This window comes from Taudactylus pleione, unplaced genomic scaffold (assembly GCF_031769625.1).
Source record: "Taudactylus pleione unplaced genomic scaffold, aTauple2 ptg000116l, whole genome shotgun sequence".
Taxonomy (NCBI): domain Eukaryota; kingdom Metazoa; phylum Chordata; class Amphibia; order Anura; family Myobatrachidae; genus Taudactylus; species Taudactylus pleione.
This window is the reverse complement of record NW_028284518.1, coordinates 10346416-10490594: the sequence shown is the minus strand read 5'-3', so window position 1 is coordinate 10490594 and position 144179 is coordinate 10346416. Positions and strand designations below refer to the sequence as shown.

The following is a 144179-nucleotide window of genomic DNA, read 5'->3' as shown; positions in this document are numbered from 1 at the left end:
CCAGAGTTCTCAGCTAGGTGAGGAGGCAGCTTAATAGGAGCCACAGAAGCAGTGAAAGTATCCACAACAGTGAACCCTACCTGCAGTGGGTAATATTATATACTGCTCTAACACAGCTACTAGCAGCAGAGGAGAGGAGAGCTGGGAAGAAGCAAGGCACATAGAGGGCTGATGTAGTCAGAAGCCAATAGCCAGATAAGGTTCAGTCATATATAGTACTGTACATACCTCCTGCCCTCCTATAAACTCTGGAGTCGGGGGAGTTTTATACAGAGACATTTAAGGTGCCCATACACATAGCGATATTTTACCCAATCTGGCCGATTCCGATGCATTGGAACGACAGATCGTGTAAAATATGGCCAAATCGTGAAGAAATAGTGATTCCCTACTCACGATCACGATGCGATGTGTGTCCCCGCAGGTCGCACATCGCATCTTCAGATCTGTCGTGCTGTAGGGCAGATCTGACAAACTCAAGTCAGGATGCACTGGAGTAGTTAGGAGGCACGATAGATCCTGTGTCACATTGGCAGCATTTTCAGACCAAATCGTGTGCAGGACTACCGGGGGCTCCCGGGGAGAGTTCACGGGGAAATTGTACGCATCGTGTGATTGAGATCACATCGGTATGTGTGTGTGTTTATGCATAGCCTATGACATTGGTTAAGTTGTTATTTCTACTGTGGAGTTCATATCACAGTGAACAGACACTACAAGATACAATCCTAAATGAAACAAAAGGATATGTTATGCAACTGGGTAGGTTACAGTATAGCAAGACTAATTCACTTATTGTAGTTGCAGCCAACAAACAGGAGTCTCTACAGTCTATAGATTCGGGATTTTTATTCTTGCTAATTCCTCATACTGGGAAGTGATAATCTTATGCAGTCCCTCCCTAGGATATGACAGAGACTAAATACAAATGGTAACATGGTACACTACCACTGCCGTATTGAGGCGGGCGGTGGCTGGGTCATGCATTAAGCTCCCCCACTGCCCACCAATGTGTGCCCCCAGGTAATAAATGATTGACCCAGCCACCGCCCGCCGTATTGAGGCGGGCGGTGGCTGGGTCATGCATTAAACTCCCACTGCCCACCAATGTGTGCCCCCAAGTAATAAATGCATGACCCAGCCACCGCCCGCCGTATTGAGGCGGGCGGTGGCTGGGTCATGCATTAAGCTCCCCCACTGCCCACCAATGTGTGCCCCCAGGTAATAAATGCATGACCCAGCCACCACCCGCCGTATTGAGGCGGGCGGTGGCTGGGTCATGCATTAAGCTCCCCCACTGCCCACCAATGTGTGCCCCCAGATAATAAATGCATGACCCAGCCACCGCCCGCCGTATTGAGGTGGGCGGTGGCTGGGTCATGCATTAAGCTCCCACTGCCCACCAATGTGTGCCCCCAGGTAAGAAAATGCATTTCCCAGTCACCGCCCGCCGTATTAAGGCGGGCGGTGGCTGGGTCATGCATTAAGCTCCCCCACTGCCCACCAATGTGTGCCCCCAGGTAATAAATGCATGACCCAGCCACCGCCCGCCGTATTGAGGTGGGCGGTGGCTGGGTCATGCATTAAGCTCCCACTGCCCACCAATGTGTGCCCCCAGGTAAGAAAATGCATTTCCCAGCCACCGCCCGCCGTATTGAGGCGGGCGGTGGCTGGGTCATGCATTAAGCTCCCCCACTGCCCACCAATGTGTGCCCCCAGGTAATAAATGCATGACCCAGCCAACGCCCGCCGTATTGAGGCGGGCGGTGGCTGGGTCATGCATTAAGCTCCCCCACTGCCCACCAATGTGTGTAATACATCAAAAAATAAATAAACACGTATTTTACAAAAAAATCACCATACATTACATTTAAAAACACACATTATTTAAAGCTGGGGGTCTTCTACCTTTCGGTCTCCAGCTGTTGTGGAACTACAGATCCCAGGATGACCTGCCACCCACCTTTGAAACTGTTTTTAGGGCATCCTGGGATCTGTAGTTCTACCACAATGACAGGCCCAAAGGTGGAAAACCCATACTGTCAAACAAAGAAAAAAATTATATTACCAAGCAATAAACACATAACATTCCTGTAAAAGAAAACATGATTAGAATACCATAACAAACCTTTAAAAACCTGTAAAAAAGAAAATATTAAAACATTAAAAATGTGAACTATAACAACATTACATTTAACAAAACTATATACACAAATATTTAAATGTCCTTTTTTTTCTTATTCATGTCCATGGATTCTGAACGTGAATTTGTTACAGGATTCATTGAAATCCTACACTCGAAAGAGTGTCTGTGGAAGATCAGTTCCCGGAAGTACCACAATAAGTCGTACAAGTTGGCCGCACTAGAGGAACTTTTGGTGTATACGAAAAAAAAAAACATATCTGATGCAGACCTGAAAACTGTACGGCAAAATATTCAAAATCTCAGGACAGTGTACATCAAAGAAAAAAAGAAGGTGGAGGACTCCAAAAAATCAGGAGCGGCCACAGATGAAATATATACTCCTGCGCTGTGGTACTACCAAATGACGTCATTCATCAATGAACAAGAGCCTCAAAGGGAATCAATCATCTTGATGTCTGAGCGTGAGGGAGATGAGGAGGTTGCAGAAGTCTTGGTAAGTAGTGACACAGTTTAAACCAAAATCCTTAATATTTTTGTTGTTAAATCCCAAATGTCCAATTTAGTCAGTAGTTCACAGACAGTCCTCCTGCCATGGTACAGCACCTGGTCCATTGAAATAGGTCATGTACTCCTCCCTCACTTCTTTGGCACGTGCGGTGGATGTTGTTGTAGTTGGTGGTGCAGACACAGATGTCAAATGTTCAATGTCCTCCAGGAGTCCTACATCTTCTGCTCTAGCTGGGACTGGTCCTCGTTGAGTAGATTTTCTTCGCAGAAAGTTGTGCAGCACTCCATCACGACCCAGTCTATCTTCTCCACATGTAGATTGATGGTGGTGTGGAAAATGCGGAAGCGGTTGCTCATTATACCAAACGCATTTTCCACAATGCACCGTGCCCGGGATAGACGGTAGTTGTATATCCTTTTCTCTCTGGTCAGGCCCCTGTGTGCAAATGGCTTCATCACATGTTCATGTAATGCAAAAGCCTCGTCTGCAACGAAAACTTAATTTAGGCCGTGCTTTGTCTGGTCCAGTGAGGGCAGGTTGAGGGTTTTGTTGGCGAGTCTCTGGTAGAAAGCCGTCTTTTTGAAGGACCCACCATCCGAAGCACGCCCATTCTTGCCGACATCTACAAACAGAAATTCGTAGTTGGCATTCACCACTGCCATGAGAATGATGCTGAAGAATCCTTTGTAGTTGTAGTAGTATGATCCGGTGTTGGCAGGTGGGTTGATGCGGATGTGTTTCCCATCGATGGCTCCTCCGCAGTTAGGGAAATTCCAACGTTGTTCAAAATCTTCCGCGATGTTGGTCCACTCCTCCACGGTGTTAGGAAACTGTAAAAATAGTAAAAAAGGGGTTAAAACATGACTATAATATTTTTTATATCTTTTTTCCTTATATAGACTCCCACCCAAGACCCTGATTTAGCATCCACACCGGACCTCAGTCTGCTTGGTGGTGACAGTGATCCGGAGAATAGCACACAAGTGGAAACTCAACTTCCACCTGGACCCTCATCTTCTCAACAACCCCAAAAAAAGAAAAAAAAACAGGGGAGAAAGGAGAATCTTACTGAACGTGAGGACCATTTTTTACAAAACGCAGAACGGCTGCTGCAGAAACCCCCAGATGCAATAGATGATTTCACAGATCATGTGAACAGCACATTGAGAAATCTGGATACAGATATCCAAAGAAATTTTTTAAGGTTAAACTACGACCTGTTGAGTCACTGTATGAGCAAAAATATCTCAAATTCTACATACATTACAGATCCAATGCTATTTTCCCCTGCCCCAAATAGGTATGTCCACCCCCCCCTGCCCAGTTAGATATTACTCCCCCACCAAGCACCCCAAGCATCAGCTCCACCTTGCATAATGCTCTGCTGGATGCAGCAGATGAGTCGCCCCAATATACAGAGATGTAAATGTTGTCTTGCTTTTAATGTCACCAAATTTTATGAATTCTAATAGGTGTTTGCTGCATGGGATAGGGTGGTGATGATGCCATTTGGACAAGGTCACTACGCACATGGCACAAGTACACGTTGCTGAAAGCCGGGGCCACAATGTATACTTGTGCCATGTGTGTATTGGCCTGTTCAAACTGGCGTCTGACCCACCCTATCACATACAGCCGGCTACCTATTGGGATTCATAAATTTTGGTGATATTTAATTTGGTTGTTTTTTTGTCTTGCTTTTAATGTCACCAAATTTTATGACTTCTAATAGGTGCTTGCTACATGGGATAGGGTGGTGATGATGCCATTTGGACAAGGTCACTACGCACATCGCACAAGTACACATTACTGGAAGCCGGGGCCACAATGTATACTTGTGCCATGTGTGTATTGGCCTGTTCAAACTGGCGTCTGACCCACCCTATCACATACAGCCGGCTACCTATTGGGATTCATAAAATTTGGTGATAATGTTCTTTTGTGAACTTATTACAAAAAAAGTATATTGCACACAGTTTAGTGCACACTTTCAGTTGCCTGCAGGTCAGTGCACATTGTACTAAAAGAAGGCAATTTTTTGCTTTATGTTGAGTAAAAAATAAAAATAAAATTTTTTCTTTGCACAAGAAACCAATGTGTGGTGTTTTTTTTTTTACTTACCTTGCAATACTGGTACTGTAGCACTTTTACGATGGCTTTACAGGTCTCCGGAATGATGATGCCCAAGGACTGAGGTGAGATGAGTGTCCCAAACTTCAGGTCTTCCAGTGACCTTCCTGTGGCCAGGTACCTTAGGGTAGCCACCAGTCTCTCTTCAGCAAGGATTGCCCTCCGCCACCTTGTGTCCTGTCTCTGGATGTGGGGGATCACCAGATGCAGCAATTCTTGGAAGCTGGCATCATCCATGCGCAGGAAGTTCCGATAGTCGTCCGGGTTGTTCTCCTTGATCTCCATCAGCAGGGACATGTGAGAGCGGGTATCCCTTTGTAGCAGCCACTCCTTGGTCCAGCATGCTCTCGTCCTTCTTCGCTGGGCCCTCTTCCTAATCTCCTGGACCCCAGCTTCAGCGACCAACAGTCTATACCGATAGGGATGCATCAGTACAGAATTCAGGAACAGGATAGAATGCAGGTAGGTAGCACACACTTGCAGGTAGAATAAACTTTGTAAAAGGCAAGCCAAATACAAAGAGCACAGTAGCAATGTACAGGATTCAGCAGGAATACACCTAGCCTCACTAGTAGCAGAGCAGAATGTACACAGAGTTTAAAGGGGTCCCTAGATAGCCCCTCCCATTGTTATGGCTATTTAAATTTCCCACCAATAGTCAAGAGCCTGTTTTTTGTTTTTTTTTACTCACGATTTGTTATGGCCAATCTCACGATGCGTACGATCCGATAGATCGTGAGATTGTAACACAGATTGGGTGTCTGTTTTCCAAAATCGTGATCACGATGGCAAGGGAGCTCCTGTGAAGTTCATGAGGAAAATGGCCATAAAATCGTATCGTGAGGACATCGGTATGTGTGTGGGCACCTTAAGAGTAGTGAACAAAATATAGTAAAGTTGGTCATTAAGTGTTTCTAGAATTCTATCTGTCATTATATCTGTCTTTGTTCAGTTAAATGTTCATATCTTCATGTATAAATTGGTGTACTTTACATTTTCATGTAATATTTTAATGTATGAATTAACTAATTTGTTCACTTCCCTATAAAAGTGATAAAATACCTTAAAAGTGAGTATGTACTTAACCCAGAAAACGGTATGAAGCAGCGAAGATCAAAGTTCCTAAGTAAGACGGTAATGGGTTATAATGACCAAAGTACATTGTGCATGTAACTCCCAGCAATACACACTATACTGATATAATAGGAGTTTCCCAAGTAGGCCCATACTACCTACTTATACTTGGGTGGAGGCACTGATCTAAAGGAGGTACACCGCTTAGTGGGAGGTAAAAAGTGGGTACATTAGACTAGATGAGTGTTAGTAACTAACAATATACAGCTTTTGTGTTTGGATTACAGCTCTACTAACCAATTCTGTTTTCTACTGTGCTTTACTTGGGTGATATAAACTAACAATATACATCTTAGAATTATCTGAACTGATTGGAGATTTACTGTAGGTTGCTCATAACTATTTAACTTTTTGTGCAATAGACTGAAAAATATTGTTATTCAGCTGCATAGGGAGCTGATTAATCAGTGTTTTGTGGCTAATGTATTCATTTTATGCTAATTTCAGACCATATGACATTTAACAGTTTTGTAATTATATATGTCAATTTAATTGTATTACCGGCCAAGTGATTTTATATTGTTACCTTTAATTTTTAATTTTATTATATATTTGTGTAATTTGTCAGCGCTTCTATACTGCTTATTTATTTATTTTTATTTGGTTATTGAAGCTGCACTCAAACACCTTGTAAAAATTGTTTGTTTTGAACCATCACTTTCCTGGGAAGTTAGCGCCGGATTTTTTTCTTTTTTTTTGTTTGAATAAAGAAAGAAATTGGAATTAAACATTTTACTTCCGCCCCTCACCATCCAGATACCAATGGCCTGGCCAAAAGAGTCATACAGAGCTTTAATCTTTAATGAATCAGCGCTGCTTCAACACATGATTTATAACTACCTGAGAGTTATACCTGTGTTATTTATAACTGTATCACAACACAATACACTTCACTACTGGCCAATCACATGCCATACCTGACTTACCAGAGCTCTGAGTGGGATTTCGTGAATCCAGATCTGAGGAAAGAGGTATATGATAGTTCCCTCAGGTCTATCAACCCACTCTAGAAATCACTGTTGGACAATACATGCTTGTTTGGTACTACAGAGCAGAAAAATGGTAAGCCAGCAAGGTGGTATCCAAAACTGGACCCTTGGTGTATGAAATCAAGGTTGGAGGAGAGCTGGGATAAAGGTAATAAATCATCACTCTTCAGTCACCCAAGCAGTTCACCTGCGCAGTCATGGCTTATGCCAAGCACAGGGTATCCTAGGAAGGAGGAGGCAGGCACTGTCTGATGATGAGCCAGACCAGAGCGCATGAATATCTTACAGCTTGCAACCTGAGTATCCTACAACTACAGTGTTTATGACAATTGTTACATACCAACCTTACATACTTTTGTTCATCTTTAAAAAAAATGATCTTTGGAAAGAGTAATTTCTTTGCAGTATAATTCACAAATGCGTACAGTAAAGAAGATCATTGCAGGGATGTAGCTAGACCGATGGGGTCCCCATAGCAAAATTTCCACAGGCCCCGCATCTATAGAAGGACCAGAATATTATTTCAGCATTGTCCACCAAGTTATATTAAGTGTCCATAAAATAACATCAACAGAGGCTAGCATATTACTAGCATATTACAGTAATACACAAAATGTATTACATAACTTTGCTCTTCACAATATACCTACAGTGTAGTGGCAGTGACCTCCACATTATACCTCGCAGTTATCTAGACAAACCACTATCACATACAACAGTGCACCAGTGGTTTCACAAGGGGGGGTGCGGGCCTTACCCAGGTGTCACCAACCGCAGGGTGACACCACAGTCCCGACTTCTCCTCAGTGCAGCACTCAGCTCCTGAAACAGTGAGGGAGCCGGCACTGCAAAAAGACTGGTCCCCGGGGGGCAGTCCGCATCTCCTGGACACCCTGAGGGACTAAACAGGGGGTTCAGGTCGGGAGGCCACGCCCCGCGCACTACAATAAGCCTACCCGCAACGGGTGTCACAAGAGGGAGAGATGCCACTGAGTTGCAAAATGGGGTAGATGTATGGGCAACTTCTCCACTGGCACACTTCTCCAGCTTTTTCACTGCTTTATACATCTACCCCATAATACCTTATCTAACAGTCCTTAACATACAGCATAGTGTTGAGACCTCAGAGTGTGAACATCCACTTCTCTGTGCTAGCACCAGAATTCATTAGGCAATGCACTTATTTGCATTACAGGTGGCTACTAGCTGCTGTTATCTAACTTACAAAAAATTATTGCTTGGCACAGATTAATACAAATGCTATACTACATGTACATTAAGCCATACAATGAACTCTGGGTCATCTAATATGCATTCAGTTTGGTCTCGTTTAAATTTGGAGGAGGAGGAGGAGGAGAAGTAGTGTGTGGCATCATCACTAGTAGATCAGAAATGTCACATCCTCTAAGGGGCGGATTGGGATGGAAAACCAGCCCGGGAAATTTCTGAATGCAGCCCATTTTGAGGCAGGATCTGACAAGGGGGTGGGGTCTTTTGGGGGTGGAAACCCCCTCACAGGGCCTGATTCTGAGTTGAATGCAGTTGCGACCTTCTTTGCGTATTTTGCTGCAGTTGTGTAGTGACTTTATTCTAGTGCTGATACAAAGCCCTTCGCTGGTGTACATCCATGCATCCGAAAGTGCCAGGACTGAGATGCCCATTTTAAGTGTCTATTCTCTGTGCGTCTGCGGGCGTACCTGCATGTGAAAAGCTACATTACAGTGTTACAGCCGCTGACAATGTAACATAGCGTTTTGCATGCATACACCAGCACTCGCTCAGAGAACATAGGCATGCTGCATATCATTTTACTCAGCAGAAGCTGCTTGTGCTGTCTATTCGCATCACTGTGTTAAAAATACGCCTTTGGAGGTAAAAAGTTGCACAAAAGACACTCAGTGCTACCGAGCCACACCACGGCATGGCACGACTAGGGCTGTTCAATGCGCAAGGAGGCTAGATGCAAGAGGAACCATCTGTTCTCGCATCTATATTCATTAGCAATACATTTTCACACCTCAGTGACTGGCATTAAATGGGTATGACACTGAGAGATGACACTTTATGTATTCAGAAAAATAGTTAGGGTCGTCCAATGTAAGCTGCTGTATGCACTAAATAAATTCTCCTCTATAAATACATGTACCCCCACAGAGGACCCTAAAAACTCCAATACATATATCCAACAGAAACACAATACTGGTAGGAGAAAGAGACAGAGGGAAGAGACAGACAGAGGATGTGAGAGGACAGTAGGAAGAGAGAAGACAGAGGGAAGGGACAGTCAGTCAGAAGAAAGCTACAAAGAGAGGGAAGAGAGAGCCATGCCCAGCCATATCACCCAGGCAGTGCTGGAAATGGGGTAAGACCATGAAGTTCTACATGCAGTGGCACTGCCAGCTGAGGTGGGCACAGGTCCCCCTGCAGTGCCCCCACCTGGTGCATACAGTACAATAAAAAAGGTGTTGCAGGGGTTGGATATAATGCACACAGGGCCAGGTGTGCATGAACATAACTGCTAAGATTATTAAACCCCTCTCCCATATGCTCATACCTAACTCCCTCATCATTAACTTCCCTCAGTTATATTTCAGCTCACTTCCCACAGCTCATTACCTTGCTATGTCTATCATTCAGCCAGCACTTCACTGGCAGACCTCTGGCACATGGGAACTTGGAGGAACAACAACACATCCCGCTCTGCAGAGGAATGAGGGGAGGTACTGTACAACTGCACAGAGGAAGGGGAGGAGCCCCGCTGTGCAGAGGAATGAGGGGAGGTACTGTACAACTGCACAGAGGAAGGGGAGGAGCCCCGCTGTGCAGAGGAATGAGGGGAGGTACTGTAACACTGTACAGAGGAAGGGGAGGTGCCCCGCTGTGCAGAGGAATGAGGAGAGGTACTGTACAACTGCACAGAGGAAGGGGAGGAGCCCCGCTGTGCAGAGGAATGAGGGGAGGTACTGTACAACTGCACAGAGGAAGGGGAGGAGCCCCGCTGTGCAGAGGAATGAGGGGAGGTACTGTACAACTGCACAGAGGAAGGGGAGGAGCCCCGCTGTGCAGAGGAATGAGGGGAGGTACTGTAACACTGTACAGAGGAAGGGGAGGTGCCCCGCTGTGCAGAGGAATGAGGAGAGGTACTGTACAACTGCACAGAGGAAGGGGAGGAGCCCCGCTGTGCAGAGGAATGAGGGGAGGTACTGTACAACTGCACAGAGGAAGGGGAGGAGCCCCGCTGTGCAGAGGAATGAGGGGAGGTACTGTACAACTGCACAGAGGAAGGGGAGGAGCCCCGCTGTGCAGAGGAAGGAGACAGATGATGAGTCAGTGTCTCGACTCAGTCAGTCACACTGTATGAGGGAAGCCGAAATGTAGGGGCCGTGCAACAGAGCAATTGCCTCACAACCATCTCCTACTATAATAAAAACAAACAAACAGCATCCTCCCCAATGACAGAGGGGAAAAACTTGCTGTCACAAAACATTTAAAATAGAAGCAGCCGAGTAAGTGTCCCTGTATCCTCCCACGCAGCCCAACTCTGTGTGACCCTTACTAGCTCGTCCTAACCCTGCGTGTCCCTGACAACTTACCAGCTCCTGTATTACTGGCTAATGGCTATCACAGCTGAAGGTGGGGCCGTGATACACTAGCTCTAGGGCCATGGGAGGAGCTGCAGTGTCTGAATGAACATGTGCAGCAGCCCTCCCATCCGTGGTCATTATCTTTAACTACAGCTGCCAGCCTCGCCCTGACAGCTGCCTGATCGGAGCGGAGCTGAGCTCCGATCAAGGCAGCAGCCGTCCGGTCCGGCAGAGGGGTGCAATGGACCGGTCCAGCGGGAACTCACCCGCTTTCCCGGTGGCCCAATCCACCCCTGCATCCTCTGCAGGTGCTAACTTGAACTAAGGAACTTCTTTAGCCGTTCCTCCTTCTGTGGCTTTGTGTCCCAGCACCTGGGACAGCCGGAAGTCTGTTTTTAGACAAAAAACAATGACATGATATGGTACCCTGCATATAAAAAAATCACCTCTAATCTAAATAAATGAAAATACAAGCATTTGGGATTGTTCATAGCAGAAAGACAGCTAAATTAAATAACAAATGACAAAAATTGAACACTACCACTATAGGACCAGCACCCACAGCATACATGCCTACCCTCCTGGTTTTCGCTGGAGGCTCTCGATTTTTTGGGTAACCCCCCTGCACCCCCGGAAGGGTAGGCGTTTCTCCCGCATTCTGCCCACTTCCTAGTGAAGTGGGCAGAATGAGGAGAATTCCCGCTGCGATCGTGAGTCTCCGTGTAGGGGGCGGGGCTTAAGACATGATTAACGAATCACATCATTTGGCCACACTCCCTATGCACATTATAGCCAATCGCAGCAATTTTGCCGTGAGTGGGCGGGGCTTAATGACAACTTGTTAGGCCCCGCCCCCGTCACCACCCTCCTGCTTCTCTTATTCGGGTGTCTCCTGGGAAGAGATATTACAAGGTAGGCAACTATGCCCCACAGGGCTCAGGAGGTGAGCGCCAGCCTACTGGCAGCAGAACCTAGTGCAGGGGGAGGGCTGCACTACACCCCTTGCAGGGGCGGATTGGGCCACCGGGAAAGTGCCCGCTGGGCCGGTCTTGTCTCCCCTCTGTAGGGCCGCTTTACACTGACCGCCAGATGGCTGCTCTGACGGCTGCTACCGCGATCAATGGGCAGCAGTCATGAATGAGCCTTTGCACATGCGCAGAAGCTTATTCAGCAGTAAAATGTGTAATGGCCACGGGAGGGCTGCTGCAGCAGCTCCTCCCATGGGCCATTGCGGCCCTCACCTCACCGCACAGCTCTGCCTCCAAGTCCAGCAGCCAGCACGCCCAACAGCGCAGGAGCCGGGAATGAGGCAGAGCAGCCGACCGCAGGACTCAGGCAAGCAAGCGGCTGAGACTGGCTCAGGTAGTGGCACTGTAATGGTGCATACACACGGTCAGATTTTTCATCAGATTTGAACGATAACGATTTTAAAAATCGTTCAATCGTTCAAATCTGATGAAAAAATCGTTCATGTATACTACATGAACGATTTTCGTTTGAACGATGTGCGTTCACGTTTGTCACAGAACGATATCTGAGATCTGACATGTTTGCAGTCAGATTTGTCAGATATCGTTCTGTTTCTTCAGATATCATTCAAATCGTTCACTGTTTCTGGTTTTGAATGATTTGGACGATTTTTTTACTGGTGACCACTCCCCAGCCACTCCCCGAGGTTCCATTTTGTGATCAGCGCGAGCAGAGCCAGCAGTGCAAGCCGGTGGTGCAGCTGAAGACGCCCAAGACACTCAAAATAAGGTAAGTGTTTTTTTTTTTAATAGCAGCATTTCAAAGCAGTGGGGGCAGCCAGCATGGGGGTTTAAAGGATTCCAGCGGGGCATCAGCAGCAGGGGCAGTGCAGGGGGGGGGGAGGGCGGCCTGGAATGGAGCACACGCGGGGACCTTTTTTTTTATATTATCTGCAGACCCATCAGCAGTGGGGGCAGTGCGGGGGGGGGAGGGGGGCTGGAATGGAGCACACACGCGGGGACCTTTTTTTTTATATTATCTGCAGGCCCATCAGCAGTGGGGGCAGTGCGGGGGGGGGAGGGGGGCTGGAATGGAGCACACACGCGGGGACCTTTTTTTTAATATTATCTGCAGGCCCATCAGCAGTGGGGGCAGTGCGGGGGGGGGGGCTGGAATGGAGTACACACGCGGGGACCTTTTTTTTATATTATCTGCAGGCCCATCAGCAGTGGGGGCAGTGCGGGGGGCTGGAATGGAGCACACACGCGGGGACCTTTTTTTTTATATTATCTGCAGGCCCATCAGCAGTGGGGGCAGTGCGGGGGGGGGAGGGGGGCTGGAATGGAGCACACACGCGGGGACCTTTTTTTTTATATTATCTGCAGGCCCATCAGCAGTGGGGGCAGTGCGGGGGGGGGGAGGGGGGCTGGAATGGAGCACACACGCGGGGACCTTTTTTTTTATATTATCTGCAGGCCCATCAGCAGTGAGGGCAGTGCGGGGGGCTGGAATGGAGCACACACGCGGGGACCTTTTTTTTTATATTATCTGCAGGCCCATCAGCAGTGGGGGCAGTGCGGGGGGGAGGGGGGCTGGAATGGAGCACACACGCGGGGACCTTTTTTTTTATATTATCTGCAGGCCCATCAGCAGTGGGGGCAGTGCGGGGGGCTGGAATGGAGCACACACGCGGGGACCTTTTTTTTAATATTATCTGCAGGCCCATCAGCAGTGGGGGCAGTGCGGGGGGGAGGGGGGCTGGAATGGAGCACACACGCGGGGACCTTTTTTTTTATATTATCTGCAGGCCCATCAGCAGTGGGGGCAGTGCGGGGGGGGGAGGGGGGCTGGAATGGAGCACACGCGGGGACCTTTTTTTTAATATTATCTGCAGGCCCATCAGCAGTGGGGGCAGTGCAGGGGGGGGGAGGGGGGCTGGAATGGAGCACACACACGGGGACCTTTTTTTTTATATTATCTGCAGGCCCATCAGCAGTGGGGGCTGTGCGGGGGGGGGGGGGGCTGGAATGGAGCACACACGCGGGGACCTTTTTTTTAATATTATCTGAAGGCCCATCAGCAGTGGGGGCAGTGCGGGGGGGGGGCTGGAATGGAGCACACACGCGGGGACCTTTTTTTTTATATTATCTGCAGGCCCATCAGCAGTGGGGGCAGTGCGGGGGGGGGGGAGGGGGGCTGGAATGGAGCACACACGCGGGGACCTTTTTTTTTATATTATCTGCAGGCCCATCAGCAGTGAGGGCAGTGCGGGGGGGGGGAGGGGGGCTGGAATGGAGCACACACACGGGGACCTTTTTTTTTATATTATCTGCAGGCCCATCAGCAGTGGGGGCAGTGCGGGGGGGGAGGGGGGCTGGAATGGAACACACACGCGGGGACCTTTTTTTTATATTATCTGCAGGCCGATCAGCAGTGGGAGCAGTGCGGGGGGGAGGGGGGCTAGAATGGAGCACACACGCGGGGACCTTTTTTTTTATATTATCTGCAGGCCCATCAGCAGTGCGGGGGGGAGGGGGGCTGGAATGGAGCACACACGCGGGGACTTTTTTTTTATATTATCTACAGGCCCATCAGCAGTGCGGGGGGGAGGGGGGCTGGAATGGAGCACACACGCGGGGACCTTTTTTTTTATATTATCTGCAAGCCCATCAGCAGTGGGGGCAGTGCGGGGGGGGGGGGCTGGAATGGAGCACACATGCGGGGACCTTATTTTTAATATTATCTGCAGGCCCATCAGCAGTGGGGGCAGTGCGGGGGGGGGAGGGGGGCTGGAATGGAGCACACACGCGGGGAGCTTTTTTTTTTATATTATCTGCAGGCCCATCAGCAGCGGGGGCAGGGCGGGGTGATGGGGGACATGGAGGAGACAGCAGTTGTGGACAATGTATTCAGCAGGGCATCAGCATTGCCACTGCTGCAAAACCTGGCATGTTGTTATTTTATCATCTCCGATGTTATGGGAAAACCTGGCATGTCATATAGGAGCTGCCATGCTGCTGCAAAACCTAGCATGTTGGTTATGTGACAGAAGCCCTCACAGGTATCACGGGTAGAGGCACAGCACGGAACTAGCGCATAAATGGATCTCAGCGACATAGGATATAGTATTTTTGATGGTCCATTTTTTTTATTTTATTTTAAAGGCTTTTTTTTTTAATGTTATGATAATTGATATACCTGTTTTTTTGAATGTCTCTTTGAATCTTTGTATTTCAGACATGCCTGGTAACAGGGAATACTGGACAGGATTTCTTGAAATCTACCAAGCCAATGAGTGTCTGTGGAATTTGCAAATGAAAGAATACTCAGATCGGGACTTGAAACACAAGGGCTATGTGAAACTGCAGGAGTATTGCAAGGCCCTGAACAAAAATGTAACCATTGACTGGGTAAAGCAGAAGATCAATAATTTCCGAACAACCTTTATGCGGGAGCACACAAAATATGAGAATGCCAAACGTTCGGGAGCTGGGGCAGATGAGGTGAAGAAACCAACATTATGGTATTACGACATCCTGTCCTTCGTCCTGACGAGAGAGGCGGAGACCCAGTCAGTTAGCTCACTGGAGACGGCCGTGGAGGTGACTACTCCTATTGAAGTAGCGGAGACTGAGGATTCTGTAAGTTCATGGACTATATAGTTTTTTAAAATATTGTAGAACCTCTTAAATATAGTTTTCCAATGCAATGTAGTGATGTTGGTGTTTTTTTTTTAATAATAATTTGAAATTAATTCATATTTTCTGCCCTAGCTTCGTCCTACGGAGGAAGTGGATCCTGAGCCTCCAACCAGTGAGCTAACGGAACTTGAGGCAAGCATTGTGGAGGCGCCAGCCACAACACCGTAGCCACAGCCAGCGGCGAAGAGGCGGAGGTTGGCAGCCAAGGGGGCGCAAGCCTCAAGTTCCAGACCTGATCGGGCTGAAAGATTTTTAACACGTGCTGAGGAGGTTCTTCAGACAAATTCGGATGACTTAACAGTTTTCTGTCTCAACATGGGCAATGAGTTGAGGAACATGAAGCCCCGAACCCAATTTTTTTGCCGGTGGCTTATATACGGGCTTATTCAACGTGGTATGACAGATGAGGTGGATGAAACCACGACGATAAGCCCATACATACCCCAGCAAAGAATTCCCATGGAAATAAGTACCAGTCACCTCCTTACGCCGAATCCCCCAATTCCTCCTCCACAAATGTCTCCCCGTTCTGCGTCGGGATCCCCTCCGTCACCGTCAAACCTTCCTGGGCCGTCCTCAATTGGCCTTCACTCTGCTGTTGGGAGTGCATTGGCCACTCTTGCCCATGACAATTTTTTTGATGCCTAATTTTTGTAGACACGTTTTTTTATGGCATGTTTGTTAATTTTTTTTCAGTCCGATTTCTCCTTCTCTTTTGTCTGGATGTTGGACACTTCGTCATAATACCATAATGTTGGACTCTCTTCACCTTATCGTTGCCCTTCCTTTGGAATGTTTGGCATTCCATATTTTGTGTTGACTTCCGCTGACATTGTTCGGAATATTTTTTGACCTTCTGCTTTACCCAGTTTGGGTTGCATTTGTTTTTTGGCCCATGCAATACTTCTGCAGCAGCTGATGAAGCCTTGTAGCCCCGATCTGAGTATTCTTTATTTTCAAGGCACTCATTGGCTTGGCACTACCCAGAATATCCTGTCCAGTATTCATGGGCGATATATTTGTTTTGTATATTAAAAATAAAAAATTATATTTCATTTAAACTTCAAAATTTGTCTGTCTTTATTTAAAAAGTTATTTGAATTAAATATTATTAAGCAAAACAATTTATGTCTTTAGTATTTGCAATGTATAACTATTGATTTAAATCATTGACTAGACAGTGTGCCCGATTTAGACCCCCTTGCACGCGCAGAACACCTACAAGTGGGTCGATGTTCCATCATCCTGGACGTTTGCTAAAGCTGTGGGTGGTCACCCACAAGTCAACGAGCGGCCAGGAGTATGGTTTTAATAAGCAAATTTTCCACCTAGATTCCGACCATTTGTAAATGATTAAAAACAATGTTTTGGGATATATTTTACAAAATACCCAAATTGTCCCTGGGGTGGTGGCTTGGTGAAAAAGGGCGCAAGATATTTTAATAATTGCGTATATTTGCAGTCGGGGGGAAATCCACACTTATTTAAAATTTTATTTTACAGTGAAATCACAGGTGCCACATAGCTGCTAGAATTTGTAGTTACACAAGAGCATAATGACAGGCATGCTGGCACTTGTAGTTCAACTGTAAGATTGCAAAAAATAAGATCATTTCACCAACACATTACACCCATACACAAGGGAAATGGATAGGGAGACGAGCACCAGGCTTCAGCGTAAGGCGGGGGTGCTGGTGAGGGGGGTAAACTTCTTTGCGGGGTTCCCCACTCCCCCAAAATTCCTGGCTTACCCTAAGTGATTTAGGGTGGTAATGCTTTGGACCTAGAGGCCAGGAGTTTGGGTCTCTGAAGCTTTGGCGGTACTCATGTACAAGAACAAAGTAAGTAAAGAGACAACTTAAAAAGACAACACAGGAAAACATAACAAAGAAGGGTTCCATTTATTTTTCCTTGTAAATACAAATCGTCTGCCAGGTAATGTTTTTAAACATTTTATGCACGGTCTGTCTGCCAGGGAACGGCACCTTCACCATTAAAATAAGAGACGTATCGGTCCCTGATTTGCTTGGCCCCTCCTGTAACACCTTGGGGAAGCAAGGGAGGATTGACTGAGGACCAGTTTGCAAGTGCCGGTTCAGTGGAAACTCCTGTTGTCAAACTGGGTTGTCCTTGTGTTTTACGCAGCAAAAGGTTATGTAAGACACATGCTGACATAACCACCCAATTTATCTTATCCACACGCAGATTTATAGCCGTGTGGAAAACTCGAAAACGATTACTCAAAATGCCAAAGGCGCTCTCCACTGTTCTTCTGGCTCTGGATAGACGATAGTTGAAAATGCGCCTTTCTGGTGTCAATGTTCTTTGGGCAAATGGCTTAAGGACATGTTTGTGCAACGCAAATGCCTCATCACCCACAAATACAAATGATAACCCATGTGAACAATCATTAGCAGTAGGAAGTTGTAACATGTTCTTCTCCATCCTTTCATAAAATGTTGTGTTTTTAAATGATCCACCATCGGAGGCTCGACCATTCTTTCCTACATCAATGAACATAAATTCATATTTGGCAGAAACTATTGCCATTAGGACGATACTGAAGTAGCCCTTGTAATTAAAGTACAAGGAGCCAGTATTGCTGCGTTGGGTAATCCGGATGTGCTTGCCATCAATGGCACCACTGCAATTTGGAAAATCACATCTCCTTTCAAATTCCCCAGCAATGTTCTGCCAATCCCCAACTGTAGCAGGGAACTGAAATTAAAAACATAAAATATGTTTCAGCAGATTTAATTAAATTGACGAACAAAAAATACCAGTATTTACAAGGGTCAATTTACTACCCAGAGTTTTCAGAGACAGAGTGAAACAACAAAAAAAGGTGACAGGCAATTGGGGTGTTTGTGAAAAGACAATGTGAAACTGTTGAAATGGTATCCTTGTATAACATCAAATTTGGAGGGGTATTCAATATGAAAAGTTAACCTCGCCAGCGAGGTTTTCGACCCCGCACATTGGAGGTTTTGACAGTGAAAAAGTATTGCGGCCGCTCCTGCTTATCCCCATATTCAATTTGAAATAGTCAAAAACGTGACCCGCCAATACTTGGATCTTAGAAAAAAAAAAAAAAAAAATGTAAGCAATTAATTGTAGGACCCCTCTAAAGATGTCCAGACCTCGGGGATCACTATGGGTACCTCCATTTTTGCCTGCAGAAGAAAGTCTGGGTTTTTCAATAGCTTTGAAAGGTGTTTTTTCCTTCCGCGGCTATTATAAACACCGTCTTCATTCATAAGTTAAAAATGGGGGTACCCATAGTGATCCCCCATGTGTACACATCATTAGGGGGGTCCCTAGAATATTTCCAGGAACTTTTCATTTTTGTTAACCTGTAAAAAAAAACATAAAAAAAAAGAAAAGAAAAAAACATAAGCCCCCCCCCCCCCCAAAAGCCAAAACAGCCCCAGGCTTGCCAGCCAGTGGTGGTTTCTAAAAATACGGGGAACAAAATGTGTAGGGTTCCACCGTATTTTAGAAACCAACACCAGGCTGCAGGGACTAGTGCAGGTTTTAAATATAGGGGGCAAAAACGACGTGGGGTACCCCCTATATTTAAGACCAGCACCAGACCCAACCGACCGGGGTGCAATGCCACAGGCCGGAGACCCAATCACCGGGGCTCCAGGTCCAAAGCATTACACCCCAAGTCGGTCAGCGCAAGCCGGTGATCTCGGGGGAGTGGGGGACCCCCCCAAAAAAGGGTCCCCCCTCTCCCGAGCACCACAGGCTTACGCTGAAGCCTGGGGCTCATCCCCATACCCCTGGAGCGGTGGGTATGGGGGTAATAGGGGGGCCAAATAATGTCAGACTATTGTACTTTACAGTGGAACTACAAGTGCCAGCATGCCTGCCATTTTGCACTTGTGGAACTACATTTTTTTAATATTTTTTTTTACAGGTTAACAAAAATGAAAAGTTCCTGGAAATATTCTAGGGACCCCCCTAATGATGTGTACACATGGGGGATCACTATGGGTACCCCCATTTTTAACTCCTGAAGTCAGGGTTTCTAATAGCCGCAGCAAGTGAATAAGTGCCACTTTGAAGAAAGTGGTGCAGAAGAGCAGTTAGATTTTTTTTTGAGGAAAAATAACTATGCCCAGCAAATTTGGGGTACTTCAAAATGGGGTTCAGCATATTTTAAAGTTGCTAAAGAGACTTGAAAAAATCATGAAAAACCCACTTGCGCAAGGAGCTGCAATGAAATAAACACCTGGGGCATACTTGGGGACCCCCCCAGAGTCTACTTCGCTTGTTTTTAACTTTGTTCCCCAACATTTATTTTTTGTGCCCCAAATTCAAAGTGTTTTTTTTGGGGGGTGTCCCGATTTATTTATTTATTTATTTATTTTTTTTACACAGATCGTTTCAAGGGGTCATTCTGAAGGATGCAGGCTATTTTTTTTAAGCCTGCACCCCTAAACCCCGATTCTGCATTTTTTTTTAACTGCTAAAGGAAGAAAAAGTTTCCCCCCATTTTACATTGACTTTTCACTGGCCAAATAAAGTTTAATTAAATGTAATTAAATTATATTGAATACGGGGATAATGAAAATCGGCAAACATATAACGTCATCGGCCTTATTTTTGAGCCGAATCCGACCTTTTCCCTACAAATTTATTACCCCAGTCAGTTGGTTTTAAATAAAAAAAATATATATTACATGCAAATAAAAATAATAAATTTCAAATACCTTTAAGTACTGGGGCTGGAGGGCTTGGTATATGGCCTTGCACGTCTCCGGTATGATGACGCCCAACGCCTGAGGTGAAATGAGGGAACCAAATTTCAGGTCAGCCAAGGATCTTCCGGTAGCCAAATATCGTAAGGTAACCACCAGCCTCTCCTCAGCCGATATGGCCCTCCTCATATTCGTATCCTGTCGCTGAATAACAGGAGTTACAAGCTGCAGCAACTGCTGAAAGACGACGTCGTCCATCCGCAAGAAATTCCGGTAGTCATCCGGATTATTCTCACGGATTTCCATGAGCAAAGGCATATGGGACATGGTATCCCTCCGCAAAAGCCACTCCTTTGTCCAGCAAGAGCGAGGCCTCCTCCTCCTCACGGCCCTCTCCCTCTCAGACAAAATTGCGACTCCTGCGTAGGCCACCATCATTCGCTGACGAATGGGATCCATATCACTATAGCACAATAAACACACTTTGTAAAAGGCAAGCCAAAAACAAAGCGGAGCAAATTAGCAATGTAACGACGTTTAGCTGGTATAAACCGAACCAAACTAGCCACAGAGCAAGAAATGCAATGCTTTAAAATGGCCCCCAGCTTTTTATTCCCTCATGCTAGTCACACCCAGCATTTCCCTGTCAATCATTAATTTGGACCAATCTTTCTCATTTGAATTTCCACCCTTTTTTTTCTGTCAGATTTGTCCAATATCGTTTAAATCGTCCATCGTTAATAAAAATCGTTCAAATCGTTGAGTAAATAGTTTCAAAAATCGTTCAAATCGTTGATATCGTTTAAAAAAAAAAATCGTTTAAATCGTTCGAACGATATCGTTCAAAAAAAAATCTGACCGTGTGTATGCTCCATAAGCCTTCATATAAACAGTATATGACTCAAATAAAGACTGCACTCCAAATAAATAAAATTTCTTCTAAAAAAGCATACATGTGTTGGCATCAGTGTTTCCCTGTGGCTATGTTTACTTGATTGCCTTGAAAAAAGCCACAGGGGCTCTGAAACGTTGGTGGTGTATGCCAATACATGTATGATTATGTACAACAATCTTTATTTCAGTCTGTCTATCTTACTATTGAGGCCACCCAGGGAGATATATATAAATATACAAAAGTATTATACACACACACATATATATATATATATATATATATATATATATATTAGGGATGTGCAGGCTTGGATAGGTTCGAGTTTGCACGTGGAGTTCGGATTTTTCCCTCCAAAAAAACGGAACTCAGAACGAGGCAAAACGTCATCTTACATGGACGAACATCATCATTCCTGGTCTTTTGTCCAGGAATGATGATGTTCGTCCATGTAAGATGACGTTTTGCCTCGTTCTGATTTCTGTTTTTTTGGAGGGAAAAATCCGAACTCCACGTGCAAACTCGAACCTATCCGAGCCTGCACATCCCTAATATATATATATATATATATATATATATATATATATATATATATATGGGGAGGGGAATGAGTGGCACTCAATGCTAGTTCGATTTTAATAACCTTTTTCAAGGACATATTAATTGTGGATTGATTTGGGAGGGCATCTGCGTCTATTTGTTACAGCTGGAGTGCCGCATTCTTGGTTTGCATATATATGTGGGTATGATCTCTGGCTGGAGAACTGCATGTGAGCTGAATATATATATATATATATATATATATATATATATTTTATCACAGTCACAAGGCTCTTTATATATAAGTAGATGTGGAGAATATACGAGTCACATATCTATATCTAGTAGCAGCTGGTCCTGATGGTGTCATACAGAGGCGCAGTACTCATTCAGGTACACACACAAAGAAGTGAATCAGAAATGTGATGGGAATTCCTGGGCACTTACAGGTTTTTGGCTAGTTAGATGCAGATGTAGCGCAGTATGGCCATGTTGTGAGTGTGTTGCTGAAAATAGCTGCGTACAGAGACTCTGAATTGCTCAGTTTATGTTTTGGTTACTGTATTGTAATGTAATGTTCTGTGCACCCTTTACTGTATGTATGGCGCTGCGGACCACTTGTGGCACACTATAAATAAAATGTAATAATAATAATTGCTCACATTAAGGGCCATACTGAAACGGATGATCTGAACCTAGCATACGGCTGTTGAAAGTTTCAATGGTGCGACTGATGGTGGCGTCTAAAGACACACAAAGCATGATTGCATTGTCTGTAGACACTAAGGGGTAAATTTACTAAAGTGAGAGTTTTTAGAAGTGAGTTTTAGCAATCGCTTTTTGGTCTGCAAGTGGATGTGTGCCTATAGGGGTATATTTACTTGAGTGACAGTTTTTAGAAGTGGAGATGTTGCCCATAGCAACCAATCAGATTCTACTTAATATTTAACTAGCACCTTCTAGAAGATAATAGCTAGAATCTGATTGGTTGCTATGGGCAACATCACTTCTAATACTCACTTCTCAAAACGCTCACTTTAGTAAATTTACCCCTAATAGTGGGCGTCTCAGTCTCCAGGGAAGGAAACTGTAGTGGAATTAGTATAAAGTCACAGACGAAATTGCAGCAAAAGACACAAGGAAGGCGGCAACTGCGTCCAATTCAGAATCATGCTCCATGAGGAGGGATCCCGCCCCCCACGATAGACCCCACCCCTCATCAGACCACACCCCAATTAGGGTTGCTTCCATAAATTTCCCGGGCTGGTTTTCCATCCCAATCCGCCCCTGACCCCTTGGGTCATTGTATCTTGCAGACACATGTTTAAACTAATTCTATATTTCAGTCCTATGAAGCCCTGTAAAGTACTACTAAAATTAAAAGGCAAGATGACCTTTATAAATTAACTTTCACAATAGTAACAATGAAACATTTAGCAATCTTTTCAGAAATTAGGTTTTATATGGTAATCGAGGAGACCTTTTATTCTATGATCCGAAGACTCCCTGTCATTATTTTATTGGATGCTGCATGGAATCTCCCAGGTGCTAAAACATCTGAAACAGAGATTAGATCAATAATAATGCAGCATAGTTTACCTATAATTGTGGATTCTGAAATGTTAAACTAGGTAAACACTACGTATACAATGTATTGTACGGTGTATCGTTCTGACGCGGATTGGAATTATATATTATATACATTGTATAGTGTGTATGCCTGTCTGTCATTCATTACATCATCCCAGAGCTGCCTACCCTCCCGATTTTCGCGGGAGTCTCCCGAATAAAGGTGGGAGCTCCCGCTACCCCGTAAAGTAGGTTGAATCCCCCGCATTCCCTCTGCCCTGTCTAAAAATCCGGACTGCGCATGCGCGAGTCCGGAGGTAAAGGGGGCGGGGCCCGAGGTTAAGATGCAGGGGCGCACTCACCGGGTGCAGGGAGTCAGGAGTGTGGCTGCTGCTGGCCGGGAGGTCTCCTGGGCACGCCTTCCCCTGCTCACAGACTGCTGCTGGGAGAGACTGATGCTCCCAGCATTCTCTGGCCAGCCTGTGATGACAGAGGGGGGAGAAGCCGACGCCGGAGGACACTGAAGACAGAGGAGCTGCCTGAGCCTGAGACTGTGAGTGTAGAGCTCCCTGCAGCTCCTGCCACATGTATAACTCATGTCAGTGCCATGGGGGAGGGAGGGCAATCTATTACTGTGTGTTTGTTGTATGTGTGTGTGTGTGAGTAGTAATGTGATGTATGTGTAGTACAGTATGTGTGTGTGTAGTAATGTGATGTATGTGTAGTACAGTATGTGTGTGTGTAGTAATGTGATGTACAGTATGTGTGGGTGTAGTAATGTGATGTATGTGTAGTAATGTGATGTGTGTGTGTGGTAATGTGATGTACAGTATGTGTGTGTGTAGTAATGTGATGTATGTGTAGTAATGTGATGTGTGTGTGTGTAGTAATGTGATGTATGTGTGTGTGTACTAATGTGATGTATGTGTGTGTGTAGTAATGTGATGTACAGTATGTGTGTGTGCGTGTGTGTGTGGGGAGGTGAAATCTTCATATGATGTGTGTGACTGACTGGGTGTCTGTGTGTGAGAGACTGTGGGCCTCATTCAGAGGCGGTCGGAGGATGCAAGCGGTCGCTCAGAAACTGGGCGGCCACTTGCATCTTGACCGCCCGCCTCTGTTGCGGTCGTTAGGCTGTGGGTTAACACCCACAGCTCTAACGACCGCTCGGGTGATGGTCCATCGCGACCATCGGGGCTTACGACGAGACCCTAGGGTAGGGTCTCACTTGTCGTAAGCCCCGGAGAGCTTCAGGCTCTGTCTGAGCCGGAAGCTCTCTACTGACATCACTAGTGATGTCAGTGGGGCCACCCCCAAACGGCAGGCGTTCCCATAGGAAGACCGTACGGCCGCCTCTGAATAAGCTCCTGTATGTGTGTGAATCTATTCATGGGATGTGCTGAGACTGTGTGTGTGTGTGTGTGTGTGTGTGTGTGTATGAATCTATTCATGTGATGTGTGTGAAACTGTCTGTGTGTGTGTGAATCTATTCATATAAATGAATGTGTGTGTCTGGGGGGGAATCTATTAATGTCAATATGGAAGGGTAGAGATGTATTAATGTCAGTGGGGGAGCTAGGGCGTCAGCTTATAGGAATATATACGCCCATCGGTGGAGTTAGACATGCTCTTTGGGTGGAGCAGACCACGCCCCCACAACGGCGCGTCGCATTCTGCAGCCATCTACAATCTCCCTCAAAGTAATTTTCAAAAGTAGGCAAGTATGCATCATCCCATCTGCTGTGCTGCACAGCAGAGGGGATGATGCAATGAGCAATGCGGTGTCGTTAGATACAGCATGTAACGATACATCATGCCGTTGTATGCTGGATCGTGCAATGTGTACGGCAGGCACATTGTATTGTTACATCTCTTAAAGCATTGCTGGCTCGCACCGTTGTATGGTGTGTACCCAGCTTTACAAGTAGACTTCAGTTTGCTACTATAGATTGGGAGAGGGGGAAATTTGCAAGCTAAATCTTTGCCCTGCCTTTACTCCTGGCGTGGTGGGGTTCCTGTGCCATAGTACCAACCAGTTCATGTCAACTTATAGCATTAAAGCTATTTCTCACGGAATGGGATTGAAATGCCGGCTGCCGGTTCAAATCCCAACACCGGCTGCCTGACAGGATGAAAATCCCGACAGAGGCAAGTAAGTATGCTAACCTCCCTTGTCCCCCCCCCCCAGCCCTCCCTTAGTGGTGCCTAAACCTAACCTCCCCCCGGAAGGTGCCTAACCCTAATGCCCCCATACCGCTCCCTAAACCTAACCCTCCCGAGGGGGGGACTAACCCTAAAATCTCCCTGGGGTACCTAACCCTCCCCCCTAGGGGTGCCGAACCCTAACCTCCCCCTCAAAACCTAACGATAGCCCCGCTAACTGCCCTAAACCTAAAGGCCCCCCCCCCCGAGCTGACGGGCGCCCCCGGATTTACCTCGTTCGGGCACGCTGCGTCCTGGATTCCAGTGTCGGGATTACGATTGGCGTCGGTATTTCGCCGCTTATCATAAATCCCTAACCGGCATTCTGCGGTCAGGATTGTGACCGACGGCTGCAAACACACTCCTGGCATACAGGGCCCCGCTTCATCCTTCTAGTCATCCCGAGATCTTGGCAAATAAAAAAAACAAAACAATCCAAAACACAAATGAAGTGCTACTATCTCTTACCAGATCCCATTACAAATAACAGTTCACTGTCAGACACTGCTATTGGAATGCATCTGAATAGGCTGATTTGTCAGAGCATCACTCTGACCAATCACGTTGGTTTTTATAATGCCTCATTTATGCAGGAAATAGTTTGGTTTACAGTAGAATTAGGTTGTGATTCAATCTTAATATCAGTCACGTAGTAAATGAAGGCTTCCTAAGAGAGTCAGCTCTTGAACCTAAATCTTAGTATGAGATATAATTTTGGAAAATTTTAGTCTTTTAGACAGGCGAGGTGGTTTTGCTTTGCCAACCTTTTCACACCCACATAACACATGAATTTTGCAACTTCGTAATAAAAAATTTTCTTAGTATGAGTTTTGTATTAAGTACACTTAGCTTGCAATTTTTCTATTTGCTGAGTATAAAAGCATTTGGTTGATAGCTACATCTCTCTATATACAGAAATGGAAACAGTGACACCTGTAGGACAAAATTATTTTGCACCAGTACTAACATTGCATCACATAGCGATGGTGGTAACTGTTTAAATCAATGGGAGCAACTATACAATCCATTTAATTGACTCTGGGAGGTACATTTACTAAAGTGCAGGTTTTTAGAAGTGGAGCTATTGCCTATAGCAACCAATCAGATTGTATTCATTTATCTAGCATCCTCTAGAAGATAATAGCTAGAATCTGATTAGTTACTATGGGCAACAACTCCACTTCTAAAAACCTGCATTTTAGTAAATATACCCCTGGGTGCCCTTAGATACCCATCTTCTATATAAACACCAGAACTTTCACAGAAAGAGAATCTAGAATTACTTGTTTAACAGAAAACAAATATGTTATTTCCAATGACATAATCCACATTTTTTAGAATTCCAATACCTAAAAAAATAGAACAAAGATGTCACTTATCGCTTGACATGGCATTTACCGGTTTAGTATAAAAACAAGATGGGGAGGAAGTGACAAAGTAGGGAATCTAGCCAACTCAATTAACTTGTTGGCTAAATATCCAGGAACTGAGGGTTGCAATTGTATAAGCGGATTTGCTTTAAAACCTTTTCATATTTAGGTAGTGAGGAAAATAGTAGGCATCCTGCCAAGATAGGCCTGCAAAGTACATAATGATATGAATGCTGGACGTCTGGTGCACAGTACGGGAAGTTATAATGTCTTACCTTCTTTCAGAATACCTCATGTGGATTGTTTTTTTCCGGATTCCTGGGAAGTCTGCAGAATTTAAGAAGAATATCAGGAACTGTTTTCTAACACATTTACTGGGCAGATTATGACTTTCCAAATCCACTTATTCAGGAAATGATGTGAGCATGTCATTGTTATAGGATGGAGACAGCAGCAATTGGATTTCAATGAAACATGCATATGTATTGTAGGAAAATAAATAAAGTACGGTTTAAAATACTGGCTGAAATGTCTAGACAGATTTCTGGCAAGGAGTAAATTACATAGCATTTGGAACTGATAGCCACTTCCCCACTGGAGAAAATCATGTTGCTATTTTGTTCTTTGCAGATTGAGATACAGATTTAGTTCTGTTGAACCAGGATGCAAAATGTCATGATTTCATAATATGGATTACAGGCACAAAAGGTTTCTTCCCAAGTTCCTTGTACAAACCAAACATACTAAATCAATATGAGGAAGGGGCATAGAACGTGACTACAGTGACATTTGCACATTTCCTTTGTATTTTTGTCTGCATTTAGTCTAATGTCTCTAGGTGCCATGTAATAAATATGTATACATTAGTGCTTTTTTTTTTAGCAAGTTCTTTGTGTTTTCTAATGTTGAATATGTACTTAGACACAATGGGGAATCATTTGCAAAGAACAAGCACATAGACAGGTGCAGCACATCTATATATAACTGAACTTACTTATATATTTCTGCCCCTACACAAATACATACACCCACTAAAGCGCACTTATTGGCCATCCGAGGTGTGAGATCATTGCAGATAATAAGGCGGGTGCCAAAGGCACACATGAAAATATCACTACCGGGCACTGGTGAGGTATGAGAAGTCGATATTCTAAATATCACCATGGACATTAGATCGAAAGGAAAAATATTAACATTCATAAATGTGAACATGGTTAAAATGTCGACATTTTAGCCTAACACCAAACCCTAACCAAACCTAATCCCCCATAACCTTGAAGTTGGGGGCAGTTGTCAAAGTACAAACATGGAAGTACTCTTCAATCCAATGTAAAGGAGGCCTCCCAAAGCTGGATCTCAAACAACAAAGCTCATGAAGGAGAAATTCATCAGTACTGCCAGCGTGCACCTACCTTTTTGGTTGTTACTGACATTATAGCTCCTGTTTCCAATCTGGGTATAGTATAATATACTTATACAATGTACTGCTGTTTGGAACATAGACGTATATAAGTTCCAACAACAACAACAACGCATTTAACATATTAAAAAGCAATAATATGATCCAAATATGGCACTGCTAATGAGATTGAAGCAGCTGTATAGGGAGGGTGTCAGTCTCCAAGCCTAAGCATATAGATGAACTAACAATCAGAAAAGACAGCGCTCAAAAGGTATTCAAAAAAAATATATAAAAATTAAATAATGCATATCACAAACTGTATATTTAATTATCAAAATAGCAATATATACAGTACATAAGACTCATAAAAAATAAACATATGCACTTGGTATATACAGCTGATCCACCTAAATTGCAACCCAATAAAAAGTCACCAGTAAGAAGGTTGAGTCCTGATTCAGTTGAAATTACAGCCTCAAGTGTATGGATTTAGTTTATAAAATTGAAATAAAAAGTCAATCTGGATATTCCAGTCAGGGTTAAAGGTAAATTACTAGTTGATGGTCACATCACAGTCATCCAGGAATTTGATATGTTCCACTCAGTGAAACTCATCAATCGATTCCTGGCTGACCATAACGCCATTACTACAACCTCTATTCATATTTTGGACCAGTCCCAGGACTTCTTCAGTACATGCCAGTTAATAGGATAACCAGCAGACAAATATAATGTGAGGACTTCTTGCTAAAGGAATGATTGGACACTTGTCACATAAACCCAAAACTCCACACATCCCTCCTTTTGAGACATGGCACAGCCCATGGAACAAATAAAATAACAAAGAAAAAGATTTGAAAACAACTTGTATGCATTCCCCTCCAAAAAATCTAAATAACCAGGAACTGCGCTAGGAAGCGTCAATGGGTGAGGGAAAAAGGGAAATTTGGGATACATGCATCCAGGACAGATGGTGATCTGTGGAGATTTAGGATATTACCCTGATCTACAATGTGTTGCCACTGCACATGATTCTGGGTGAGCAGAATATCAAATATGCCCATTCTTATTTTCTAGCTTATTAGGCCTGGCTCCCTCTGGGCTTGTTGCAATGAGAAGCATAGGATTGTCCTGTTGATGCCTGGCTACTTGTTTTTCCTGCATTGTGAAAGGTCAAAGCTATGGCACCCTGCAATTTTAGTACATTAACCACTTGTCTGGCATTGTTGCATCACACGACCAAGCCAGGATGGGATTTCCCTGACTGGTCACATTTGATGCGACCAGTCAGAGACGCTCAACTGGGCAGCTGCAGGAGAGTAATCTACCAGCAGCCACCCATATCAGAGGGACCTGCCAGCCACTCTGCACCCGCGGCTCCACCCCTAGTGTGTCCCGATCATTGTTGGTCACAGTGATCAGGCAGCCAGGCGACATCCCCATCCTGTGCTACTGCAGACCAGCCGTGACTGTAACTGTTCTCCGTTGTATACTTAACAGTGATCGGGCAGCCAGCAGCACCCCCTCCTAATGGCTGCAGAGCAGTCATGACTTCAAAAGAAATTGCAGCTGTGGCTTCTCTCTGTGGCCAGCAGCACCCCCTTCTGCTGGCTTCATTGAAGCTGAGTCTGCAATAGAAACACCAGCTTCGCCTCTGCCCCCCGTGTGTCCAGACCAATGCTGGCCACAGTGATCGTGCAGTCTCAAGTGTGTAAAAGTGAGTACTTTAATAAAACATATATAATGAGTATAATTACCCTTGAAACAGGGATAGGTGAGGTACGCAAATATAACAGCATAAAACATTACTCTTATAATAAGGGAGCAGATGACATATTTGATAGAACAAGGAATAAATACAAAGTCATACTAAGAAAGCGGGCATTGAGACCCCTTGATAACCAGTTCCTCGGATGTCTCATTTTAAGCCATTTAATTTGGTTATCCCATCATAAGATCATTTTATAGACACAGGAAGAATACAAGTTGTATTAATCTTTACCAGTACAGAGAGTACATTTCTATATCTATCATTTGCTTTATACAGAGCGCCAGGTTATTACCTATTTACCATTGCTTAAAATTGATTTAATCTAGTCTTGAGGTGATAAGACTGAGGTAATGTACCTAGCTGCTTTGTTCACTTTTGCGCCCAGATTCTCTCTTTTTTCATATATTGCTTAATTGCAGAGGCCCATGTTAATTTGACCACACAGTTGCTGAAGATTTGTGGCCTCACATCCACTGCAAATATCCAATTCCACCAAATACAAAAGGTACTCAATTGGATTGAAATCTGGAGACTGCGAAAGACATTGGATTACACCAACACATTGAAAAGTGCTTTGAAACATGCTACATTATCATGCTGGAGATAACCATTACAAGTTGGGCAGACTGCTATAAAAAGATGCACATGTAAATAACAATACTCAGGTAGGCTGTGGTGTTTAAACAATGATCAAATGGTAATGTGTATCAATAAAATTCCCCACGCCATCACCACCAGCCTAAACCGTTGACACAAGGCAGGATAGAGCCATGTTGTTTACATCAAATTCTGGCCCTACTGCATGCAGCACAAATTGAGATTAATTCTACCATGCAACATTTCTCCCATCTTCAACTGCCAGTTTTAGTGATCCTATGCCCTCTGTAACCTCAATTTTGCTGTTCTAAGCTGGCAGAAGTGAACCCAGTGGGGTCATCTGTTACTGTAGCCCGTCCACTTCAAGTATGGCATACTCTTCGGCTTACCAGTCTGGTAACACATGATTAGAGCTTGTGTCGCCTTCCTGTCAGCTTGAACCAGTCTGGCTATTCTCCTCCGATCGCTCTCATTGCCGAGGCTCAAACCAGAGAATTACTAGACTTCCAAATGCCACATAAAGTCAACAATGGCACACATAAAGATAGCCATGTCCTAGTGTATATAGAGAAGAAGAATAATAATAATAATGTCGGTAATACTAAATGATCAAAAGGTTCACATTTTTGTACTTTTCTAGGTGAGCACAAAGGAATACAATTTGCTTTTACGACCTCATTTAGAGTTGGACATACAGAATTGCATATATTTACACCACTAACATTGATGTATGGTGCAAATGTAAGATAAATACAGCGAGGGTGTGCACACATAAGCGCAGTAACCACCTGGAAAGGCATCCTAATGACACATGGACGCATCCCCAGATACACATCTTAGATGGCATTTCTCATTAGAGCACGGATTGTCTGGTGTAAAGCTGCGTGCTGATGATAGTCACCAGCATCATTATCTAGCCGCTTACGATTGGCTGTTGCGCACCAACCCCTTCAGCCTTCACATACAGTCAGGTGCATAAATATTGGGCCATTGACAGAATTTTCATATTTTGGCCTCTATTCACCACCACAATGGCTTTGAAATGAAACAAACAAGATGTGCTTTAACTGCAGACTTTCAGATTTAATTTCAGGGTTCAAACAACTGGAAGCAAATAAAACGCTTCACATGATCATGAAATGAAGAGTTAATATTCAAGGCTGAGACAGTTCAGTTGCAGACGTCTGCCTTCTACCAGAGACTATTGACGGCTGTTACCGACTGACTCAAGTTGCCGGCTTATTCCATCAGCTCCCCTGGCTCTGTGCTTGTTTACCACCCGATCCCGTGTATGTCGCTGTGCATGCTGAGCGGCCACATCACCCGAAGGTGAGCGCGCTGCACGGGAGCCCCGACGGGGGTAGAAGGCAGACGTCTGCAACACTGGTCCCTGTGAGCACACTGCTGCAGGATACCCTCAACTTAAGCACATGATTGAGTCTCTGCTTCTGTATGGTAACTATACCACACTGTGCCGTTATACAGCCAATTACTCTGGAGTCCTGAGTATCATTTAGAGACTGACTGACACGCTATTGAGAGCCTCTATTTTATATATTTTTATTGGCAATGATGAACTGTCTCAGCCTTGAATATTAACTCTTCATTTCATGATCATGTGAAGCGTTTTATTTGCTTCCAGTTTGATGCCGCATTGAGCAGGTGTCATTTATTGGATATTAACTGTTTGGTAGTTTTTGCTACTACAATAGTACATATCACTGTTTATTAGAATTATCTATGTCTTTGTTTTATTTCTGTTATTGCTGATACACTCCCGGGAGTATTTTTATTATATACTCTTTATATATTTTATTAAATATATTCAATTGTTTATCAAGCAGCGCCATCTGTGTGTGGTTTTTTTGTATGTGCTTATTGAGGAGTGGCATTCCTCTTTTCAGGTTGGCTGCAGCTTGTTACATGATTGCATAATTTGGTGTGTTTATTTTATATTTATATATTCATCTGGTTATCACTTCCCTAGCGCCAGGACTATACATTTTTTCTGTTAATTTGAGGGTAATTACATCCAAATCAGGTGAACAGTGTAGGAATTACAACGGTTTCTATATGTGCCTCCTACTTTTTAAGGGGCCAAAAGTAATGGGACAAACTAAACAATCCTAAATCTAACTTCCACTTTTAATACTTTGTTGCAAATCCTATGCAGGCAATTACAGCCTGAAGTCTGGAACACATAGACATCACCAGACGCTGAGTTTCATCCCTGGTGATGCTCTGCCAGGGCCTCTACTGCAAATGTCTTCAGTTCCTGCTTGTTCTTTGGGCATTTTCCCTTCAGTTTTGGCTTCATCAAGTGAAATGCATGCTCAATCGGATTCAGGTCAGGGGATTGACTTGGCCATTGCATAACATTCCACTTTTTAGCCTTAAAAAACTCTTTGGTTGCTTTTGCAGTATGCTTCGGGTCATTGTCCATCTGCACTGTGAAGCGCCGTCCAATGAGTTCTGAAGCATTTGAGTGAATATGAGCATATAATATCGCCCGAAACACTTCAGAATTCATTCTGCTGCTTTTGTCAGCAGTCACATCATCAATAAATACAAGGGAACCAGTTCCATTGGCAGCCATACATGCCCACGCCGTGACACTACCACCACCATGCTTCACTGATGAGGTGGCATGTTTTGGATCATGAGCAGTTCCTTTCCTTCTCCATACTCTTCTCTTCCCATCACTCTGGTACAAGTTGATCTTTGTCTCATCTGTCCATAGGATGTTGTTCCAGAACTGTAATGGCTTTTTTAGATGTTGTTTGGCAAACTCTAATCTGGTCTTCCTATTTTTGTGGCTCACTAATGGTTTACATCTTGTGGTGAACCCTCTATATTCACTCTTGTGAAGTCTTCTCTTGATTGTTGACTTTGACACATATACACCTACCTCCTGGAGAGTGTTCTTGATTTGGCCAACTGTTGTGAAGGGGTTTTTCTTCACCAGGGAAATAATTCTTCTGTCATCCACCACAGTTGTTTTCCGTGGTCTTCCGGGTCTTTTGGTGTTGCTGAGCTCTCCGGTGCGCTCTTTCTTTTTAAGAATGTTCCAAACAGTTGATTTGGTCACACCTAATGTTTTTGCTATCTCTCTGATGGGTTTGTTTTGATTTTTCAGCCTAATGATGGCTTGCTTCACTGACAGTCACAGCTCTTTGGATCTCATATTGAGAGTCGACAGCAACTGATTCCAAATGCAAATGTCACACCTAGAATCAACTCCAGACCTTTTCACTGCTTAATTGATAATGAAATAACGAGGGAAGAGTCCACACCTGTCCATGAAATAGCTTTTGAGTTGATAGTCCCATTACTTTTGGCCCCTTAAAAAGTGGGAGGAACATATAGAAACCGTTGTAATTCCTACACAGTTCACCTGATTTGGATGTAATTACCCTCAAATTAAATCTGAAAGTCTGCAGTTAAAGCACATCTTGCTTGTTTCATTTCAAAGCCATTGTGGTGGTGAATAGAGGCCAAACTATGAAAATTCTGTCAATGTCCCAATATTTATGCAATTGACTATATATCTATTTGGATTTATCACTGTCCTTTCAATTTCCACTACGGCAGGAAAGACTATTCCAATTTGATTTATAGAGTGGTAGAAGGAGTTTACACTTTAAGTACATTTCTATTTCATTTTACATAGAATGTACAACAGGAGCATAACTCACTATTCCCAGAGCAAAATATTTTTTGGGGGGTTGAAGCTATGCATATCTGCTTACTACAGTATAATGGGATGTTCAGATGCCAGCCCCTGCAGCAATTATACGCTGTACACAAGAATAGGTATCATACATACCAACCTGACACTACACTATTACACGCACACTATTAAATGCAAACATGTTTAAACAAAAATGTACACTTCACCTAGAATGGAGAAAAGTTGGCTCTTGTTGTATAATGTGAGTGTGACAATACACCCCCTTTACATTTGTTCATTATGTCACTCCATGACCATTCCTAAGCTTGTCTCTGGTTTCATTCCAAGTCTCTCTTCCTTCCATTCAGCAATATATTTACACGGCGCAGATTTCATGTATGGTAATGTAGATGTTGTTTATAGCAACCTGTAATTTAGATTTAGTGGTCCTGCAACAGTAAACCAGCACTTCAGGTCCTATATCCTTCATACATTTCTCCCAAGCCTGTTAAACTCTGGAAGCTAAACCAAATTCTAATAAACCAAATTACAATTATGTTAAATGTGTAGCTGTAGCAGCACATCCATTGACGTAACTATCCTTAAAATGGTCGGTTCTGCTTAAAGACATAACAACCTAAGCAGGCTAAAATCTTGGATATCATACACATACGTTTCCACTCTTCTGCATGATTGCATTTGTCTTGTGAAAATAAAATAAGGTCGTAGTGCAGAAAGAAGCAGCACAATCTCTCTTTAATGTCCCTAAGGTAGAAGACATGGAATTACGTCATCCTATGAAAGGCCCATTGTACAGCTTCCAACAAGTAACACATCTTTGGGGAAGGTCTGTTATAGTCATAGCCACTTTCTTTTCCACCCATCAGGTACAAAAACTCAGATGAAGTGACCAACATTCCAACACGTTTTAGCGATGGCGAAGACCTTTTTCAGGCCAGTAACGCAGCAATGATTGATGATACATCAGACCGACAGTAGCGGATAGGGAAGTTTGGCTGCAGTTCAGTGTTATTGTAAGAAATCTCAAATATTTATTCCATCTCCTGCACTCACTGTAATCATATTTTCACCATATTGCCAGGAAGGGAGCTTTGACATGAAGCCATAAATTGACACAGGCTACTATTGTTGCACTTATTCAATTGACAACACTGAAATAATATAAAATAGTTATATATTTTCCTACCTGTAGAAGCAGGACGACGAAAATGTCTTTTTAAAAGCAAGACTCTTAAAAACATCCTTCATTATTGCACCTAATTTGTTTATTTCAAACAGATTGCTTAAAAAAAGATTTCAATAGATTAAAATACAGTGAAGTCTGACATTGAAGGTATAGAGCTGAAATATAGCTCTGGTGGTAGAAGCAATGCACAGATGTGTACAAAAAGGAAGCAGAGTAACAATCATGTAGACAAAATAACACCAGTTTAAATGGAGAGGTATTAAAGACTGTTCGACACACTAAAGGGGCACATCCACTAGACGATCTACTCCCTGTCCAATCTCTAAACGATTTTCCCTTGAAATTTTATCTTTCAGTCTGAACGATTTGTAAACTATCTTTAATAGATCAAGTGAAATTGACCTGCATGTTCAGTCGACTGACGAGATGATCAAAAGACCAGCGGGAGCGCGCATCGTTGATCGTTAACGACCAAACACTGCACGATTTATAAATGATTTTTAAATGATTGAACGATAACGACGTTATTGTTCAATCGCCTGCTAAAATCGTGCAGCGGATGCCCCCCTTTAGCCGAGCCAGCGGCTGATTTGTTAAACTATACATACTTGTCATCGGCCGCTCGATTTGTCTGGCCAACACATCACAACTGGGCTGGCATTTAAATTTGCCTGTCCAGTTGTGATGTCAGTGTTGGCTGTTCCTGCGGCCAGTGTACAAGTTGCCCATACACACAGGCAGATGTACGGATTTCTCTGCAAGATATATTAGCATTGGCTGTGCCTCAGGGCCGACCTGATAGGTCTGTGAACGACTTCATAGACATATCGGGTGTACACACCCGCAGATGCACTTTGCGATGTCATTCGTCGGCTGTACGAACAATATATTGCATAGTGTGTACCCAGCATAAGATTAAGTGACATTCAATTAAATCACGAGGATTCGATGTTGGGCTCATTGCAGTTAAACCTCTATGAAGTGTGAGCAAAAACAAAAAAGGTTAAACTGTCCAGATAACCTGAGTTACAGTAGCTTGTGAGGCTCAGACTGAACCTTGCCGCTAATTGAATCTGCCCCTAATTATACAGCATTTGTATTGAAAAGTGAATTGGTCTGATACGGCAATAGCAAAAGGTAAGGCCATTTTAAATTTCACTTCATATTCCCTCTGGTCACCACTTCCCTTCATCTACGCTTAAGACTAATTTAATTTTACCAGTTCTACTAAGTTTTTGCACACATGCCTGCCTGAGGCTATCATTTTAATGCTTGTACGGTTGCATAAAGCCTGTGCATGATTTTTTATGGAACAGGCGGGTTAGGGCGAGTTGTGAAAGAAGGGTAGGAATATTCACTTATAACAAGCCTTTATAGTAAATCCTCCCGTCAAGCATTTGAATATAAATGAAGAATGAGCAAGCCATTACTTGGAAATATGTTATGTTGGAAAATATTTATATATTAAGCTATTGTGAATAGTAGGTGGGGCAAGTTCAGTACTGGTGCATTTGGGCAGTTGAATACATACTGCAGCACAGATAGCGATCAAGTATAAAATGATTATGGCTTCATTAATATTAAGAACAGAACCCATGATTGCGCTACTCATTCTTCTAGTACAAGAGGTAAAGCATCAAAATATAAAAGCCACTTTTTGGGCGTTTCAGATAAGTGCGATGCTGAATAGCCACGGGAAGGAATTCCTGGAGCTATTCAATTGACCGCGATGTTAAGCCAGACTAGAACCACTTAAGGGCTGTATTCAATTAGCGGCTAAAACTGCAGTTTAAAAAAAAAAAAAAAAAAAACGGCGATATTTTCGCCAGAACACAGACGAAAATGCAATTGACGAAAAAAAACTGGAGAAAAGTTTTCTCCATCCCAGACCAGGCGGAAAAAAAATGCAAAATCCCTATTTTTGTTGAAAAATGTGGGGATTTCTTTCAGAACCCTTTGGACACCACCCCCCCCCATCCCTAATGATAAATGACCGCCAAAACAATTTTGTAAGTTGCGCACTTTGGTTAAAAAAAAATAAAACCGTTGAATATGGTTTTAATGTATTGGGTCTGATTTTTCAGGGGGCGGTATGGATGGGTGAAGTGTTTTAAACATCTCACGTGGTAGCAGCAGGCGGTTTTTCACAGTTTTTAAAATTGCGTTTTTACGACACCAAAATATACTTGCACCCATTTTAAATGTACCCCCAATTTACGTGGAACAGTCATTTCCTGGAAAAAAAATTGCTTTGTATCATTTTCAACTTTTTTCACCAAAGTGCGCAATAAACAAATCATTTTTTGGGTCATTTAACATTAGGGGGGGTGGGGGGTGTCCAAAGGATTCTGAAAGAAATCTCCACATTTTCCTTTTTGTTTTTTTCGCCTGGTCCGAGATGGAGAAAACCTCTCTCGTTTTTTCCGCCAATTGTGTTTTCGCCTGGATTTTGGTGAAAAACGGCTGTTTTCGCAATGGTGAAAAAAACTGCAGCTTTGCCGCTAACTGAATATGTCCCTAAGTCGGAGAATGCCAGTTACAGTGCCTTAAGCTGGATGTTTAGTGTTGGTAGCCAGTATTCCCAGACAAAATTGCTGTCTGTAAAGCTGTTAGCGCCACGTTAATCCGGAAAACAGCATCATGACCGGCACTCAAGTCAGATTTTCTGCTTGCACGTCAGAAGCATGCGAGCAGAGATCCTGTAGTCTGATTTAACAGCGTGGTCAATTGAATAGCTCCGGGAACTCCTTCCCTGGGCTAATCAACATCGCAGTGAATTGAATCACTCCCAAAGTCACAATATTTTCTGACAACAAAGCTTATTAATTATAGAATGGACATGGTGTACCAATCATGTCATGTGATACCCAATCATTTGGAAGCCCTATATAGTATTCATGGTAAAATGTAAAAATTTGTGCCACTCTATCCTGACTTTCATTTATCTTTATTACAATTTATTTTAATGAATGTGAAGGCTAAAAGTTGTTCGACCTTTACAGTACCTCCTTATGCCACACCTCAATGATAAATGCTGATCATAATAAATCACAATAATTCTTTGTCAGTTTTTATAGAACTAATTCAAATTTGTGGCTGGTATCAAAATTCAGCAACACTTTGGGAACTGTACAGTATATAAACAAGATGTGAGAATATATCATCAATAAGGCATTTTTTATTTTACAATATGCTTTATCATTTGTGTTTATCATTACATAAGGTAAAAGTGTAAAGAAACATCATAAAGGAAGATTTGACAGCAAAATATCACAAGCCAGTTCACAAGTGGCAAACAATTTGTTGAATTCTAATTGTGGAGAAATTCACATTTAAGTTATTATAGGTGATCTAGCTCTTTGTGCAGCAGTGTCTAGAAGTGCCTTGAGTAGAACCCTAAGTTGGCTCTTTGAAAAGAGAGATAGAAAGGTTATATAAAATAGTGACAACCACTGAATTGTTAACAGTACAAGCCAAACTATAATGTACAAAAACATTTTTCTTCAGACTGATCAAATTGATCATTCTGTTTTTACATTTATTTGCTGTACCTCATTATTTTATTGCTGAACCGTTTAAAAAGGTACAATGGAAGATATATATTGCTATTGAGTGTACAGTGAGGTTTGTACATATACAATTCATTCCAAACATTACTGGTTACAATACCGATCCAGGCAAAGCATAAACAAAGTACACAATCAATAAAATATGATATAATCTCTAACAAACAGAATTTGGTAGAGATGATGTAGTTTTTTGATGATTATGTCTCTGAACACTGCTCTGGCCACAAAGCACGCAGGTCATTGGCTCCCAACTAGTACTTTGTTCACTTTCCATCTCCAGATCAGCCTCAGAAGCCTGACAAATGGGATCATGGAAGCTTACTACCATTCTGTAACATAACATTTAACTGAATGGTAAGCTGGTAAATAGAGATCAGAAGGCAGACTCTATGATGTGCATAGGAAAGTTCTTAAAAAGAGGCTGTTTTGGATAGCTCTCTGTTCATCTGTCCATACTGTTCCTTTAGGCGCAGTACCGCTTTACTGTGCTCTTCATCAACTGCCAGGCGGCTCTGTTCTTGCTCCTTCATGAATGAACCCCACTGAGATGGAAGCTTCTCATTTCCAACTTTCACTGCACTACTCTGTAAAAAACAAAAGATATATAAATGCTTCTGTACCTTTTTTAGGGAAAATAGATACACTTTTGAACTTCCTGGTTCTGTGCGTCAGTCTTCATGTCTACATAATAGACATACACTATGGGCCTGATTCAAAGTTGTACGTAACTGCCACAGGCTTAGGGGGCACTGCAACGCTCATCGCAGATATTGATCGGCACATGCGCAGTAGAGATCGGCAACCATCGGAGTTGTACACGATCCATCGAGTTTACATACAACTCTGAATCAGGCCCTATGTTTCCACTCACAAGTGTAACCACCAGAAGCTAAGCATTTGCAATAGGAGAGACAGTACCATATATATATATTAAAAAAAAAATAATAATTTTTTTTGCTGAAAATACATTTTGTACAAGGCAGTAGTACAGGGCAGTGGGGTGGTGGTTAGCATCACTGCCTCCAGTTCTGACATCATGAGTTTTATTCCTGACCAAGACCCAATCTGTGTGGATTTTGCATGTTTTGTGTGGGTTTGCTCTGGTTTTCATTCACACTTCTAAAACATTTGTAGCTTAATAGATTTTTGGTAGAAAATAAATCATCCTTAGTATGTACTGTATGTGTGTCCATGGGATATGGCCGTTAGAATGTAAGCTCCACTGGGGCAAGGAATAATATGAATGACTGAATTATGCTCTGTAAAGCATAGCACAACATGTATGATACATAATTATTATTCTGCTCTTTAACCCCTTTCCTGCTGAGAGTTCTCACCTTTGTGCTGGGGTAATTTTTTAACATTTGCACTCGTCACATTTCAACACCAATATCACTGTTTTTTTATATGGTACCCACACAAATTATACCTGTTTTTCTCCCCAGAAGACTTCGTATTTTCATTAAATACTATTAGTCCTCATTACTCATTCTAACACATCAAAAACATTTTTTTTATCCCAAATGGTCAAAAAAAAAAAAAGTTTGCTTTTATTTTGTATTGAAATTTCAAGAGAGAACCGAAAAAAAAGTGATTCAATTGTGAAGCACTAAAGATATACTTTGTGGTTCTTGCTTCGCCAATAATACCCCTCTCCAAAATAGTAAAAAGAAGGATCTATGGGGGCGATTCAATTCAATGCGATGCTGAATATCCCCGGGAGGGAGCTCCCGAAGCTATTCAATTCAACAAGATATTTGGTCGGGCTAAAGGATTTCTTCTCACACCCTCCTGGGATACGAGGAGAAATCATACAAAAGTGCTGCCCGCGCGGGTGCTTCCCGCCAGCACTTTACTCGGAAAATGCCGGCTCTCGCGACTAAACACCCAGTCGCGAAAACCGTCATTCTCCGACTTAACAGCACCCTGAATTTAATAGCTCCGGGAGCTCACATTTACAGATGTATTTATGGGACGTAGTGCTATCCCACCCATATACAAAAAAAAAAAAAAAGAGATATGGTAAGAACTTACCTTTGTTATCTCTATTTCTACGAAGTCCATAGGGTTCCACAGGATACCTTGGGGTATAGGTGATGACGTCAGGCATCGGGCACCATAGAGTTACGTTTTCAGCTTCCCAGGATGCACTAGGGTCCCCCGAGCCAAGGCATCTCAGTTACGTACCAAGCCAGAGGCCGGAGGAGGAGAAGGAAGAGAGAGAAAAAAGATCTGGACACACACAAGAATCACATTCTCACCAGAGGGAGACGGAAAAACCGGTGACCAGAGCAAAGCCCATCTGCAGCACAGGTGCGACAGGGCGGGAGTCCTGTGGAACCCTATGGACTTCGTAGAAATAGAGATAACAAAGGTAAGTTCTTACCATATCTCATATTTTCTACTTCAGGGTCCATAGGGTATCCACAGGATACCTTAGGGATGTCCCAAAGCAGTATCCTTTAAGGGTGGGGACGCTCCTGTGCTGAAAGGAGAATCCGCCGCCCGAAGGAAGCATCCTGAGAGGCAAAGGTGTCAAACGCGTAATACCTCACAAAGGTATGGACAGAGGACCACGTGGCCGCCTTGCAGATCTGGACTGCAGAGGCACCACGTCGAGCTGCCTACGAAGGACCCACAGACCTAGTGGAATGAGCCTTTACAGAAGGAGGAACCGGCAGGTTTTCATGAAGATAAGCTTCTGAAATCGCCATACGGATCCAAGCTGCCAAAGTTTGCTTTGAAGCAGGCCAACCCTTTTTACGGAAGCCACAGAGGACAAACAAGGCGTCTGACTTCCTAAACGAAGAAGTGCGGTCAACATAAGTCCTTAAGGCCCGCACAACATCCAAAGTGGCCTCACCCACTGAAAGGCCAGGTGAGTTAAAAGCCGGTACAACTATTTCCTCGTTAACATTAAACTGGGAAACAACTTTGGGAAGAAATTCAGGACGAGTGCGCAGCACTGCCCTGTTCCCATGAAAAATCAAGAAAGGGGGTCTACAAGAGAGAGCCCCTAAATCAGAAACACGTCTGGCCAGAAGGAAAACAGTCTTAGCTGTTAGCCATTTAAGATCCACTGAGCCCAGTGGTTCAAAATGAAGAAGTGCGGTGAACATAAGTCCTTAAGGCCCGCACAACATCCAAAGTGGCCTCACCCACTGAAAGACCAGGTGAGTTACAAGCCAGCACGATTACCCGCAAAGACTTGTTGAGAGCTTTGTGGCTGAGTATCGGACTAAATGACCCATTGGGTTTCTGCACCAAAAAGAGATTGGAATAGAAACCCTGGCCCTTCTGGGAGAATGGAACAGGCACTTCCAAGACCTTCCGCAGTTCCGTGGCTTTGTTCCGGTCTGATGGCAGACCCGTGGTGAAGAATCGAGACGGGGGTCTGTGCCGGAAGGAGAAGGCATACCCATGGGAGACCACCTCGAGAACCCAAGTGTCTGTCGTGGTGACCGACCAACACCGGGTGAACTGCAGCAGGCGGCCTCCCACTTTGGGATCCCCCAAAGGGAGGCCCGGACCGTCAGGCCGCAGGTTTGTCATCTGGCTTAGGGGCCGGACGTCTGGTACTCCAGGCCTGCTTCCGGGGCTTGGCCGATTTTTTTGGGGCCAGCCTGTCGGGGAAGGACTGTGCTTTAGGCCTACCCTGGGCCCTATGAGGCCGAAAGGACGACGTACCTGAACCGGAAGGAACTGCAGCAGACGGGAGAAAAGCCGATTTGGTTGCCGCCAGTGTGGCTACAATTTTGTCCAGGTCCGGACCAAATAGGACTTCTCCATTAAAAGGCAACGCTTCCAAGCCCTATTTGGAATCAGCGTCTGCCTTCCAAGATCGCAACCATAAGGTGCGACCAGCAGCTACAGCTGCCGAAGAAATCCGAGACGCCAGGGTACTAATATCCAAGGTCGCTTCGTTGATTTAAGTGGCCGAATCCCGGAGATTGCCGATCAACTCCGTCTGTTCAGCCGAACAGTCGGAATCGAAGGACGCCTCCAACGTATCAGCCCAGCGCTCCATAGCTCTGGCAACCCAACAAATGGCCATAGCTGGCCTAGCTGCCCCCCCGCAAGGGAATAAACGGACTTTAGGCAGATCTCCACCTTGCGGTCCGTAGCATCCTTTAGGGAAGACATGGATGGCATGGGCAATGTGGCACTACGTACTAGGCGTGTCACATGAGAATCCACCTGTGGAGGGGATTCCCACTTAGAAAAATAATTATCTGCAAACGGATAAGCCACCGCCAAACGCTTCTGCGGCTGGTACCGTTTGCCAGGCTGTTTCCACGCCTCCTCTAAATGGTCCACCAATTGACCCGAAAGAGGAAACACTGTGGCGTCACCCTTACTATCCTTAAAAAAGGCATATTTAGATTTGGACACCGGAGGATCTTCGTCCTCAATCACCAAAGCTGTGCGGACTGCCCGAATAAGTGCAGGAATATACACCTTGGACATAGCGTCTGTTTCTTTAGTACGGAGAGGTTCCTGGTCCGAAAGATCCAGAATCTCCCCATCATCAGACGTCACGTCGTCATCCTCATAAGGAGCAGACAGAGACGCCACCGGCCGCTTATGTGGCCGTAACACAGACTCCCCTTGTAACACATCCGGCAAGTGCTGGACAGAACTAGTCAGGGAATTAACCCACGCAGGCTCCTGAGAGACCTGGGGAGGGGAAATAGGGAGACTGTGGGGTACCATCAATTGTCTCGGGAAACCCTGCATGGGTGACGACACCATTGATTGCTGGGACAGTCCCATCTGTGAGAACGCAGGCTGCGGAGTTAACTGGCCCACCAGGGTTGTAAGCGCCTTAGCGAAACAAGCCCAGGGCGGCTGCTGCACCAGTGCTGTGACAGTAATTGGCCGCGCCAATAAATAACACTGCCGGCATAGCCCCTCCGCGCTACCCTCCCCCTCCGCTATAGGTACTTTACACGTAGTACACTGAAGCTGGAGAGGAAAGTCACTCTCAGACATGATGGTAAGTATGTGACCACTCTCACCAATACTTGCTAGTATAACGAGAGACCACCTTGCAAGCACCGCACCGCACCGCACCGCAAGGGCTTTAGCAGAAAGAACAGGGACAGTGATAAGGCTGACAGTAAGAAATTAAAAGTACAGGCAGCAGCGCTAGCACAGTCACATACAATGCACAGAAAAACGAATTCCTGTACTATCAGCGCTGATACTCAACTACACAGACACAGAGTCTGGTAGGACACAGCGCTGCATACACAGACCTGACCACAGCGGAGGAGAGGTATGCGGGGGGACCCAGACCACGATGCCTCCGATCATAGGCTTCCAGCAGCGTTCACCATGCGTTCTGAAGATGGCCACCAAGGAGCATAGAGGAGGCTGGCCTGGGGGAGGAGCGCTGCCACAGGGCCAGTCGGCGTGTGCAGAGAGGGCTGTGTGCAGCGGGGGGCGCGCCGGCTATGAGACAGGGAAGGCGCGCTCCCCTGGCATGCATTTAACCCCTGGGACGCCGCAGCGCTGCCGCGGTCCGCTGTCCCAGAGGTGTAGTGGAAGCGCAGGTTAATACCTGGCTCCACGCTGCAGCCAGTCCCCAGGGAGCCCCCTGCCTGGGAACTTAGGGCCATGTTCAGCAGGGTCCCACCACGGGACCCCTGCTGGTTACCTGTAATCCCCCTTAAATCCGGCCATGGCCCAGAACATCTGGGGTCACCGCTAGCTGTGACCCCAGATGCTTACCAGCATCCCCGGATCGGTACCGGCGCGGGTGTAGGGAAGACAGCATGGACGTCAGTACTGACAGTCCATGCTGTACTTCCAGATGTGCAGCCACAGCTGCAAAGAAGAAAACTTCAGGGGCTCTTCTAAGCCCCCCTCTAGCAGGTGCATCCGACTCCGGCCGGGCACCACACGAAACTGAGATGCCTTGGCTCGGGGGCGGGGTATAGGAGGGGGACCCTAGTGCATCCTGGGAGGCTGAAAACCTAACTCTATGGTGCCCGATGCCTGACGTCATCACCTATACCCCAAGGTATCCTGTGGATATCCTATGGACCCTGAAGTAGAAAAATCTGTTTTCCATAGCAGGGTTTAATTTTGCTTTGTGATCACTGGTGATTGTCAGACTATAACTACTAGTGGGCAACATAATTTGAATGGAGGACTCCCCGCTTTCAAATAAGGGTGTGCACTGATTTACAGCGGTGATTATGGGGTGATAGGGCACGTAGCACCCACTCCCCATATAAGGCAAAAGTACATTTTTCGTACTATAGGGTAATATTGCCTGCAATACATACTAAAGGACCTCATCATTTGAATTTTAGGGATCCCCTATTACTAAAATGGGTGCCCCTTAATTATTTGTAGCCAGGTTGCCTAGATTATATTATTTTTCTGTACTACAGGGAGTTACTATGAAATCACCAGACATTAACTTTTATGTGAGCGCACCGCTCAAAAAAGGGTACAATAAATTTTCTAGGTGGTTAGGTTTGGGGAATTAGAAGGACCAATTTCATCATCAAAAAAAAATACTTCTTTGATATACCAATCTGATTGTGGATTATCTGTGTAGGGACAGGGTTTATCGTTGGCTACTGTATTTATTACATTGCTACCTCTGACATTAACGGACACAGGGTTGCTGAAACTATCATTTGAAATAAGCACACAGTCCTTCACACAGTAATAAAATATGCTTAGCCTATTGCTGCAGCCATGATATACCACCGAGATATATATATATATATATATATATATAATTATATATATATATATAAAACATATTTAATTTTTTTTAAAATAATTTCGATTTATACTGATTCATTTATATTGTATGTTTTTAGATGGATCAATGAGAGGTTCCGTTGCTGGTATGTTATTAGTATACAATAAATTGTGACGGACTGTATTCAAGTTGTGCTTGGTCCAGTTGTATTTATTCACCAGTGCAATTCTATCCCTTTATTTTAATAAACATGACAATATTTTCATAACATTTCCCGCAAAGGGATGGGAGGGCGGAGGCTGCAATGAGAGACATTGATGAGGGGCTGCAAATGGAGACAGGATACATATAGAGGGGGCTTGCAAAGGAAGACATGCAGGGAACTGCATAGGGAAACATGGAGGAGGCTGGCAAAGGGAGACACATGGAGGGGGCTTGCAAAGGGAGACACATGGAGGAGGCTTGCAAAGGGAGACACATGGAGGAGGCTTGCAAAGGGAGACACATGGAGGGGACTTGCAAAGGGAGACACATGGAGGGGGCTTGCAAAGGGAGACACAAGGAGGAGGCTTGCAAAGGGAGACACAAGGAGGAGGCTTGCAAAGGGAGACACATGGAGGGGGCTGCAAAGGGAGACACATGGAGGGGGCTTGCAAAGGGAGACACATGGAGGAGGCTTGCAAAGGGAGACACATGGAGTGGGCTTGCAAAGGGAGAGAAACAGTGGGGTCTGCAATGAGAGACATGGAGAGGGGCAAAGGGAGAGAGACGGAGGTGAAAATAGGAGACAGAGGGGGCAATGGGCAAGAATAGCCCCGTTTTTCTCTTTCCTTTTTTGTTATGGATGACACTATGTATGCCCTAATTTTAGATCACAGGGCACCACTGTTTTAACGAGACTTCATGCAGTACTGTTCTGTTCACCCAGACGTATGTCAGCTGCACCACGGAATCAGGATTAACAGCACACGTGCCTAGACAGGTAGGAACAACAGGCAACAGCATGGGCATAACTATAGAGGTTGCAAGGGGTGCCATTGCTATGGGGCCTGGACCAAGGTTATAAATTTGCATACCAATTTCCCAGATTTGCCTGCTAAGCAATTGGGTATGATACAATGCAGAGCCTTACATGTGTGACACTACATTTTGGTGAGAAGTGTGTGTATAGTGAATGTTATAGTGGTAAGGAGACACTAATGTGGTACAGTATGAACAGGGGGCACTGTAATGTGTCATAACAATAGCTGATAAGCGCTGTCAAAATACAACTTTCCATGTGTAATTGGTCCGAAATAAACTCACAACAGATTGTAATACTTGTAAAATATCTTATGGCAAGACATTTTTCAGAAACTACAGGTACACACTAGAAACACATACACTGGGCATGCATACAGGGACAGACATACTGGGCACACACATATAGGTACAGGAACCCTGGGAACACACGTAGGAGAGCCATCACTAGGGAATATACTTGGAATACTGTGGCAACACTATTGTGGGCTGTCCCCCCTGCGCTGTTCCCACTGTTTGTTCGGTGTTGCTTCTGTGAAGCGCAATTTTACTTCTCGAATAGGAGCTACACAGGATTTACCTTAAACTTAAAATAATTTATTGCGATTGCTTCAGGACGGAATTATTCAATTGCACAAAAAATGGAAAGATTTCTGAACCCTGGAAAGTAGCGTGGTAGTGAAGAAAAGGATGAGGAACCACAGACCCATGGCAAACTTATGAAGAAAAGGAAACATCGCAGATACGATACTTATCTAGACCTTGGTTTTACGTCTATAGATGTCAACCATGGAGAACTTCCACAGTGTGTATTGCCTGAAAATACTGTCTGCATAATGCATGATTCCAAGCAAACTAAGACGGCATTTAGAGACCAATCACCCTAACATGACTAAGAAACCACATGATTACTTCACCAGAAAGCTAAAAGAATTAAAAGAACAAAAATATTTTTTAAACAAGCATCCATTCCAAGCAATGCTTTGCTTGCATCCTACAAGGTGGCATATAGAGTTGAAATGTGTAAAAAGACTCACACCATTGCAGAAAAACTGATTTTTCCGCAGTGGATATGGTCAACATTATAGTTGGGGAATCAGCGGGAAAACTGCTTTCGAAGATATCTTTATCCAACAACACCATCAGATGACCAGATAATTGAAAAAACTAAAGGGAGGAATTTGCATTACAACTAGATGAGGCAACAGACAGCAACAAGGATGCTCATTTGATTTGATACACACTCTTTGCAGATTGTGACAATATTGTGGAAGACCTTCTCTTTTGTAAAAGTATCACCGTAGGTATAAAGGCGTAAGCCTTGTTTCAGATCATTGACACTTTTATGAGTGAAAACCACTTAGACTGGACAAAGTGCTTCGGTGCCTGTACTGATGATGGTCGCTCTATGTCTGGCTGTTATGGAGGTGTCACAATTGTGTTAAGGAAATCTCCTACTGAGGAGCTGGAAGTCAAGGTCCCGTGTTGGAAAATGAACCGGAGGCGAAGGACCTGGATATATGTCCTCCTCATCCACAAGTATCGGATGTTGACGAGACCTGACCAAAGGCGCGGCATCTAACCTGCCGGGAGGTGTTCACCAGTGACTCCTCCGATTGGGATTTAGGTTTATGCTGCACGCGGCAGGCAGGAATAGAGAAACACAATCACAGAGGAGACAGAGGAGTAGCACTGATAGAATTAAGCTGCAAGAAGAGTGCGCTAAATGCAGATCCTGAGATAATGCTGGCAAATGGAAGTAGTATCACGAGGCAGTATTTGATAAGGGTACTAAGTACACTAGTTGTGGCTTAGGTGCGGCACTGTCACTGGAAGATGGTACTGAGTACACACACAATGGTCTTTAGACGCAGCACTGTCGCAGGCAGATGGTACCATGCAGAAGTACTAGATGAAGGTACCAAGTACACATGCTGTGGTATTAAGACGCAGCACAGTCACAGAAGAATAGTATCATACAATGGTACTAGCTGATGGTACTGAGTACATACGCAGTGGTCTGAGATGCAGCACTGTCACTAACAGATGGTATCATGCAGTGGTACTAGATGATGGTACTGAGTACACATGATGTGGATGAGCACTAGAAATAGCTCTGACAAGAGCGGAACACGGAACCTGGAATGTAGTAACGGCAAGCATGCACCAGAAGAAACAACGTTGTACAGGCAACTTCCTGCTGTCCAGAGCCCAGTTATATACCCTAAAAGGTAGCAGTCCACAGGCTCCGCAAGCCAAATATTACGATGTACATAAATATATTTTTTTGGGACAAATATACTTTTAGGGACGGTTTATGAACTATGGAGAAAATTTTCTTTTTATCGGAATTTGTCTCAATCGTCTGTTCTTTCCTTTCTTACTCCTCTCCCTGATGTCACATTGAGATAATATACCACAGTTTATTTCTAGATGACTAAGCTATACAATATTGAAAATGCAATCCAAATTCATCCCGTAGTTTTTTGCGTGATGCCATAACGAACAGACAAAAATTCCAGATTTTTTTTTTTTGTCTCCATGGTTCATACACAATCCCAAGGAGTACATTTCTCCAAAACATAAAATGCTATGTACAGACACAACTATTACAACTTTATTCTAAGTATAGATAGTGAGAAACTATATTGAGGGTTTAGTAGACTGTCTAAGGCTACAGTATGTCTGTAAATAGCATGGAGACAATGTAATGTGGAGATTCATGCTGTATCTATGGGCATAAATGTATGCAATGGGTGGACAGGTCACAAGAAATAATTTATTTTTAACAGTTATTTATATAGTGCACACATATTCAGCAGTGCTTTCACAGAGAATATTTCATTCATTCACATCAGTCGCTGTCGCAGTAAAGCCTACAATCAATGTTCTCTATCACATCAAAACACATACAGATGATTGTTCCTTTATTTTATCAGTAGCCAATTAACCTACCTGTACGTTTTTGGAGTATATGAGGAATCTGGAGCACCCGTCGGAAAGTCATGCAGACAGAACATACAAAATCCACACAGATGACCATGACTGGGAATTGAACTCATAACCTCAGTGCTGAGAGAGAGTAATGTTGACTATTACACCATCCACGCTACAGCAGCGAGAAAGGAGTTCCAGTTGGAGGAGAATGCTTCCTCCATTCAGAATAATTAGTCATCTACAAATCATTCAGGACTTACCAGTCTACAGTATATCTCTGCATTAATACTTCTCATTCACATAATGCTAAACTGCAGTGGTCATATCTATATAAAAGACACATAACTGGTTCCTGGTTTACACAAATCCCATGTGCTAAGTGGTGGATGTTTGCTGCAGTGATAATGAGGGACAATATTTCAGTGCACACTCTGTGGGGGCATATGAATAAATGCATTATATATATATATATATATATATATATATATATATATATATATATATATATAGAGAGAGAGAGAGAGAGAGAGAGCAGCAAATAGACTGGCACTCGTTGCTACTGAATGAGGTAGGTATAATAATAAAGCGGGTGCCTTCAGTAGAAACACTAATGCCTTGAAAAAAGAGCTCAGGCTCTGAAACGTCGGCAGCTATATGCCAAATACAGATTATTTTTCTACATCAGTGTTAGGAGTGCCGCAGTCTTATTTGTTTATATATATATATATATATATATATATATATATATATAATGGGACATAGCTCTATTATAATAAGGGTAAGTGCTGGGTTATACATGATTTGTAGGTGTGGCGCACAGGTTGATGTGTGTATGGGCTGGGAGAATAATCTGGGAATATGGCTGTTGTGTGGGAACAGCCTGGTACAGTATATGTGTTTGGCACAAGCTTATATATTAGAGTATTATATATGGATGGTAAAACAAGAGATATGGTAAGAACTTACCTTTGTTATCTCTGTTTCTACGAAGTCCATAGGGTCCACAGGGTTGACCTTGGGGTATAGCTGGATCTGGATCCATGGGCACCACGCAGTTAAAGCTTTGCTGCACCCAGGATGCACTTGGGTCCGTCCTCCTCTATACCCCGCCCCCGGCCACAGGCACCTCAGTTGGTAAGCAGCTAAGGCCGGAGGAGGAGACTAAACAGAGAGAAGGAAGACTGGAACACACAAGAAACCATACTCACAGAAATGGGAGACAGAAAACCGGTGACCAGCCACACAGCCCATTTGAAGCCAGGTGCGTGGACCCTATGGACTTCGTAGAAACAGAGATAACAAAGGTAAGTTCTTACCATATGTCCCAAAGCAGTTCAACTAAGGGCGGGGACGCTCCTGTGCTGAAAGGAGTACCCGGCGCCCAAAGGATGCATCCTGAGAGGCGAAGGTGTCAAACGCATAGAACCTCAAAAACGTTTGAATTGAAGACCAAGTGGCCGCCTTACACAGCTGAACAGCGGAGGCGCCACGTCTAGCAGCCCAAGAGGGACCCACAGAACGAGTGGAATGAGCCTTAACAGAGGCTGGCACAGGTAAACCCTGTGCATAAGCCTCACAAATAACGGAACGAAGCCAACGGGCTAACGTTTGCTTGTTGGCAGGCCAACCCCTCTTGTGAAAACCGAAGAGGACAAACAAAGAATCCGACTTCCTAACCGAAGCAGTCCGATCCACATAGATTCTAAGTGCCCGGACTACATCTAAGGAAGCCTCACCAGCTGAAAGATCAGGTGACTGAAAAGCTGGCACAACAAGTTCCTGATTAATGTGGAACTTCGAGACCACTTTGGGCAAAAACTCAGGACGAGTGCGGAGCACCGCTCTGTCCTGATGAAAAATCAGAAAAGGGGGGCGACAGGAAAGCGCCCCCAACTCTGACACCCTCCTGGCAGAAGCAATTGCTAGGAGAAAAACGGTCTTGAACGTCAGCCACTTGAGGTCCACCACCTCAAGAGGCTCAAAAGGATGACCCTGCAAGACCCGTAGCACCACCGCCAAGTCCCAAGGAGCCACAGGAGGCACGAAGGGAGGCTGTATCCTGAGAACACCCTGGAAAAAGGTGTGAACATCCGGTAGTGTAGCAATCCGTTGCTGAAACCACACGGACAAAGCAGACACATGAACCTTCAGAGAGGCCAGGCGTAAGCCGAGGTCCAAACCTGATTGAAGGAACTCCAAGATTTTTGAAACCCGGAACACCTGAGGATCATAGTTTCTGGATTCACACCACTGAAAGTAAGTGCGCCACACCCTGTGGTAAATCCGTGCGGAGGCAGGCTTGCGTGCCCTAAGCATGGTACCAATGACTGAACTGGAGAAACCCCTAGACCTCAAGACGGCTGTCTCAAGAGCCACGCCGTCAAAGACAGCCGACCCAGATCCGGGTAAAGGCAGGGCCCTTGAGACAACAGGTCCCGACGCTGAGGAAGAAGGTACGGAGCGTCGATGGAGAGACACCTCAGATCGGAGTACCAAGGACGTCTGGGCCACGCCGGAGCAACCAGCACGAGCGTGCCGCCGCCCTGCTTGAATTTCCGCAGAACCCGAGGAAGTAAGGATATCAGAGGAAACAGATACGCCAGGTGAAACGTCCATTTCACCGACAGCGCGTCTACCAGACTGGCGCCTGCGTCTCTTGTCCTTGACCCGTAAACGGGCAACTTGTGATTGTGACGGGAGGCCATCAAGTCCAGCTCCGGCAGCCCCCACCTGTCCATGAGTAGCTGAAACACCTCTGGGTGAAGCGACCATTCCCCGGGATGCACGTCGTGACGGCTGAGGAAGTCCGCCTCCCAATTGAGGACTCCGGGAATGAAGACTGCCGAGATCGCTGGAATGTGACACTCCGCCCAAGCAAGGATGCGAGACACCTCCGACATTGCTGCCCGACTTCGAGTTCCTCCTTGGTGGTTGATATACACCACCGTGGTGGCGTTGTCGGACTGCACCTGAACCGCCCGTCCGTAAAGAGCGGGAACGGACAACTGCAGGGCCCGATAAACCGCCCGCAGTTCCAGAATGTTGATGGGAAGAAGAGCTTCTTCTGCAGACCAACGACCCTGAAGTGACAACGAGCCGGTCACTGCCCCCCAACCCCGAAGACTGGCATCCGTCGTGAGCAGGACCCAGTCTGGGATCCAAAAGGGGCGCCCCTCGACCAGATGAGCTGTCTGAAGCCACCAAGCCAAAGACTGCCGAACCTCCGGGGACAACACCAGCAACTGAGAGCGGATCCGGTGAGGTAACCTGTTCCATTCCGATAGGAGCAGCCCCTGCAGAGGCCGGGAATGGAACTGGGCAAATTCCACCATGTCGAATGTTGACACCATGGAGCCCAAAACCCTCATAGCCGAATGGACCGACAGGCGGCAACTGCTCAGGCAACTGTGTATCCTCAGCTGCAGGGAGGAGACCTTCTCCGGGGTCAGGAAGATCCTTTGCTGACGAGAATCCAGCAAGGCTCCCAAATGAACCATCCACTGAGATGGAATCAGGGAGGACTTTTTCCAATTTATCAGCCACCCGTGCGCTTGCAGGCAAGCGACCGTCAAGTGGAGATGATGAAACAGTACCTCCGGGGAACTCGCCAGCAACAGGAGGTCATCCAGATACGGTAGTAGCCGTACATTCTGGTTCCGAAGATGTGCGGCCATGACCGCCATAATCTTCGTGAACACCCTCGGTGCCGTGGAGAGACCAAAGGGAAGCGCCCGGAACTGGTAATGGTGTTGAAGGATAGCGAACCTCAGATACCGCTGGTGCGAAGGTGCTATCGGAACATGGAGGTAGGCGTCCTGGATATCCAGGGACACCATGTAATCCCCCGGTTCCATCGCCAGAATGATGGAACGTAACGTTTCCATCCTGAACTTGGGAACTCTGAGGAATTTGTTCAGAGACTTCAAGTTGAGGATAGGGCGATGAGAACCATTGGGTTTCCGCACCAGAAACAGAGAAGAATAGAACCCCGTCCCTCGTTGTAATTGAGGAACGGGAACAATGACCCCTGCTGTCAGCAAGGACTCTATAGCTTCCTGAATCTGTAAAGACTTGGTCGTATCCTGAGAAGGACTCGTGCAGAAAAACTGGTGGGGCGGTCTGTGCCGAAAAGACAGGGCGTACCACTTCTCGAACCCAGGCATCCGTGGTGGTATTGTGCCAGCACTGGGCAAATAGAAGAAGTCGGCCTCCCACTCTGGCTCAATTGATCGGACAGGGGAAAAACCGTCGAAGCTACCTTGGCCTTTTTAAAATTTGGGTATTTTGACCTGGGGGCGGGCACATCCTCCTCAATGTGAAGGATGGCCCGCACCGCCCTAACCAATGCCGGCACATTAATGGAAGACTTAGCCTCCATCTCCTGGGCCCCGGCATCCGAGTCAGAGTCTTCATGGATCTCCCCGTCATCCGAAGACACGTCCGTGTCCGTGAACTGAGCCGCCAGTGAAGCCGGAACGGAACGCTTGGACGCCCGTGGGGGCAAATCACTGTGCAACATATGTTGAAAAGCCGATGACGAAGCCGCCAGACTCTGAACAGAGCTGGAGAGGACGTCCACCCAAGGCGGGGGTACTGCCTGAGGATACCCCTGAAAAGGTACCATCGACTGCTGCGGCACCGTGGGGGATTGCACGTATACCGGCAAACCCGCATAAGGACCCACAGTCTGAGACCCGGGAGGAGACTGCACCAGACGAGTCACACCCGGGGAACGGGGCATGGTAGGCTGGGGCAACGCCCTAGAAGGGGCCGCAGTCGGGACCGCAAGTTGGTCCGCGATTGACGCCAGCACTTGCGTAAACATTGCCCATGGAGGATCCTGCGCCACTGGGGGTTTAGAGGGTCCAGGTACCAACTGGCACCGCCCGCACAGACCGTCCTGAGACAAATCAACCACGTCAACCCCTGCCGAACAGCGTCGGCAGGACAACAACACAGGAGCCTCGGAGCGCTCATTCCCCTCATCAGACATGACACAAACTTTTTTGCAAAAAAAGTGTCTCACCGAAACAAGGTAAGGAGTATAACACCCACGCACTCCCAAGTATGCAACCCAAACAGCCCATGATATGGTACTGAGGAGCACACCGCAGTATGTGACGGACCTCACAAATACGTAGATTTATATAAGTGAGGTACACAGAAAGAACACCCCTCCCCCAGGCACCTGCGGGCCATAGGAGAAGGAAAGGGATAGGTAAAAAGCTGACAGTAAGTAGAAAATAAGCACAGACAGCAGCACTAGCAAAAAGTCACATACCATGCAGAGAAGTTATACTCACTGCACCTTCCGCTACAATCAACCTCCCAGATTCAGTGTCTGGGAGGGCTATAGCGCTGCCAACACTGTCCTTTGCAGGGGGACTGGTCCACTGGAAGCCTGCCTGGGAGCTCTGCGATGCTGCCTGAGGAAGATGGCCGCCGGAGAGTTCTGAGGAGGAGTGGCCAGGAGATAACAGCCCAGCGACGCCAGCACACATGAGAGAAGGCGCGCTGGGCTGAGGGGAGGAGCGCTGAAGCAGGGAAGGCTGCCTCCCCTGCTAGTACTAAACCCCCGGGGAAGCTGGTTCCCTGCCGGTACTTACACCCCGGGGGCCAGCGGACACGCGGGGTATTCCTGAAGAGGGGGAGCCCGCCGCCGCTACTAGCGCCGCCGGTCTGTCCCCAGAGACCGGCGGCATGAAGACTGCATTTTCCCCGTGTGCAGCGCTGACGGTGCTGCACGCGGCTTACCTGGCCCCTTCAGTCCGGCAGCAGTCCTTGGGTGGTCCCGGAGCCAAGCTAGTACTGACTCCGGGGTCCCGCTGCGATCCCCGGATCAGTACCGGCGTCGTAGCGCCAGCGGGGCTGTTGGAGCGGCAGCGTAGACGTCCAGATGGACAGTCTGATGCTGCCGCTCTGAAGACAGTAAAAATAACATAATAAAATCTTTTTTTTTTTTTTTTAAATAAAGAATAAAGCTTAGGGGCTGCTTATGCAGCCCCACTGCGCAGGGTGACCCGACTCCGGCCGGGCACCAACTAAAACTGAGGTGCCTGTGGCCGGGGGCGGGGTATAGAGGAGGACGGACCCAAGTGCATCCTGGGAGCAGCAAAGCTTTAACTGCGTGGTGCCCATGGATCCAGATCCAGCTATACCCCAAGGTCAACCCTGTGGACCCCCTATGGACCCTGAAGTAGAAAGTAGGTTGTAGCACAATATGTATGATCATATGGCTGATACACTGTGAAAGGAAACATGTGTGGTATGGCATGTAGGGGTGCACAGCATAGTAAATATGAGAGAGCTCATGATTGTCATTATGTGTGGTAAAAAAACTGGCATAAAATGCTGAATTTAGTTAGCCACACCTGCTAATGTGCGTAGACATATTGCTATTTGTGTCATGTACCCAAAATTAAGTTATAACGTTTCCAATCCTAACATCAAACTTTATATTACTAGGCCAGCTGAAGCCGATCTGGAACATATTCTAATATGTCAGGCATTATGGTGTTAGGGGCCCATTTATTAATGATCACATTTTGCAATGCGATCAGGGCATGCAGTACCGCCCATTATCGCATTGCAAAATGCGATCATACCGGCTGAATGTACTATCCGGCACATGCAGGGAGACGGGCTCCGAGCCCGTCCCTGCGATGTGGCCGGAGTGCATGCGCAGACCCGTGGACTGCACATGAGCGGTGCCCATTGCCGGCGGAGGGATCTGGGAGATGCCTCCGCCGGCTGACTTGCAGTAAGTCCCCATAGGCTACAGCGGCTAACGCTATCTTCAGATGGCGTTAGCTGCCAGGGCCAATATCGGGAATGCGATCTGTCAGCATCGCATCCCCCATAGAAACCTATGGGGGAGGCGGCTGCGGGGAATTACCTCAAATTAACTTTGATAAATGGGCCCCTTAGTAAGTTTACCTGCAGAGAGGGCTGAGGACATAGAAAAACAGGCAGAGGCTTAGACTAATCCCATTACCAGCCACAAGAGAGTCTAAAAGCAGGACATGTAAAGGGATAGGATTTGGTGCTGTACTAATTAGGGTGCAGCTTACAGATTTTCATTCTTGATTTGGGTAGTGGAAGGGAAGCAGATGTGATGAAAGAATGAAGTAAACAGGAGTGCACAAGTGTGCATTGTGCGAGCGTCACTGTGTGTCTGTGCATTTAGATTTGTGTATATATTTATCAGTCACTGGGTTTGTGCATGTGTGTGCGCGTCACAGATAGAAGGCAGTTCCTTACAAGACAGGAAGTTACTCCTTTGCAGTTATATGGCTCAACTGTGAAGCAATTAGAGCCCTCTGTACTAATGTAACTATTGTATAATTTCCTGCCTTGCTAATTTCTGGACTGTGTGGCTCCCTTTGTTGGTCTTCAGCAGTATCACACTTGTTACAAATCGTCTTTTTATGTATATTAATAAAAATCAGCCAATTGTTACTAATGCAGAATTGCACAAAGCACTACTTTTACTCTCTACAATTTAAGGTTGTACTTTTTTTTTTTTTGTTCAAAAAGTGTTATTTTAACTAAATGATTTTGGAAATACAGCCTTTAGGAATTTATAGAACATTATCATATCCAAAATATGCAAGGACCACCAAACAGGCACAGATGTTATAGGAACATTGTAAAGCAAGTATTTTGGGAAGTTGGACATTTGATTTGGGACATCTAGTACTGATATTTATTATATTCTGTCCACATTTTATTTATATATTTTTAAGGTTTTGAATGAATTCTAAAAGAATCCCTCAGAAAACAGTAGCAGTTAGGGGGATGATATTCAGTGCTAATTTATGTTCCCTAGAAGGTGTAGGCTGAGTGGTAGGTTTGTGGTTATCCACATGATTACCCATACACCACCTATGTTATATATACATGTGTGTACATGAATTATGGAGGAGTACCATTGATGCACAGCAGAATAAATTATTTGTGGATATTTCTTACTTTGGGACTCAGGGGTTCACATCTGGCTCACCTAAACCTTAACCAGTTCAGCTATTTTAAATGGTTGGTCAGGGAGCACTTACTTTCCTTGGCTACAGATCTTGTTTTCTAATTTGCAACTGATAGAAAAGTTTAAACTGCTCAAGTAATAAAGATGGCAGTAATACAGATGTTTCAAATATATCAAGTTTAACACATACAAATTATATTCTGAATTCCACTGAGGGTACAGCTAGAAACAGTATTATCTTATGACCCCAGACTAGTCATTTTAACTATGTATGTTTAAGACATCAGAACTTAAAATTGAGTTGAATGCATAATTTAAAATAAAGATCCATTTAGTCTAAAATTATACATCTAATGGATAATAAGAATTTGCCAGTATTATTAGTTACTTGCTTAAGTACATGGCGTTGCCCGGGTTTAAATCTTCAAGTTATTACGTTTTATGTGATATTGTCCAAATCCATCCAGTGGAGGGCCCAGAACAGGCTCTCTGGGTGAAAGATCTGCCCGGCTAACTCCGCTGCGAGGTCCGAGCGGGACCCCAACCACTCCATTAAGCATCCCAGACCAATTGCCACCCCTCTGAAGTTTTCATCCAAATCCATCCAGTGGAAGGCTCAAAACAGGCTCCCTGGGTGAAAGTTCTGCCCAGCATACACCAAAGGGAGGTCCGACCAGGACCCTAACCCCCCAGTATGTCTGTTGGGATACAATGTTACCACTCTGTAAAGTTTTCATTCAAATCCATCCAGTGGAAGGCTCAGAACAGGCTCCCCGGGTCAAAGTTGTGCACAGCGTACACCAACCGGAGATTCTGACCGGGACCACTAACCATTTTTCCGGGAGTCAACTGGACCACCTCGCATTGGTTTCATCCCAATAGGTGCAGAAGTGTACGAATGCATGACCGGACAGACAAACAGACCAATGAACTTTATATATAAGATTTGTCGCTCTGACGCTTTGTCGCAATGGGGTCTAATACTTATTAGTATCGAAAAAGTAAGCTATGTAAGATTCGGAAGCTTTACCTTGAGAGCTGTGGACAACAAACAAACTTCTTATATATTGTACACACACAGTATATATAGATCGTCTGCAGTTTTACAGATGAAAAACATGCTGTGACAGTCTAGACCTACCGTGTTTCCCCGATAATAAGACCTACCCCGAAAATAAGACCTACCCTTAATTTTGAAACCCGGTCCAAATTAAGCCCTACCCCGAAAATAAGACCTACCTGAACTCATTTTGAGCTGGGAACGCTGCAGAGACCAGCGTTCCCAGTCATGCAGTGCGCAGGTGACGTCATGACGTCACCCACGCGCTGAGGATCCTGTGCGGCCGTGCCTGCTGGATCATGTTAGATCCAGTCAGCGTGCAGGTGAGAGCGACATCCCGGACGGCGGCGAGTCAGGTTAAGTGCACTGCAATAAGGGACACTGCTACAGGGGGGGACCTGCATAAGCGGCACTTCCACAAGGGGGCCTGCAAGGGGGGGGCACGCATAAGCGTCACTTCCACAAGGGGGAGGCCTGCATAAGGGGCACTTCTGCAAGGGGGCCTGCAAGGGGGTGGCCTGCATATGGGACACTTCTGCAAGGGGGGGGGCCTGCATAAGGGCACTGCTGTCAAAATTAATATAAGACCTACCCCGAAAATAAGCCCTATGGTGTTTTTGTTAACAAAAAAAAAAATAAGACAGTGTCTTATTATCGGGGAAACACGGTAAACACAACTGTTAAAGAGATTCAGTGCCTCTGTAGCACTGGTTGTCATTCAGGATCTACTGACTTATAGATAATACTGTATGTGCGAGTGCTCAGGCCATTACATATTACAGATGGGTCGTCATTCACAGAGTGTTTTTGCACCATATAGTGCGAGACGCTTGGTGCAATTTATTCGTTGTTGTTCGAAAGGAAATGGTATAAAGTCGCAGCTTAAGCATAACTATATGTGGCACGAGGCATGGCATGGCCTCTCATATCGGGATGCTGTCTTTTGCCCAGATGTGAGACTTCAGGGTATATTTACTAAAGTGAAGGTTTTTAGAAGTGGAGATGCTGCCCATAGCAGATTCTACTTCATTTATCTAGCACCTTCCAGTAGATAATAGCTATAATCTGATTGGTCGCACACAGAAATACATGTGATATGCCAGCTCCAGTAGTCAGGGTACTCTTGTATTGTACTTTTGTCGCATTAGCGGTGCGACTAAGATGCATATTTAAGAAGAAGAAGCTTGGCGTAGCTAAATCACAAAGTCCATGACACGCAAAACAGGGCTCTTTGGTGCAATTGAGAAAAGGAGTAAATGCGTTTAAAGGATAAAACAGAAATATACAGTGTCTTGCAAAAGTATTCACCCCTCTTGGTTTTTTACCTTTTTTGTTACATTACAACCTGTAATTCATTTATGTTTTTTTATCTGAATTTTATGTGATGGATCTACACAAAATAGTCTAATTTGGTGAAGTGAAATTAGAAAAATATATATAAAAAATAATCTTTATAAATAAAATTCTGAAAATTGGCATGTACATATGTAATCCCACCCTTTGCTATGAAGCCCCTCAAAAGTTCTGGTGCAACCAATTACCTTCAGAAGTCACATAATTAGTGAAATTAATTCATCTGTGTGAAATCTAAGTGTCACATGATCTGTCAGTATAAACACACCTTTTCTGAAAGGCCCCAGAGGCTGCAACACCACTAAGCAAGAGGCATCACAACATGAAGACCAAGGAGCTCTCCAAACAAGTCAGCGACAAAGTTGCTGGGAAATACAATTCTGGGTTGGGTTATAAAAAAAATATTCAAATCTTTGATGATCCCCCAACGCACCATCAAATCCATCATCATCAAATGGAAAGAACATGGTGCCACAACAAACCTGCCAAGAGAGGGCCACCCACCAAAACTCACAGATTGGGCAAGGAGGGCATTAATCAGAGAGGCAGCACAGAGACCCCAAAGGTAACCCTGAAGGAGCTGCAGAGTTCCACAGCAGATACTGGTGTATTTGTGCATGTGACCACAATAAGCCGTACACTCCATAGAGCTGGGCTTTATGGAAGAGTGGCCAGAAAAAAGCCATTACTTAGTGATAAAAATAAGAAGACATGATTTGAGTTTGCCAAAAGGCATGTGGGCGACTCCCCAAATGTATGGAGGAAGGTGCTCTGGTCAGATGAGACTAAAATTTTACTTTTCGGCCACCAAGGAAAACGCTATGTCTGGCGCAAACCCAACACATCCCATCACCCCAAGAACACCATCCCCAGAGTGAAACATGGTGTTGGCAGCATCATGCTATGGGGATGTTTTTCAGCAGCAGGGACTGGGAAACTGAGTTGAGTCGAGGGAAAGATGGATGGTGCTAAATACAGGAATATTCTTGAGCAAAACCTGTTTCACTCTGCCTATGATTTGAGACTGGGATGGAGGTTCACCTCCCAGCAGGACAATGACCCGAAGCATACTGCTAAAGCAACACTCAAGTGGTTTAAGGGGAAACATTTAAATGTGTTGGAATGACCTAGTCAAAGCCCAGATCTCAATCCAATTGAGAATCTGTGGTCAGACTTGAAGATTGCTGTTCACAAGCGGAAACCATCCAACATGAAAGAGCTGGAGCAGCTTTGCCTTGAGGAATGGGCAAAAATCCCAGGGGCAAGATGTGTCAAGCTCATAGAGACTTATCCAAAGCGACTTGCAGCTGTAATTGCCGCAAAAGGTGGCTCGACAAAGTACTGACTTTAGGGGGGGTGAATAGTTATGCACGCTGAAGTTTTGTCCTCAATGTTGTTTGATTCACAATATAAAAAAACTACAACTTCACAGTTGTAGGCATGTTCTGTGAATGAAATGATGCACACCTTCAAACAATCCATTTTAATTCCAGGTTGTGAGGCAACAAAACATGAAAAAAATGCAAAGGGGGTAAATACTTTTGTAAGGCACTGTATATATGGCAAGTGAAATAAAGAAGAAAATGTGGATTATATATATTTCATACTCTTTACTAGTTTATGCTCAGAGTGGTTGCAAACAGACTTTACTAAAAATATAGTTCTTGATGAGTTTCTAAACATTCATAGAGTTAAGACATTTCCAAAAGCTTCACATACAGGTGTATTATAAATATAGATATGCGGGCAAGACACTGAAAAAGAAACCTTGGAAAAAATAAAACAAACTAAACAACATTATAATCTGATCGGCGTTTTTTCCTTTTACAATTTTGCATTTACCAACAATTTCTGGAGTGTTGGCAAAGGTAACATATTCAAAATAAATGTCTGATCTGGTTTCTAAAACAGTAGAGGCTGTGGATGATACAGTATTTTCCCAGTTATTTTGTGCACTGACCTTTCTACGCATTTTCCCTATTTTGCTGTACACAGAAGGGCCCTGTATGAACAGGTCCTTTGGGCTTTCACCACTCCAGCCTTGGCCACAGAATGGAGACCACTGTTGATTTTCAGTAGGAGTGTATAGGTCATAGTGGTTTCCCACTCTTGATGTTAATACAAACAAGTAAAGGTTTAATCTTCTTAGTCTAAAGAATTAAAATATACCCATCATTTAAGGAAAGCGGTTTTGGCAGCTTCAGAACGCCCCTAAAAGGTTACAAAAGTAAGTTTCCCGAGCTGAAAATAAATAAATCAGCTTTAAAGTAAATGTTGTGTGTCAAGATTTTTCCAAGGAGTCGAGTATCAGAAATATATGAAGTAGTTAGAATATATTATTTTTATATGTAAGGACTTGTACTGAATGTATTATTGCCACATCACTAGCTCATTCCACATAAAATCTGCAAATATATATAGTTCTTCAGCAAATAAGACTACTAGCCAGGTACTGTACACTTCATAATGTACAAACAGGAGTAGTTTATTGAAAACTAAACAAGATGTTTGAGGTACATGGCAATAGGTTTCCAGTAAATTGTAAACAGATAATAGCAGGGTGGTCCACCACATGAGAACTGCTGTAGGTGCAGAGCTACAGAGCTGCCATTTGGACCCGTAGGGGTATATTTACTAAGGTGCGGGTTTACAGAAGTGGAGATGTTGCCCATATCAACCAATGAGATTCTACTCCTCATTTAACTAGTGCCTTCTAGAAAATGATAGCTAGAACCGGATTGCTGTAAACCCGCACTTTAGCAAATATACTAAATGGCCTATTTGGTATTTTGCCTTTTGTAGAAACCAACGCTGCAACACAATTTTATCTATGGCTTGCATCTCCCCAAAATGAAGCACCATAATATTTGAGATTGGTCACTATAATCCACTTTTAAGTACTTATTTGTGTTTGCAATATAGAATGATAAATTGAAGTTTGCTTATCTCATACTTTTGTACAAGTATTTAGGTTTAGCAAGTGTAACCCCCTGTACGCTCTATGTGAGATGCCTGTGTAAGCAGTACAGTATGCCCAGGCTAGCTCATGGGTGTGGGTGCTAGGTATACAAGGGGTCTCCGGTACATGCAGCTTTAGCAGCAAAATAAAAAGGTGCAGATACAGGTGTTGGTATAGGTATATGATGACTGCAGTGCAGCACAATACACTGTTGGAATAAGTTGGGTGCCAGAGAATCTTTTCTTCCCACTGAACAACGTAGGTTAGAAAATAGATTCATTCCTGCAAAATGCTCATCAGCACATCATTACACAGTATAACATCAGCTCTATTATCCTCTCAGCCTCTCAATTCTCACTGTATTGTCCCAGCTGTTCCATCCACTGGCTGCAGTGGAATATTGTGCAAAGCTACCGATATGTTACTGTAGTGTGGGGCACGGCCCACCTTCCCCTCCTGGAGTGCACATGGGCCAATCCCACATCTTTCTTCAATATTTAATGGCAGCAACAGCCTGGAATGCTTTGATGGGTGCTTTGTATACTTCTGTGCTAACTTTAGGGCCATTTGTGGCATTCACCATGCCTCAACCCAGGAACACCAGGGAAGCCCAGGACTCTCCCGAACCCCTAGCTCTGATGACGCTCTCCAACTGTCAGTTACAGACCCCAACTGTCACTGCTTGACCATGTCCCCCTGGTGATTGTCTGCACAGACTAGTGCTCTCCGACAGGGGCTTTCAATGAGCATTAATTACACTTAAAAAAAAAAAAATTGTTTAGTTTGAACAAATTTATTTATTTTTATTTTTTTAACAGCCCAGTGCCAATCACCTGTTACTAACACTAACCTCATCACCCCCAACTCCTGCTTTCATACAGCAGTTCAAAATTGAACCACAAAGTTTGCAAAATAACTTAATATGGACCCTAGTTGCAAAAGTTTAAAAAAGGCCATTCTGTTAAGCTCATCATATGTCATAACAATGTATGGCCACTATGCATATATTCAGTGACAGTAAATTATCATTCTTGAATTTCAGAAATTCAGGATTCATTTTCATCATGTTATTGTGCATTACTGTATGCAATGTAACAAACGCTGTATCTAAGAAAACTGATACAAACCACCCCTTATTACAGTTGCATCTATCTCTTGTATATCAAAGTATGCAGCAGTGTATTGTGTTTTTTTGAGAGCCAAAATGTTACAATATTTTGTTTTTAATTTACAATTGTACCTTGATGTATACCTTGCTATATGACCGTTAGTGAGACAGACATGGAAGTACAAAGAAAAGATCAGTAACAACTTAACTGCCCCCATTATGACACAAGTTACAGTAACTAACTACTTAACTGGTGCTTTTGCAGGGGAAATGACCGCAGCCAGCTGGGCTTTCACTGCATCCCCCAGCTTTTGAAGATGAACCATTCGGTAGATGTATGAAGCAGTGAAAAGAGTGGGGAAGTATACCAGTAGAGAAGTTGCCCGAGGCAACCAATCAGCTTTCTCTAAAGTAATAGGTAGGAGCTAATTGGTTGCCATGGGTAACTACTCCACTGGCACACTTCTCCACTCTTTTCACTGCTTCATACATCTGCACCCTGTTCTGTACATGTGCAGAATGGATTTCCTCCTGCTCGTCCATCCCCTTGCAGTCTTGCGGAGATCTCTGACCGCCGACATCACTGTTGGAAATGCACACTGCCATGCAGGGATGAGTACTCAAACACTAGTTTGCTAATCTCTGCTAGTGCAGAGATCTGCTTCGGCAGGGGGGGGGGGGGATTGATCATCAGTCTCCCCCTGACCCACTGCACCTTGCATATGTAGAGGGGAAAGGGTAATAAAAAAGCATACCGGTCACTGGAGGAGGGGAGGGTCAGGCGTGTGCAAAAATATGAATTACACTGGAGGCAGGGGCGTATCTATAATGGGTGCAGGGTGTGCAGGGCACACAGGCCCCCTACCACACACACTGTACCCACGCGCTGTAAAGACTAGAAAATGGCCACCACGGCCATTTTCCCGTCGTTTGCACATGAGCAGTACAGGGAAAATGGCCACCGCGGCCATTTTCCCTGGTGACCTGCGCATACTCTATAGACTCTGGGCGCACTCTAGTGCCCAGAGTCTATAACTCCGGTGCTGGCCACGCACAGCTCAGTGCACTGCCAGCCACCGGACAGAGAGGAGGGGGCCCGTGTCAGAGAGAGCACACGGGCTCCCTCCTCTCTAGAAACGCCTCTGACGGGAGGTGGTGAGGTTACAAAAATGGGGGTCTATTACCACTGGCAGGTTGGGGGGGGGGGATGAAGCTGCTAATGGAGAGCAATTGCCACTGGTAGAGTTTATTGCCAGTGGGGGTGGGAGATAATTTTACAATTGGGTCCTATGGACATAGGACAGTGTGGGGCAGTTCACATAGCACATGTACAGTGCCTTGCAAAAGTATTTTTTGTTACATTACAACCTGTAATTTATTTATTTTTTTAATCTGAATTTTATGTGATGGATATGCACAAAATAGTCTAATTTGGTGAAGTGAAATGAGAAAAATATATATAAAAAAGAATCTTTATAAATAAAATTCTGAAAATTGGCATGTGCATATGTAATCACCCCCTTTGCTATGAAGCCCCTCAAAAGTTCTGGTGCAACCAATTACCTTCAGAAGTCACATAATTAGTGAAATTAATTAGTCTGTGTGAAATCTAAGTGTCACATGATCTGTCAGTATAAACACACCTTTTCTGAAAGGCCCCAGAGGCTGCAACACCACTAAGCAAGAGGCATCACACCATGAAGACCAAGGAGCTCTCCAAACAAGTCAGGGACAAAGTTATTGAGAAGTACAATTCTGGGTTGGGTTATAAAAAAAATATCCAAATCTTTGATATCCCCCGGAGCAGCATCAAATCCATCATCATCAAATGGAAAGAACATGGTACCACAACAAACCTGCCAAGAGAGGGCCACCCACCAAAACTCACAGACCGGGCAAGGAGGGCATTAATCAGAGAGGCACCACAGAGACCCCAAAGGTAAACCTGAAGGAGCTGCAGAGTTCCACAGCAGAGACTGGTGTATCTGTGCATGTGACCACAATAAGCCGTACACTCCATAGAGCTGGGCTTTATGGAAGAGTGGCCAGAAAAAAGCCATTACTTAGTGATAAAAATAAGAAGACATGATTTGAGTTTGCCAAAATGCATGTGTGCGACTCCCCAAATGTATGGAGGAAGGTGCTCTGGTAAGATGAGACTAAAATTTAACTTTTCGGCCACCAAGGAAAACACTATGTCTGGCGCAAACCCAACACATCCCATCATCCCAATAACACCATCCCCACAGTGAAACATGGTGGTGGCAGCATCATGCTGTAGGTATGCTTTTCAGCAGCAGGGACTGGGAAACTGATTTGAGTCGAGGGAAAGATGGATGGTGCTAAATACACGGATATTCTTGAGCAAAACCTGTTTCAGTCTGCCTGTGATTTGAGACTGGGACGGAGGTACACCTTCCAGCAGGACAATGACCCGAAGCATACTGCTAAAGCAAAGTGGTTTAAGGGGAAACATTTAAATGTGTTGGAATGGCCTAATCAAAGCCCAGATCTCAATCCAATTGAAAATCTGTGGTCATACTTGAAGATTGCTATTCACAAGCGAAAACCATCCAACATGAAGGGGCTGGAGCAGTTTTGCCTTGAAGAATGGGCAAAAATGCCAGGGGCAAGATGTGGCAAGCTCATAGAGACTTATCCAAAATGAGTTGCAGCTGTAAAAGGTGGCTCGACAAAGAACTGACTTTAGGGGGGTGAATAGTTATGCACGCTGAAGTTTTCTGTTATGTTGTCCAAAATGTTGTTTGATTCACAATATAAAAAAAACACAACTTCACAGTTCTGTGAATGAAATGATGCACACCTTCAAACAATCCATTTTAATTCCAGGTTGTGAAGCAACAAAACATGAAAAATGGAAAGGGGGGTGAATACTTCTGCAAGGCACTGTATAAGCACAATAATAAGTATGCTCAACATGCATGTCAAACAAGCAAAGCAAATGGGTCACTTAGTGATTCACAAGTTCCCCTGACATTTTCATGAAAAGCAACTGCACATTCACACTGAAAAAACTACACTTGTAACGTTTAAAAGAGCAACAGTTATAAAAATGTATCTTTCCACTATGGGATTTTATTTATAATTCCATAATAAAAGTGACCTTTACATTTTACCATCATGTGAAAATTGCCGCTCACAAAGTAAATAAAGAATGGGAACATGTGAAAAAATGAAGCCAGGATGGGCTAAAGTGTAATACAAGGGCTGGTAGGCACGTGTACAGTGGGCCCGATTCAGACCCGCTCGCTAGGATGCATTCGCATGCAGCCTGCCGATGTATCCATACCACACGTGCCATCTCGCTATAATGAGTGACAGGACAAGCCGTTTGTGGGTGGTGATAGGTGTTGCTCGCTGGAAACAAGGGAGTAGTGGTGCGAACGCAGGTGTGCCTGAGCGTCTTAACGCTATTTCAGAGGTGTGCATAATTAAGAAGCAGCATCATAGTACACATCACATGGTTGTTTTACACACTGAAGCACTTGCAGTGTTTGTGGTAGAGTATGGTCAACCACAAGTGCTGCGTTTGCTTCCGATGGTACTCGATGTTACCGATGGTTTCATACACATCCTGGAGATGACGTGCATAAGTTGGTGTCTTAAGACAGGCAGCTGGGCGTCTGCATACACACCGCGATCGCATGCCAAGACATAGTGGGCGTGCTATGCCTTGCCGTGCAATCGCGGATTTGCATACTTTCGCTGCGTGCGAACACATCTAGTGAGCGGCTCTGAATCAAGCCCAGTGTTCCAGTTTTGCCCTCTGCTGGCTTTTGTACCAATCAACATATAGGGGTAAATATATTAAGCCTTGGAAAGAGATAAAGTGGAGGGAAATAAAGTAGCAACCAATCAGCTCCTGTCATTTTTAAAACACAGCCTGTAAAGTGACAGGAGCTGATTGGTTGGTACTTTTTACAAAGCCTTGGAGAGAGTTAAAGCGGATAAAGATATAGGGCCTGATTCAGACTTGGGAATATAGAGAGAAATATCACTTAACTGTGAACCTGAACAAACCATATTGCAATGCAAGGGGTGTAAATACATATTTTTTTTGCATGTGGGGTAAATACTGACTGCTTTTGCATGTAGCCCACAAATACTGCACATCTTTATTATTACTCTACAACAGTGATTCCCAACCTCGGTCCTCAAGGCACACTAACAGTCCTGGTTTTAGTTATATCCATGATTGTGCACAGATGGTTAAATCAAAATAACTGAGGTACTAATTAAGGGCCTCATTCAGACCCACTCGCAAGCGGCTGTCCGCTCGCAAGTGGGTCGATGGTGTACACTGCGCATGCGCACGACGGAGGGAGCTCCGTCGTGCGCATGCGCCAGACGCGACGAGCGAAGGACTTTCCTTCGCTCGTTGTGTCTGATCAAAGGGGGCGTGCTGTCGATGTTGATAGACAGCACGCCCCCTTTAGTGGGCGTGCCTGCCAGACGGAGGCGTTCCCAAGGGAACGCCTACCGTCAGAAGCCGGCCCCACTGACATCACTAGTGATGTCAGTGGGAGTGATTTTGGCTCTGATAGAGCCAAAATCACTCCAGGGCTTGTGGTCGAAAACCCCGACCACAGGCTTCTGGTCACACTGGCGATGGTCGCGATGGTCAAGACCATCGCGACCATCATCCTGCACGCTCGTATGTGCTGTGGGTGGTGACCCACAACTATACGAGCGTCCAGAACGACGCTCCATTTTTATGGAGGACGGCCCTCATTCAGAGCGAGCGCTCTGCTCAGAGCGTCCGGCTCTGAATGAGGGCCTAAGTCACTTGTGCTCAAGTATGGCTATTCCTAAAACCTGGACTAGAGTGCCTTGAGGACCGTGTTTGGGAACCCCTGCTCTACAATTTAAATGTCAGTTTGGACACACTCCTCCCAAATCTAAATCTCTCTGCACATTTTACATCTGCCCCACCTGCAGTGCAGCATGGTTTCACCAAGATGATCAGTTGAGAGCGATATCTCTCTCTATTCCCAAGTCTGAATCAGGCCCATAGACCCCTTATTAGTCTAACTTGGTTGTGCCAGGACTGCTATGTTGGAGTAACAGTTTTACAGTCTAATAAGCTGTTACATATTAAATGAATCTGGTCTGTTCTTGACAGTGCCAAAGTCTGAGACTCTACATCAGAGGTCTTCAACCTTTTACACATTAAAAAATTAAACGAAGCCCGAGGGCCACTAAGCTATACGCCACACAGTAGCACAATCTTGATTCACATAATTCACATTACACCACATAGTCGTGTCCCTTATTCATGTATGACACACATTTGTGCCCCTTTTACACAATGCCCACAATAGAAGTGCCCCTATACAATGCCCACAGCAGTAGTGCCCCTAAAGCAATGCCTCTTACGCAGTGCCTCCAGTAGTGGTAGCACCCCTTTTATTTTGTTTTTTGTTTTTTAAACTGAGTATTTTTTTTTTTATTGGAGTTTTCACAAAACCAACACTCAATACAAACAGTAAAATAATAATTGCATATTTCAGTAAAAAACATATACATCGTCGTATCAAATAAGGGTATAATTACACTGTAATATGGTACAGAAATATTCAGTATTTTAAATAACCCTAACATGTCTTCAAATTTTAAACATCATCTCGACTTATATAAAAATGTTGCATATATTACAAACATATCCAATTGGTACCACTCAGTCCTAAACACAAAATATTCTAATACAATATCACAATTAGGACATCTATTCCACCATATTATTTAATACACATACCCATATCCTACGGTAAACAAAACCTACTTTTATTATAGAAAAAACGGTATCTTATATATTGTATACATACAGTCAGGTCCAAAAATATTGGGACATTGACAGAATTTTCATATTTTGGCCTCTATTCACCACCACAATGACTTTGAAATGAATCAAACAAGATGTGCTTTAACTGCAGACTTTCAGATTTAATTTGAGGGTAATTACATCCAAATCAGGTGAACGGTGTAGAAATTACAACAGTTTCTATATGTGCCTCCCACTTTTTAAGGGGTTAAAAGTAATGGGACAAACGAAACAATCCTAAATCTAACTTTCACTTTTTAATACTTTGTTGCAAATCCTTTGCAGGCAATTACAGCCTGAAGTCTGGAATGCATAGACATCACCAGACGCTGGGTTTCATCCCTGGTGATGCTCTGCCAGGCCTCTACTGCAAATGTCTTCAGTTCCTGCTTGTTCTTGGGGCATTTTCCCTTCACTTTTGTCTTCATCAAGTGAAATGCATGCTCAATCGGATTCAGGTCAGGGGATTGACTTGGCCATTGCATAACATTCCACTTTTTAGCCTTAAAAAACTCCTTGATTGCTTATGCAGTATGCTTTGGGTCATTGTCCATCTGCACTGTGAAGCGCCGTACAATGAGTTCTGAAGTATTTGACTAAATATGAGCATATAATATTGCCCGAAACACTTCAGAATTCATTCTGCTGCTTTTGTCAGCAGTCACATCATCAATAAATACAAGGGAACCAGTTTCATTGGCAGCCATGCATGCCCACGCCATGACACTACCACCACCATACTTCACTGATGAGGTGGTATGTTTTGGATCATGAGCAGTTCCTTCCTTCTCTTCCCATCACTCTGGTACAAGTTGATCTTTGTCTCATCTGTCCATATGATGTTGTTCCAGAACTGTAATGGCTTTTTTAGATGTTGTTTGGCAAACTCTAATCTGTTCTTCCTGTTTTTGTGGCTCACCAATGGTTTGCATCTTGTGGTGAACCCTCTATATTCACTCTTGTGAAGTCTTCTCTTGATTGTTGACTTTGACACATATACATCTACCTCCTGGAGAGTGTTCTTGATTTGGCCAACTGTTGTAAAGGGGTTTTTCTTCACCAGGGAAATAATTCTTTTGTCATCCACCACAGTTGTTTTCCGTGGCCTTCCAAGTCTTTTGGTGTTGCTGAGCTTTCCGGTGCGTTCTTTCTTTTTAAGAATGTTCCAAACAGTTGATTTAGCCACACCTGATGTTTTTGTTATCTCTCTGATGGGTTTGTTTTGATTTTTCAGCCTAATGATGGCTTGCTTCACTGATAGTGACAGCTCTTTGGATCTGATATTGAGAGTTGATAGCAACTGATTCCAAATGCAAATGTCACACCTAGAATCAACTCTAGACCTTTTACCTGCTTAATTGATAATGAAATAACGAAGGAATAGCTCACACCTGTCCATGAAATAGCTTTTGAGTTGATAGTCCCATTACTTTTGGTCCCTTAAAAAGTGGGAGGCACATATTGAAACTGTTTTAATTCCTACACCGTTCACATGATTTGGATGTAATTACCCTCAAATTAAATCTGAAAGTCTGCAGTTAAAGCACATCTTGTTTGTTTCATTTCAAATCCATTGTGGTGGTGATTAGAGGCCAAAATATGAAAATTCTGTCAATGTCCCAATATTTATGGACCTGACTGTATATATATAAAAAATAAAAGAGAGAAGAGAAGCTTCTCCCAAGCCTGCAGTAAATCATTCAATCATTTAAACAACAATTAGCCATTACACTTCAGGGAGAGCATAACTGGACCTGTACCAACTAACCAAATACGGTCATATTTAAATTCAGCCTTTCGAGTTAAATACAGATATTTCTCTTGTCTGGCAGTGGTGCGAACCAGCGCCAGCCAAGCACGGAAGTCCGGACCCTGAGAAGCCAACCAATTGCGAGCTATACTGACTTTAGCTAAAGTACACAAGTTGATAACCAACTGCCTTTCATATTTATCAAGAGTGGTATCGTCCAGAACACCCAAACAGCATACCAACGGGGTAAGGAGAGGGGCTTGAATCCCAATATTGGAAAGAACCTGTATAACCCTGCGCCAAAATGTCTGAACTGTGGGGCACTCCCACAGTAAGTGCCAGAATGTACCAACAGCCATCCGGCAACTTGGACAAACAGAGTCAAGGCCCCAAATTTCACCAGCCTAGTTGGAGTTAGACTCTATGCAAGATATATAGCTGAATTTGCTGGAATCTCACGGAGGCAGTGGAGATTCGGGGAATACTCAAAGCCATATCCCAGTCTTTGTCATCTATTAAGCCCACACCTGCCTTCCATTTTCGTTTAAAATCAAGTAGCCTGGATTCATGTTGAAGAGACGACAGGTATGAATAAATAAAGGACAAAGACCTACGAAGACCCAATGAAGTGAGTACTGTCTTGATGGGAAAAGGGTGAATATCAGGCGGACTAGTACCAAACTGAACACTGAGGGCATGCCTGCAGATATCTGTAAAAATGAGTTCTCGGTAAGGAAAACTTCTCCTGTAATTGAATAAAGGATTTAAGTGTAGAGCCGTCATATAAATGACCCAGTGAGTTAATACCTTTGGTGCCCCACACTTGTCTAACCTCTAGTGAGCTCAATTCAGATAATGCCCTGGAGTTCCATTAGGGTACATCAGGATCCAGTCCAGAAGAGTGATTGATATTAATGGTAGCCCGCCAGACCTTGACAGCCTATATTAGTATCTGGGGAAGAGGTTTATTAACCCCGTCACTCAACAAGGCCTGTAAGGGAGTGTAGCCAGGGGAGGCCTGAGATACCAACAGTGAGTGTAATGCATTAGGGGAGTTATCTTGAAGCCATTCTCTCACATACGTTGTGTCGCATAATAGTATAGTCGAAAATTAGGGAGCGCTAACCCAACGGCAGACTTAGGTCTCATCAGTATTTTAAGTCTAACTCGAGGTCGTCTGTTCACCCATATCAAGGAAGATAGCATGTTGTCCAGTTTACGGAATACTGAGGCTGGAATAAACACTGGGGACTGGTGGTTTATACACTATCTTAGGTTGTACTATCATCTTTATTAGGTTTATCCTGCCTGTAACCGTGAGGGGCAGCTTACTCCAAATTTTAATTTTGACTTTTAGGTAGTCAAATAGTGGATCCAGATTGAGCCTTATAAAGTCAAGCGGGGAGTTTGTAAGTAGACGCCCAAATATTTAAATTGGGATACCAGGGGAAGAGGTATGGGAGGAAGTACAGGTGGTTGTCCTCTAAGAGGAAGGATATAGGATTTATTCCAATTAATTTTGTAACCCAGAATAAACGCCAAATATATTAATAACCTGTAAAACTGTAGGCATAGCCTCTATTTAATTGGTTAAAAATAACAGCAGATCATCGGCGTATAAAGCCACAGTATCGTTTCTGGTGCCTATCTTAAAACCTACAATCTTAGGGTGTGACCTTAATACACAAGCAAGAGGCTCAATTGCCAACGAAATTCTAATAAGAAAGGAGAGGAGATAAATCCATTGACAGAGATCCTAGCAACTGGCCTATAGTATAATAACTGAACCCACCGCAAATACACTGGTCCAAAACCCATACATTTCATGACCTCCCACAGGAACGGCCACTGCACAGAATCAAAAGCCTTAGCTGTGTCCAAAGACACAATGACTGAGGACTCGTCCCCATGAGAGGCTTGAACATGAGTAAACAGGCGCCTCACATTTATAGAAGTGGATTTGCCCGGCATAAAGCCAGATTGATCCGAGTGGACCAAAGAGGTGATGACCTGATTTAGTCTTAAAGACAGAATTTTGGCAAGAATTTTTATGTCCGTTGGTATCAGAGAAATAGGACGGTACGAGTCCTGGAACCTGGGGTCCTTGTCTGGTTTTAATAATACAATAATTAGGGCCTCTGACATGGATGGTGGAAGAGAATTCAATTCAAACAGGTCATTATATAGCTCTAATAGTTTAGGGACAAATACTTTAGCATGTTTTTTGTAGACCTCTAATGGGATACCATCCGTACCCGGCGGCTTACCCCCAGGGAAGGAATCAATGGCCCCCCGTACCTCCTCTGCAGTCAGTGGAGCATCAAGAAAGGCCCTAGCCTCTGAGGAAAGGCTTTGCAACTCAATTGATGTAATATATGCACGTAACTCTTCCAAATTACATGACAAATGGGATTTATAGACATCCTTGTAGAATGATAGGAAAACATCAGCTATACCAGAGATGGATGTGACCACACCGCCATCCCCTCCCACAATCTCTGAAATGGTATTAACAGGTCTGGTGCACTGGACCAATCTTGCTAGATAGCTACCTGGTTTATCAGCATACATGTAATGGGAATTAGCACGAAATTGGAGTTGACGATTAGTTTTGTCTGTTAAGTGGGCAGACCAAAAATCCTGAGCTGCCAACCATTTGATTCTAGAAACATCAAGCCCATCTTGTAAGAATTGCAGTTCAGGATTTCTACAAGTGCATTCCAACTCTACCTCCCTGTCCCTATAATATTTTTTAAATTCGGCAACCCTTTTCAATAAAGTCCCTCTCATGAAAGCTTGATATGAATCCCAAATCATGTCAGACCTAGCAGACCCTATGCTGTCTCCAAAATAGCCCGACCATAATGCCTCAAGCTCAGACCCGGCCCCAATCTGCGTCAACCAAGAGGGATGTAGCTTCCAGAATTTCTGTCCTCTCGGCCCACCTAAATCCAAACTCAGTGTCAACGGAGAGTGGTCTACCACCCCTCTATCATGGGAACCAGATCGGATGAAACTAGTGCCATATCAATCCTTGAAAAAGAGTTATATGAGGAGGAGAAACATGAGAATTGGCTTACTGCAGGGTGCTTTTTACGCCAGGTATCAATCCAACCTAAGCCCTGAATAAATCTTGCAAAGCTAGTGTCAGTCAATCCCTGATTAATGGGTGTCTGCCGCCACCTGTCCAAGCACCCGTTCATAATGTTGTTAGAGTCCCCCAGGCATATAACATGAGTACTAGGGGAGTCAGCAATAAATCCAGAAGCCAATTCAAGTACATCATAGCTAAACGGAGGAGGAATATAAACTGCTAACAAGAAAAGCAGAGTAGAATAAATTTTACAGTCTAAGAATACAAATCTCCCATACATATCAGTTTGGACTCTGTTCAGTATAAAAGGCACATTTTTGTTTATGAGTACTGATACCCCCCTAGAGGATGTGGTGTGGGAGGCATGATATGCCCAGCCCACCCAAGGGCGTTTCAATGATAGGATTCTGCTTCCCACCAAGTGGGTTTCTGTCAGGCAAACAATATCCGGCCAATATTGTTTAAAGAGTCTAAAAATTAATGACCGCTTGATCTTGTCATTAGCACCATGCACATTCCATGTCAATAGATTCAGCATCTACAAAAATGTTAAATGTATTTACCAAAAATACCATCAGGTCCATATCAGACCCTCCATCTAAAAGACTTTGATTATGCAAAAAGTGATACAATGCAGGCAAAAATAAAAGATACCGTATATAACTAAACATTATATAACCCCAACAACCTCTCCCCTCCCTGTATACCACCCCAAATGTTGGCATACCTAATCCCAAACTAGAACCTAACCTTAGCTACCCACTATGCCGTATAACCCAGCTAAGTGGCGGAGCAAATAGAGATCAAAGCCACCAAATCAATGGGGCTCTCCAACATATTTAAGACCAATAGAACATAGTATATAATTTCCCTTGAACCAGTGCAGTACTATTTAACATAATATAATCTAATATAAACATATACATGAATATGAAGAAAGCTGTTGCAATTTACATATATCTATGCAACAGGTAGCGTCATCCGAATAGGTACAAAGTAGAAATAACTGTGCACCTACAATATAATAGAGCAAACAGCCTTGCATATAGGAAGAAAAAGTAGCCCGGCTGTGAGTGTTCAAAATTAAACATATCAATCAGGAGCCAACTGTGTGCGCCCGGTGCCCTGCGATCTAGCCATGCTGCAGCCTCACGAGGGGTAACAAAAAAGTTTGATTCTCCATCTACCACAACCCTCAATTTAGATGGAAACAGCATGGCATACTGTATATTCATTTCACAAATACGTCTTGACAGGTATGAATTTAGCCCTATCTTTCTGCACATCAGCGGCAAAATCTGGAAACACAGATACTTTCACCCCGTTACGTTCCAGTGGACCCTTTATCCTAGCCATACGGAGCATAGAGTCACGGCCAAAGTAATGCAAGAATTTTGCTATGAAGGTGCGCGGAGGGGCTCCAGGAATCATTGGTGTAGCAGGAACTCTATGCACCCTTTCCACTGCAAACTGAGTCGAGAAGGAATCCCGACCAAAAGTATCCACAAGCCATTTTTCCAAAAAGGCCTCAGGGGACGACCCTTCCTCCTTTTCTGGCAAGCCAACAAAGCGAACGTTATTGCGTCTCAGCCGCATAGAAGAGAGTTGGGAGGTCAGGGCGGCTACTTGTGTTTTCAAAGGAGCTTGTACATCCTACAAAGTGGAGATGCGAGTTTCAGCTTCCCCAACTCTCTCACGGACTCGTTGCAAATCCTGGCGTACAAAGGACAAATCAGACTGTACTTTCCCTATCTTATCAGACAGCCTCTGCTCGCTTGAATTGACTGCCTCCAGGACCTGTTGAAGGGTCACTTCAGGTGTCGATGAGGAGGAGGGAGCCTGAGGCTGGGAGACTTGATGAGGCGGCTGAGCATCTTTAGCCGGCGAGGGGGGACCCCTGGAATCATCACTGGAAGGGGGCTGAGGAGTAGATGATCTGGAGAAACGCTCCAGTCTAGCAGCTGCTGCAGCAGCATGGCCTGATTTACCCATTCTGGCAGTGAAAGAGTTATGCAGCATGCAATTTCGCAGTACTCCAGCAGGGGGCTTTTGAGAAGAAGGGAGCACAGCAGCAGGATTTTACATTAACAATGGCTGCCACCTCCACAGGAATCAGCACCAAACAGCCAGTGAGTCAGGGCAGACCACACCGACCAGGCAAGCAGAATCACAGCAAAGGGGGCCCACTCAGGAAGCGCACCAGAGCAGTCAAGGCGCCACTGCCCGCGATGTGTCAATGCTAGCAGTCTGACCTCAGCAGCACCACATGCACCACTGCAGGAGACTTCACTGACGACGCCCGCGTCTCTCCTTTGTCCCTGGCGCCCACAGACCGGACCACCGGAAGCCTGGATCCCAGGGGAGGGTAAGTCACCCTCCAGAGTCAGCCCTCTGGTCGCAGGATGTTCAGTTGGAGAACCCTAGAGAACACGTCCAGCTACATTGCTGCCATGGCCACGCCCCGTCGGTAGCATCCCTTTTGTAGTGCCCCTGGCAGTGGTGCCCCTTATGCCGTGCCCTCAGTAGTGGTAGTGCCCCATGAGCAGTGCCTCCAGTAGTGGTAGTGCCCCATATGCCGTGTCCACAGTAGTGGTAGTGCAGTGCCCCTTATGCAGTTCCCAAAGTGGTAATGCCTCTTATGTAGTGCCCCCTGTAGTGTAAGTACACCTTATTCAGTGCCCCCAGTAGTGCTGCCCCTTATTTAGAGCCCACAGTGGTAATGCCCCTTATGCAGTGTCCCCGGTAGTGGTAGTGCCTCCAGAAGTGGTGCCCCTTATGCAGTGCCCCAGTAGTAATGTACCCAGTACTAGTGCCCCTAATAGAAATGCCACCTAGTAGTAGTGCCCCTCATAGTAATGCCCCCTAGTATAGTGCCCCTAATAGTAATGTCCCTTGTACTAGTGCCCCTAATAGAAATGCCACCTAGTAGTAGTGCCCCTAATAGTAATGCCCCCTAGTATTAGTGCCCCTAATAGTAATGCCCCCTTAGTAGTAGTGCCCCTAATAGTACTGCCCCCTTAGTATTAGTGCCACCAATAGTAATGCCCCTAATAGTAATGCCACCTATAGTAATGCCCCAAGTAGTGAAGCCACTTACAAAAAAAAAAAAAATACTACTACTTACCTTAAACCCCGCTCCTGTGTTTGCTGCCTCCAGTCCGCCCAGTTGCTCTTCTGTCTGAACTATGGTGCACTACACACACTGCGGGAGCCGGAAGCCAAAGCTCAGGAGGTGAGCTCCAGCCTCTGGCTGGCGGTGCAGGTAGGGAGCCGGGCGCCCGCAGGTAACAAAATCTCAGAGGGCGCCCGGCAAATGGAGCCTGTTGGCTGGCTGCGGGGAACAGCTCCCCCCAGTCGGCGGGCCATCCGCGGTTGAAAGAGGGCGATCTCTTCAATTGGGCTTGATGGGCAGTTGCCCAAGGGCCCGAAGCTTGTAGGGGCCCGCCAACTTGCCCCCCTGTAGCCGCGGCTAGTTGGTAAATTTGTGATATTTTTTATAAGCCGGCCGCCGGTGCACTGTATTCTGATCTAACCTATCCCACCCCATCTCCCCAGCAACCCCCTTCCCCCGTGCCCAGGGCCCACACTGCTGTTAAGACAACTCTGGGTTGAAGACCCCTGCTCTACATCATCTTAGTAATATATTGCTACACAAGCAGTATAAAGAGGGGAGAGCTGTTTAAACCAATGATGGGTTAGTTCACATTAATTATAATTATTCACCTTCAGATTACTTCCTGCAACATTTGTGTTTCTTCATTCTGTGCTATTCAGCCATGTATTTATATTATTAGGAATGTTTCTTTTCAATACACAGAAAGGGTTGCCTGCAGAACTGGATTTCTCTAAAAACATGGGACACTTCCAGTTCAGTAAATACAGACTGCTGCAATGTTAGTGGTATGGGTTTCTGGGATATATTATGATGTTAGAATTTGGCAGAAAAATGTTTAAATGTCCAACAGATGTCAGGTTTTATTATGTTCTAAACAAATATGTAACTGTACATGCCTGTGGAGACACAAGTGCTTAAATGTAAGTAAGTATGCTCACTCCTCTGCAGTGAGGTGCTTCTGTAACTATACACCGCAGAGTGTGACTGACAGCTGGGGAGGATGGGCTTGGATGATTAGTGCACAAGTGCAGGTCAGGGATGACAAAGAAATTCAGGGCCTGATTCAGAGGTGGACACTAATGCAGTAGCAGCTACGACTTTTGTCACAGCCACTCCTGCAAATTTACACTAATGAGAGCGCCAATGGGCTGTCTGGGGCGCATTGCAGCGGAAATCCGCTGCGCAAATAGTTGACCATCAAACAACATCGTCCGCACTATCGGACATTTTATGGTTGCTCAGATAGTCTGATGGTACATGGCTGCCAGAACTTTTGACGCAGTCCCAAGAAAAAGCCACCACCCAGAAACGCCTATCGGAATTGCATGCATCTCCTTGCAATTCGGATCTGTGTCCCCCGGCGGTATCCATCGGGACACATGCTCTGCGCGTCTCAGACGCATGCACAGATTTAAAATATTGGGCGCTTGAGTCAGGCCCTCAGTCTCCGCTTATTGACTTGTATCAGAGCCTAAAATGTCACTGTCCTTAAGCTATAAGTAATGGAGAAAGGAGGTAAAACATTACAGAGTATAAATATAGCTAAGCAGTATGTTCTAAACCGCTTTCAAATCTTTGCACTTTACAAACTATTAACCTGAAATAAATGTATATTGTACATATGCAACAGGGTCCTCCGATGTTTACTGTCATCTTTCACATCATCAATATCTTGCATTCAATAGCATCCAAAATATTGCGTTGAATGTGTACTAATTTCCTATATAAAATTATACTTTACTGAAATGCTTATCATGGAAAACAGACCATCTACCTTATGTGGGATCCAACTTTCTATACATTCCTGAGCTGCTCTTTGCTAATTGCAAACGTTTTCAGACTTGCTCCCTTTTATTCTTTACATTTTCATTTAGTACATCATGTTGTAACCACTTTGTTTAAGCACTGTGACCAATACTCGTACATGCTTACCAGGGCAAATGCACTTATCACATTATCCTAATATTCTTCTTATCACTGCCCCCACCCACTGCACCGGGGACAGAGTGTACTGATGCAAATTGTGTGCGTATGACCCCACCCACTTCACAAGAGTATGAAGCGGCATAAGGAGGACCCTAAATTCAGAAGTCTCCCAGACATTCTGGGAGAGTAGGCTGCAAGTATGCTTTTACATCAGATGGAACATTTTATTTACCCAATTATGATTCTGTCTTCTATCCAGCAGCATTCGCTGCTGGATAGTTTGGTTCACAGTTTTACCCTTTAATAGTAGATATTTTCTAAAAGTGCTAACAAAGGACTGAATATTTGTTCAAAATATTATACCTACATCTTGATTATGTGTTCTAAGCTTTGAGGAGATATTGTTTGTTTGAATATGCTCCATCATATGGATCCCTGTAAGGAAAGTGACTGGCAGACTGTGGGTCAGTTGTATTACCATTCACCCCGAATAGGAAGCTACAAATTTATCAATACAAAATAAAGGTAATGTTCAATTATGTATCAATTACACATCTGTTACAACATATCTTCCCACAGTACCTTTCCTAGTTTTACTATATCCTGATGCTAGTAATTTAATATTAAAAACAAAAACGGCCACAGGTATGAGAAAGGTCACTCTGCTTATCCCCTTAATAACTATGTGTGAGTTCTCTCCAACTCCTTTGAAAGCTATAATCTGAAGCATTCTTACATATAAATCAAGGCAGGAGCCAGTGAAGAGTGTTATCTGAATCTATGTGCATGTGTGTGTCACAAGAGTCCTCACAAAGCTCACACGTGCACCTATGTGTTTTGCAAACTACACTGAAAGTAATAAATATGCAAAGTATCTCAGAAACCAGCTGTAGTCCCAAGATTGCCATGCAAGTTATATAATCGATAGCTGTATAAAATGACAAATCAGCAATGTAATCAGTGAAATAATCCAAAAAGATGAACTTTACTACCATTTCTCATCATTTCCAATCCACCTCTGCCAAACAAAAGATATTGCTCACATTCTCATGATCAGGCCATTAGGATAATTCATTGCAAATATGAGACACTGTGAAAGTTGAATAATAGTAACAACGTATAAGAACATCTCTCTACACTTTTAACCGGAAGCACACAAATGTGATACTGTGCTATGGTGTGTGTAAGCTCTGAAGACTGGCCTGACAGTGCAGGTATTACAGGCCTCCTGATTCCTGGATGTTTTGGCAATCTCAGAGTCATATTAGAAAACGTGCTGTGAGCTATGTTTACCTCTGCATTTTCCTGCTCTTGCTGCTGCAGCCTGTGGATGGTATGATTGGCGGTTTCCACTGAAAGAAACAAGATTTAAATTGATTAATCAGGTGTTCTGTCCTCACTGGGAAATTGTATCCACATCAGAGTATGGCAGACAGCAGTATCCATGTTGTAAAACACACTAGCAGGATATTCAGGAAGTGCCAGTGGGTGATAACTATGAAGGCCTGGTTCAGTACATTGCACCCTGTTGCTTTAAACAAGCCAAAGCAGGAAAGGATATTAATGCTGCATCACTTTATTCTGCTGACAAGAAACAGGAATTCAGAGTTTCTGTGCATATGGAAGGAAAAGCTTGTCACATTACAGATTGCTAACAGATGGAAACAAGATTCAAATACATCCTTCATTTACATATTCTAGAGCAGCCATATACAGTAAGCATTCTAGGATCTCCAATTGTTCTTGGGACGCGTCACCTCACTGCACGGGATGCAGGTAATAGGTCGACATTCTCAGATTGTCAACATTCATAGTGTCGATGGTTAGGGTGTTGATGCTGTTAAAATGTCATCATGTAACATGTAGGCATTCTCAGATTGTCAACATTCATAGTGTCGATAGTTATGGTGTTGATGCTGTTAAAATGTCATCATGCAACATGTAGGCATTCTCAGATTGTCGTCATTTGACCCAAAAGCAGGCATTTATTAAATCAAGACCTAATAAAATGCACAATCTCTTAGAAAAAGTAAGTGAAATATACTTGCAAACAATATATGATCAACAATAGTCAGAGACAACAGTATATTTTGTTCAATGCATCCAATTTCTCTGTTGCAGAGTCTTATAGTTTAAGAGTGTGGATTACGCTTTTACATTGAATATTTGGCCATTGACATTAGCTCCTGCCCCAGTGGAGATGGGAATTGAACCCAAGACCTCAGTGCTGTTAGACTGTAAGGCTAATCATTATACCATCCGTGCTACACATAAGTATGTAAATTCTGTTTTCTTAGTCCTCTAATTGGGTTACACTGGGAACATGTTGGGATACATCTTAAAGCTGCCTTTAATGGTGGGTACACTCAGTGGGAGCAGTGCAAAATACTTTTCTTTCAAGTTCCTAGATGCAAACACATGAAACCTATAGAATGTAGACGGTGTTGACCCTACACAGTTGTTCTGCTAAAGCCCAGGATGAACTTATCGTGCCTTGAGAGTCTAAGGAATTTTCTGCCCAAGCCCAGAAGAAGCCTGACTAATGGTAGAAGAAATCCACCTAGCAATGGACTGCTTAGAAGCCTGCCATCCCCTTTACCGAGCATCACAGAGACCGATCTTGTGGACATCCCTTGTCCCCTCGCTATATATGCCCTATAACATGCAAATAATGAAGAGACATCTCTCTTTGTTTGTGGATTTGCCATGATCCATATTCTAAATCACTATTTACTAAGCATTGTATGAGAAAGTGAATGGAGATAAAGTGCCAACCAATCAGCTCCTGTCATTTTTCAAACACAGCCTGTGACATGACAGTTAGGAGCTGATTGGCCCGGACTTTATCGCCGCTCACTTTATTTCCATCCAAGGCTTAGTAAATAGACCCCTATATCCTGATTAATTTGAAAAATTAAAAAGGAAAAAAGAAAAATAAGGAGGGCTTGGCATGAAGTACAGTGTGATCATTATGATAGATTATTAAATTGATTACATTTGAACTTCAGTGAATCCAAAGGCTCTAAAGTAGGATGCTGTTAAGCATGTAACACCAGATTAAAGATCCCACAGTGCAATAGGAGGAACAAATAATGGTTGTACATGCTGTATACTCTGCACCCTGCAAAAATGTCTGGACCTGATAGTGCAGATAATTCTTTCAAAGAAAATGGAAAGCACTGAATTTCATCCTTCAAGGAACGAAGGTTCAACCCCCTATCCAGACCCTCCTGCAAAAGCAACCTAAAAGATTAAATTTAAGCAATTCAACCTAAAAATGGTACAAAAGGAAAGGGCTAGTCTGCTAGAAGTGAAAAATAAGTTTAGGTTAGCAAAAAATTAAAAAGAATATAAATTTCAGAGTTAAGGTGCGTACACAATGGGCGATAAAGTGGACGACTGAACGATAACGATATCGTTCAGTCGTCCACTTTATCGTCCATTTTTAGCCCAAAAAGATGAACGATGACGACGACGCGCGTTCCCGCGGGTCGTTCGTCATCATCGTTCATCGGGCTGACATGCAGGCCAACCTGACGATCTCGTCAGGTTGCTGCATGTCAGGGAATGGGGGAGAGAGCCCGGCGCTGAACGATATCGTTAATGATATTGTTCAGCGGCTGTGCTCAATGTCATGAACGACATTGAGCACAGCCTGCCGGGGACACACTAGACGATATCGCTCAGGGAGCATATCGTCTAGTGTGTATGCACCTTTAGAGTATAATGAAAGGCCTTTTTTTAGGGAACAAATAATGGGGTAAGAAGTTACAGCATGAAGCACTGCCAGTGGACTACTGAAGACTGGAAGGTGTTATGCATCGATTAATCAATTTTAAATCTTCGGTTCATCATGCAGTAGGTGAAAGATGCGTGGGGTTTATTTACTAAGTGGTGGTTTGTAAAGCTGCCACTTCCCTGCATGTTTAAGTACAACAGTTAAAAGGGCAATGCTTTTAACAGCAAAAACACTCCATGATTTGCACCTTTCAAATTTCTTGCTTAAACACACTGAGAAGTGTTGGATTTTACAAGCCACTGCTTTATAATTAAACTCCCGTGACACCAAGAGGGTTTACTAAGGGTCAAGTTTAGCTGATTTGCTGTTTTATCAGTGATAAACCTCCAATTTAGCATGTCAGAGATTTACTAATGGAAAATTTGCATAGATATTGCATATCAAACTAATTTGTAAACCAAATCACGGAATCTCACCATCAGACTACACATCCTTGGAATAACATTGACATCACTTCAAATCACGAATTTGCTAAGATTCGCGTTTGCAAACTCGTACCCAAATCACTAATCCATACACAAAATTGCATTGATGTGAATCCTACACACATCAGTGAGATCCATGCATGCTTTTGTGTTAAACCAGCACCGGGCTCCTGAGCCGATCTGGAAATACGGGGGTAAAAATGAGTAGGGTCCCTCCGTATTTCCATCAACCAGCACCGGGCTCTCTCAGCCAATAAACGCTTCCCCCATAGAGTATAATGGGGATTATTAGAGTTCATTTCCACCATTGAAGTCTATGAGGGAAGAGTTTATTGGATGAGTCTCAGCCAAAGAATGGTCAGCCCATACATGCTTATGGGAAATGCCGCAATTAACAGTCATTCGGGAAGTACTGTCCTTAGACAGTACTGTGGGCCCAATTCACTATGGATCGCTATTCTGCTTATACACACGCAACGCAGTTGCTAATATCGGCGGTGATATGTGTTTGCATTCGCATTGCAATCGCAGCCTAACATAAGGACGTCCACTTCCCCTTACTCACATCCGTATACTTGGCCAACATAGCGAAATAATCGGTAACATTGAGTAACATCGGACCCATACGCACAGTTAAGGCAGGTCAGACCTCACTCAGGAATTGCTTACTTCTGTGCACGCTATGAGGCCTCAGGCTGCGTATGGTATCACAGTAGATAATTTATGCACGCCCATGCAACGCCGTCCCAACGCACTGGCACACCTGCGTTTGGTCGACCACCCTCCGTGTCACCACCCACAAATGGCACTTCCTGTCAATCACTCTGCCATGGGTCTGCGTATCCCCTGCAGACCCAAGCGCAGAGGCCGGTTTTTGCACGCGCACTGGGATGCAAACGCAGTATGCAATAAATGTCCGATTGCGTGCGTATAAGCATCTGAGTTCCTTGCTGTATCAGGCCCTGTGTGCGGTGGGCTCCGTGATTTAGTTTTTTTATTTTACCAAGACCATCTATGCCTACATGGACCGAAGAGGATCTGAACCAAGGGGTGGGGGAGTTTGGATTTATTTTTTGTTCAACAGGCACGATTGGGGAGTCTACTGGACATGGGGATCGACCGGTGAAAGGGACAATGTAAGTATTTAGTGTGAGTGTGGTGAGTGCATGTGTAATAAAATACTTAAATATTAAAATAATGATGTGACGCACACACCAAATGTTTTATTTTACAGGAGGACTAGAGGTACCAGCGGGCCCTTAATGCCCCATATGCTGGTACTTGTGGTTCTACAAGTACCACATATGAGGGAGGCTTGCTGGGACCTATAGTCCCCCTGTGAAAGACAATCTTAGTTGATATCTATTATTTAACCCTATCAAACCTGCATTCAGTGGCCAGGTGTGCAGGGGATAGTCCCGGGCTTCGGTCCGAGCCCGGGGTACACTAGCGCAACGTGCTGCTTAGTAAATTTGAGATTTGCTGTAGAAAGTGTTTCGGCAATAAGCTCAGATTTGTAATCGCAGCCCAACAAGATTCTTAGTAAATTTCCCCGCCACTAGCAAACAGAGGCAGAAGCGTGAAGGTCTGGAGCTCATTTGCTGGATTCTGACATGGCAACTTGCACAGAGTGGCTGGTATCCTGACGCAAAGGGGCTACCACAGCATTTTGAAGTGCCTTACAATATCCCCTGGTCTACAAGTAGATGGTCAAAGGTTCATCTTACAGAAAGATAAACATACCAGACACAGCTATGCCAGACCTACCTTCAAGGAAAAGAACTCACCTGCATGCTTGAAATTGTTTGGCAAGGGCGATCTCCACACCTGGGGTCTGATTCAGAGATGGACGCACCGCAGCTGTGTCTTTGGACATTCAGACATTAAACTGCATCAATCTTAATAAAAACTGGGAAAAAATGGGGTGTTCTAAAACTTTTGACTAGTAGTCTAGGAATCCTTGCCGATCACACTAAGAGATGTATGTTTTCCATACCCTATGGCATGTCTTAAGGATATCAATGCTTGAGCACAGGAGACTTAATACCTCAGGCAATTTGATTCAACCATCTGGATTCAGCATGGATATCCCTAAAACCTGGACTGCAATGTCAGAGTTTGAGAATGTCTGCCCTATGTTTTTTTTCTTAAACTACAAAGGCTGCAAAGCGATCTAGTACAATCTCTGTACTGCATGGGGCACTTCACTAAACTGGTTAAATTCTGAGGGCTCGATCCAATTAGCCGTGACAACTTCGCCGGCGCGAGTCATTGTGGCAATGGCCGCACTTAACGGCAGTCCAGATTCACTGAAAACTGCTTGCAGCACCATAGAGCTCCGAGCAAAATTCAGCGAATTTGGGCTCGGAGTGGGCGTTTTAACGCTGTTGCAGCAGCAACTCGCACCCTTCGCATGGAATAGGGTTGACCCCTTAGATTTAATGTTCACCTGCACTCACTATGCCCCAATGTGTTCTCTGTAAGCCCAACTGGAGGGCAAAGAAACATATTTTACTACTGTCCTTATCTTTCGCATAGGTCACTTCACAAAATAAAACATATTTTTTTGGAGATGTCACTTTGTCAGCCTGTTGCTGGGAAAATAGATATGTGACAATGCTTCCGTGGCACAGAGTATACAATGTGTTATGTTGCCTAAAAACTGTAAAACAAATGAATTATGTCAAAAGAACATAATAAAAAAAAAAAAATGTACTGACTGAGGCAACACCAAAAGGAACACTATGTCTCCTTCGTCCACAGGCTTTGTTTTTAGTTTTTGAGGGTTTTAATGGAAAAAAAGGGAAGAAGCCACACCCTACAGATTCCAAAGTTTGAAAACGATTAGTGAAAATGTGTGTGGTTTTATTTCTGGTCTTTTTTTTAGGGCAAAGGTGTCTGCGTTATATTTTGCAAAGTTCAAAGCAAAACAACTGGAAAAAAAAACAAACAAGCTTAAAACAGATGCTAAATATTTTCTAATAGAGATGTTACTTGGTGGAAATTGCATAGATGAAGCCTTATGCATGCAAGATGTGGTGTAACAAGGGGACATATGGATAATATCTATCTTTGTGATCCATCCATCCATCCATATCTATCTAGAAGGTGTAAATCCTCAGTAGGTAGCTTCAAACCTGGCAAAGATCTGCCTGTCTGCAACAGGCCCCCTTTTCTGGATAAGCACTAAAACACAGAAAAGCCAAAAACTTTCCCAGCTACTTTACGGGTGTGAAAACTGTGTCAAATGCCAGATTTAAAACAACGACAGGACAAAATATTACATAGCTCAGAAATATTTTACCAACTTAAGTCACTTTCTTCATAGAGAAGGAACTAGACAAATTTTTGCCCTTTTTGACATATGCCGTATGCAATGCAAGACTGTGCAAAAACAGTACCTTCCATACAGCCTGCTGGAACTAAACTATGTAACATACGGGGCAGATATTGCATATTCTAGCAAGTAGTTCTGGACACTTTCACAACTTACAAAAATCAAGCACATTCCCATTTGAATTTTTGATCGCCTACATCAGGAATAGGGAACCTCAGGCTCAGGGGCCGTATAAGGCCGCGGAATCATTTTGTCTGGCCCTCTGAGCTTTTTTTCTGCTAGCCTCATCTGGCTAGCAGAGTGCCTAGAATGGCCCCCTGAAGCCAGAATCTATGTAGCAGTGCCGCCTGGAGCGTCCATAGGATGCTTCAGAAAGTCACACCGCTACCTTACAGCTCCCCAGAGCATCCTCAGGTTGCTCCGGGCATTGCTGTAATCAATGGCAATTGTGGCCCCACCCCATGTGACGTCACACGGAGGGGGACGTGACCAGCAGAGAAAAAACTATCGCAGAGGGAAGATATTCTGGATATTAACTTTGAACACCCTAATACCATATGAGTTAAATGAGTCTTACGAGATTGCACCATTTTTATAGGGAGTATTTTAACATTAGTATTTTAAATTTTCTTTATTTCCCTTCTGTAACCCTTAAAATTCTTTCTGTAATCCTCCAATTTTATTACTATTTATATACTGATATTTATAAGGTATATATGGTTTTATAGTTGATTATAATTTATTAAGCACATTCCTAGGGCTATTTCTAATTATTTATCTATTTATTGTCTCATAAGTGTTTTTAAAGTATATTGTTATTTACTGTGTATTTATTTATGGTGGTTTTGTGATTACCCACACACAATTTGGGTCCCTTATGCCCATTCTATAGAGTGAGTATAAAGAAATACTCCAACAAAATGGCACCCATGTACTTATTAATATGGACCACATTAAAATGGCCACGGCTGTTTCTTTCCCCCTAGTAACAGGAGTCACATCAGAGTTATAGCAAGTAGTATAGGGTTGATGTGATTGGGAAGGGTAAGGGACTATATCCTTCTAATATATAGTCTCTTGTGGCTGAGTAAAGCCCTGTTAGCGCACATCGCGAATATTCTAACTTCTGCGCATGCGCGATGGTGATCAAAATGGCGCTCACAATCTAGCACCTGTCTGTATACTCGCGATGCATGGGGAGTCCCGCGCATGCGCGATGGCATCTAAAATGGCGCTTGCTATTTTTACATCAGTGTATACACTCGCAATGCGCGGTGAACCCCGCGTATGCGCGATGAAGTCCAAAATGGCGCCCGAAATCGGAAATCCGGTTGGGGACTATTATGGTCATATGGGATGATGAAGTGGGGTATATAAATGTTATCCTCCTGACGAAGTCCAACCGTAATGGTGTAAGCAACGAAACGCGTTGAGGAAGTGGGGACCTCTGTTGTTTGTCGCAGTGATTCTCTCAGATAAGCCTTTCTTGTTGTTCTTTGATGTAATTCTGCATTTTTTAGATATGTGTTATTGTTTGTGAATAAATTATCTATGGTAATACACTATGTGAATATTTTTCCTTCTGGTATACATCCACTTTGGAGGAGTTAAAGCATCATTGTAAAGGTTTAGGAGTGATACAGAGATCTTATATAAGCTACTGGATGAGCACTTAATGGTACGCATACTGGATACGTATGGTGTGGGCATTCTGTGGTAAACATAATACGCTATGAGGCGCTTGTCTTTCATTTTTTGTCTTTCATAATACTCTGGGAACCACACAACGAGGATCCATTTGGGAGGACTTAAGCTGCCACTGGTAGACCAAAACTATAGCAGAACATTTTTTGAACTGTCTAGAAGTATAAACAGAAACGTCTGATAGGTCAAGCGCTGGGATTAGTACCTTTTTCTCACTTTATATATAATATAATATATATATATATATATATATATATATATACACATACACAGTGTGTGTGTGTGTGTGTGTGTGTGTGTGTGTGTCAACCACTTGAACCTGTTGCCCTTGTAACCCTGTCATCCTTTTGTCCCCACATCGATCTATTGCATGTCCACCAATTGACTGTCAAACTATTTATTGTCGATCTTTCACATAAAATTCAACTTAAACAATACACTACATGAAAATGGAATACAGTGAAGTGCGGTTTATTTCTTCCATTAATGGGCATAAATACATACATTGCATGTATTTATATAGTTCTTGGTTTGGTCATGTTGCACATAACATAAATAGGAAACCAATTCCAATTAACAACAAAGTACACAAATTTGCAGTGACACAAACTCATGCATGTTTGACTGGTTACCATTATATTACAGTTATATCTTTTGCACAAAATGAGATAGCAACATTTCCAGGACATAGGTGTAGAAATATTTGAAGGGTAAAATCTTAATCTCCAATCAAAAAAAATAAAAATGTAATAAATAGCCATTGACAGTCTGCATTTCACTAAGGTTAAACATTGAACACTTACAGGTATATTTACTAAAGTGCGGGTTTTTAGAAGTGGAGATATTGCCCATAGCAACCAATTAGATTCTAGCTATTATTTTCTATAAGGTGCTAGATAAATGTTAAGTAGAATTTGATTGGTTGCTATGGGCAACATCTCCATTTCTAAAAACCCACTCTTTAGTAAATATACCCCTTAGGGACCAAATCAATTAGCGACAAAGAGCCCCGCAGCACATTTGCGCATCATTTTTCTGCACACATTACCGGTAATAACAGTAACAAAAACATATTTTATGCTTACACCCATTACATAAGCATTATGCGGAAACATAAATGTGACACGCTGCTTAAAGGACCCTTTGTCTAACTGAACCTGCCCATTAATAGCTAAAGGTTATTACTTGCATTAGGTGCCTTAACATTTACCGCAGAACAGGGTATTTCAGGACAGCCAACCTCGGTGTGTCCATGTGTAGCGTGGCAATGCCAGCATAGAACCACATCTGAACTCTAGTCATTACAAAACGCAGTGTAATAATGTAGGGCTCATTTCAAACTAGTGCAGGAAGCGTATGGAGCCAAAAGCATCATTATATGGAACGATATACCCATTTTTAAAATTTCATACCCATCTTACTAGCATCCCCTAACCAGAGACTGAGGTTTAGATCATTCAGTGTTAAACTGATGAACATATTACTATGTTAAATGAACCTTAAAATATAAATTTATAGATGCTATATTTATATTATATTTGCTTAATAATGGAGGGAAAACAAAAACATTCTTCATACATTAGCAAATATATGTCAAGGACATAAAAATACAGACTTTACCACAGGAAAATTACTATTTAAACAAGATTATATATGAAAGATCGCTTAAATGTAAAGCTAATTGCACATTTACACTGGCAGAACAATTTAAACATAGCAAAGTCCTATCTGTTGTTTTAGGCTCCTCAATTAACATAGAAATACAGACTGTAGTATATAGACACAGGGGTTTTATTTTACATTGCATAAGAGTTTGTTTTAACAGGAGAACCAATGCTATAAAACTCATAATCCTGTCTACAAGGTGCATTCAATTTGGAAAGTGATCCTCAGAATAGATATATCAGCAAAAAAAGCAACATTTATAAAGCAAAGGAGATTGAAAAATATTACAGATTTGTGTATCTAACACAAGTGGCAACCTGCTGCCATCTGCTGAATAAATGTTTCATTTTGCATGTAGTTTTCCAGATTAGATAATGGTCATTTGTTAAGACTGACTGACTCTAAATCAGTGGCACGCAAGTGGTCAATTACGGTGTACAAGTCGAGCATAGGCAGTAACTAGTACGTAGCAACCGCAGCTCAGTGTGACCGCACAAATACTTCCATCAGTTCACCACACCTGTGAGGCCCAAGCAATCATTAACCTGTATGACCCCCACATCTTGGAACATCTTGCAGGGTGCTATTGCCTTTGCTTCAGGGTCATTAAGGACCAATGAGAGTTTACCAAGTCTGGAATAATCCCAGAAAATTGGAAAAGCATATATAGATTGTAATGTAAATTGTTCCAGTGGGTTAGAGGTAGGGGGGTGGGGGAATCTCCCAGCACAAAAGACGGTTGGCACTTTGGAGGGGGTCTCTATGTGCAAAAGGTGGTTGGCAGTTGGGAGGAGGTCTCTGCAAAGCATGACAGGCAGTTGTTGGTATCTGCAATGTGTAGATTGCCACATAAGAGCATATTCTGCAATAAATAACTGCTAATAATTTATTCCTGGGCAATAAATGTCTGGCGATGATAACAGACTTAATAGACAAGAGAATAGATTGAGAATCCAGGAGAATTTGGTTTGGTGGGGTGTAAAAGCCTAAAGGTGCGTACACACTACACAATATGCTCCCTGAGCGATATCAGATTGTGCTGCATGTTCAGGCGATGGACAATGTCGGAAACGACCAGCGGGAGTGCGCATCGCTGGTCGTTTCCGACATAAAAGTGCACGATTATTGAGCGACTGCACGATTACGATGTCGTAATTGTGCAGTCGCTCCGTAATATCGCCCAGTGTGTACCCACCATAAGGATTTTTATTCTAAAGATTAGCATACAAGAAAACAAAACGTAGATATCAAATCACATAAATCTGGCTACCTTAGAATCACAAATATTAAATATTACAAAGGAAACTGAAGGCTGTAATCAAGAAACCTCTAAAAGTTGAAAAATGCAAATTATGCTACAGACTTATGCACGCAATACAATATTGTAAAATAGGATATCAATGAAAACCTAAAGAAGAGAAAAGAAAAATAAACCAAGCATATTACAGTCATATTGGTGGATAATGTTTGTACATTTTTCTTTTTAATCTCTGGTAACTACTTATGTGGACTGGTATTAAATAGATGACTTACAAGTTTTAAGCGCCAAGCCCAGTTTGTCTTGCATTACATCTGTGCATCTTGGCAGAATATGATCATTGGTTTCAGAAACGCTGTTTTTCACATTTTCAAGAACTCTGATTTCTCTATGTCCTCGTTTTTCCTTCAAAAAACAAAAACATGCAACATAAATAAAATACTGAATGTTATTATTTTCTGGACAGATGTATGTACTTTCACATGTTGAAAACAAGTGATAAAGAAGCACACATATCTTATAGAACAGAGGGCCTGATTCAGAGCCGGACGCTCTTTCAGAGCGCTCGCTCTGAATCAGGGACGTCCTTCTCTTTTTTTAGAGCGGCCTCCTGGCCGTTCGCAGAGCTGTGGGTGACCACCCACAGCTATAGCGAGCGGTCAAAAAGATGGTCACGATTTGCGACAAGACCCTTGTGGTAGGGTCTCGTTGCCGCAAGCCCTGGAGTGCTTTCGGCTCTATCAGAGCCGAAGGCACTCCCACTGACATCACTTGTGATGTCAGTGGGGCAGGCCCCAGACGGTAGGTGCTCCCATAGGAACATTATATACATTATAAATTATAAATATACATTATAAATTTTTATTTTATATAGACGCTAAAAATACAGATGCATGTGCCAAATGATGTTAGAGCTAAATTACAACTAACCACTACATGATCCAAGCAAGAATTGCAACAAGTGTTTCAAATAAGCCAATTTGAGCTTCATAAAATGAAGGAGGAAATGCTATCCTCTAACACACCCCTCTGAATAAATACCAAGTGGAAGAAACACGTTAGTAGGACATTATTTCTTCCACTTGACCATTATTCGACTCGATCATTCAACCAGCTGTTAACTTTCATGCACCGTTCGGCTGTCCATTGACCACTGCTCAATAAGGACTCCTGATACAGTGCTGCAGGACCCGCAAACTAGACACTGCTCACGGACTGCTGAGCCAAGGGAGGTAACACTTGCTCTCAAATCAGCATCTGTATAAGGTTACAACCTCCTTCATTATATCTCCGGTTGCTGCAGCGCTATAAGAATCGCATGGGGTTACTCCTATTGCAGTAAATACTAAGCAGCGGGGATTACTAAGCAACGGGGGTCTCTGCAAAACTGATTTTAAATACGGATGCACATCATGGGATAATAGACCAGTGGTCAGGTAGTCATGCCCCTATAATTTCAGGGATATTGTTTCCTTTGGTGGAATTTTGTGTCAGAAACACTCAAGTGCAACCAACTACTTTTTCTTAACAGCCAGACAGGGTTGCTTTGTAGGGACAGGCACAACACGCAGCCACGGAACTGTCAATATTCAATTTGAGCTGTGATTATTCCAAGAATAGAGACAAAATATGAAACATTCTTTCAAACTGGCTATCAATTAAACATTGTTTTTATATGTACATTACTATTGCTATACTAATATATTACTATTGCTGTGTTGTAGGTCTTCTGATTATTAAACTTCAAAATTAAAATAGTATTTGTTTTATTTATTGTGGTATATTCTCTAGTATATTTATTTATTGTTTATTTTTTATGGCACAATATTAGCAACAATAAAATTCCATTAGATACATCCATAGCGTGGCTTTTCTCTAATTCTTCATTGTTTTTTCTAAAAAAATTCAGCAAATAAGAGGTACAGGGAGTAGATTAGAGTAGCTGGAAAGGTGTCAGATGTTTCTTCCCCTAATGTAAAATACATCTACAGACATTCTAAATGTAATAAGTTGTAATATTCACATTATGTTAAATAGAAGAGTTGCTAAAAAGGCTGCATCTTAAGCCTTATGCCCTGTGAACGTAATCTGTGGCCCGAGTGCCAAGCATCACAGATTAAGTGATGCTTGGCGAGTCATGAAAGGGGGCAATTCAATTGAGTGTGATGTTAAATAGTGCTGGGAACGAGTTTCCGGAGCTATTCAATTGTCCCCACCATGCTCTGCAGGTTACTGTGCCTAAAGCCGGGTGTTTAGTTGTGTTAACCTGCATTCTCCGACTTAAGTGGCAGCCATTATGCTGTTCGTGCACGTGCTAAGCCGGAAACCAGCATCACAGCACTAGTTTAGTCGGATTTCTGCTCACACCTCAGGAGGGTACGAGCAGAAATCTTCTAGTTGGGGTTAACAACGCAGTCAATTGAATAGCTCCAGGAACTAAATCCCGGCGCTATTCAACATCGTACTGAATTGAATTACCCCCAAAGAATTAAGCTGGCCACACATCTAAAGATTATCTGTCCAACCAGCCAACTTGTTGATTGGTTGGAAGGAAAATGTGGTAAGGATGAAAGCAAATGACAATCAGCAATTTGCTCCCAAACGCCAGAAAAAGGACAAAAACTGGTGTTTGAACAAATTGTTTAGATCAAACATTTAACAAACTTGTCTGACGACCATTTTCATCTGTTTTATGGCATTTAGGAGCAAATTGCTGATCAACAGTTACTCCCATCCGTTACCAGATTTTCATTCCAACCAATTAACAAGTTGGCTGGTTGGATGTAAGTTGGTCTAGTGTGTGGCCAGCTTTAGTCTGAATTTGATCTTCTCCCACATCATGTGACGGAAGAACGTGGAGTCTTTATTACACTCTCCCTTCATTGGAGGAGTTGCACGATTTCTGCAGTGATCTCACTGAGGAAAAAATTTGTGGGTCCCAGGGACCCCTCACTTAAAAAAAAAATGGGGTCCTATTCCATTGGTTCTGGGTCCCATCACATATTATCGGGGGGTGAGGCCAGGCAGCAGTTGGGACAGTGCTGGGGGCAGGTAGCAGTTGGAGTAGAGACGGTTAAGGGCAAGCAGCAATTGGTGTAGAGTTGGGGGGAGTAAGGGAAGGCAGTGCTGAGGATAGCAAGGGGGTAATTGCAGACAGCAGTTGCTGGGGGGCAAGCAGTACTGGGTATAGGGAGGTGACAAGGGTAGATAGCTGACAGTACTGAGGGGCAAGGAGGGGGTTAGGGGCTTTCACTGGCATTGCATTGAAGTGTCCCACCACACACTGGCAGTACTGCTCAAACGTGTTCTAGCAAACACTGGCGCTGCACAGTAGGGTCCCATGGGGCAGGGATGACGTTGGCAGTCCTGGCAACAGGGGGGTACAACGGGCACACCTGTTCCAGGCCCCAAGGTTGAGAGGGGCCCCATGGTTCTGAGGGGCATCTAGTGGGGCCGCAGCACCTAAATATGAATGGCACTGGCCATTCAACCTGCACTGTGCAAACAAATGCAGCCGGTCATGGTAACACCCTTCCTCACGCAGTGACCGACCACGGACGATGACTCCCTTCCCCGATGACTCTGTCCTCGGCTACCACCGTCACCTGATGCGCTGTATGTTACACCCCTGCAGGGGCGTCATTACTTGCGACGGTGCGCCGTCTCTTCTGTCTTACTCCCTGCCTCCATGCAGCTGCAGACCCGCGGCCACCTCGGGAGAGACTGCCAGCTTTACCAACTCCTGAGGCAGCTGCATCAGCAACGAGTGTGTGTTACTGTAAGTGTATTGTTGCCTGTTACTCTATTGATTATATATATATATATATATATATATATATATATATATATAGTGTTTTTTTCATTATTACTGCTTTATTTTTTATTATCATCATCTTTTGTTTACACTATGTATGTATGTATGTATATGCTGCTATTAATTTTGCCGATTATGTGCACCCAGGTATTATGTGGTTGCTGATGCCCAGTAGCTATTTTAATGATTGGTAGAGAACAAGGCTGCTCCGATTATGTACATTGTTAGCTGCTATATTATGCGGACCTGTAATTGTATTAAGTCCGGGTTACTATATTATGCGGACATGTAATTGTATTAAGTCCGGGTTACTATATTATGCGGACTTGTCACTGTACTTTGTTTATTTACTATGGTGTCTAGGTTACGAGGAATGCACAGTGCTGGTTTGTTGACTGTGCATTCCTGAATAACGTGTGTGCATGCAATGTCGCTGTGTGTGACGTCATGCCACCCACCGTTCGTTGGTGCTGTACTGTCTGTTCTGGCGGTTTTTCTACACTGGGATAGTATTAAAGGTAGGATTATGCAGGGCCGCAACTAGGGGGGGCTAGAGGTGCACGTGCACTGGGTGCCGGTTTGCAGGGGGTGAAAAACAGCTAACTCGCGGTGGCTTGGGGGCTGCAGATTCAGAAAACGGTCATCCAAAAATGGCCGCCACCAAGGAGGAGACAGATGGTAGAAGTCCTTACTGGACCTCTAGTGTCTGTCTCCTCCTTGGTGACGGCCATTTTTGGATGGCCGTTTTCTGCAGATTCCATGCAGACTAGCCGTCCGCATGGACTCTGCTAAAAACGTCCATCCAAAAATGGCCGCCACCAAGGAGGAGATAGATGCTAGAGGTCCTATTAGACCTCGTGTGTCTGTTTGGCCAGCGCAATGCAAACAGCGTTCCCAGAAATGCCGGGAGAAGATGCTGAAAGCTGCATCTGCTCCCGTGAAACCCCATAGCAACGAGTATGAAACCCCCTGGCAACGAGCATGAATGCCCCTGGCAACGAGCATAAACCCCATGGCAATGAGCATAAACCCCATGGCAACGAGCATGAAACCCCCTAGCAACAAGCATGAAACCCCCTAGCAACAAGCATGAAACCCCCTAGCAACAAGCATGAAACCCCCTAGCAACAAGCATGAAACCCCCTAGCAACAAGCATGAAACCCCCTAGCAACAAGCATGGAACCCCTGGCAATGAGCATAAAACCCCTGACAACGAGCAGGTCATTTTAAAGTAATTAGAAGCCTTACTGTGGGGCATAAAATGGTGTCGGGCAAATATGTAAGTGGCACTTTGGTAATAGGCATTACAATGTGTGACATAATGTGTAATGGGCATTATGGTGTGTGGAATAATGTAAGTCACTATACCAGGGACGTCTGACTAGTGCACTGCCTTATAGAGGAGCAAGGACAAAATCCAGGTACGGGAAGGGAGGGGGCGCAAAATTGCTGCCTTGCAGAGGGCGACAGATATCCTAATTTCGGCCCTGGATTATGTGTGCCTGCCTTAATGAAAGATGAATTAAACATCCGAAATGTTGCATATTCAAAGCACATTTCTATAATTTATTTACCTGTGGAAGTGCTCCCCATATTGCAAATAAAATAAATATATATATATATATATATATATATATATATATATATATATATATATACACACACACACATATACATATATATATATATATATATACACACATTACAATATATATATATATATATATATATATATATAATATATATATATATACATATACATATATACATATACACACATACATATACATACACACACACATATATACATGTCAATTAGAGAGGGCACTCCCCAGTTCTGGTTTTGCAAACCTTTTCTCAAGACAGCCAGCTATTACAAAGTTGTACAGGGTCATCTTGATTTCTGGTACCCTGTACCATAGTGTAATCGCTGGTTGTCGTGACAAAGGTCCTATGGAAATGAAACGTCGACCCTGCATGTGACGTGGAGTTTATTATAAAGAAACTTTGCACATTTTGAACTGGTGAGTGCCCTCTCTATTGACTGTATTTGTTCTGAACCAATGAATTTGGAAATTCTAGTGTGGTGCACCCCCTCAACTGGCTACATTGGATGGGAGTACAGATGACATGGGACTATATACAGTCAGGTGCATAAATATTGGGACATTGATAGAATTTTCATATTTTGGCCTCTGTTCACCACCACAATGGCCTTGAAATGAAACAAACAAGATGTGCTTTAACTGCAGACTTTCAGATTTAATTTGAGGGTAATTACATCCAAATCAGGTGAACGGTGTAGGAATTACAACGGTTTCTATATGTGCCTCCCACTTTTTAAGGGGCCAAAAGTAATGGGACAAACTAAACAATCCTAAATCAAACTTTCACTTTTTAATACTTTGTTGCAAATCCTATGCAGGCAATTACAGCTTGAAGTCTGGAACGCATAGACATCACCAGACGCTGAGTTTCATCCCTGGTGATGCTCTGCCAGGCCTCTACTACAAATGTATTCAGTTCCTGCTTGTTCTTGGGGCATTTTCCCTTCAGTTTTGTCTTCATCAAGTGAAATGCATGCTCAAATCGGATTCAGGTCAGGGGATTGACTTGGTCATCGCATAACATTCCACTTTTTAGCCTTAAAAATCTCTTTGGTTGCTTTTGCAGTATGCTTCGGGTCATTGTCCATCTGCACTGTGAAGCGCCGTACAATGAGCTCTGAAGCATTTGACTGAATATGAGCATATAATATTGCCCGAAACACTTCAGAATTCATTCTGCTGCTTTTGTCAGCAGTCATATCATCAATAAATACAAGGGAACCAGTTCCATTGGCAGCGATACATGCCCACGCCATGACACTACCACCATCATGATTCACTGATGAGGTGGTATGTTTTGGATCATGAGCAGTTCCTTTCCTTCTCCATACTCTTCTCTTCCCATCACTCTGGTACAAGTTGACCTTTGTCTCATCTGTCCATAGGATGTTGTTCCAGAACTGTAACGGCTTTTTTAGATGTTGTTTGGCAAACTCTAATCCGGTCTTCCTGTTTTTGAGGCTCACCAATGGTTTACATCTTGTGGTGAACCATCTATATTCACTCTTGTGAAGTCTTCTTTTGATTGTTGATATGCTACACATATACACCTACCTCCTGGAGAGTGTTCTTGATTTGGCCAACTGTTGTGAAGGGGTTTTTCTTCACCAGGGAAATAATTCTTCTGTCATCCACCACAGTTGTTTTCCGTGGTCTTCCGGGTCTTTTTTTTGTTGCTGAGCTCTCCGGTGCGTTCTTTCTTTTTAAGTATGTTCCAAACAGTTGATTTGACCACACCTAATGTTTTTGCTATCTCTCTGATGGGTTTGTTTTTATTTTTCAGCCTAATGATGGCTTGCTTCATTGATAGTGACAGCTCTTTGGATCTCATATTGTCGACAGCAACTGATTCCAAATGCAAATGTCACACCTAGAATCAACTCCAGACCTTTTACCTGCTTAATTGATAATGAAATAACGAGAGAATAGCCCACACCTGTCCATTAAATAGCTTTTGAGTTGATAGTCCCATTACTTTTGGCCCCTTAAAAAGTGGGAGGCAGATATAGAAACCATTGTAATTTCTACACCGTTCACCTGATTTGGATGTAATTACCCTCAAATTAAATCTGAAAGTCTGCAGTTAAAGCACATCTTGTCTGTTTCATTTCAAAGCCATTGTGGTGGTGAATAGAGGCCAAAATATGAAAATTCTGTCAATGTCCCAATATTTATGCACGTGTGTGTGTGTGTGTGTATATTGTGATAGGATCATTGGTAAAGTGGTCTGTGGAAGGTACATTTGTCCCAGATTCCTGTCTTATGTGTTTTAAACCCCCAGGAGAAAGTCTGCAGTATAGCAGGCTTGAGTTTCGGCTTTTTGAAAAGCCGGTTTGGGACCTGGGGGTTGAGGGTGAGAGGAGAGGGAGGGCTCCACCCACAGCCACTCCAGGTTTTGGTTCTCGCAGCCTGGTAACAGGCTTGTTAGGGTTTCCACCTGAGAGTGGCCAATATAAGCCTAGTTTGGATAAGGCTGAGTGTCTCACCTGGGAGAGCAGGCAGGGAGTTTGCTCAGAGACTCTTGGAAACCTAACTGTGAGTGTTGTGCTGTGCTTTTGTTGCTGGCGAGGGCATTAGGCCCTGCCAGGTTCTGGTAGTGAGGGAACTACCTGTGAAGTTAGTGCCCCGACAGGGCTAGGATTTATATTTATGTTTTCTTTATATTTCTGACATTGTACAATAAAGACTGGAGCCGACCAGCTTGTACTTGCATCCAGACTGGTGTGCTGCTTCCCTGCTGCTGTGTGTGTGTGTAAGGAAGGAGTCCTCTACCCAGGAGAGGGACCCCCTAACTTAACTGTGTCACAATATATATATATACACACACACATACACACACACATACACACCCCAACATCTCTCATGGGTTCAAGTTCAGAACGTGGGGTACACTAAAGGTGGGTACACACTGGACAATGTGTACCGGAACAATATTTCAGCCCGTCGGGCCAACACATCGTACCATGAGTACACATCTAAATGATGTAATGAACAACGGAACAATGACTTGTTCCCTCCTTCATTAACATGAATGGGCTGCATGCAATATCATCAGCTTTTATGTGCTGCACATCAAACCTGACCACATTGCATGCGACCGCAGGAGTGCGCGTATTGTGCATACAGTACACATTGCACAATATGCATTATATGTTGTTACGATTAGGCCAAATCTGTGCCAGAAAGAGCATTGGCGCCCCCTCATTTTTCAAAGGGACATAATGCATCCAAAAAAGGGCCATGGCTTCATGGGGAAGGGCCAGGGAAGAGATAGCAGAGGCCAGGAGATGCTGGGGATGAAATAAGAGGATGCTACAAGCAAGAATGATAATAAACAGAAATTTGACAGGCCCAACAGCGCCCCCTGACCTGTGGTGCCCTGTGCGATGGCCCCGGCCGCACTACCCTAGCTACCTGGCATTACAGTATTACTGTGTCTTATATTTGTTTAATGTATTAACACATGCAGGAGGAGGGGTGTGTGGTTGAGGAGTGTGTCTGTGGGAGTCAAGGGGGGCCCCCAGAGACATCAGTGTACCGGGCCCCAAGATTTCTGTTGGGGGGCACGAGGCAGTGATGTTATTATTGTGGAGGAGCACGGGGCAGCGATGACATTGTGGTGGAGGGAAACGGGGCAGTGATGACATAATGGGCTCTGACAACATGATGGTACAGGGCTGTGACTACGATTACTGAAAAAAAAACAATAAGTGAATGGAAAGGAAAAACACACGACAGCGATTGCTTTACCCAAACAGTACTGCCACAGTTACTCACCATGTCTGTAGGCATACACACCTGACCGTGCAGTCACACAGAAAGAAGGTTGCAGCAAAGATAGTGTGCCCCCTCTGTCACTCACTCAGCTGTCCGTTGGTGCTGGAGATGCTTGTGGTAGGAGCCCCAGCCACTTGTCTCTCTTAGTTGCCCCAGAGCTGGTTTCCAGCAACTGTGTGCACTTTCAGAGAAGTTCAGCAGCGGGATGCAGTGTCACTCCCAGGGCCGAGGGGGTTTCCCCATCTATATCCTCCCCCGGATGGGAACCACCTGGTTCTGTGGTCATCTCGCAGTAGCGGATAGATCATCTCACTGCAGTAGAAAACTCCACCATACCCTCCTCCTGGCATCAGACGCTGGCCCTGAAGGAACTTCATTGCAAAAAAGATACACAACACCCATGCCCACCTCAGCATGTCACTGCATCCTACAGTATTTGGGCCGGCCGCCACGCTGATACATTGGGCTGGTGCCTGGCTGGCTGCAGCAGCTGGTGCTTGGCGCTCGCTGCATCATCCAAAAGACAGCGGGCGGCGTGCTGGGGACGGGCGGGCTTCTAATGGGGACACATCTTGGTTCTCATTGGTCAAGGAGATGCTGCCGCCCACGTTGATTAGAAGGAGAGACGCCGGGTAAGTTACTGGGCTGGCTGCTACGGCGTGCAGACCGCTCATTTTTAAAAAGTGAGTCCCTCCTTTGCTGTAGTGTCTAAATACGCGCTATAGTGCGTGTATTGCGATAACTGTTTCTGCTTCCTTTATTAAATAATTTTAAGTCCTGCACAGGTTTTACGTCACATTGATTTGTCAGATTTGTTTATAGCCTTTAACACAGCTGTTAAGAAGTTATTACATTCAGGGTTCTCTTTCTTTAAATGGATGTAGGGAAATTCAAAGGTTAGAGTATCAGGTTGCAAATTTTTGCTACAGAAACACCCACATTATTCTTTACCTCCATCATGAATTGTCCCTTTAACAGCAACTAGCTCTCTTCTTCTTATGCATGATGCTGGTGTATAGCACACTGAAGATGCCTACACACTATGTGATGTGCTCACGAGGCGATATCGTCATTGGGGGGTCCCCACCTCCTCGGCTTGTGCGATCCCTGGCTTGTGCTGACTAGCTTGGGGTGTTAATGCTTTGGCCTGGGTGACCCGGTGAAAGGGTCCCCTGGCTATTGCATTACACCCCAGCTAGAATTGAGTCCGGTGTTAGTTTTAAAAATAGGGGGAACCCTACGCATTTTTTCTCCCCTATTTTTAAAACCAGATTGGCTTAGGGAGCCCAGTGCTGGTTCATAAAATACGGGGGAATCTCACACATGTTTTCACCCCGTATATTAAGAACCAGGACTGAGTCAGGAGCCCGGGGCTGGTTATGCTTAGAGGGGGAACCTACGTTAAAAAAATTTTTCTAACATTAACCATTTAAATACTTTTAAAAACACATAAGCAGCCTGCACATATATCACTGATCTGTGCGGGCTGCTTGTTCAGGAGAGTTTCAATGTGGTCAGACTCTGGGAACTCGGGTGAGAAAGCTTGATCACATACACCATCGGAAAACACGATCTCAGCTAGTCACCAATCTTGGCAAATTTGAGAGTTTCAGAAGCCTAAAATCACCTGAGTTTCAGCGATGCAAATCTAGTTTATAATCGGCCAATCTTGATCAGACAAGATTCTTAGTAAATTTACTCCTGTCGTGCCACAGGAGCCTCGCTGTAAATATACTGGGCTTACAGTGTGGGATCTCTGTTGTTTACATAATGGCATGATCGCTTCACTGCTGAAAATACAAGTTTCATACATTCGAAAAGCCTCACTGGCACAGGATTTTTATGCCACCTGACACTTGTGCAAAATTAGAGCTCACGAGCCTCACGATTCTACTTTCTCCAACACACCGACTCCTGTCTTGTCCCTCAAGAGGTTTATCATCTTTTTGTGATTAATGCCGGGTACACACTAGACGATATGTCATCCGATCTGGCAGATCAAACGATATATCGTCCACATCGGGCAGTGTGTACCAGCTATGATGCTGACGCTGCACACTCCCTCATGCAGGTCCGACGGGTTATATTGTCAGCGGGGCCATGCTGTCAAATGCAGCATGGCCCCCGCTGTCGCTCTCAGCATAGCCAAGTATGTATGCACTTGCTGGTGCCGGCACCCCACCGGGACCAGTCGTTAACGAGGTTGGTACACACTAGACATCGTTTAGTGTATCCACGGCCTTAAGCGTACACACTTGCCGATGCCGGGAGCGACAGTGGGGGCCATGCTGCAATAGGGAGCGTGCATAGTCAACGACAATGGGTACACACTGGCCGATGTGCCCAACATATAGTCTAGTGTGTACCCGTCTTAAGTAGCGTGCCTGAAATCTGCTCCAGGCAAGTGGTTCCCTCCTGGGAGCAACCAAGCAAGTTAAAATTCTTCTCAGCAAGGCATGGAGAAAGAGAGGCACCTCTCACAATCCCTTGCAATACTAGTGCTCATTGCCTGAGGGCCACGTTGTTTTGTGCCTAAGCACGCACATTGTGATGTCAGAATATGCGCATGAATGAACATGTTGTAGCATATAAGAAAAACAATCACATTGGGCAGTTCTTGGTAGATTTACGTTTAATGTTTTTTAAACTTGACTGCAAGATTTGTCCTGTACATTTTCAGCTGTATCTAGAAGACAAGTCCCAATTACACTTAGCAGTTAAAGTGTTGAAAAATCCCCTATTTGTGGATTTACGTGCATCTCACTAGGGTCTTCGCAAGAGAAGTAAGGATGTCAATTCATCGAAAAAGAGAAAACTTTATATGAAATTTTTTTTTTTATATATTTCATGAGTTTATATGGTGTCTGGCATGAATCACTTTCAGGAAGCAGACAGAGGAGTCCTAGATCATTCTACAGAGAAGTTACATGTATTTGGGGAAGGGGGTGATTATTAATACACTGTGTGTGTTAAGTTAATATACTGTGAAGTGTGTTGGTATTAATATAGCATGGAGCCAGTTGTGTATGATGTTGATATACTATGGGGTTTAGTGTGCCCCCTTGCCTGCTTCCTTTTACCCAATCTTCCACACTCCCTCCTACCGCACTGCCCCCCGCAGCACATTTCTCCTCCATTCCGCAGCAACTTATCTGCCACCAGTCTCCCCTACCAGACTAAGCCACCCACCCACTAGCTGCACTGTGGGTATCAGAAAGGAGAAGACAGAAGAGAGAGAAAAGAAAAGATTATATTCAGTGACTATTAGTGAATAGTGTGTGAGATTTTCTACTCCTTAGAAAATCAAAGCGCATTATGAAAAGGGACTGTATTGGCTACCAAATATTTTGCCCAAAACACCTATGTCATGTGCGCTTTGAAATAATACATGCATAGTTTTCTTAGGGTGAAGACTTACATATAATGCTTTTTCGTATAAAAGTTATTTGTATTTTAGTATTCCTAGAGTTGGAGAAATACTTTTGTCATAGTTACCTTTATACAAAAGCTCCACAGAACACTTGGGCACATGTGCAATTGAGAATAAAGTTAAACCATCATTTTAGATTCATAAAGCGGCATTCATTAGAACACTGATCTCACACTCCGGAGTACAGCACATTGCAGAAGATGAGTTCTGCAGGCCTGGAAAACGGTTCAAAAGAATCTCTACTACAAAGAGTATGAGCATTTTAATAAACCCTTAGTGGAATGAAACACAGACATAGCTGAACACTGGAATATTAGCTCACAACTGCACCTCACACAAGCGGCTCGAAGGACATCTGTTTTGAACATGTGTGTCTGCTTTGCATGACCCGCCTTTCTGAGGTGAAGAATGTTAAAAGCCACATATAGAAAGACATTCTAACAAGATAAAAACAGGATAGTAAATCTGTCAGTAGCACATTAAACATACTTGTCTACTACCATCTAGTGGAGTAACTGGATTGGTGCAGCCTGCTAGCTTTTAATTATATGCTCATTTTATAATGCTGACAAAATACTGTGGAGAATTAGCTCCAGCACAGCAGTAGGCAAAGTGGTTTTATGTAGCTCAGGAGACAGGCACAAATTATGCAGATTACTTTTGTTAAATTAAATAATTTAAAAAAATAATTTATAACGCTTACACTGCAGGACGAATCCCCACACAAGGGCTTGTATGACACCCACAACTAAGAAAGGAGACCCTGGGTTAATATTAAAGGCTAATATTTTTCCAAAAATGACATAGCTTACCTTACTTACTTCAGGGCCCGATTCGGATTTGTACGTAAACCCGATGGCTTACGTACAAATCCAATGACAAAGCCGACGGCGGGGTGTCTGCGTATGTGCAGTGTGTGTCCTGCATGATCACTCATAGTTCCCCGGGTCCGTTCCACAAAACAGAGGCGTCTTGCCCCCATTTTGTGGGAGTGCCAAGTTCAGTGTCTGCGCCTTCAGGCAGACTTCTTGACCCCAGAAGCGTGTAAACATTGGCCATCCAGTGTAACGTGAGGGTTTCTCAGATGGCTGATGTTTACGCAAATGATCCGACGGCTGCATCCTCAGATGCAGCTGTGGATCACTCAAGCATCCAGGAAGCGTTTTTCGAACAACAGACAGCTTCTGCTGTATTTTCATATGTTAGCACCGCAGTAGCAATGCTAAATCCATCCACATCAGCATCAGGCCTTTAGTATGTTTAGCAATCCAAGTAGTATGACCTACCTCCTTTGATGCCCCCTATCAATGTGCTTCTCATTTACCTAAATGGGAAAAATCACATGTAAAGGGCTTGGACAACCTGACCTAAGCAGATGAGAGCATCTCTTGCTCTCAACATTTGAAGCAACAACAAAAATGTTTAGCTTTGAATGGTGCTGCTTATTTAATAGGGTAGAAATATAAAAGATGGGAAGATTAGTATGTTTTCCTCAGCACTTGTGAGAGCCCTAGACACCCTTGAAAGACAAACACAATTGTACATTTTTAGAACCTGTTCTAGCATTGAAAGGCTGCTTGAGACTGACAGTAACTACCGACACACCAAGAGCTTGCTTAGCATAAAGATTTTATACCCAGACAAGGGAGATGTGGAGCCTTCAAAAACATGCAGTAACAGATACACTGCTTATATAATATTTACAGAAAACTTATGAAATAAACATTCTAGTGATACTTTAATATTTATTAGTTGAAATGAAGCACTGTGATTTCATAATGAATAGTGAAATTAGAAGCCCACCACTGTAAATAGTAGGGTTGATGCAGAATTGAACGCAAGTTTCCTGTAATTGCTCTTGCATTGCATGCACAACATAAAATCTGTATAGTCGCTCATATAGTGTTCCCACTATACCGCAGATCGATGGTGCAGGAAAGGAAGTCTGTGCGTGCGCCAAAGGGGGGCTTGGGAAATTGGGGGTGGGTAACTGTCACACTCACCAATTCGTCACACTTGGGCCTTGCCCAGCACTTACGGCCATTCCCCCCAAGCTCTCTCCTCAGCCAGCGCAGATAGTCACTGCAACTTTTCCCACCCACAGTACACTGCAGCTCACGGTTGGGAAAGGCACAGGGCAGGCTGTTTTAGCAAGGTCCGTTAAAAGTGCAGGGGCCCATTTTGCCCCTTTAAAAATCGGACAGGGTGTGGCGCCCCAGTAAAACAGGCTAGTGGAAATACTACTCATATGCAGTGCTCTACACATTTCTGCTTACTTTAACTTTACAGATGTGTCCTTAGTGTTCACTATAGGTCCAGCGCCGGACCTAGACAAAATAACACATCTGCGCACGCTGAAGGTTAACGTGCGTCCGAAAAGGGGGTGTGACCAATTAAAAGGGGCGTGTCTTTAAGATGCGCCCCCTTTTCGCCACTCTTATGGGTGTACCCGGCATTTACCGTCATGCCGGGCTGCCCCCAAGAGTTTTCGTCAGAGTGAATGGATGCTGGGCCCATGCTACACCAGTTTTCCCCACCCGCAGGACACTGCGACCGATGGGTGGGGATGGCACCCGCAGGCTGTTTCAGCAGGGCGTCATGCCAGAGGACAGCGTGCTTTTTCCCCTTAAGAAATAAGGCAAGGCGCGACACTCCACTAATACAGCCTAGGGGGAACGCTATGTCCTTATACATCTAGCTTTAATATGCCAAGCAGCGCTACTTGCCTGGAGTGAGTGAGCCTCCAGGTCCTGAGCTACTTTGATAGCGTCGGGCATTTTTTTTTTTTTTGCTGAAAATGCATCTAAGTTGCAATGTGATGCAACTAGGACGCAAAAGCAGACGTTGCAGATTCATTTGATATGTGACACCTGTATATCTGTGTGCTCCTGAGTCTGTATATAAAGCAAAACGGAACTTGTAATGAAAAAAAGCTGCGGCCACTACATTGTAGCACTTCATATACAGATTCGGAGACTGTCACATGTGACACGCAAAAGAGCCGCGTTAAGTTGTCCATGAGAAAAACACACAGTCCCCACCTAGGTCAACTCCAGCAGTGTTAAGTGTCTGTCCCTGTGCTTTATTTATTGTCATGACAAAACAGACTCGTACCGAGAATTGGACTAGTTTGAAATTAAAGAGTCGTTTTTCAAATAAATGAAATAGGAACGGTAAGAAAAGGGAAAAACTTAAATTTGGTATCAGTAAACAGGGCTTACATCAAGTTTTCCGGAGAAACCAGATAATTAGTATCTCTACAGGGTATAAAATAAAATCCATCGTTGTGACATATCTTTAACAGTTTAGGCAGCGTAAGCCAAGAAAGAGCTCAGATGTGTTTTTTTATTGACTTGCTTTACTAAAATTGTCACTGCTTGGCTCCCTTAAGGCTTCATACACCCCAACCTTCCTCGACAAATGCTCTATAGATTAGTGATAACTGCATCAAAATCCATCTAGTGGTTTTCGAGATTAACCCGAACAAACAGACAGACGCCTTCCAGGGACTTTATTTTATAACAGAATATATAAAACAACTTTATTTTGTAGAGCGCCTATATGAATGTTCCTCTTTTCAGATGTTTCCTGGCTAAATATAATTTTCCTTCAGTCCAGCAGCCTTTGTTCTGGATGTCTTAATCAGTGGTGTCATGAGGGGGGTGCGGGCCGCATCAGGGTGTCACCCTCGAAGGGGATGACACCAAAATGCCGGCTGCTCCTCAGTGAAAGGAGCCGGGTGCTGCAGCGTCACATTTTCCTGCAGCACTCGGCTCATGTCACAGAGGAGGAGCCGACAGTGAAGGCACATGTCTCCGAGGGCAGCCTAGCATCTCCTGGGATGCTGGGCACAGCCCCGGAATGACGCAATTGGAATGTCCTGATAGGCCATTGCCCCCTTTTCGGGCGCACACGGCTATAGAGCGCACACCTGGTGACGCCTCTGGCCTTAATTAACTGAAATTGAAGAAACACACTGCACAGAACGGTCTATATTATCCTTTTGCATAATGCTGAATAATATTCATGAGCTACCCTATGTAACTGTATACAGTCAACACACAACCTCCATTGTTTTCTCATTCTTCACTTTCACATGGCCCTTAGCCAACATTAGTATGTGACTATATCATACAGCCCATTAAGAACCTTTGCAATCTAGCTGTACCATTATGCAATAGGTAGCACATATCCTTGTGTATTAATGCCTATTTGCCTATGGATTGTAAGTTTGCAAGCAGGACCCTCTTACCTCTATGTCTGTGTGTTATTACACAGTTCTGTACTATTACTATTGTTTCCAATTGTAAAACACCACAGAATATGCTGTGCTATGTAAGTAACTTAATAAATAATTACACAGCACTTTACAATGTTTTAATCATTCTCATCAGTCTCTGCACCAATTGAGCTTACAGTCTATATTCTCTACCATACAAACAAGGGTTTATTAGGTCCATGGTTAGTGAGATTGTGCTCTATGGTAGGAAACTAGAACACAAGAGAACACCCATACAAACACTGGGTAATGTACAAACTAAACAAGGACAGTGCCCTGGTTGGTATGGAACCTATGGCCTCAATGCTCAGGCAGTAATGCTAACACACTGGGCAACCATGCTGCAAATAGTTTCTGTTGGACAGGAGGGAGAAAGAGGGGAAAAATAAAGGCGGGTATCCACTTATAGATATACAAACGAGAGCACGATTGCGACGTTGCAGTCGTGCTCTCGTTTGTATATCTAGTGATGTGCCTAGACTGAACGTTCACTCGTTCAGTCCAGGCACATCCCTCATCCCCGCACATGCTGAACCTGACGAGATCGTAAGGTTGTCCAACATGTACGGGCGATGTCGGAAGCGACCAGCGGGCACGCACATCGCTGGTCGCTTCCGACCAAAACATGCACGATGCATGCGCGATTTGCAAGCGATTGCACGATAGCGACGTCATTATCGTGCAATTGCTTGGTTAAATCGCTAAGTGGATACCCCCCTTAAGAAAGCAAAAGAGAGAAGAAAAGATAAAATCAAAAGAACTAGGGCGAAAAAAAAAAGAGTAACCAAAATAAAAATGGGTGAAAATTACATTAGCTACTCGAGAATACATGGCAGTAAAATTATGCATTACCTTATTAAAATACACTACAGTAACAAAAAAGAAAGGTTACTTGTTGGCAGAAGTGGTCACTACATTTTTAGGTGGAATTAAATTATTCCTCTTTCAACATTAAAGAACTATTTCTGTGAAAAGAAAAGTATGGCAAAAATATGAGATATGGTAAGAACTTACCCTTGTTATCTCTATTTCTACGAAGTCCATAGGGTTCCACAGGATACCTTGGGGGTATAGGCGATGGCGGCAGACATCCAGGCACCACAGAGTTAAATTTTCAGCCTCCCAGGATGCACTGGGGTCCCTCTCCTATACCCCGCCCCCGAGCCTCAGGCCACTCAGTTTCGTAACAAGCCATAGGCCGGAGCAGGAGCAAAAAAGAGAGAGAAGACAGTCTGGAACACACAAGAATCACATTCTCACCAGAAGGAGACGGAGAAACCGGTGACCAGATCAAAGCCCATCTGCAGTACAGGTGCGACAGGGCGGGAGTCCTGTGGAACCCTATGGACTTCGTAGAAATAGAGATAACAAGGGTAAGTTCTTACCATATCTCATATTTTCTACTTCAGGGTCCATAGGGTATCCACAGGATACCTTGGGGATGTCCCAAAGCAGTATCCTTTAAGGGTGGGGACGCTCCTGTGCTGTAAGGAGAATCCGCCGCCGAAAGGAAGCATCCTGAGAGGCGAAGGTATCAAAAGCATAATACCTTACCAAAAATATGGACAGATGACCATGTGGCTGCCAATCACCGCTGAAGCGCCACGTCGAGCTGTCCACGAAGGACCCACAGACCTAGTGGAAGAGCTTTAATAGAGGATGGAACAGGAAGACCTGTGAATACATCCTGCCAAAGTTAGCATAGTGGCAGGCCAACCCTTTTTATGGAAACCAGAAAGGACAAAACCGAGAGTCTGATTTCCTAAATGGACTGGTACGGTCAATTTAAATTCTTAGCGCCCGTACCACAGCCAAATAGGCCTCACCAGCAGACAGGACTGGGAAAGTAAAGGCAAGCACTGCCCTGTTCCTAGGAAAGATGAGAAAAAGGGGAGGTCTACATGACAGAGCCTCCCATTCTGAGATCCTACTGGCCAAATTAAGAGCCAGAAGGAATACAGTCCTAGCCGTAAGCCATTTGAAATCCACTGAGCCCAGTGAATCAAATGGCGGTCCTCAGAGAGCCCTAAGGACCACAGCCAAATCCCAAGGAGCCACAGGTGGAACAAAGGGATGCTGAATATAACGTACACCCTGCACAAAGGTGCGGACATCAGGAAGAGTAGCAATCCTACACTGAAACCATACTAACAGGGCAGAAACCTGCACCTTGAGGTAAGCAAGGTGAAGACCGTTATCTAAGCCCACCTGTAGGAAAGCCAACCTCTGGATATCCGGAATACCCGAGGAGCCTAGCCTCTAGGGCGACACCTGAAAGAAAGTATACCATACCTAATGGTAAATTCTTGCAGATAAAAACTTCCGAGCTCTTAGCATGGACAGAGCCCCTGTTAACTATAGAGTTGGAAAAACTCCTATACCTTAAGAGGGCAGTCTCCACCACAGACAACCCAGGTCTGGGGATCAGCCAGGATCCTGAGACAACAGCTTCGGAGTGTTAACTGAGAGGCTCCGAAGATCTGAGTAATAGTGCCATCTGGCCTACGCTGGAGCTATCAGCAGGAGCGTGCCTCCTTCTTGCTATTACTGGAGGAAGAAGGGATAACGGAGGGACGAGGTACACAACTTGGAAGGTCCACTGGACCTGCCTACGTCTATCAGAAGAGTCTCATCTCTGAAAGGCTCCACTTGTTCACCAGAAGATTGAACACCTCCTGATAAAGAGGACATTTCCCTGAATGCACGTCTTGACGGCTGAGAAAGCCTGCTTTCCATCTGAGGATTCCTGAATGAACACTGCCGATGACGGCAGGGATATAGCCTTCCACCCTAGCCAGAATTCGGGACACCACTGTTAGTGTCGCCTGACTTCGGGAACCTCCTAGGTGGTTTACCTAAGCCATCATGATGGCGTTGTCAGACTGTACCTGCACGGTATTTCCGTGGAGGACCTGTCCTGCATGCTGGAGAACCCTGAATACTGCTCAGAGTTCTCAGATGTTTATGGGAAGCGCAAAAACTACTGGTGTCCACCTGCCCTGGAACAAGTGTGGATCCATCATGCTTCCCAGCCACGGATACTGGCGTCCGTCGTCAGAAGGACCCTGTCCGCAATCCCAAAGGGGGTGCCCCTTGTTTAGGTGAGCTTTCTGCAGCCACCAGGCCAGAGAGAGACAAACCTCCGGGGAAAGCCTACTGACTTTATCCTATGGGGCAACCCATCCCATCCGGAGAGGATCAAGTTCTTTAGAGTGAAGCTGGGTACTCTCCACCATGTCGAACAGCGACATCCTGGAACCCAGGAACCACATTGCCAAGTGAATAGACACTCGGCGACTCTGCAGGCAACATGCGTACCTTTGCCTGTAATGCAGAGATCTTTTCCTCAATCACAAAGATCCTCAGATGTTGGGATATGGAGCATCCTCTGTGAAGAATCAGAGAGGACCATTTCCAGTTTATCAGTCAGCCCTAACGTATCAACACAGATATTGTCCGTTGCATATGGCACTGAAGTATCTCTGGAGACCGTGTAACAACAGGAGGTCACTCGGATAGGGTAACAAGCGGACCCCCTGCCTCCGCAGGTGGGCTGCCATAACTACCATGACCCTGGTAAACCGTGAAGCGCGGAGGCCAGACCAAGGGGCAATGCCAGAAACTGGAAATGCTTATCGACCACTGCAAACCTGAGGAAAGCACTGGTGTGCTAAGAAAAGAGGGATATTCAGGTAGTCACCCTGAATATATCCAACGACACCACAAAATTCCCAGGCTCCATTGACTGATGGAATGCAGGGTCCCCCTCCCGAACCGAGGAACCCTTAAGAATTAGTTGAAGGATTCGAGGTTGAGAATGTCCTGGTAAGACCCATTGGGTGTCTGTACCAGAAAGAGGATGGAGTAATACCTCGTTCCCCTTTGGGGCAACGGAATAGGTACTATAACTCCTGCCTGGAGCATAGAGTAACACCCTCAAAAATTACAGGGCCTAGTCCTGAACTTGACAGAAGACCTGTAACGAAAAACCTTCTGGGAAGCTTTAACCGGGAGGAAAAGACATACCTTCAAGAAAATACTTCTCTTACCCCAGTGTCCGTGGTGGTCAGACACCAGCACTGGGCGAACTGGAGAAGCCGGCCTCCAACTCTGGGGGCTCCCGAGAGGAGGCCCGTCCCGTGAGGCTGAAGGCTTATAGTCCAACTTGGGAGTAGGACGTCTTGTACTCCAAGCCGTTCTTATGGCTGAGCAGATTTCCTGGCTACTGACTGTCTTGGAAAGCTGTATTTTAGACTTACCCTGGCCTCAAAGGGCCGAAAAAACAAAGTCCCAGACCCTGATGGGACTGCAGCCGATGGCAGACACGCAGACGTAGCTGCTGCCTGCAGGGCCACAATTGCGTCCAGACGAGGGCCAAACAGGACTTGTCCCGTAAAAGGCAAAGCATTCCAAATGGAATCTGCGTCCGCTTTCCAAGAGCGCAACCACAGGGAGCGACAAGCTGCTACTGCTGCCGAGGAGATTCTGGAAAGTAGGCTATATGTAAGACCGTCGCATTATGAACGTGGCAAAGTCTCTGAGAATTTGCCACTATCCACCTGCTCTGCTGGAGAGTCAGTGTGCAGAGATCCAGTTACCTACTCAGTGTTCCATGGCTCTGGCCCCCCAGCACACGGCCATAGCCGGCCTGGAAGCCCTTCCAGCAAGGGAATATTGGATTTTAGATATATTTTCACCTTGCAATCTGGAACCTCCTTCAAAGAGGACCTGGAGGGCATGGGCAACGTAGCACTCCTCACTAGGCGTGGAACATGAGAATCTACCCGTAAAGGTAACTCCCATTCGGAAATGTAATTATCGCAAAAGGGGTATGCAAAAGGTCAACCGTTTTTGAGGCTGGAACCGCTTACCCGGATTTTCCACGCCTCCTCTAAAATGATCCACCTGACCAGATAGAGGAATTACAGTGGCAACCCCCTTATCCTTAAAGAAGGCATATTTGGATTTAGCCACAGGGGATATGTAATAACCAAAGCCGCACGGACTGCCCGTAGAAGGCCAGGTATATAGATTTTAGACCCAGACTACGCCTCCTTTGCACTAAGGGGCTCGTGTCTGAAAAAGTCAATACTGTCACCGTCATCAGACGTCATGTCTATACCCGTCTGAGACCCGAAAGGCCGTTTAGAAGGCCGAAAATGGTGACTCCCCCTGTAAAACGTCCATCAGGTGCTATACCATTTGGACAATAAATTCACCCACACAGGCTCCTGCGAGACCTGGGGGGGGGGGGGGGGGGGCGAAAAACAGGATACACTGGGGCACCATCAACTGTCCAGGGACCCCTGCATGTGATGAGACCACCACAGGCTGCGATAACCCCTTGGGGAAATGCAGGGGGCATTGCCCACAAAGGCTGTAAGCATCTTAGCCAGCAGGCACAGTGACAGAAATGGGGCGTGATATATAATACAACATGCCCTCCATAAACCCTCAGCGTCTAAATATCCCTCCGCTAACTGCACATGATATCAGTACATTATAGCTGGAAGAGGATATCCTCGTTCACTTTCCGACATGAGGAGTGTGAACGGAGCGTATGTGACCTCCCACACAGAAAAACCACGTTTACTGTGAGGTAATAAACACCCTGCGACACCGCACTGCAAGGGCTGTAGCAGAAGAACAGGGATAGGAAAAGGCTGACAGTCAGAAATGAAAGTACAGGCAAACAGCGCTAGCATTTAAGTCACATACAATGCACAGATAACATCCTGCATTACAAGCACTGCAATCAACTACACAGACCAGAGCCTGGTAGGAAACAGTGCTGCATACACTGACCTTAATTGAAGGAGAGGTATGCGGGGGACCCGGACCGCAATGGCATCTGTATCAGCTTCCAGCAGCGTTTGCCATCCCCAGCACATGTAGTGAGAAAATGGCCACCGAGGAGCAGAGAGAAGGCAGGGCCCGGGGGAGGAGCGCTGACACAGCCCGCTCAGACCGCTGTGGAATGGCACTGTGCCGTGGGGGAGACGCCGGCTGTGAGACAGGGAAGGCGTTCTTCCCTGGCGTGCTATCAACCCCTGGGACGCCGCGCTGTACCGCACATGCTACGGCCTGCTGTCCCTGGTGGTCTAGTGGAAGGCGCAGGATCAGTACCTGGCCCCACGCGCAGCCGGTCCCCAGGGAGCCCCCTGCCTGGGGACCAAACAGGACTGTGTTACCGGCGGGTGCCCACCGCGGGACCCCGCCGCTTACCTTGTTCCCCGTGCATCCGGCCACAGTCCAGGTAGCCGGGGATCACCGCTAGCTGTGACCCCAGCTACCTACCAGCATCCCCGGATCGGTACCGGCGTTCTGGTACCGGCGGGGTGTAAAAGTGACAGCATGGACGTCAATACTGACTGTCCTATGCTGGAGCACTCTAGTTGTGCAGCCACAGCTGCGAAGAAATATTCAGGGGCCTTAAAAAGACCCCCCTCTGTACGGTGCGACTGGTCCGGCCAGGCACCTACGAAAACTGGGTGGCCTGAGGCTCGGGGGCGGGGTATAGGAGAGGGACCCCAGTGCATCCTGGGAGGCTGAAAATTTAACTCTGTGGTGCCTGGATGTCTGCCGCCATCGCCTATACCCCCAAGGTATCCTGTGGAACCCTATGGACCCTGAAGTAGAAATAATATATTATGCCATTATAATTACCCTATGCTGCAGCAGTCACCTAGGACTAGAGAATGCAATAATTACCCCATGCTGTCATCACCCAATACACTAATTGCCAGTTACCACATGCAGCCGTCACACATTACACTGCAATATAATTATGCCATCATAGTAGAAGAATACATGTAAACTAACTACTTTTATGACATCATATATTGCACCGATTTAAAGATCATAAGGTTCAAACTGTAGTAGAGTTGAGGACTTTGCTGACTCCGCAGCCAACAAATCATTCTTTACACAAAAGCATTCATTTTTGAAATATGAAATTAGCAATCCATATTAAAAAAAAAATATATATATATTTGGTTCTTACCTTTTAAATCCATCTGGGGGTCACTTCTTTACACATGGCGATCGGTGAGGCATTGAGGCGTCAGCACTTAATGAGCTAATTATTATCGCTATAAAAGCTTCTCCCCTCCAAACCCTCCTCAGTTTTAACTTTAAAAAGTCTGAAGAATAGGTTGAAGCACAACTATATACTTACTTATAATTTCACCAAATGAGGGAGGGATCGAAGTGTCCTCCAGATAGAATCAGAGAGAGCTTTAACAGGTAAGAACCAAAAATCTTGTTTTCTCTTCCTACATATGGGGTACATTTCCTTACACATGGAGATGTACCAACGCGTGCTCCTAGGGGAGGGATTGTCCAGATTTCTCTAAACGTAATACCCTGCGACCAAAGTCAGAGTAGCTAGACACAAAGTCCTGAAAACTGTAAAATTTGGTGAATGTATGTACTGATGACCACATGGCTGCTTTACATAATTGTTCTATAGAAGCCCCGTTCCTTACTGCCCATGAGTTACCTACATAACAAGTGTAATGAGCTCAGATAGTAGCTGGAACAGGCCTATCCACCCCAGTATATGCCTGCTTAATTGTGGCCTTGATCCATCTAGCGATTACTTAGATGCTGTACTACCTCTTTTCTCAGCGTCATAAAGAATGAACAGAGTGTTTTCCTAACACTTGTGGTCCTGTCCAAATAAACTTTTAAACACTTTTACCACATCTAACAAAGACAATGACTTGTCTGTTTTAGTAAATGAGGGAATCACAATTTCCTTGTTTAAATTAAAATCTGTTACCACCTAAGGCTGAAATGTAGGACATGTACAAAACACTGCCCAACCTTTGTGGTTAATTAAATAAGGATATTTACAAGATAAGGCTCCTAATTCTGATATGGTGGGTACACACTACACGATATGCTCCCTGAGCGATTTCGTTTAGTGTTGTCCCCGGCAGGCTGTGCTCAATGTCGTTCATGACATTGAGCACAGCCGCTGAACGATATCATTAACGATATCGTTCAGCGCTGGGCTCTCTCCCCCATTCCCTGACATGCAGCAACCTGACAAGATCGTCAGGTTGGCCTGCATGTCAGCCCGATGAACGATGATGACGAACGACCCGCGGGAACGCGCGTCGTCGTCATCGTTCATCTTTTTGGTGTTAAAAATGGACGATAACGTGGTCGACTGAACGATAACGATATCGTTATCGTTCAGTCGTCCACTTTATCGCCCAGTGTGTACGCACCAATACCCTGCTAGCTTAAGTGTTTACCAGAAGAAAAAAATATTTCCTAGTAATCCATTTTAAATCTACTTCTTCCATCGGTTCAAGTGGAGGAGCCCGGATTCTTACAAAACCAGATTAAATCCCAAGGCTCCATAGAATGCCTATATGGTAGTTGAATGTGTAAATACGCATGCAGAGTCTTAACTTCTTGAATAAGCAACACTCTCTTTTGAAAGTGAATAGACAGTGTTGACACAGTATCTGTACTTTCAAAGAACCTAATCTGAAGGCTGCTACACACTAGACTATTAGGGGTATTCAATATGAAAGGTTAACTTCCCTGGCGAAGTTAACGTTTCATATCGGAGTTTTTTTCTGCGTAAAAGGTATGGTGCGCGCTCCCGCTTATCCCCGTATTCAATATCAAATTAATGAAAACGGGAAACTCCGAAGTTGGATTTGCGTAAAGTTACGAATTTTTCCTTAAAATAATTGTAAGACCCCCCTAAAGTTGTAAAAACATGGGGGAACACTATGGGTACCCCCGTTTTAGCCTTTAATTGAAAGTCGGGGCTTTAAATAGCCGCAGCAGGTGTTTTTTTCCCGACATTGAAGAAGTGATGCAGAAGAGCACTTAGGTTAATTTTTTCGTTTTTTTAAGTGGTCCCATCAAATTTGGGGTACATGAAAATGGGTACTAGCATATTTTGATGTCCCTAAAGTAAGTTTTAAAAAATTCTGCATTTGTGCACCTGCCGCTATAATTCTATTCTAAAAAACACCTGCCGCGTACATGCAGAATAGCCCTGAACCTATTTGCCTATTGTTTAACGATTTTTTCCCAATTTTTTTTTGCACCCCAATTTTTAAATAATGTTTTTGGGGTGTCCCTATTTTTTTTTAAAACTTTTTTTGACACAGTTCTTTTTTAAATGTCAATCTCAGGCACAGCCTATTCAATGGTGAAAAGTTATCACCGTTTTTTATCAAAGACTTTTCAAAACTGCGATAAGTCTTTGAAATTGAATACGGTGTAAAACTAAAACCAGTGATATTAACGCAAAAAACGATGTTATCGCACCCATATTGAATACCCCTATATGTCTAGTGTGTACCGACCTAGTTAGCGACGGGACCTGGTGGGGTGCCGGCATTGGCAAGGGCGTATACAACTGCCGATGCCGGGAGTGACAGCGGGTGCCATGCTGCATTCTGCAACATGGCCCCCGCTGACAATATCGCCCGTCGGACCTGCATGTGGACAATATGTCATCCGATACGCCGGATCGGACAACTTATTGTCTAGTGTGTACCCGACTTGAGAACCAAAGAGAAATTCTCCTGTAAGATGGAAAAAATTCTAGGTGAATAAAAAGCAGGCTGAGGTTTTCACTTTTTGGCACCAACTGATATAACTTTTCCAAACTCTATGATAATTCCTGGCATTCAGCGTGGTCTGTATAACTTTATCTGAAAACCTTTTATTTTTTTAGAATCATGGTTGCCAGAGCCATGCAATCAAATGTAATTTCCGAATTGACTGGCATAACAATGGTCCGTGACAACAGATCCCAATGTAGAGGGAGTCTAAATCCTGGACCCACTGCCATCTTTGCCTGGTCTGTAAACCAGACTCTTTTTGGCCAGTTTGGTGCTACCAAAATTACTGGAATGCCTTCCTTACTTATCTTTCTTAGAACGGAATTGGTAGGAATATGTCTGCCAGAAGGAACCTCCATAGTATCACCATGGCATCTATCCGATATGGGTCATTCCATGTCAGTTCACCCTGGCCATGACACCCACGGACTCAGATTTTCATGAAACTTTGTACACTTGATACTACCACATAGCTACAACCCCATGTAAAATTTTTCTTCTCTAGCCCTCATAGTTTTTGAGATATAGGGGGTCAAATTTAAAAAAAATTATATGTGGAAAAACAGTCCTATCTCAGTACCTAATCCACATATCACTTTGAAATTTTGGCCCTTTGTCAATCAGAATATGGTGATTCCAGAAAAAAATATATGTTTTATCAACCTTGCCTGACTCAGAGTCACTATACATTCCTTTTCTTCATACTTAATTATTTTTTTGGTGCAAAAAAAAAAAAAGGTGGGTTCAATACTCATTATCAGGCAGATGAGTTATAATGTCCCTTTATTTTTTTTTTTTTTAAATTGAACCGTAAAATATACTTTAAAAGCCTATGTAAGAAAAATAATGGGATTTTGATTGCTGTATGAGTATTTTAATGTTTAATAAAAAATCTCTTTGAAAATGAAAATTACCATTAGGTATAATTTTTCCCGCCAGTGGAGTATTTTCATTTGTATATTTCTATATATGTGTGCAGATTTCTTATTACACATAGGGGGGTATTCAAATAGCCCGCGATTACACGTTTTCGTGCGAAAAACTGCTATTTCACAGTGAAAAATCCCTATTCAATTAGCTGCAATAATTTATCGGCGGTAATTTTACCTCAAGTTTCACTTCACCTACAATGAGCAGGTGCAAAGTTGGGGACAATCCCTATTTTAATGTAAAAATGGCAGGATTTGGTTCAGAACCCCTGGGACACCTCCCCCCCCTCCGATTACTAATTAGGCACCTTGATGTTTTGAATTTTTTTTTTTTTAATTGAGCAATTTTTTATTGAACATTTTCGATTTTACAGAAAAAAAACAAAAGAATAGTACAAATATATAAATCCTTAAAATAAATGAAAGAATTTTTCTAAAAAAATAAATAAATAAATTATATATATATATTTATATATACACACATACATACATACACACACAGAGTCAGGTGCATAAATATTGGGACATTGACAGAATTTTCATAGTTTGGCCTCTATTCACCACCACAATGGCTTTGAAATGAAACAAACAAGATGTGCTTTAACGGCAGACTTTCAGATTGAATTTGAGGGTAATTACATCCAAATCAGGTGAACGGTGTAGGAATTACAACGGTTTCTATATGTGCCTCCCACTTTTTAAGGGGCCAAAAGTAATGGGACAAACTAAGCAATCCTAAATCTAACATTCACTTTTTAATACTTTATTGCAAATCCTTTGCAGGCAATTACAGTCTGAAGTCTGGAACGCATAGACATCACCAGACGCTGGGTTTCATCCCTGGAGATGCTCTGCCAGGCCTCTACTGCAAATGTCTTCAGTTCCTGCTTGTTTTTGGGGCATTTTCCCTTCAGTTTTGTCTTCATCAAGTGAAATGCAGGCTCAATCGGATTGAGGTCAGGGGATTGACTTGGCCATCGCATAACATTCCACTTTTTAGCCTTAAAAAACTCTTTGGTTGCTTTTGCAGTATGCACTGTGAAGCGCCGTCCAATGAGTTCTGAAGCATTTGACTGAATATGAACATATAATATTGCCTGAAACACTTCAGAACTCATTCTGCTGCTTTTGTCAGCAGTCACATCATCAATAAATACAAGGGAACCAGTTCCATTGGCAGCGATACATGCCCACACCATGACACTACCACCACCATGCTTCAAAGATGAGGTGGTATGTTTTGGAACATGAGCAGTTCCTTTCCTTCTCCATACTCTTCTCTTCCCATCACTCTGGTACAAGTTGACCTTTGTCTCATCTGTCCATAGGATGTTGTTCCAGAACTGTAACGGCTTTTTTATATGTTGTTTGGCAAACTCTAATCCGGTCTTCCTGTTTTTGAGGCTCACCAATGGTTTACATCTTGTGGTGAACCATCTATATTCACTCTTGTGAAGTCTTCTTTTGATTGTTGATATGCTACACATATACACCTACCTCCTGGAGAGTGTTCTTGATTTGGCCAACTGTTGTGAAGGGGTTTTTCTTCACCAGGGAAATAATTCTTCTGTCATCCACCACAGTTGTTTTCCGTGGTCTTCCGGGTCTTTTGGTGTTGCTGAGCTCTCCGGTGCGTTCTTTCTTTTTAAGAATGTTCCAAAAAGTTGATTTGGCCACACCTAATGTTTTTGCTATCTCTCTGAAGGGTTTGTTTTGATTCTTCAGCCTAATGATGGCTTGCTTCACTGATAGTGACAGCTCTTTGGATCTCATATTGAGAATCGACAGCAACTGATTCCAAATGCAAATGTCACACCTAGAATCAACTCCAGACCTTTTACCTGCTTAATTGATAATGAAATAACGAGGGAACAGCCCACACCTGTCCATGAAATAGCTTTTGAGTTGATAGTCCCATTACTTTTGGCCCCTTAAAAAGTGGGATGCACATATAGAAACTGTTGTAATTCCTACACCGTTCACCTGATTTGTAATTACCCTCAAATTAAATCTGAAAGTCTGCAGTTAAAGCACATCTTGTTTGTTTAATTTCAAAGCCATTGTGGTAGTGAATAGAGGCCAAAATATGAAAATTCTGTCAATGTCCCAATATTATATAGCGTTCCCGCTAGGCTGTTTTAGCGGGGCGCGGCGCCCTGCCCTCCTTCTGGAGGGCAAAAAGCACCCTGCCCTCCAGGAGGAGGGCAAAAAGCGCCCTGCCCTAACAGCCTGCGTTCTCATGCGCCCGGCGTCTAATCTCCGGCGGTGACCGGGTCACTGCATGTTTGTCCACCCGCGGGACACCGCCGGAGAATAGATGCCGGGCGCATGCGCCCGGCATCTATTCTCCCTTTCTGCAGCGCTTGGGGGCTGCCCGGCATGTCCGTAAGCGCCAGGCACGCCCCCAAGTATGACGAAAAGGGGATGGGTCTTATAGACACGCCCACTTTCATAACCACGCCCCCTTTTTGGGCGCGCGCGCCTTCGGCGCACGCACAAGATTGCCCTCTCTAGCTCCAGTGCCCTGCCTGCCACCGGAGCTGGAGGGAACACATATATATATACACACATATATATACATATATATACATACACACACACACACGACAGGCTTAATCCACGGCACTCAACCATCTGGGGTGCCCTTGGCATGTGACCACACCATCTACATAAAAAATATCATACAAACTCGGTACTCACCTGCTTTTCAAACTGCAACTCCTTTGAACATAGGGAATGTTGGTTCCAAAATATTGCAATAATTTGTTAAGGACCCCCCTAAAGTCAGGGATTTAAATAGCCGCAGCAGGGGTTTTTTCCCGACATTGAAGAAGTGATGCAGAAGAGCACTTAGGTTATTTTTTTCATTTTTTTAAGTGGTCCCATCAAATTTGGGGTACATGAAAATGGGTACTAGCATATTTTGATGTCCCTAAAGTAAGTTTTTAAAAATTCTGCAATTGTGCACCTGCCGCTATAAATCTATTCTAGAAAACACCTGCTGCATACATGCAGAATAGCCCTGAACCTATTTCCCTATTGTTAAACAATTTTTTCCCTTTTTTTTTTTTTTCACCCCAATTTTTAAATTCATTTTTTGGGGTGTCCCTATTTTTTTTTAAAACTTTTTTTGACACAGTTCTTTTTTAAATGTCATTCCCAGGGGTGCAGGCTATTTTTTTTTTAAGCATGCACCCCTAAACCCCAATTCTGCTCTTTTTTTCGACACCTATTCAATGGTGAAAAGTTATCCCCGTTTTTTATCAAAGACTTTTCGAACCTGCAAAAAGTCTTTGAAATTGAATACGGTGTAAAAGTAAAACCTGCGATAATGACGTCATAGGTGCGATATTAACACAAAAACTTTTTCGCTCCCATATTGAATACCCCTGTAAGTATTCCTTTGGGGAATTAGTAATCCAAATACCTAGATATTTGAACTTGTTAACCCAACTTAAAGGGAGAGTGATACGAGAAACAGTTGGACAGAATCCTCTAAGGGCAAGAATAGATGATGATCTGTCCCAGTTAATCCTGAGTCCAGAATACTCCTCAAATTGTTCTATGACCCGAAGAGTCACTGGCATATCTGTTACATAATCCGATAGGAAAAGTAATAAGTCATCTGCATAAAGGGCCACTTTGTTGATTCTATTACCCAGCCGCAGTCCCTCAATACCCAGGTGAGAGCGTATAATACAGGCCAATGTTTCCATAGGCCATATTACCAGAAAAAGAATTCAATTGCAGCAGCTATCTCCTTTAAGGTTAAAGGAGCGTCCAAGAAGGTCGGGACCTCAGAAGACAACCTGGGGAGTCCAGCAGAGGAGACATAATGTGACAAGGCATCCATACCTACAGTCAGCTTAGTTGTGTTTAGTTCTTTTTATAAAAAATGATACACATCTGCTATATCAGGTGTAGACGTGACTACAGAGTCTTCGGGCCTAATAAGTTCAGAAACAAAAGCAGCAGGATGATCAGCATGCACTAAGTGTGTCAAGAAACTGCCAGTTCTGTCACCCTGCATATAATGTACAGTAAGTGGGATCGAAACAGTAGTCTGCGGCTTGTTCTATCTCAGTAGTCTGCGGTTTGTTCTATCTGTCAAATGATCAGTCCAATCAGTCTGAGCAGCTAACCATTTTAAATGAGAAGATACCAACTCAAGTTTCCTACAGTTCATCTCTAAAGCACCCTCTTTCTTTCTGTAAAATGTTTTGAGTTCTGCTACCCTTTAATCAATGACCCACGAAAAAAGCCTTAAATGCATCCCAAAATGATGTCACAGATGTAGACCCAACATTATCAGCAAAATAGCCCTCCCACATGACTTCCAGTTCTGAGCCTGCCCCCATTTGAAAGAGCCAAGATAGGTGAATTTTCCATAACTGTAAACCTCTAGAGCTGCATATAGTAACTTCAACCAACAGAGGAGAATGATCCGAAATTCCTCTGGCTATATATTCAATATTAGTGGTATTAGGTACCACAGAAGGGGACACCAAGGCCAAATCTAATCTAGATAATGAACGATGCGTAGCGGAAAAGCATGAGTATTGCCGTACTCCAGGATGTTTTATCCGCCACGCATCAACCCATCCCACATCTGCTATAAAATTTGCAAAGCCAGTGATGCCTGTAGAGAGAGAGTCCAATGACTCACGCCACCTATCTAAAAATGGACACATTATATTATTATAATCTATAAGACACAGTACTGGAGTATCTGGAGAACGGGCCACAAATCCGGCAGCTTGTTTCAAATCATCATAAGTAAAAGGAGGGGGAATATATAACACTAATAACAAAATGGGCCTAGAATTTATTACACAGTCTAAAAATAATTAACGGCCATAGGGGTCAGTCTGAACCACAGTGAAAGAAAAGGGAACCGATTTGTTTATCATAATAGAGACACCCCTGGAAGACGAACAGGGGTATTCAATATGGGTGCGATAACATCGTTTTTGCGTTAATATCAGAGCTATGACGTCATTATCGCAGGTTTTACTTTTACACCGTATTCAATTTCAAAGACTTATCCCCGTTTTTTATCAAAGACTTTTCAAAACTGCGATAAGTTTTCACCATTGAATAGGTGTCGAAAAAAAGTGCAGAATTGGGGTTTAACAATAGGGAAATAGGTTCAGGGCTATTCTGCAAGTATGCGGCAGATGTTTTCTAGAATAGAATTATAGCGGCAGGTGCACAAATGCAGAATTTTTAAAAACTTACTTTAGGGACTTAAAAATATGCTAGTACCCATTTTCATGTACCCCAAATTTGATGGGACCACTTAAAAAAACGAAAAAAATAACCTAAGTGCTCTTCTGCATCACTTCTTCAATGTCGGGAAAAAAACACCTGCTGCGGCTATTTAAATCCCCGACTTTCAATTAAAGGCTAAAACGGGGGTACCCATAGTGTTCCCCCATGTTTTTACAACTTTAGGGGGGTCTTACAATTATTTTAAGGAAAAATTCGTAACTTTACGCAAATCCACCTTCGGAGTTTCCCGTTTTCGTTAATTTTATATTGAATACGGGCATAAGCGGGAGCGCGCACCATACCTTAACGCAGAAAAAAAACTCTGATATGAAACGTTAACTTCGACAGTGAAGTTAACGTTTCATATTGAATACCCCTCGAAGTGTGAGAAGAGTGATAGGCCCATCCCACCCAGGGTCTTTTAAGAGCTAATACCCGACTCCCAACCAAATGAGTTTCCATTAAACAACAAATATCAGATCCATATTGCTTAACCATTTTAAGGACCAATGAGCGTTTCACATGATCGTTAACTCCTCGCACATTCCAAGTTAAATTCTTCACCATTGCAACATATAGAAATATAAATCACATGAAGTTTCACCATAGAAGTAGTGTGGCTTATACAAAAGAAAGAAAAAAGAAAAAAGAAAAAAAGAGAAAACTGAACAAACCCCGCATATCCACCCCCCACCCTGTATACCCACCCAAACTGAGGCATACTTATTCCCAAATTACAACCAAAGTGAACTAGAACCTACAGGACACAACTACACAATCCAAATAGGTAAAAGTTAGCACTGGAAATAGAAAATAACCACCAATGCAATCAAACTCTCCGGCCATATTGCGGCCGACTTGTCAGCATAAGTACAACCATATATATCTAAGCAGGCAAATACGCAAAAATAATCAGTAATATATGAACACCGTAATAGTATGACTAAAACTAAATATAAAAGTTAGTACTATAGAAAGGAGAATATATACTGAATGCAACCTATATTAATAAGTAAATACTGACACATTGCCATTAGTCACATTGGACCAAAGGTTAATATAATCACCCGATATAACCAGTGTTCAGCCAATCTGGGGCCAGTTGCCTATTTCCAGGAGATCTCCTGTCCAGCCATGCCGCAGCCTCCCGTGGCGTGGAAAAGAACTTTGACTCTCCATCTGCCACCACGCAGAGTTTGGATGGAACATGGATCACTGTAGATTCAAATACCGGAAACGACACTTTATAGGAAGGAATTTAGCGTTCTAGCTTAGCTGCGGCAGTGTGGCCCAATTTTCCCATATTTTATATGGAATGATAGTAAAATATGAAAAGACAGTATATAAAATGGAAGCAAAGTGTCCAAATAAAGAGAGAAATGTGCTTGGTGTAATACAAGCCACATAGGTACAGAACTTTCCACTAATAAATGAACAGGGACCTGCCTCATTACTACTGGGTTGTCAGCTTTGTCACACTAGGCAGGAAGGAGCAGTGATGGCCGCAGGCAACACTCCAGCAGAGTCATGTGACCAGAATCTCTGCACTGTGGGCCTGATTCAGAGCTGAACGCTCTGACCAGAGCGCTCGCTCTGAATCAGGGCCCTCCTACCTGTTTTTGGAGCGGCCTCATGGACTCTCGTATAGCTGTGGGTTACCACCCACAGCTATAGCGAGCGTCCATGATGATGGTCGCGATGGTCTTGACCATCGGGCTTGCGACGGAGACCCTGCGGTAGGGTCTTGCTGCCGCAAGCCCTGGAGTGATTTTGGCTCTATCAGAGCCAAAATCACTCCCACTGACATCACTAGTGATGTCAGTGGGGCCGGCTTCAAACGGTAGGCGTTCCCATGGGAACGCCTCCGTCTGGCAGGCACGCCCACCAAAGGGGGCGTGCTGTCAATCAACATCGACAGCACGCCGCCTTTGGTGCGAGACCCGGAGCGATGGAGAGCCCGTCGCTCGCCGGGTCTCGCGCATGCGCACGACGGAGCTCCCTCCGTCGTGCGCATGCACAGTGGGGGAACATCGACCCGCTTGCGAGTGGGTCTGAATGACCCCCAGTATTCCTAGTGACAGGGCTCCAGACAGGGTCGGAGAGATGGTGACTTGCAGGCACCAAGAACGCAGCACAAGACCACGCTGTTCCAGCAAGCAGATTCAGCATGCTCCTATAAAGAAGGCTGGGGACGGGGCTGGGAACAGTGAGAGAGAGTCACGTGACCGGGAGTCGGGAGGGCCGCAGGCACACAAACCACTTCCAGGAGCACAATGCCGCGCTCCTTCCTCTGAACCAGCCGGCTCAGTAGGTGCCCGAGAGGTGAGGTAAGAGACAGGAGGTCAGCAGCGCTGACAAGCAGGTCCCAGGAGAGGTAAGCAGGAGTTTGTGCCAGAGAGCTAACGCGCACAGCTTCCTACTTAATTGCCGCCATGGCCACGCCCCGTTTTTGATTATTTTTAATTGGCCAATAATGACATGTCATTTTTGGGTGAAAAGAGTGCAGTGATGGAATTTTGGGTTCAAGCTATGGGACAGGTATATTGGGGTGCTTTATGAGTGAAACAAGTGTTTTTAGTCTTGCAGGTGGGAGTAGTCGGTCTTTTTGCATTTTTTGACCCAAATATATACTTATATCCTTTATGTACCCCGAATTTGATGAGAGCACTTATTTTGCTGAAAAAATACACTTCTATACAGTTATCCTATGTTCGTTTGACATTTTTCGGGGTACAGGCTGATTTCACCAAAATGCAGACGGCCGGGAAGCAGTCTGACTAAATCCCGGTGTCTAAATACCGATGCGGGACTAAAGACAGGCATCAAAATCCCGACGCCGGAATCTAGTCAGACGGCTTCCCGAACGAAGGTAAACCGGGCAGTGTTAGCACTTATCAGCAGGGGGGGGGGGCGGCTTAGGTTAGGCACCACCCCAGGAGGGTTGGGGTGCAGGGAGGGGGTTTAGGTACCCCTGGAGGTAGGTTAGGATTAGGCACCACCCCGTGAGTGTTAGGTTTAGGGTGCTGAAGGGGAGGTAAGGGTTAGGCACCACTGGGAGGGGGGGGGGGGGGGAAGGTTAGGGTTAGGCACCACTAAGGGAGGGTTAAGGTACTTACCAGCCCCAATCGGGATCTTCAGCATTCGGGCTTGCGGCGTTGGGATTTAGTCAGACGGCTTCCCGGGGATTGGCATTTCATTCCCAATCCCACTTTTCACAGCAAGAATTTTTGTGCAAATCCTGTTTTTGTCATTTTGGAATTGAATATGTGCAAAAATGGGACATACCCATGAAAAGCATATAGAATATACCTAATTACCTATTTACAGGGGCATAACCAGAGGTGTGGGGGCCCCATAGCAAAATGTCCTCCTCCCACCCCGGCACGGTGTGGCCATAGTCCGGGGATGTCATCATAGCCACGCCTCCTCCCAACTTCTAAGAGAGCCAATGTCATTTTTTAATCAGGCGCCGGTCACAAGCCAATTGGAACCAGCAGAGAGTTCCTATTGGGTCACGACTGGCTCCTGAATAAAAATGACATCAGTGCTGTACTTGGCAGGGTGCAGGGGATTGCTTGCTGGGTCGGCAGGCCCCCTAAGCAGCCAGGCCCCATAGCAAGCGCACCCCTTGCACCCTCTATAGTTACGCCAATGCCTATTTAGTCTGTTCAAAAGAGAACAGACTGCATGCTACAACACTGTTCTCAAAGCCCATCATCATAAAAAGCATTCTACTTGAGAAATTCGAAGACTATCAACTTGAAGATGAAGTTTCTTACAGTCAGTGGGTATCTACTGACAGAACAGAGATATTGAGATGCACTGCAAACATTTGATGAATATTTAGAAACTTTTGATTGAAAAAAATAGAAAAACGTGTCCCCCATTCTTTAATTGCTAAGGCACAATCAAAGTAGGGGTGAGCGGGTTCGGATTTCTGAAATCCGAACCCCCCCGATCCGAGGCAGATCCGAGTCAGGCTCGACTTTTCCCGCCTGACTCGGATCTGAAATCGAGGCAAAACGTCATCATCCCGTCTTCCGGGTCTCGCGGGTTTTGGATCCTATATAAGGTACCCGCGTCGGCGCCATTTTCTCACTCGGCTGTGGACAGTGAAGAGGGAGGGTGGGAGTTAGGGCTGGCTGGGCTGTGTAGTGTAGTGCAGAGTAGTGTTGTGCTGTGCTGCTGTTGTCCATAGGGGCTGTGTCCACTACTTCAAAGTCCATAGGGGCTGGCTGTGTTGTGCTGTGCTGCTGTTGTTAATAGGGGCTGTGTCCACTACTTCAAAGTCCATAGGGGCTGGCTGGACTGTGTTGTGCAGTCAGTTCTCCATAGGGGCTGTGTCCACTCCAAAGTCCTGTGCAGTGTCCCAGTCCTAAAGGGGTGCTGTAGTGTTGTCCAGGGGGTGCTCTGTCCATCAAAAATAATATTTTTTCTGTGTTTGTGAATTGTGTGCGCAGTAGCCGCATGTGCATCAACAAAGTAGTGCCAAGCGTGCGCCTGTGTCATAAGTAAAGGGCCGGCTGGCTTGACCGTTAAAGGGTGCTGTAACCCCCAAAGTACACTCCAAACCAAATAAAAAAATATTTTCTGTGTTTGTGAATTGTGTGCGCAGTAGCCGCACGTGCATCAACAAAGTAGTGCCAAGCATGCGCCTGTGTCATAAGTAAAGGGCCGGCTGGCTTGACCGTTAAAGGGTGCTGTAACCCCCAAAGTACATTCCAAACCAAATAACAAAATATTTTCTGTGTTTGTGAATTGTGTGCGCAGTAGCCGCACGTGCATCAACAAAGGAGCAGCGCCAAGCGTGCGCCTGTGTCCCATAAGTAAAGAGCCGGCTGGCTCATTTCTTAAAGGCTGGTGTAACCCACAAAGTGCACTACTCTCCAGCAAAAATAAAAAAATATTTTCTGTGCTTAGCCGCACGTATATATCAAATCGATATATCATAAATGGAGGACCAAACTTTCTCAGATAAAAATAAAATAGGGAAAGATCAAGAACCACTTCCTCCTAGTGCTGAAGCTGCTGCCACTAGTCATGACATAGACGATAACATGCCATCAACGTCGTCTGCCAAGGCCGATGCCCAATGTCATAGTAGAGGGCACATACAATCCCAAATGACAAAGATCAGGAAAATGACCTTGAAAAAAACATTTAATTCAGCTGAAGAGAAACGTAAACTTGACAATATGCCATTTACGACACGGAGTGGTCGATCCCTAGTATGTTCATGACTAGTGGTTCAGCTTCACATGACGATGGAAGCCCTCCTCCCACTAAAAAGATCAAAAGAGTTAAGCTGGCAAAAGCACAGCGAAGAACTGTGCTTTCTAAGAAGATATCACAAATCCCCAAGGAGAGTCCAAGTGTGGTGGTGGTTGCTATGCCTGACCTTCCCAGCACTGGACGGGAAGAGGTGGCTCTTTCCACCATTTGCACGCCCCCTGCAAGTGCTGAAAGGAGCACCCACAGTCCACTTGCTGATATGCAAATTGAAGATGTCACTGTTGAAGTACAACAGGATGAGGATACTGGTGTAGCTGGCGCTGAGGAGGAAGTTGGCGAGGAGGATTCTGATGGTGATGTGGTTTGTTTAAATCAGGCTCCGGGGGAGACAGTTGTTTTCCGTGGGATGAAAAAGCCCATCACGGTCATGCCTGGGCAGAAGACCAAACATTCCACCTCTTTGGTCTGGCAATATTTCTATCCAAATCCGGACAACAACTGTCTTGCCATATGTACCATATGTAAAGGTGGAATAAGTAGGGGTAGGGACGTTAACCACCTAGGAACATCCTCCCTTATACGGCACCTGCAGCGTGTTCATAATAAGTTACTGTCAAGTTCAGAAACTTTGGCTAAGACCCATAAGCAGTCCAGGGACACCTAAATCCCGTTGTCCTGTTGTATCCAAGCGCCTGCAAACCACACCGTCAACTCCCTCCTCGTCAATTTCCTCCTTAGTCAGGATCGGAAGTAGTCCTGCAGGCCATGTCACTGGCATGACTGACTCTCCTATCCGGGATTCCTCCGGAGGATCCTGCATTGCTACGCCTCCTGCTGCCGCTGTTGCTGCTGCTGGGAGTCGTTCATCATCCCAGAGAGGAAGTAGGAACACCACTACTTTTACTAAACAATTGACCCTCCAACAGTCCTTAGCAAGGAGGATGAAGTACGACAGCAGTCATCCTGAAGCAAAACGTATAACTGAGGCCTTGACTGCGATGTTGGTGTTAGACGTGCGTCCGGTATCCGCCATTAGTGCAGTGGGATTTAGACAATTGATGGAGGTAGTGTGTCCCCGGTTCCAAATCCCGTCTAGATTCCACTTCACTAGGCAGGCGATACCAAGACTGTACAGAAACGTCAGAAAAAAAAAGTGTCCTCAGTGTCCTGAAAAATGCCGTTGTACCCAATGTTCACTTAACCACGGACATGTGGACAAGTGGAACAGGGCAGACTAAGGACTATATGACTGTGACAGCCCACTGGGTAGATGTATCACCTTACGCAGCAACAGCAGCAGCGTCACCAGTAGCAGCATCTCAGAAACGCCAGCTCGTTCCAAGGCAGGCTACGCTGTGTATCACCGGTTTCAGTAAGAGGCACACCGCCGACAACCTCTTAGAGAAACTGAGGGAAATCATCGCCCAGTGGCTTACCCCACTTAGACTCTCCTGGGGATTTGTGATATCTGACAACGCCACCAATATTGTGCGGGCATTACATCTGGGCAAATTCCAGCACGTCCCATGTTTTGCTCACACAATAAACTTGGTGGTGCAGAATTTTCTAAAAAGCGACAGGGGCGTGCAGGAGACGCTTTGGGTAGCCCGAAAAATTTCTGTCCACTTTCGCCATTCAGCGACTGCGTGCCGAAGACTGGAGCGCCAGCAAACACTCTTGAACCTGCCCCGCCATCACCTGAAGCAAGAGGTTGTGACGCGGTGGAACTCAACCCTCTATATGCTTCAGAGGATGGAGGAGCAGCAAAAGGCCATACAAGCCTATACATCCACCTATGACATAGGCAAAGGAGGGGGTATGCACCTGACTCAAGCGCAGTGGAGAATGATTTCCGTGTTGTGCAAGGTTCTCCAGCCCTTCGAACTTGCCACACGTGAAGTCAGTTCAGACACTGCCAGCTTGAGTCAGGTCATTCCCCTCATCAGGCTTTTGCAGAAGCAGCTGGAGAAAGTGAAGGAGGAGGTAAGACGGAGCGATTCCGCTCGGCATGTGGGACTTGTGGATGAAGCCCTTCATTCGCTTTGCCAGGATTCCAGGGTGGTCAATCTGTTGAAATCAGACCACTACATTTTGGCCACCGTGCTCGATCCTAGGTTTAAAGCCTATGTGGTGTCTCTCTTTCCGGCCGACACAAGCCTGCAGAGGTGCAAAGACCTGCTGGTGAACACGGTCAGCTGAAGCGGAACGTGACACGTCAACAGCTCCTTCTTCATTTTCTCCCGCAACTGGGGCTGCCAGGAAAAAACTTAGCTATCCTAAGCAACCCGCTGGCGGTGATGCAGGGCAGGCAGGACCAAGTTTGGACATCTGGTCCTGACTGAAGGACCTGGCAACAATTTCTGACATGTCTACTGTCACTGCATATGATACTGTCACCATTGACAGAATGGTGGAGGATTACATCGGTGACAGCATCCAAGTAGGCATGTCAGACAGTCCATACCTGTACTGGCAGGAAAAAGAGGCAATTTGGAGGCCCCTGTACAAACTGGCTCTATTTTACCTGAGTTGCCCCCCCTCCAGTGTGTACTCCGAAAGAGTGTTTAGTGCAGCCGGGAACCTTGTCAGCGAAAGGCGTAGGAGGTTGCTTCCAAAGAATGTGGAGACGATGATGTTCATCAAAATGAATTATCAGCTCTTCCAGGGAGACCAGCCTCCAGAACATACAGAGGGACCTGTGGTGGTGGATTCCAGTGGGGACGAGTTAATACTCTGTGAGGATGAGGATGTACACAACACTGAAGATGGTGAGGAATCGGTGGATGAGGAGGACATCTTGCCTCCGTAGAGCCAGTTTGTGCAGGGACAGATTAATTGCCAGCTTGTTTTGTGGGGGCCCAAACGAACCAATCATTTCAGCCACAGTCGTGTGGCAGACCCTGGCGCTGAAATGATTGGTTTGTTAAAGTGTGCATGTCCTGTTTATACAACATAAGGGTTGGTCGGTGGATCCAAGGACAATTCCATCTTGCACCCCTTTTTTTTTCTTTGCATTATGTACAGTTTGGGGCCTAGTTTTTCAAACTGCCATCCTGTCTGCCACTGCAGTTTCACGCCTAGATGGGTCACGTGTTTGTGCCGCCCACTCGTGTCGCTTAGCATAGTCATCCAGCTACCTCGGTGCAACCTTTTGGACATAACAACACTATTGTGAGGTGTGAGGTGTTCAGAATAGACTGGAAATGAGTGGAAATTAAGGTTATTGAGGTTAATAATAGCATAGGAGCAGAAAAACCTACAAATTCTGTGATTTTAGCTGTTTTTATGCTTTTTTTCAAAAAAATACAGATCCAAAACACAAAACCCAGAACCCAAAACACGGAAGGGTGGTTTTGGCAAAACCAATCCAGATCCAAAACACGAAGAAAGATCCATATCCAAAACACGAAAAGTGGCCGGTGCACAGCCTTAAATCAAAGTTTGTAAAACAAATGAAGGCCAACCTTGAACCTGACACAGCTATTGCTCTCCTGGACTTTAGTGAAAACTATTCTTACGTGATACAAAATCAAGTTCAAGGGTATCATTGGGCGAACAATGGTTGTACACTGCACCCAGCTGGAATCTATGCTCATGTTCCCCAGTCTGATGACCTGTTCATCACAAGTGTCTGGGTCTTGTCTGATGATTTGGAGCATGATGTAGCATTTGTGTACGAAACACAGAAAATAATTATTCAGTACATCAAGGAAAACTTTCCTGCTGTCAAAAATTTGTGTTACTTCAGTGATGGGTGCGCTGGGCAGTATTTCCCTCAATTTGTGCTGCAATTATCGAGACTTCACTTTGAAAGCATCATGGGCATTTTTTGTAACCAGCCACGGTAAATCTCCTTGTGATGGCATTGGTGGAACAATTAAGCCCCTGGTTGCCAGAGAGCCTACAGAAACTAACAGGTGATCTGACTGACTTAATTTTATGCAAGTCAAGAGTTGCAAATATAAAGTTAAAGCTAATATCAAAAGAAGCACTTTCAGAAACACGCAAGCAGCTGCAAGACCGATTTTCCCAGGCAAAAACAGTACCTGGTACAAGAGGATTTCTTCACTTTACCCCTATATCTGAAGTTTCCAAAGGAACGAAGCGACTCAGTTCAAATAAAAACTTCAGTTCCATATTCCATTTCTCAGATCAGAACAATCCAACACCAGTCAATATGTCACAAATCTGTACAAATTCATACATAGCATTTATGACACATACATTTATTACATAGCGTTTACGATTAATTGTTTTTGGATAAGTACTTTAAAAAGATGAGGAGGAATGTGATGTTGAAGTTAAGTTCATGAACACCTATGGCCCTGCGCGATCATTTCACTGACCTCTACAGAAGAAAGAAGACATCTGTTATGTTCCTATATGCAATATAATTTCCTCGGTCAGCCCTCCTATCACGAAGGGTACTGGAAGGATGTATTACTTCCCTGAAAAGGAAGTTGATTATGTACAACGGCAGTACAGTCTCAACTTCAGTTAGACATTAGGCATCAATGTTAAAAAAAAAAATTAAGATTAATAAATTATGTATTTAAAACGGCTTTTAGTGGGTATGCTCGCTCCCGTTTTCGCACTTTTTCAATTCCAAAATTGCAAAAACAGGATTTGTGTGAAAACTCTTGCTGTGAAAATGGGGAAATCAGCCTGTACCCCCCAAAAAAACAAACTAACATAGGATAACAGTATAGAAGTGTATTAGAGGTCATATTAAATAGATTTGGGGTACTTAAATTGAGTCAAATGGCTGTTATACGCATTTTAAAAAAATAAAAGCAATTTTTGTCAGCAAAGTAAGTGCTCTCATTAAATTTGGGGTACACAAAAATGGGTATAAATATATATTTGGGTCATTTCAGGGCCGACTTTAAAAAACAAAAAAAGTGCAAAAAGACTGACTACTCCCACCTGCAAGACTAAAAACACTTGTTTCACTCATAAAGCTCCCCAATAAACCTGCCCCATACCTTGAACACAAAATTCCATCACTTTGCACTCTGTCACCCCAAAAAACACATGTCATTATTGGGTAATTAAAAATAATTAAAAACTTCAAAGTGCCTAATCATCAGAGGGGGTTGGAGGGTTGAAGTCCTAGGGGTTCTGAACCAAATCCCGACATTTTTACCTTAATATAGATATTTTCCTCAAGGTAGGTGAAGTGAAATTTGCGGTAAAATTATTCCCGATAAATTATTGCGGCTAATTGAATAGGGGTTGTTCGCAGTAAAATAGCAGTTTTTCACACAAACGTGTAATTGCGGGCTAATTGAATACCCCCCTATGTGTAATAAGGTATCTGCACACACACACACACATATATATATATATACACACACACCGTATATACTCGAGTATAAGCCTAGTTTTTCAGCACATTTTTTGTGCTGAAAAAGTACCCCCTCGGCTTATACTCGAGTGAAGTGTAGCGCTGACCGGACGGAGTTCGGTCAGCGCTACACAGCACAAACACACAGCCGCCGGAGCCGGTAGCTGTGTGTTTGCTGTAATCAGCAGCCGCTGAGAGTCTGTCAGACTCTCAGCGGCTGCTGCTGCTCCCACTGCGGGAGCCATCTTCCGGCTCCCGCAGTGGGTAATGGGAGAGACGTCATGAGTAATGACGTCTCTCCCATTCAAAGCGGCCGGAGGAGCTGTTAGTGGCGGGACCAGGAGCGGGAGTTTCAGGTAAGTGATTTTTTTTAATTTTTATTCTTATTACGTCTCTCTCTACTGGGGGGGGGTGGGGACTACTGGGGGCACTACCAGGGGGCGATTACTACAGGGGGCACTAAAAGGGGGGATTACCACTGGGGGCACTAAAAGGGAGGGATTACCACTGGGGGCACTACCAGGGGGCGATTACTACAGGGGCACTAAAAGGGGGGATTACTACAGGGGGCACTACCAGGGGGGGATTACCACTGGGGGCACTAAAAGGGAGGGATTACCACTGAGGGCACTAAAAGGGAGGGATTACCACTGGGGACACTAAAAGGGAGGGATTACCACTGGGGGCACTAAAAGGGAGGGATTACCACTGGGGGCACTAAAAGGGAGGGATTACCACTGGGGGCACTAAAAGGGAGGGATTACCACTGGGGGCACAACCAGGGGGAATTACTACTGAGGGCACAACCAGCTGCTGCCATTTCCCACCCTAGGCTTATACTCGAGTCAATAAGTTTTCCCAGTTTTTTGTGGTAAAAGTAGGTACCTCGGCTTACATATTCGGGACGACTTATACTCGAGTATATGTGTGTGTGTATATATTGGCGGGCAAAATTATACCTACTGGTAATTTTCGTTTTTAAAGAGACTTTTAATTAAACATTACAATATTCATACAGGCAATCAAAATCCCATTCATTTTCTTTCATAGGCTTTCAAAAGTATATTTTAGGGTTCAATTTGAAAAAAAAAAGGGACAGGATAACTCATCTGCCTTAGGTTGATAATGTGTATTGAACCTACCTTTTTTTGGCACCAAAAAAATAATTAAGTATGAAGAAAAGGAATGTATAATGACTGAGTCAGGCAAGGTTGATAAAACATTTTTTTCGGGAATCACCATATTATGATTGACAAAGGGCCAAAATTTCAGTGATGTGTGGATTAGGCACCGAGACAGGGATGTTTTTCCACATACACCTCACATAAAAACGGAGCATCAGGAGTGGCATTTCCCGAGCAATTTTTTTAAACTTTGTCCTCCTATATCTCAAAAACTATGAGGGCTAGAGAAGAAACATTTTACAAGGGTTTGTTGCTACAGTATGTGGTATTATCAAGTGTACAAAGTTTCATGAAAATCTGAGATGGTGGGTGTCATAATTTTTTTCTGGGTGATTTGACATGGAATGACCCATATGCTATTGGATCCCCAACTGAACTATTATGTCTTGTTTTTGAATCTAGGCCATTAAATCTATGTCTGGAACGCCCCACATCTCCACCAGCAGATGCAAAGACCATTCTCCTGGAAGAATCGTCTGGCGACTCAAGAAGTCTGCCTCCCAATTCTCTATCCCTGGTATAAACACTGCAGATATGGTTGGAACCCTGGTTTCCGCTCAAAGCAGGATCTGAAATGTCTCTCTCATGGCTAGGGAACTTTTTGTCCCTCCCTGGTGATTTATATATGCCACTGTGGTTGCATTTGTCCGATTGAATCCTTATTGGCTTTCCCATAAGTAGGCTCTCTGCCCTCCTTAATGTGTATAGAATTGCTCTCAGTTTCAACATATTTATAGGAAGCCTTGATTCTTCCTGGGACCATAATCCCTGAAAATTATGGTTTTCCACTATCGCTCCCCAACCTTTGAGATTGGCATCTGTAGTTATTACTGTCCAGTCTGGAGCTAGAAAACTCTTGTCTTTGTTTAAGTTTCCTTCCTTGAACCACCACCTGAGAGACTGTCTCGGCTCCTGAGTCAAGGAAATTAACTTAGTTGCTAATTGATGGTTGGACCCTGACCAATTCCTCAAGATGTATAATTGAAACTTTCTTGAATGGATCCTTGCATATTGTATAGTTTTGAATGAAAAAACCATCCCTAGCAGTCTCATGCAACAAAGAACTGACAGACTTCCGAGTCCTAAAATCCCATTGACTAGAATCTGAATATTTCTGCTTTTTTCCTTTGTTAGAAATACCCTTGCCAAATCTGTGTGGAATTGTTGGCTGGGTGCCAACCTGGATTTTTTCCAATTGATCCGTGGTTCTGTAACACTTCTAAAGCTCTTAGTAGATCTGATTGAAGTGCCCCTACTACTTCTGCTTTGAGAAACAAATCATCCAGATAGGGTATCATCTTTATTCCCTCCTAACTTAGGACCGCTCCACTTCTCCATAGATTTTGCAACCCAAGCAGAAGCCAGACTGGCCTAAGTGAAGCACCTGCTGCCATAAAAATAGCTTTGAGAATACCCTGACACTTTCTATCTGCATGCTCGCTAAGAAATGAACCATCTGGACTGGGTAGTGCTGTGGCTTTAGACAACCTTGCTACAGGAACATCAACCTTAAGAGGTTGTTTCCTGTGCACCATATCTTTATCTGGAATAGGAGTCATGGTCTGAAACATACGAGGTACCTGCAATTTTTTCCTCAAGTTTATCCCAAGGCTCTGCAATAATTCCACACAATTGTTCTGATGTAGGAAAAGAACTGATTTTTTCTTTAACTTGTTTGGTCTGAACAAATCAGCAGATAAATTGTTCTGATTTACCTCATCCGTTAATTAAAGAACCCAACAGACTGCCTTAACTAAGTCATCTATACCTTGTACCCCCAACACTGTCCTCAGTAAAAGATAGATTCCTCAATATCAGAATATTCCAATATACTTCAGAGGATGACTCAGAAACTATCATCTGGAATTCAATGCCCTGTCTCTTACATGACTTAGGCCTTGCAGACCAACATTTTTTCAAGAGAAAGACATTCTTTCTAAAACCAGAGCTGTCTTTTCCATGGATCTGGCCCATGAGGGATCCTCCCCTGAGGACTTCCTGGTTTCTCTGTACAGTTGTCAAAATATGCTGTATCATGTTTCCCAATTTGATTAGACACCAAATTAGCCAATTCTTCTTTCATAGCAGAAGCCATGGACAATGCAAATGATTTGACCCAGGCTGGCTCTTCCACCGCACTGGTCAAGTTTCCTTAACAACACTGGCTTTCCCCACTCCAACCATAGTTTTAGCGGTATTACCTTTTTCAGACAGATCTATGCAAGGCAATATAATATACACACACTGATGCAAAACCATATATATATCTCCATCCAGAAATACAGCTAGATGTCTGAATGAAAAAAATAATAATTTCCAGATACTTATCCACCCATGTAGTTCTGAGGAGGGGAGGAAAAGAGCTTTGCAGTCATCTCGTGTCTAGCTCCTTTTCAGCTGGTGGACTGTACCACTGCAGAGGGTTGCTCCTTCCGGCTATCCTTAGCGAAATGACTAACCCTAGTGTGCTCCCCTTACTGCGGGTAGGCACTGAGCACATCTCCCTCCATTGTCCAACCCTTTTTCATAGGGTGAGAGAGGGGCTTATCGTGACAAAAATCCAGCCACCCCTCCTTCGATTAGGAGTGTGGTCTGGTCCGGCTGTCTTTCCTTTATGCAGCTACAGAGTTCTGTAACCTACCTCTATGCCTTCTAGGTACCTATGCTGCCTTGCAGCTTCCACGTGTGTGGGGACGGGATGGACCTGCCACGCTTACTATGGTGATCCTACTGCCTTGACACCTTGGCATGGCCGCCTGCATGACCTGCTGATAGGGAATCGGATAGGGACCCATTTGTCCTCGGCATCCGGCTGACACCGCAGCGCCACCCACCTTACTCACCGGGACCCCCTTGAGATGAATCGGGCCCGGAACCAGCATGTCTGTAAGTTAACTTGTACCCCTCTCTTGCCAGGCTGTATACAGGGGAAGCAACAGTAGAGAAGAGTTGAAAAATAAAAAAATCTTTAACCTAACTCAGTGCTGACCTGTCTTCACAAAACTGAGGAGGGGTTGGAGGGGAGGAGCATTTATAGCGCTAATAATTAGCTCATTAAGTGCCGACGTCTCCATGCCTCATCAACCCCATATGTAAAGAAGTGTCCCCCAGATGTAGGAAGAGAAAAAGAATTGCAAGATATTGTATGAAGAAAAAAGAATGTAGATAAATACACAACGTTTACATGCAAAATAAAGATATTGTAAAAGACAGACAAAGAAAAAAATAATCCATCTTGCATTCCTTCATTCTCATAAAACTATGCCCAATGTGTGTATTGCTGAAATTAGGTTTTCATTGTTTTTATACTTCCAAAGACTGACATAGCTGGACATTTCATAAAATAAGTCAATGCAATTGAAGGGGAATGATACAGCACATATTCCCATTCATCCAGCATACAAATGTGTTCTCATACACTGTAGTTTCAGTCGCACCATATAGCCTTAAGGCCGTTACACACTAGACTAGTGTGTACCGACCTGGTTAGCGACAGGATCCGGCATTGGCAAGTGCGTACACACTTGCCGATGCAGGGAGCTACGGCACGGCAGCATGGCCCCTGCTGACAATATCGCCCATCGGATCTGCATGCAGGTCCAACGGGCGATGTGGCTGACAACGCGCGGTGTACACAATGGCCAATGTGCCCGTTATGACGTCCGATCCGCCGGATCAGGCGACATATCGTCTAGTGTGTACCTAGCATTAATCGTCGCACCAGGGCCAGGGCGACTTGGCCGATCAACTTTCTTGCTCAAAATGTGCGTCATATGTATATCTGTGTGCAAATGAGTCTACCAAGTGCTTCCATTAAGCGGTTGTGGCTTTGTCTCAAGCCAAATTCTGTTCCTTCATCTGTGACCTTGTACATTTTTAAAACAAATTCTTGTGCAGTTAAAGTCGCAGTCCTGCGTCTCTAGTACACTTATTTCGCTGCATCTGCGACGAGTATAAGATACTAAATGTAAAGAAAAATATTGTACACTACTCCACTTAAAGCATCTGTTGCACTGGGCGTCTCACACCGTATGGTGTATAGACGCTAGGTGTATGAGTACACATCTGTAATTCAGTTTTGGAACTGAAAGCTTAGCTTTCATGTTAATACAAAACTTTTAATTTCTCACTAAGTAGTCACCCATAAGCACCACCACTTTGCACAATAGCCATTTCTGTATTAAGATACATTTGATAATAGTTTACAAACTCACACTAATCATGGGAACTACAGTGCTGCAGAGAAAATGTTCTGATAACAATAAATAACAATAGTATGACTGACCTCAAACTCCTTAATGAAGTACCGGGTTTCACCCTGAATGACTGGCCGGTGATCCAGCAGTCTAGAATGTATTTCTCCAACATCTGTAAAATGATTTGACCATTTAATGCAAGTGACTGTGTACCCTCACTATGCCCTGTCTCCTTTGATTACTGCATGGCTCCCTTACTTCAAATTATTGGTAACAGTCTTTACTGCTTATCCTGAGAGGCTAGCTTTCCAATTACATGAAAATTAACACATCACCTTTAAATATAACACTTCCTTCATAGGCAGCATGTGCGTGCGTGAATGTTTCTAGAATTGCTTTCCCTAAAGGACAATGAATAGCATTTTTTCCTCTCTAAAGTTATCCATACATGTGCCAGGAACATACAACACATAACCATACATATCAGTGGCATCTCACTAAATATGACTGACCACCTCTTAGACTCTGGGGGTAAGTGATCAGATAAATTTCAGCCTCACTATTACTGTGGTCGGAAGATGACCGCACACACGTGCAAATAACAGTCCCATTCACCAATATTCCCAAAAGGAATGCAGTAGATTTATGTTGAATTATTATGGAGCATTGTGGTAAATACACTCTGTGATGATATGCTAACTGCCTGAAATTACTTGCAATATCGTTACATGAAAGGCAATACTTGTATCATGTATTGGAAGCTGAAGGGAGTGGTAGGAATGATAAGTCTGACCACCTAGCAAAAAAAATAATTACAAACAGGCCAATGCAAAGTCAGGTTTTATACTGTAGGTAATTAAGTATGCAGTGACTTCGCACTTTACAAATCTGAAAGGTATTCCTTAAGCTGGCCATACATGCTACAATTATTGGGATGATCCGCCCAATATCCGCGGATCTCCCCGATAATTGTAGCGTGTGGGGGGGCGACCAAGGGTTAAATATTGCTCTGACGGGCATGCCGAATTCTGATTGCAGTTCTGATTGGAACCAAGGAGTCTCATCTCCAGCACATGATATGCCTCATTTATCTTCCCAAATACACATTCAAAAGGTGTATAGAGCACGGACCGTCATTTATATATACATTTTTTACAATTCCTGTATTGAAGGGTTTATTTTCTCTGAGCAGTTCCACAGTCCAAATTCACTTTTGCCAGGTATAAGTGTAATTGTGTTATTTTTTGGAGGTACTCAAAAGAATCCATTTTAACTAAAAATACCCACTGTTATAATTTCCTCCACATCATTCATTTATTGGGGCCCATTTATCATTAAATATTTGCAGCATATTCCCCCAAAATACCCGTTTTCGGGGGATAGCTGCAAATATTGATTATCCCCTAAATGTACTATAAGATTTACCTTTACACTCCGGAGTTTGGCTGACGCTATTGAAAGATTACATTGTGTCGATGCAGCCAAAGGGCTACACTACGTAACACTAACCAGGGGCGGTATGTACTAATATTCATTAAATAAACGATACCTTATCGCAGTATTAACGTTGTTTTTTTCCCCCAGTCATTCAATCCGCAGTTATGTACTAATTTATGTACTTCTGCACTCCCGTTACCTCACTTGTTACATACGCACAGCAGCTTATACCATCAGCTGTGCAGGTAAACACTACAGTAGCATCTCGGCAGTTCAATGATGCTCTTCAAAAACAAAAAATTTTCACAATGACTTTATTTAAAGATAAACGATCAAGTCACCACTGCAAATTCAGAGCCTACACCGCGGCGGTAGGCATTAATACATCCCGATTCGGGAGAGGTTTCATGGCAGCTGCGCATGCATGGTCAGTAGACCGCATATGTGTAGGACTCCCAGCACAGGACTGAAGACACTACCGATGCGGTCACTTCACTCCGAGCACATCACAGGGACCCTGCGGGTGCTATTTAATACATCCTGGCACCGAGATCGCATTGTGCATGCCGTTATTGATAAATGGGCTCCTCACATAAACCTGAAACAGACCTAAAAATACAATGGGCCAAATGTAATAGGATGAGAGTTTAGAAAATGTGAGAGTTTAGCAGTAAACTCTCACATTGGTTGAGTTTTATCTTCAAAATGGGAAAACATCTGAATGAGATTTTAAATCGTGTTTTTTAAATCTAAAAAAAACATGCAAGTTCGCTCTGTTACTTTGTTTTTGGACTCTATTACATTAGCAAAGTTTAAAAAGTGTCAGAAACTCTCACTTTTCTAAACTCTCACCCTATTACATTTGGCCCATAGTCTCCAAAAAACACTACAGCTATACTGTACAATGAGATGGCTTAAAAATAATATCTGGTTGATTCAGAATATTTTAAGTGCTCAGAAAAGCTTACAAGAATCACAAAGCAGAGTATGTTCCTATGTACAGTACACCATACATACAGATACAGTGTAACACAACTTTTCCATCATCACTCGCACATGACCCAGACTATACTGCTGCTGCCAGTCATTGCCCTGCCCCCTGTACTATATCCGCACAGCCCAGACATGGTGCCACCCCCCTGCTGTGTGTGTGTATCGCGTACCCCTAATGATAAGCTGGGTCGCAGGCCCCATAGAAGTGACGTGATCACGGTTTTTCGGACTCAACGTTAGAGGGCTTCCCACAGGCTTTGCCGGAGAGTTGTTGCTGCTCATCATCGCGGCGGCGGCGGCGGCGACAGTGCTCAGAATAACTGGCAGCCAGACAGCAGCATGAGGAGCAGATCCTGTCCCTCTGACAGTAACCAGTCAGCGCCTCCGTACACACCAGGCACCGTAACACCGTGACCGCTCCAGGACAAGACACAAGACAGTTTCAGTTGTAACACTAACGCGGCTCAGGATTGGTCACATTTTAGTATTACAACTGTTTTAAGCCGAGCCGCTGAGCCGCTCACTCTGATTGGTGCAACCTCCTTCCACTCTCTCCAGTGTTCTGTCAGGAAATGGCAATGCTGCTGATCAGTCCTCATCATTCATTAGACTGTTAGTTCGTTTTACACATAATTCTATGCTGCATTAAATGGCTTTAATTACCAACTGCTACTAAAATTCAGGTAATGTCTCAAGGACAGCAGTGATCACTTGAAAAACATATATTTATCTATTTGCACCCCTTGCATTGCAACATTGTCTAGGATGGTGTTCTTTTTTGTTTTATGCTGGGTACACATTAGACATATGTCGGCCGATTGGGCCCACATATCGTCGACATCGGCCAGTGTGTACCTATTATGGACGACCATGCGCGCTCCCACACAGGTCGTCCATTCGGGTTAATGGAGCGTACACACGGTCAGATTTGTCAGATGAACGTTTGAACGATTTGAACAATTTTACCAAAGTTTTGAACGATTTGAACGATTTTTGACTGCATTAAAATGAATGGAATCGTCCAAGTCTGACTGCAAACCCATCAGATGTCAGATATCGTTATCTGACAAACGGGAACGCGCATCGTTGATCGTCCATCGTTCAGGCATGTCAGATATGAACGATTTTCCTTCAGATATGAACGACTGAACGATTTTTAAATCGTTATCGTTCATATCTGAAGGAAAAATCTGATCGTGTGTATGCACCATAAGTCCGTCGGCCTGCATGTAGGGCCAATGGAACGACCCAGCTGCCAACACCAGGAAGGTGGATGGAGCCACATATCGGTCGGGCACTGGATCGTGTAATGTATACCAGCTGCCCCATATATGTGCCTGTCGGCCGTCACATCGCTGGGTACACACAGG

The 144179-nt window shown here is 44.2% G+C and overlaps 1 protein-coding gene across 1 annotated transcript; it reads right to left on the bottom strand.

Annotated features, from left to right (window-relative positions):
* Positions 1-38247: 38247 nt before the first annotated feature.
* Positions 38248-143286, bottom strand: BLOC1S5 (biogenesis of lysosomal organelles complex 1 subunit 5). The gene is made up of 5 exons (XM_088471774.1): positions 142980-143286; positions 140469-140551; positions 91989-92118; positions 80819-80877; positions 38248-39240 (listed from the first exon to the last, which is right to left on the bottom strand). Exons 1-5 carry the CDS (start codon positions 143092-143094, stop codon positions 39067-39069), a joined length of 561 nt encoding a protein of 186 aa, XP_088327900.1. The 5' UTR covers positions 143095-143286; the 3' UTR covers positions 38248-39066.
* Between the last annotated feature and the right edge of the window lie 893 nt (positions 143287-144179).

Bases quoted from the DNA above. Each gene is read 5' to 3' on its own strand.
- BLOC1S5 (XM_088471774.1), bottom strand. From the start codon at position 143,094: ATGATGAGCAGCAACAACTCTCCGGCAAAGCCTGTGGGAAGCCCTCTA. The intron at 80,878-91,988 runs GTAAGTCATCTA...TGTTTCTTTCAG, and splicing joins GGGCTTGGCGCTTAAAACTT to TGGAAACCGCCAATCATACC. The intron at 39,241-80,818 runs GTAAACATAGCT...TGTTTTTTACAG, and splicing joins AAGAGCAGGAAAATGCAGAG to AGTAGTGCAGTGAAAGTTGG.